The sequence below is a fragment of the Odocoileus virginianus genome, chromosome 15 (genome assembly GCF_023699985.2).
Source record: "Odocoileus virginianus isolate 20LAN1187 ecotype Illinois chromosome 15, Ovbor_1.2, whole genome shotgun sequence".
Classification (NCBI taxonomy): Eukaryota; Metazoa; Chordata; class Mammalia; order Artiodactyla; family Cervidae; genus Odocoileus; species Odocoileus virginianus.
In genome coordinates, this window is record NC_069688.1 from 6,095,221 (window position 1) to 6,237,941 (window position 142,721).

Below are 142,721 nucleotides of genomic sequence, written 5' to 3' on the forward strand. Positions count from 1 at the left end.
CTGTCAGAGGAGAGGCACGCCTTTCCCAGGGCTGAGGAATCCAGGCATTTCCTTCGTTAGTTTTTCAACACGATGATGAGTACCCTCTTCCTTCTTATGAACCATATGGTAAAAAGTGATCGTTTACAACTCTCTCTCTTTAATATGAATCACTTTATGTTTTGTAAGTCTGGAATTTTAATCTTTATCTTTGCTGAGAGTAACTACCTTGTAAGACAGTATGTATGCCCGCACCATGTTGATTAAAACACCTTTGCTCCATCAAAGCTTGGGTCCCCGTGTCTTTCTTTCTCTCTCTCTCTCTCTCTCTCTCTCTCTCTCTCTATATATATATATATATATATATATATATAGCTGATTCCCTGGAGCGTGAAAGCCAACTGCGTAACCCGGGGAATATTAGCCTCTTTCCTTCTTTCACTTTCTCATCGTTGACTCCGGACCACTAGGTTCTGGTCCAATAAAGGACCAACACTCTGTCCTTTTTTTCCTTGGCCACACTGCTTGGCCTGTGCAATCTTAGTTCCCTGACCAGGGCTCAAACCCTCGCCCCTGCAGTGAAAGCATGGAGTCTTAACCACTGGACCACCAGGTTGGTCCCTGTTCCTCTGTCTTAACAAGAAGAGACTCTTGCAATCACAGACCCTCCTGGAATATTTGTCCTGAAGTTGAGGTCACTATTCAGTACGTGATCCTTATGGCCAGGATGGCAGATATGTCTGGAGAAGGGGATCTGAGCGCACAAACCAGGAGGAGCCCTTACCCCGAATGGGTCCAGTGGGTCCATGACTGGCTGTGTTGCATGGAGCTGACCTAAAACAGCTGTGGCAGGTACAGGGCCCAAGTGGCTGTCCCTGCTCCACCTAGGATATATCCCCCTGCCTCCACTGGGGTTATTTTAGCCAGAAAATGTTGCTTGCAAGGAATAGAAATATGTCACAATTAAAAAGTAAGGAGGAAAAAGGAATCCAATGGGAAAATGTGGGTTCATTCATATAATTGAAAGGAAAGCTCAGCAATATTAGGTAATGATAATAATAAACATATATTGAGCACAGAAAGAGCTTTGCATACATTAATTACCTTAAACTTTACAACAACGCTAAATACTAATGGACTTGTGGACACAGTGAGGGGAGGAAAGAGTGGGACAAATGGAGACAGTAGTATTGACATATATAAATATGTAAAAATAGAGTAAAATAGATAGCTGGTGAGAAGTTGCTATATAGCACAGGGAGCCCAGTCTGGCACTCTGTGATGACCTAGAGGGGTGGATGTGATGGGTGGGATGGGGGGAAGGGAGGGACACTCAAGAAGGAAGGGGTATATGTGTAATTATGGCTGATCTGAGTTGCTGTAGGCAGAAACCAACACATTGCAAAGCAATTTTCCTCCAGTTAAAAATATAAATTTAAAACCACAATGCTAAATACTAAAGAGGACACTAGTATGCTACTTTTATACATTAGGAAACTGAAATTCAGAGAGGATCAGTAATGAACTCAAAGTCACTGGCGAGGCAGCACCAGAGCCATGATTTGAACACACAAAATCTGGTTTCTGAGTCAGTGCTTCTTACTCCTACACCAAGAAGCAGGAATCAGGAAGGTAAAAACGGAAGGAAATAAAGAGTGACATGTCTTCAGAGAAGTGTCACATGTGACTGGCCCAGCTTGGGATGCCTGCCATCTTGTAAATGAGGAAGGGGAGGGTCCCTGGACTGAAAGTCTTCCCGGACTATGTGAAAGAAAGGAATCACTTCTCAAAACACAGCCAACGCTGGATTCCACATAAGGCTGAAATATGAAGCAACAAATTAGGAAACAAACAAAAAAGGAGCCCTATTACTAAAAGAAAAAACAATGATCACCAGAACCCTCTTATTTGTACATGAGTAAATAAAAAGTTTTTTAAAAAGTTGAGGCTGTCAGAAACAGACTCAGAGACTTTGAGAATGAACTTATTGTTGCCAGCAGGGAAGGATGGGGGAAGGGATAGTTAGGGAGTTTGGGACAGTCATGTACACACTGCTGTATTTAAAATGTACAACCAACCAGGTCCTACTGTATAGCACAGGGAGCTCTGCTCAATGTTACGTGACAGCCTGGATGGGAGCGGGGTCGGGAGGAGAATGGATACACGTATATGTGTGGCTGGATTGCTTTGCTGTCCACCCCAAACTATCACGACATCGTTAATTGGCTATGTGAAAGTGAAAGTAAAGTAGCTCATTCATGTCGTGTCCGACTCTTTGCAACCCCATGGACTGTAGCCTACCAGGCTCCTCAGTCCGTGGGATTTTCCAGGCAAGAATACTAGAGTGGGTTGCCATTTCCTTCTCCAGGGGATCTTCCCGACCCAGGGATCGAACCCAGGTCTCCCGCATTGTAGGCAGACGCTTAACCATCTGAGCTACCAGGGAAGAGCTTAGTACAAAATAAAAAATTCAAAAAAAAGTTGAAGCTGTCAGTGTTTATTATTATTAGGCTGCTTTTGCATGTAGAAAAATATTTAAGACTGATTTTTTAAAATGTGTTAATGAGAAAATAATTTAGAAATCCATTTTTTCCTTAGGTCTTTGAATTCAACTTACAAGTCTCTTTAAACATAGATTATATTTTAACAGGGAGACATATAGTCTCTTAGTCAATGTTTAAAGAAACCAAAATAGCTTTAAACAATGGGCCAAGATAATAACTCAATACATTAAATCTCTTCTGATATTTATACCAGTTTGATAAGCAAAAGCCTTCTAAGTATTCAAAACATCTAGTGAAGTGATAAACTTAAAATCAAATTTAAAGACTCTTCAGTTCAGTTCAGTCATTCAGTCGTGTCCGACTCTTTGTGACCCCATGAATCGCAGCACTTCAAGCCTCCCTGTCCATTACCAGCTCCCAGAGTTTATTCAAACTCACGTCCATCGAGTCGATGATGCCATCCAGCCATCTCATCCTCTGTCATCCCCTTCTCCTCCTGCCCCCAATCCCTCCCAGCATCAGGGTCTTTTCCAAAGAGTCAACTCTTTGCATGAGGTGGCCAAAGTATTATAGTTTCAGCTTTAGCATCAGTCCTTCCAATGAACACCCAGGACTTATCTCCTTTAGGATAGACTGGTTGGATCTCCTTGCAGCCCAAGGGACTCACAGGAGTCTTCTCCAACACCACAGTTCAAAAGCATCAATTTTTCAGTTCTCAGCTTTCTTCACAGTCCAACTCTCACATCTACACATGACCACTGAAAAAACCATAGCCTTGACCAGACAGACCTTAGTTGGCAAAGTAATGTCTCTACTTTTTAACATGCTATCTAGGTTGATCATAACTTTCCTTCCAAAGAGTAAGTGTCTTAGATTCTTCTAAAATTCTATGGACAGAGGAGCCTGGTGGGTTACAGTTCATGGGATTGAAAAGGGTAGGACTCGACTGAGTGACTAACACACACACACATGTAGATTCTTCTAAACAATCAAATGTAGCAAATTTTCTTTTTTAAAATTTTCCAACAAAAATTTACATATCTAAATTAAACTGCTACTCACATTTTAAAGTGGCATTATCAGGCTAATCTGTCTTTAATATGAGAAAAATACTCTTTTATTATATCACATATTTCAGATATCAAACATCTGCTGATTTGCCCACAAGTATTATTTCTGTGATTTACTTTCCCATCACTCAGTATATTTCTAAACTTTCCCAGGGTGAAAAAACATTTAGCACTAGGAGAATAAACATCACAAGCAAGTACCATCCTAAACTTAGGAATTTATCAACCAGAGATTTCTGGCTAGAATTCAGGATCTGAGATGTAAGGACAATTTTTTTCTTCTTGGCATTTGGTATATTCAATCTTTTTCTGGTTACTATGGCAACAAGCAGCTCTGAATCCATACTTTGCACATGGGATTAGTTTCTTCACTTTTGCCCTTGGTCAAAATTGAGTGATCTGTCTCCTTTTAACCCTGCAGCACACATTGTTAATTGTCCCTAAATACCCACTTCTCTCAACATACATTCCCAGGATAAAGACTATATTACCAGCATCCCTTGTAGCTAGGCAGCTAAAAGTGACCTGACTGATGAGATGTAAGAAGACATTAGTGTGGGCAAACTGTTGGAGATGTCCTGAAAGGTAAAGGACATGCCCTTATCTCTTTCTAAATGCCTAGAATAAAGATCTGATGGCTGGAGCAATAGCAGCCAACTTGGACTGGGAAGTAAACTTAAGGATGGATGGTGTACACTATCATGGAACAACAAGGAAGACGAAGCCTGGGTCCCTGAGACAATAGAATGCCATATCAGCCTTTCTACCAGGAACTGTAAAAGAGAGAAATTAACTTCTACCTGATTCAGTTTGGTTGCTCAGTCATGTCCTACTCATTGCAACTCCATGGTCTGCAGCAAGCCAGGCTTCCTTGTCCATCACCAACTCCTGGAGCTTGCTCAAACTCATGTCCATCGAGTCAGTGATGCCATCCAACCATCTTATCCTCCGTTGTCCCCTTCTCCTCTTGTCTTCAATCTTTCCCAGCATAAGGGTCTTTTCTAACGAGCCAGATCTTCAGATCAGGTGGCCAAAGTATTGGAGCTTCACCTTCAGCATCAGTCCTTCCACTGAATATTCAAGATTGATTTCCTTTAGGATTGACTGGTTTGATCTCTCCACAGTCCAAGGGACTCACAAGAGTCTTCTCCAGCACTATAGTTCAAAAGCATCAATTCTTCGGTGCTCAGCTTTCTTTATGGTCCAATTCTCATATCCAAACATGACTATTGGAAATAACAGCTTTGACTACATGGACCTTTGTTGGCAAAGCAATGTCTGCTTTTCAATATGCTGTCTAGATTGGTCATAACTTTTCTTCCAAGGAACAAGCATCTTTTAATTTCATGGCTGCAGTCACCATCTGCAGTGATTTTGGAGCCCAAGAAAATTAAGTCTGTCACTGTTTCCATTGTTTCCCCATCTATTTGCCATTAAGTGATGGGACTGGATGCCATGATCTTAGTTTTCTGAATGTTGAGTTTTAAGCCAGCTTTTCACCCTCCTCTTTCACTTTCATCAAGAGGCTCTTTAGTTCTTCTTCACTTTCTGCCATAAGGGTGGTGTCATCTGCGTATCTGAGGTTATTGATATTTCTTGTGGCAATCTTGATTCCAGCTTGTGCTTCATTCAGCCCAGTGTTTCGCATGATTAAGCCATTGTTATTCTGGGTTTTCTGCAGCCAAGTATAATCCTAACTGCTATAGATACTATCATCTGATTTACATAGATGAAATTCTGAATCTTTCCTTCATCAGTAGAGCTCCTCACCAGTCAGTCCTTTTACTGCAGATTGGAATTATCTGGCTGTAGACCTCAATCCTAAAGCTCCCTAATGACTTAAATGATTTTACCAAATTGACACCTGAAATTAGTAGCAGATGTCACATCTCATAATACTGATGCCATGGCTCCCAGCACAATCTCAAGGTAGATATAGCTGCCTCCAGAATTATTAAATGCAGGTCATTAAGTGCAGGAAGCTAACATTAATTTATATTTTATGAGTTTGCAGTTCAAAATATGTCAACACTAGTACATCAATACACACAGAAGTAACAATAGCTAACTTACTACACACCTACTATGTGCATGGCACATTTAGGTTGCCCCTATATTATCCTTATTTTAGGCACAAGCAAGCTGAAGCTAAATGTTTGCCCAAGTTTATACATGCAGCTCCACTCTATAAACCACTGTGTTATAGAGGTGTCATATCTTCTTGCTTTTCATACTATTCATGGGGTTCCAACTCTATTCACTCTCTGTATTGTTTCAACCATCAAAAGAAGGAAAAAAAGATGTTTGCAGATTTAGTCTCAAGGAAAGTTAACCTATTTAACTAAAAAAAATACAAAGAAATAATTTCAGGGCCTCTTTTTTAGTTCTTAATAATGTATATGGATCCCATCTTCATTCTTTTTAAACATGGACCACTTGTACCCTAAATTTGAATATTCAGTCTAGGTTTCAACTGGAAAAATAACTTGCTCTCCCTTGAGGGGAAAAATAGGCCAACCCAAAGTTCGAAGGCCACCACCAAGGGCATGTGTTTTATTTTTTCAGTTACTTTGATTGGAGTGTAGCTGCTTTACAATATTGTGTTGGTTCCCACTGTACAGCAAAGTGAGTCAGCCACACATACACATATACACCCTTCCTGCTGGCCTTGCTGCCCATTCCGGTCACTGCACTGCGTCAAGCAGAGTTTTCTGTGCCACACAGTATGTTCCTATTAGTTATCTGTTTTATACACGTATTTTTAAAAGGAAGAATTACAAGGCTTTCTTTCCCCAGAGAGCCACTGCTGGCCCGGCAAAGCCCAGATACTGGGCAACTCTTAAACTGCGTGATTTTCTATTCTCATTTATAAAACATCTGCCGGAATGTTAACAAGTACCATATGGATTAGAAAGACACTTAAATTAGTAATGGCCATCATTTATTGAATGCTTACTAAGTATCTGGCAGTGAAACAGTAATTTTTTTATATATAATCTTTCTCCTTCAAAGAGCTCTGACAGACAGGAACAATATTCCTATTCTGCAGATGGAAGCTAAAAGACTGAGGAAGTGTGACTCATCTGACAATGCTTCAGCACAGAGTCTAGAGCCCTGCCCCCTGCCCCTCTGTGCTGGCTGCTTCCTCCAACAAGCAGGCCTACATGTCACCCTTCTCTGTCTGTTCTTTCACTCATTTTCCCAGGGTAGGGTGCCGGCTTTTAAATGTCATAAAACCACAATACAGAACATTTTTGATCCCTAAAGAGCCCCACACTTCCTTTTCAAGAATGAAGGTGATAACCTTGGGGTCTTAGACAGCTTTCAAATTCAGTAATTGCATTCTGCCTGTTTTGACTTTACTCAGAAGTAAAATCATTGAAAAACATCATGGAACAAAAGATTTCCTCTTGCATGGACCCTTAGAGATCACCTAAGTGCTTTCAAAGCCAGTGCTTTCAATCCTGGGGAGGGCTTGCCCAGAAGGCAGTCCAACGGGAAGCCCAAGCATGACAATTTAAACTCCTTTGGTCAGCTCCCTCTCTTCCTATGCTTCTCTCTCTCGTGTTTAATCTTTTGGCAGTGCCAAGGGGCACGTGGGATCTTATTTCCCTATCCAGGGATTGAACCTGCACCCTTTGCAGTGGAAGCACGGAATCTTAGCTATGGACCACTTGGGGAGACCCCTGGTGCTTCTCTTTTTAAGTATCTTTCATAATGATAATCAGCCATTGACTGGGCCACATCCCCAGTATCAGCCCAGGGCCCACTGTAGAGCAAACACTCGCTAAATGGATTAATGAAGATGGCAGACCCAATTTGGAACCCCTTGGGTCCCCTACAGCACAGTAGGAGAGCATTTGTTAACTCAGCCTCCTGACTGTACAGATGAGAAAACTGGAGTCAGAAGAAGGAAATTGGCAGCAGTCAGGTGGCTTCAAAGTAGCCAAGCCAGGATTTGGAACCAGGACATCTCATCAAAAAGACTGCCCATGACCCCTTCAGGATTTGTGGCTGAGCGGCTAAGTACTATAATGCCTGCCTAGGCCCTACAGCCATATTAGAGACAGAAATTATTTTAAAAGGCAGAATCCTGGACCCTACTGCAGGTCTGCTGAATTCCAAACCTCTGGGAAGGGATTACGGGAGGCTATGCTTAGTAGAAGCCTCCTGAAGTCAGCCTTGAGCACAATGAAGCTTGGGAAGCAGACTCTAATTAGGACCCTAATTAGCCTTTGTTTGATTCCAGGAGATCACTGGAGACTCAGATAACTGGGGTCTTTCTCCTGCTTGGGGCCAGACAGAAGAACAGCCAACCTGGGGAGTTACCTATAGAGAGTCGTGTGCTTGAACAAATTATCCACTCCAGAATCATTTACTGACAATAGTCATGAACTCAGGGCTCTGTCCTCATCCCTCTTTTCATTTTCCACAATGTCCCCAGGGGATCTCATCCATGCCTGGTCTCCATCACCCCCTGTTGCCGGTGAATCTGGCGACACCTGGGTTGCGCAAATCTGTCCTGATAACGCAGCTACATGAGGCTGTGTGCCCTTCTAAAGCAGACTGCAAACTCTGACACTCCTCCCATCAAGGGGCGGGTCTAGAGTCCCTCCTTAGTGTCTGGACAGGCCTGTGACTGCTCTGAAATAGCACAGGATGAAAGATGCTATGCTATTTCAGAAGTTAGGTCATAAAAGGCATGCGGCTTCTACCTGTCTCTCCTGGCATGCTCCTTCTCAGAACCCAGGGGCTAAAAATGGGGCACTGTAGCAAAAGACAACAAAAGAGAAAGAAAAAACACCCTTATGATTCTGATACCCCAAAATATATCTTAATGTTAAAAGCGAACAGAAATTGAATATACCCGCTTAGAGCAACAGCTCCTAACAATATACACAACACTCCTCCAGAGAAAACCTCACAGAAATAAACAACATGTCATAAAACCTTCCCATCAAGGAGTGGGTTAAAAATATGTTCCATTGATCCACTTCTGCTATGGCTCAGACTCTCACTTGACAAAGCAGCATGCCTATTTATAGCAAAGGAACACCCTGCCCACCAGTCCTGCTAGCTCTTAAAGTATGGGTACTGCTAGGCCCTACAAAATATGTAGACCCTCCAGATGCTCCACCTGTATTCCTATGGTGGCCCCTACATCCTAAAAAAAAGTGTTTTAATTCCTACTAGTGCCAACATGTATGATATTCACAACCAGCTCAATTTCCTAAAGCAGCCAACCTCCCTCTCCTTAAGGCCAGGTGGACAGATTTTATTTTTCACTCATGCAATCTGTTGGCCTGGCCACCATTTTTATTCCCTCCATTGGTTTGGGAAAGATTATCATACATATGAAAACTCTTACTAAAGTCACAAAAAACCCTGAAGTGATAGTCAACAAAGCCTGCCCTTACCAAACACTGAAGAACTGATGCTTTCGAACTGTGGTGTTGGAGAAGACTCGAGAGTCCCTTGGACTGCAAGGAGATCCAACCAGTCCATCCTAAAGGAGACCAGTCCTGAGTGTTCATTGGAGGGACTGATGTTGAAGCTGAAACTCCAATACTTTGGCCACCTGATGTGAAGAACTGTCTTGTTTGAAAACACCCTGATGCTGGGAAAGATTGAAGGTAGGAGGAGAAGGGGACAACAGAGGATGAGATGGTTGGATGGCATCACTGACTCAATGGACATGAGTTTAAGTAAACTCCAGGAGTTGGCGATGGACAGGGAGGCCTAGCGTGCTGCAGTTAATGGGGTCACAAAGAGTCAGACACAACTGAGTGACTGAACTGAACTGAAAACATCTCCAATAAAAAAAAGCAGAACTCCCAAATAAAATGGCCTTAAACATTATTATTGCCTCACGAAGAGATACCTGTGCATTATCCAAACAAAATATTATATGTTCATATCTGATAAGTCTACTAATGGGAGGGATATAGTTGCTAAGGCATGTCCGATTCTTTATGACCCCATGGACTGTAGCCCACCAGGCTCCTCTAGTCTGTGGGATTCTTCAGGCAAGAAAACTGGAGTGGGTTGCCATTTCCTTCTCCAGGGGATCTTCCTGACCCAGGGTTTGAACCCATGTCTCCTGCATCACAGGCAGATTCTTTAGCACTGAGTCACCTAGGAAGTCCCAAGTCTACTAATACATCTAGGAAGTCCCAAGTCTACTAATACATCATCTTTATTAAATCACATAAAAACACAAATAAAGGCCCTCAGTGATTCACTCTCCAGCCTAAAAAAAAATGGTTCCGATCATGGGACACTCCATTAAGAAAAACAAAAAAACCCTGCTATTTATTTTAAAAATCATTATTGGGACTTCCCTGGCGGTCCAGTGGTTAAGACTTCAAACATCAACTGCAGGGGGCATGGGTTCAATTCCTGGCTTGGGAACCAAAATCCCACATGCCACATGGCATGGGCAAAAAAAAAAAGAAAAAATCATTATCTTAATCTGTACTGTGTCTTACATGTACCTGGCTCCAATATGGTCAGGGAGCCACCAAACAGGCCACTTTCATGCTAGGAAAGCTCATTGCTGATCATTCAGGCCACATTAAAAAAAAAAAAAGGGAAACATATACCAATGTAAAAGCCAGGCACAAAAAAGACAATGTCAGCAGAGGTCACGGAGAGGACGTGAGCTCCAGTGGACCAGAAAGCTGGACCCAGGCCATCTGGCTCCTCACCCCTCCCCTCTGATTCTGTGGGGGTCCCGGGCACAAGGCCTTTCTGTGTCCCCCATTTCTTCAATCATAGGAAACTGCCTTCATTCAGCCTCCATGACCTTCCCTGAGTTTCAGTGGGCAGATTCAAGCAGTTGTTAATTAGGGAAGGGAGAGGGTGGGAGACCAAAGAGAAACAGTCAAGAGCAGCCTTGGGGCAAAGTCCTGGTTCCCCATCAAAGGATGCACACAGCAACGTCTTACAGCTAATTTGCAGGTACTGAAACCCCCTCCAGGAGAAGCCCCCAAGCATGTAGACTCCAGATCAGTTGGACCTTAAGGTTGACGACGTGGACTCCTACTCACCTCACCACCAATCCAGCAGAAGACTGTCCATAAGCTGATCATGCCTTCTTGGGACAATTAATATAAAACTTCTCACTATCTTCTCCAAGTGGGAATACATGGTTTTGGGGGCATGAACCTGCTATATTCTCCTTTGCCTGGCAAATCAATAAAGCTGTCTTTTTCTACTTCATCCAAAACTCTGTCTCCGAGATTTGATCCTGCATTGGTGTACAGAGAAGCTGAGTTTTTGGCATCACTTGTCCTAGGGATGTACACTCTGCCCATCATCCCCACCATGGGATCTGTTTCAAGGATGCAGGCTTGAGAGAGCACGTGTGGTTGAGACCCTCGGGATGGTGTACATCACCGAGCCCCTTTAAGGCTATGAACTCCAATGGAGAAGAACTGTTAACCCACTCCAGTATCCTTGCCTGGAGAATTCCATGGACAGAGGAGCCTGGCGGGCTACAGTCCATGGGGCCACAGTGAGTCGGACACAGCTGAGCAACTAATTAATGATGAACTCCTAAGATTCTGGTGGGTGGGGGCAGAGATCTACTTGTTTCTCGCTGCTGGAAATAAGTCTCCTGAGTAAGTGTCCTTCTCCGTTAAACCTGCCACCTACGAATCTGGAGTGCCTTCTTCTTTCTTTGGTCCCTCCTTGCCTCCACGTACAGGGGTGGTTTCAGATTTCACCCCCAAAACTCCTAAAGTGGCAAACCAACAATCTGTTCGTGATCTCAGTACACCCACTTGTCAGCCTATCATGGCACTGCCCAAACATGGTGAAATAACCAGCCACAGTCAGCCTCCTGCCAAGTGTGGGCTCCCGGAGGACGGGAACTGTGCCGTGTCCACCTCTTCATCCCCAGCACTTTGTATCTGACACTTAGCTGGTGCCCAGTAAATTTGTGTTGGATGAACTGACCGCTCCTTTTCTCCAGGATTTTTCTCTCTCACTGGAAATGCAGCTTAATATGCAAATAAACTACAAAGGCACAAAGGAATAGCAGAGTCTAAGAAAGACACAGCAAGATATCACGAAGGGAAGGGACTAAATCTACAGAGGGGATGACAATCCCCCCAGCTTCTTGGTGGGGACAGTGAGACCGCAGGCGTCAGGCTGATGGAGAGCTTTCAAGGGCACTGATAGTCGGTATGCAGAGCCTGGTGGTGGGTTTTCTAGAAGGATTGGCAATGCGTGAGAACACAGGTATGACAGGCAAGGTGAGACACTATTATATACTACTTGTGATTTTTGTCCTCTATGTGTTCCCTTTTCATACCAGGCCTGGGCTGTTTCTTTGCCTCAAAGACTTTTGCCAAAGGGGAAATCAGAAGTAGGAATTCTTTGAAATCTTGTTTCAATCCATTTGCATAGGAAAAAAGCAGACAGTGGTGTGCTTCTGAGAGCACTAGGAGAAAAAAATGACAAAAAGGATCTCTGAGGCTGGAGGTCAGCTGGAGGTGTGCAGAGGGGAATCAGCACTCAAGGGCTGGGCCCTGAGGAGGGGTGAGCAGGAAGGTCGACCGCCCCTGGTATAATGGCTTGAATAGCATCTCCCAAATTCATGTTCCCCTGGGAACTTCTGAATGTGATCTGATTTGGAAATAAGGTCTTTGCACATGTTGTTCAGTCATGTCTGACTCTTTGCAACCCCACAGACTGCTGCACACCATGCTTCCCTGCCCTTCACTATCTCCCAGACTTTGCTCAAACTCATGGCCATTGCATAGGTAATTAGTTAAATAAATTAAGATGAGGTTATACTGGATCAGTCACATGTGTGTGCTCCGTTGCTTCAGTTGTGTCTGACTCTTTGCGACGCCATGGACTGTAGTCCACCAGGCTCCTCTGCTCATGGAATTTCCCCAGGCAAAGAATACTGGAGTGGGTCTCCATTTCCTTCTCCAGGGGATCTTCCCAACCCAGGGACTGAACCCACATCTCTTGCATCTCCTGCAATGGCAGGTGAATTCTTAACCACTGAGCCACCTGGGAAGCCCATAGTGGATTAAGGTGGGGCCCCTAAATCCTGGCGTCCCTACATGAGGAGAAGATACATACAGACATTCACACACAGACTTAAAGAGACACACACAAAACATACCTGCAGACTCATAGAGATACACACACAGACTCATACAATCATACACAGAGACACACATAGACCACACACACACACACACACACACACACACACACAGACTCATACAGACTCTGCACACACAGCCATAGGAAGACAGAAGCAGAGATCAAAGTGACACTTCCACAAGCCAAGGAAGGTCAAGGACTGCCAGAAGCCAAGAGGCAGGAGACAGATTCTCTCAGGGTTTCCAAAAGGAATCGGTCCTGCTGACACCTTGATTTCAGACTTCTGGCCTCCTGAACTGTGAGAAAATAAATTTCTGCTGTTTTTGGCCACCCAGTTTGTGGTCATTTGTACTGGCAGCCCTAGGAGACTAACACATCCAGGAAGGCTGGACCGCAGGATGGGGTGTGTTTAGGAGCCTTGGTCCCTGATGGGTCAGGCAGCTTAGAAGAGCAGGAGGCTGGGGTGATGCAGCAAATGTAGCTCAGAAACTGAGCTCCCTCATACCAGGCCCTGGTTAGATCTCTGGACCTTTAAACACCTCCGGGGTTGAAGAGCCTCATGACGGGTATTAGGGATTTCTTTACCAGCCCAGCAACACAGAGATCTATGTTGATTCAAGGACTGAAAACATGTCAGGACTTCTGAGCTGACTCATGTTTGCTATATAGGGGTTCATAAAGAGGAAAGATGGAAGACAAGTGACAAATGTACACTGGGACCATATCAAGGAAGACCTTAATTTCTAGGCTCAGACGTTTGGATTTACTTTCCAAGGCAATGGGAGCACTTGAAGTTTTAAGGGTTGTAAGCTTGGGAGTGACTTGGGGGCATGACTTTCTTGAAGGGGGACTTCAGAAAAATCACTCTGGCTGTAGTTGTATATAGGTTATCAAGTGGTTGCCTGCATGTCACAGAGCCATGGCCTAAAATGGCTTAAACAAAATAACTGTTTTGACTCATACAAAAGAAAAGCGAGAATGTAGGCTTCAGGTACAGTGTGATCTGGTCTATGGATCTATCTTCAATTGGCTTTCCTCAGGGTCACAAGCCCTGGAGGAGGGCATGGCAACCCACTCCAGTAAACTTGCCTGGAGAATCCCATGGACAAAGGAGCCTGGTGGGCTATAGTCCATGGGGTAGCAAAGAGTCAGACATGATTGAATTGACTTAGCACACACACACCCACGCAGGGGCATAAGATGTTTTCCTGAGAAACTGAGTTAAAAATACTTTCTTGGGACTTCCCTGGTGGTCCAGTGCCTAGGACTCTGTGCTCTCAATGCAGAGGGCCTGGGTTTGATTTGTGGTCAGGGAACTAGATCCCACATGCCACAACTAAGAGTTCACGTGCTGCAATTAAAGATCTCGCACACTGCAACTAAGATCTGGCACAGCCAAATAAATAAATCATTAAAAACTCCCAAAACTTTCTCGTTCAGTTCAGTTGGAATAAAGAGAAGCTTCCTAGGACATACTTCTAAGAAATTCTTCCCTGTAAGACCCAAATTCCTGAGCCAAATTCTGCAGAGATTAGGGGAGTCATGACTGGACAAGACTAATCAGCTGCCTTAGCTGTTGGATCTAATACATGTGAGTGGTTTAGGGTATGGCTATTTACTATCGCTGACTCAAATGCCTTGAGACTTTCAGGGTTGGGGGGGGGACTTAAGAGTCATGGGTCCTACCTTCCCTGCAATGCAAAATCTCCTATACAGGTCTCCATCCACACATTGACTTCTGAGTCAATGCTGCCTGGACAGCCTATTCAGTAGACTAGTTGATCTATAACAGAGTGGGGCCTGACAATCACATTTCTCTTCTGGAAAAACTAAAACCTGGAGTGGTCGAACAGATGCCACAATGTGGATGGGCTGGGGTCACAAACACACAGAAAACTTTTGGGGTGAACCCAGGACTTAACAGAGAAAGTCTATGTGCAGGGAGAGAGCAGAGAGAAACAGGAGAGAAGGAGAGAGACAGAAGGGAGCTAGAGCAGAAACGCAGGCTACCTTCCCCCTTCCAGCGCCTCACTTTCAGCATCAGTCTGTACATGCCTCATCTTTTTTTTTTTTTTTTTTAATACCTAAGGAAAAGCTGGGCTAGGTCCTCACAGCCCCAAGAACCCAAAGCAAGGCACTGCCCAAACCAAACACCAAGTGCCCAGCAGCTCTGAACTCACCTCTGACAAGGCAGCTCTTTCCTTTTCTGCACAATCACCCAGATGGCATCAGAGCCCAACAGGATCTCTCCACTCTGATGTGCCAAGAAAGGGGATCAGGAGAGGATGGAATCAATTTTCTTAACCATTATTACTGAGAGCTTTGCTGTTGCTCTGAAGACATTGTGGGGGTGGATGGGGTGATGGCGAGTTTAAATCAATGTCGGCTCTCTCCCAGGAGCTCGTTGTGCAGACACTCCAGTCATGACTGTTACCGGCAGGCCGTGTTGGGAGACACACAGGCTGAGAACCTGGAATGCTCACAGACACACATTCCTGACACACAGCCCCAGATCTGGGCTCCTGGAAACTGGCCAGGGTGTCAGAAGTGCTTTTCATCAAATGTCACGACTGTAGGAAAAAAGGGAGAAGGAGAGAGCCCATCTCAGCTACCTGGTTTAAAAAAAAAGAAAGAAAGAAAAAACCTTGTAAAAAGAAAGGAAATAGGGTTAGAAAAAGCCTTGGCAGGTTAACCCATCAGAGGCTGGCAAAAGATGCGTCTGATGAGCATCTTTTTATAGCAGTAAGCTGATGATATATGCATGTTTCATCAGAGTCACTTAATAAGAAATTTCCATCTCACTGTGGAGTCATCTAAACGAACTGCCAAGAACCCAGGGCTGCAACTGAGAGCCAAATTTGATTCTTGGCTGCAGAGTGGAACAGCTGGATGATCTAGGGCACTTACTTGCCCAATCTGATCCTCTCTCCTACTAGGAGATAACAGGATAGTCTTAATGACTGAAGCGTTTTCTATTCTGCAAAGTGCTTTTCTGTACATTATACTATTTGATCTTTGCAATAAATAAACATTTCTTTATTAATTCAGCTAGAAAGTCTTTGTTGAGCGCGGAGATGGACGCTGCAGTCAGCCGGGAGCAGAACACAACGTATTCCCTGCCCCCAGCAAGCTGAATCAAATCAGAAGGGCAAAGTCACCAACTATATAATCAGGAAAACCAACAGGGCACTGCAGGCAGTTGTCCCTGTGAAGACAGCAAGATGACTGTCGCCACTCTTGTATTTCTGAGGACTTGGACACGGATGAAGCTACAAGCCACACTCCCAGTTGCTGAGTCTCAGAGGTCCATGTGAGAAGGTTCCTGTGGCCCGAGGATGCTGCCACTGCCGAGAACAGCAGCTGATGTTGCTGTTCTAGGCAACACCTCTGCTCCCCTCATCCCATACGCTAAAGCATTTCGGGGAATGCCAAGAGCAGTGGATGCCCTGACACTCATCTCAGGAAGAGCGAAGCCCACAGATGCTTCCACGCAGGCCAGAAGGTTCACGTCCACCCAACCCTCTCCCCCAGAACCAAAACAAAAGCCAATACGTTCAGGCGAGAGGTCTCAGGTCATGAAATACACAAAACTTTTCTTGCAAACCCTGGAGGCCAGGAAATGCAGGCAGATGGCAGTGCCCTGGTGCAGTCTGGCAGGACTCCTTGAAGAGTTCCTGCAGGTTTGAGTGGATGCTTTCTGTTTCGGCTCCTCCACCCCCGTTGCCTCTCTGGCCCTCTGTACATCTTGATTCCTCTTTTCCTTCCCTTTCTAGTAGAGAATCTTCTCACTTTCTCCCCTGCCCTGTTTAATCATTATCTTTTCTATGGCTCAAAATATCTCTCCTTTTCTCCTTCATGTCCCACTTTTCCAATGCCAAGACCACATTCCCTAGGGCAGGCCTTCCCCAGCTGTGGGCAGGGACCTGGTGCTGGCGAAGCCCATCACTGGCACAACACACTCTTATTGGGCACTTATCAACATGCTGGGTAGAGTTTTTAGTATTGGGCATATATGCATTCACTTAGTCATCACAGTGACCTTGTGGGGCTGACCAAATTACGCCCATTTTCACAGATGGAGAAACTAAGGCACAGAGGTAGGGAGCTTAGGGATTCTGAAACTAGCCTAATTTCACACATCCAAAGAATGGCAGTGCGGGCTGGAAACAAGAATTTGGTCCTGCGGGTCCTGCTCTGGAGCATCCAGTACATCTCTTTCTGATGTAGAGCTAAGACTGTTCTCTCCGCTTCCATTGCAGAAGGCTGGCCTCCCGGCTGGGGCCAGGGGCACTGCAAGAATTAACTGACTCCCTAGGCCAAGCTGGGCCTTTTTCCTCGTAGCATTCCTCAGAAAAGTTGTGAGAGAGGAAAAGCCCCAATAAGGAGTTAAGAGCCGTAAAACTAGATTTTTTTCTTTTTCTTCTTTTTTTTTTTTTTGGTAGTGCCTCTTAAATCCTGTGTCTAGCACTTAGCCGGTAGGACTGGCATTCCGCTACAGAGCAAGACGCCAGCACCGCCCCACTTCCCTATAAAAGAGGAAGGGCCCAAATCCGCAAAGCTGACCCCAAAGCGGGCCTGGTCCTGGCAGTCAGGCTGGCGAGATTGCTCGCCCTGCTCTGGATCACGTCGCAGCCCCGGCGGGTGGGAGGGAAGAAACCGCGGCGGGCAGCAGGGCCAGGGCGGGGGGCCGGGCCGCGGTGGCTGGGCCGCGGTGGCCACTCCACGGCTCTCCTCTGGGCGCCCGCCCCGGGGCCTCACCCGCCGCCCCAGCCCCGCTCCCGCCACCCCTGCTCGCAGTCCCCCGGCGACTCGCGCGCCCTTAGAGGAAGTAGGTGGCTTGGCCCCGCCGCCGGCAGGCGGGTCGGCACCTTCCAGCTACTGCGCACCCACGCGGGCTCTTCGGAGCGCCGCCGCCTCCTCCGCGGGTCTGAGCCCGCGGGCCCCCCCAGGCCGCGCCTCCCCAGCCTTGCCAGCCCGCCGGCGGCGGCCGTCCCCGCAGATCCCCGCTCGGGGCGGCGATCCCGTCCCCGCGCCGCCTCCAGCGTCTCCCCCGCCGGGCCTCCGCCGAGCCGGCTGCAGTCCACGTGGCTCGGCGCTCTCTGTTCGGCTCGCCGGCAGCCCGGAGCCCGGGGAAAACTGAGCCGAGGCCGGGTGGGAGGGGGGTCGGCCGCCGGGGGAGCGGGGGGCCGCGAGGGGCGGGCGCTGGGCGGAGGAAGGGGAGGGCCGCGCGCGGGAGAGGCACCCGCTCGGCTCAGGCGCGCCCCGGCTCCCGGCTCCCGGCCCCGGCCCCTCCCCGGCCCGCCCTCCCGCCTCCCCCTCCCATTCCACCCCGGGGAAGGTGTTCCCGAGACCGCCCCCCTGCTCACCCCGCCTCCCCGCTCCCCCCGGCTCCAGCCTCCGCCGGCGGAGCTCCACTATGCCAGACAGTTTCGACACTTTGCAAAGACAAAGACCAGGGCGAGGAGGAAGAGGAGGACGGAGAGGAAGAGGAGGCGGAGAGAGAGGAGGCAGGGGCAATGTGAGCCGGGAATTGGGCGAGTGTTCAGGACACCCCCGTTTTCATTCTCCTCCGGATCGCCTCGTCCCGTACCCCCCAACCCCAGAGCCACGGAAACTTCCGCGTGTCTCCGGCCGCGGTGAGTGAGCGCGCGGCGCTGGGGGTGCGCGGGGGGCTACATCCACCCGAATTGGGGCTCGGGCAGTTTCGTGTGTGTTCTGCGAGTGGAGCGGGGTGATGGTCCGGACCCGAGGACAGAGGCGGTGGAGAAGGATCTGGGAGTGTGTGACAGGGGCGTGGAAGTGGACTGAAGACCCCGGCGCTGGGAGGGAGGGGGGCACACGCAGGGAGCCCCGCTCCTTAGCAGCGGCGTCGCCGGGGTCTTTGGGAGAGCAAGGAGGTCGGAGCGGAGGGTCGGGCTCCAGGGTGTACAGCCGTTTCCAAAAGAGCTGCTGGGAGCTCTAGGGAGCCCACGCCGGGTCTGGGGCAGCGGTCCCCGGGCTGGCCCCAGTGACACTGCACTCGGCGCGCGGAGCTGGCATCTCGGCGATCAGGGCCGCCGAAAGCGGAGTGGCCCGCGGGACCGCCTGTGGGCCAAGACTCCACGAAGAGGCGGGGCCGCGCGACCCTTTAGAGCGGAATCCGCGGTGCGGGGGCGCGCGGAGGCCGCCCAGTGATCCGAGTCAAGCGTCCAAATCCGCTGCGAGCAGGCGCGGATCCGGGAGGTGGCCATCGCCCCTGGGGACACCGCAGGCCCGCGTTGCTCCGGATACGGTGGAGAGGTTGGCACTCGGGGCAGGCCAGCTGGACGTGGCGTGTTGGGCAGGGAGGGACTGGGGTGGGCGAAGGGGAGCTTGACTGGGGTGGTGCCCGTGGCAACTCGAAACTCTGAGTCCGCCCGGGATCCCGTTAGGCGCCGCAGCTGCCGCGAAATGACCCGACAAAAGTTAGCAACTTGTCTGCGTCTGGGGTGTGTGACCTGCGCGGGGCAGGGGCGGCTCCTTGGGCGGGCGCGGGAGTGGGCAGCAGTGCCACTGGGGCAGAGCGCCCAGATGGGGGCACAGCCTGGTTCGGAATCGGGACTGTGGCGCAACTTTGAGCTCCTTCTTTCACTAAGCGAGAGTGTGTTTGAGCTTGACCTTGCGGGAGGCAGCGCGGCTGAACTTGAGATGGGAACGGAGGCAGCTCCCTAGCTGGGCACAGTTATGCCCCAGGGCGCCTACGCTGTATCCCGTGGCTTGGTCTCCCGGGAAGGGTGTTGGGATCTTTTGGGCTCTGCTCGTCCCCCGGAGACCCGAGCCCCACCTCCCTCGCACGCTAGGGTCTCGGACAGAGCCTAGAGAGCGTGGGGCTCGGTGGGGGCGCTGGGCCAGCGGACTAGAGTCCGCTCGCAAGTGTGCGCGTGGCTGGGGGCTGGGCGGGTCACTGCGTCTCGCCGGCTCTGCGTGTCCCGCAGAGGGAGACAGCCTTGACCCTGAGGGCAGTGACCTCCTGGCTGCGGCCCCGCATCGGTCATCTGCCTGGCTTTCACGTGCCCACCTCCGGGAACCTCTCGCCTCTCCCGGCCCATCCCCTTCCCGGGTCCCACGCCACGTGGATTTGCGCGGAGATGTTTCCTCAGGGAGACAGCGAGCATCCACTCCCGCTCTGCGGCTGTGTGTGTTGGGCGAACGGTACTCGCCAGCTCCGAAAATAATGTCCGCTGGGGACAGGGTAGGTAGTCCAGCTGTCGCGTCTGGCACATAGTAGGTGCGAAAGGTCTGAAAATGTCCCTTCCCGGGAAGGCGCTGGCGGAGGGCACGGTGTCTCTTCCCTCTTTCTCCCCACGTTTACTATTATTGAATTCGCTTCCAGCTGCCCTGTCCAGCGCTTTTGACTTCTAGATGTACTTTGCGCACCTACTGCGCGCTAGACTCAAAGATGGGCTATTCCTAGAAGATTTGGGAACGGCCATCAGGGTGTTTTGGTGTGGGTTTTTTTTTTTTTTTTTGGTCCCTGGGGAGCTGTGCGACTGCGTTCCTCAGGTTCAGAAAAGGCAAAGTGCACTGCCCCCTGCCGACCACTATGGAAACTGCCGCTTGGCTATGGGGATGGGAAGGGGCGCTGGAGACTGGGTGCCAGGGGTCGCTCCCTGCACCTTCTAGCACCTTCCGTTACTGACCCCAAACATGGCCTGGCCTTTTTCTGCAATCCTGCAGGTAGCTGAAGAGACCAACCCGAATTCCCCACGTTAACTTGTCCCGATCTTGTGCCAAGTGGGGGTAAAATGGGGTCGTGGCTATTACCTTCCAGATATGTTACACTAAATATTATATGTAATTGTGTGAATGTGTGTGTATAAGTATATATACATACATATGTTTACACACTATTTTTGTATATATATTCATATGCCTTGACCTCAAGTCTGGGCATGAAAGGAATTTCATCCTATGAAAAATTTATTTTGTGAATAAATAACAGAATAAGTAGTGGGGGAGCCATCCCCTGCTTTGAAGAATCCCACGTGGGTGGGAATATGCTGTCCTGTGTTTTGCAAGGCCTGCATTTGCTCTCCAGGTCTGCCTCCCCGGCAAGGCCAGGGCCTGGGCCCCAGCAGAGTCTTGCCTTGACTTCTCTCCTCCGTTGGAGGTGGGACCAGCACCCGCCTGGAACACAGGGCTTAGAGTAAGAAAAAAAAAAGAAAGAAAGTGTTGGGCAGAGGAATTTCTCTAGGGGGTGCACATTCTGCTCCTCCAGGCTCTTATCAGCAGCGGCCTCCTGCTCACCTCATGACTGTTTCCACTTGGAGGCACAGGCCAGGCTCACCAGACCTGAGGTCCTGAAGTCCTAGCACTGGCTGTCTGGAGCTCTCTATGCACCAGTGTTGGTGGGCTGGGTCCATCTGCGGGCCTGGCGGGGAGGGTTCTGTGCGGGTGGGTGTCTGTCTCCTCTCTCCACCGCCAACCCCAGGAGTATCAGCTGGAGGTCAGCTGTCTGCAGCCCTGTGGGAGCCCCATAGAGGCCCCATAGGGGCCTCTTAATCTTCTGGTCAGTTAACCTTGCCTGAGTCTGTTGCTGACTCAGAGGATTTGTATCTGAACAGGCTTTGCCTTATAGGATCTAAACCTTAACCCTCCCCTGAAGTCCCCTCCCACACCACGAAAAACAGCCAAGAAAGCAAAAAATAAAATCCACTTAAAACCTTGCACGGCTTCCTGGTGAGTCCTCCGTGCATGTCTGCACACACCCATCACGGGCCGGTGAAAGAGCTGGCCTGGTCACTAAATTATTCTAGCATAAGGCTTCCATGCACTTTGTCCAGTTGTGGAACCCTCTGGATCCTGCTGCAGTGACCCCCACCTCACCCCCGCCCTGGCCGAGCAGAGGATCTGGGTGCCCCCGCCCCGCCCTAATTTGGTTCCAGGAGCCCGGCCTCAGACCCCAGCCAGAGCTTGTGTTCTGGCCTCAGGGCCTGTGAGCAATGGCTTGACCACTTGGCACCCAGACAATTTCAGGCTCAGGGTCTCAGTTTCACTGTGGGAATGAGAGGCTCGGAGCTCTGCTGACATCACCTTGGGGCCCTTTGAGCCTTTTTCTTGTGAAGGCAGCCCCCCTCCCCCACCCTTTGCTTTTGCCTCCAGCTCCATCCTCAGAACCTTCCAGGCCTCCCTGGCGTCACAGACAAGCCTCGCCCACCCCATGCCAACTGTGTACCTCCTGCTCTCCATCCTGGAGCCCTGAGAAGCACACCCTCATGGCGAAGTCAATCTTTTATGCCCAAGAGCCCCACAAGGTCCTGCTTGATATCAGAAATGGGGTTTTCTTATTTCTTTAAGTTTTGTTGTTGGATTATTTTGATTTCGGTTCAACCATCATTTATTAGGAACTTATTGTGTCCCCGACACCATGCAAGGTGCTGGACGCGTGGTTGATCCTTGTCCCCTACATGCAGATGTGAAAGGTTACCCTCCGGTGGGGTTTGCACTAGAGTGGAAGTGTGCATGAGCTGGGGCAGGGTTTTGACAGAGAAGAAAGGATTCTTCTGCCTTGGGGGACCCACAGAAAGATTCATTGAGGATACAACCCATGAGTACCTTGGGAGTTCTTCTAGGCATAAGTCAGACTGCTGGAGAGCAAAGGTATTTTCTTGAATGTATAGTTATTGTTGTTCGGTTGCTAAGTCTTGTCTGACTCTTTGTGGCCCCATGGACTGTAGCCCGCCAGGCTCCTCCGTCCATGGGATTTTCCAGGCAAGAATACTGGAGTGGGTTGCCATTTCCTTCTCCAGGTACTCTGGATAGTTGATGTGAAAGATAAATGAGAGTCTCTCAACAAAAGCTAGCTTCTATTCCTGAAAAGGTCTAGAAGTGGTTATAGAAGTGGGTTGTGTGTCATCATGTCCTTTCAACCTATTCAATATTCAAGGAATACTGTTTGAATATGCTTATATTAAAGATGTTTTTCCCTTCCAAAAATACCTGAGGATGTTTGGACCATGTCATATGCTTCTATGTGTATGTATACACATATATTTTTTCTTCTCTTAAGATACATATAAGCTATCTAACTAGGCCTGTTTCTGGAACCCATATGAGATTATAAAGTACAAACTGAAAATTATTTATAGTCTTTCAGAGTTGAGAAGAAAACGTTAATTCCAAATTATATGGAAGAATAAAAAAAAAAAAGAAGAAGTTGAAAATGACTTTTGGAAAGTCCCTGTTTGGGTGTACAAAGAAAATACATTCTCTGAATTTCACTAGATACCTTAAAAAAAATCAAACCAATATTGATATCATTGTAATAGATTGTGCTGCATTAAATATACATCTATTTGAATCCACATGGAACCAACAGACCAGAGTGGCTAAAAATTCCCTTCATGCATATTTACTTAGCAGAGGGCTCTTGAGAAAAACCCAACCAAGAAACACAACCAAAGCAAACCTGGCTACTTCTCTGAGAGGGTGGAATGACTCCAAAAGATCATTTCATGTTCAAAAAGCCTAAAACAACTCTGCATGAAAGATGAAAATCCTTCTAATTGGGCATTTACCTTTTCAGAAATAAAAGGCTCAGTAGAAAGAAAAGAAAATGGAAAAAAAAAAAACCCTTCAAAAAACCTTTTTCCTTGGAAGACCAGACTGGAGCCCAAAATAAATCCCCTAAATTGGCCAAATCATGAAGAGCTGCATTCTCCCTCCCCACCCCTGGTCCAGCTCAGAGAACTGCCAGTGTTCTGAAAGCAAACACTCCCTGAAATGCCCACCTCTGCACGCCAACATCTGCAGCTCTGACCTTGTGTGGACCTCAGTTCGTCTCCTGTGTGTGCTCCACTGTGACTCGGGTCCTCCCCATTTTATGGATGTAGTGACTTACGCAAGGTCACACGGTCTTGCTCTCACTCAGACCTTCCGTGTGCCTGGAGCTACCCTCATGGGAAGTCAGTGACTCCTGGGCAAAGGAATAAGCCCACACATCCAGCCACCTCGAATCCCCATCCCACATTTTCCTCTGCTCACCCTCTGGAACCCCCACCTTCACCCTTTCCACCCTGAACTGTACAGATGAGGAAGCTAAAGGTCAGTCAGGTGACCAAGTTCATGGAAATGACCTCCAACCTTGGTGGGGCCACCTCCCTGCATCCTGGCCTTTGCTGTCTCCACCTCAACGCCTGCTCCCTCTATCTGCTCGGCTAAGTCTGAGAACAATGACAGAAAATCCCATAAGTTGAATCTGAGCATCTTTATTAGATCTTACAGTCAACTTAGGGAACCAAAACTTCATCTTCATAATAACGCAATATGACACAGCCCTACGTAACACAGCACCACGTAACAACCACAACTGCCATTCACAGTTCATGCAAAGAGTGTATGAATGCACTGGAGTGGAAACAGACTGGGATGAGAGCCAGCTTTAGTATTATCAGGAAGCCAGAGAGCGCTCAAGGGAAGTCTTAAGGGAGGGGTCAAAGTGGGGTCTGCTGGTGAGACTCAGGTAGGCAGATGACAGTGGAACCTCCAGAACGGAGCTCTCAACCACTAACTCAGGCGTGTTGCTAGATAATTTCCCTACGGTTCAATTATTTTGCCCATGAATAATTTTCTCCCAGGAGATAGAGTCAGCTAGCGAGCGCCTAGAGTCAAAATCATAGAACAGTAACATGAACAGAGTTTAGAAGAAAGCCTATAGGAGAGAAGATGCCTGCAGACAGTCTGGGAACAGGGAAGCTTGCCTGCACATTTTAGAGGGTGGGCTCCTAAATGGCCTCCTGATACTTTGGCCTTCTGATGTGAAGAACCAACTCTTTGGAAAAGACCCCGATGCTGGGAAAGATTGAAGGCAGGAGGAGATGGGGACAACAGAGGATGAGATGGTTGGATGGCATCACCAACTCAATGGGCATGAATTTGAGCAGACTCCGGGAGAGAGTGAAGGACAGGGAAGCCTGGCGTGCTGCAGTCCATGGGGTCGCAAAGAGTCAGACACGACTTGGCGACTGAACATGACATGACATGAGTGGACTTCCCAGGTGGTGCTAGTGGTAAAGAACTGCCTGCCAACTCAGGCCGCAGAAGAGATGCGGGTTTGATCCCTGGGTCAGGAAGAGCCCCTGGAGAGTCCCATGGACTTCGGAGCCTGATGGGCTGCAGTCCATAGGATAGCAAAGAGTTGGACACGACCGAAGTGACTTAGCACACACGCGGTCTGGTTGGAGTCTCTGATCTTGCGCATGGATCCCAGCACTGCTGACTGCAAGCTCTCATCCTTTGGCTCTTCTACATAAATTGAATTCAGAGAGCCCACACAGTGCCCAGGGGTTGAAGAAGGACTGGGCAGGAAGGCTTGGTATGAAGTTTGTCAGCAGGCATGTAGACCTAACCAGGTTCCTAGACAGTTGTCTCTCGGGCAGCCTGCTGCAAGAAAAAGGAACAGTAGAAGTTGCTGTTGCGACACTAAAAGCTTCCCCTTTTTATATATTAATTTTTTTAATTTTTGCAATGTTGTATTGGTTTCTGCCATACAACAACACAAATAAACCATAATCACACATATATCCGCTCCTTCTTGAGCCTCCCTCCCCTCCCTGCATCCCACCGCTCTAGGTCATCACAGGGTGCCAGGCTGGGCTCCCTGTGTTATATGCACCTTCTCTCCAGCTGTCCACTTTACACATGACAGTGTATGTATGTTGATGCTACTTTCTCCACTTGCCCCACTGTCCTCGTCCCCCTGCTGTGTCGACAAGTCCCTTCTCCATGCCTGCGTCTCCATTCCTGCCCTGCAGATAGGCTCATCAGGACCATTTCCCTAGATTCCATGTAGATGCATTCACACACAGTGTTTGTTTTCCTCTTTCTAACTTACTTCACACTAATAACACCTTCACAATGGAGAAAGTGTTTGCTGTTCTTCTTCCTTGAAAACACCGTTAATCCTACCACCTGGTGGAGAGTTTGATGAATCAAAACTGTTGGTTTGAACCACTAGCTGCCACCAACAAGAATGTCTTAGTGGGGGGTATTCCTGGTTGTTTCTGAAGCATATTCTTGGCGAAAAAAAAGGAAATTAAAATGAAAAGGAGAGATTAGATGATAGGCTGTGCACCACTGCCTAAGGGTAGTTTCAAAGGAAAAACACACCTCTCAGAATGGTTTGAAAAATCGGTTCCAGCATAAGGGCAGCTTCTATTTTCTGTCTGTAATCTATGACAGGGAACAAACTGAGCTACGCAAAAATCCATCATGAACTACAGGATTATAGAAATTAAACTGATGTCTTCGCTGCAGAAAGTCGGGGGAGCCCTTCCAGGGCCCGAGAGTGGGCTCTTGCCTATGCTTGGAAATGAATTGGCCGAGGAGACACAGGTACTGACAAAGCAAGAGACTTTATTGGAAAGGGGTGCCCAGGCGGAGGGCAGGAGGGTAAGAGGACCCAGGAGAACTGCTCTGACATGTGGCTCACAGTCTGGGGTTTTATAGTCATGGGGTTAGTTTTCAGGTTGTCTTTGGCCAATCACTCTGACTCACAGTCTTTCCTGGTGGTGCACGCATTTCTCAGCCAATGTGGATGCTGGCAAGAAGGATTCTGGGAGGTGGAAGGACACATGGGGTCTCCTTTTGACCTTTCCCGAACTCTTCCTGTTGGTGGTGGCTTATCAGTTCATGTTCCTTACCACGACCTCCAGTTGTAAAATAACTCACGCAAATGGTTACTGTGATGCCTGGCCAGGGTGAGGGGTTTCAGTCAGTGTGTTTCCCCTAACATGTCCACAATGCCAAACATCCAAACAAGGAGAAAAGATGTGATGGTCCTGGAGGCAGTTTAGAATATCAAAATGCTCCTGTGTCCTTGGGAGCCTGCCTCTGGGATGGAGTGAAGGGGCTTCTCTTTTTCTCTGAACATAAGGTGTGTTGTGCGTGAGTCGATTAAGTGATAATGTTACAAAGATTGTACCTTTAAAGAGCATGGAATCAGAAGGAGTTGTCAAATCTGAGCATTTGCAAAGAACCTTAGCAGTGCCCTTGTTCAACCTTCCTCTACTCCCAGACTTCAATTATTCATTGACTGAGTCATTCATTGATTCATTCAGTGGAAGTACTGGCTCTGCCACTTGCTTGCTGTGTGACCTTCAGCGTGTTTCATAACCTCTCTGTGCCTCCATCACCTCATCTCTAAAACTGTGGACAATAATAGCACCAACCACCTGGTAGGTACTCGATGAGTTAATACTTGGAAGGTGTTTAGAACAGGACCCTGCTGAGTGCCTACTTTATAAGTGCTTGCAGAGTGCACGCTGTGATCATCATCAGCTTTCGAGTTAAGCAATGCCTTGTTCAGCTTCCCCTGAATTGTTTCCTCACTTCGACTCTACCAAGTGGTTAACACTCCTCTGCTTGAATGTTGCCAGTGATGGCCCTCTGATTTCTGAACACCTCTTCAGATTGGAAAGCTCCTCCTCACACAGAGCCTCCATCCATAGAGGACTTCCTGAAGGAGGTGGTAGGGTGGGGGTAGGGGGGATCTCTGGAGTTGTCTCAGTTTAAGGCTGGGAAAGTTCTCTGGGCTTAATAAGCTATGTTGTGGCCCTGGATACTAGTAGTAGAGAGAGTCCTCCTGAGACTTCGGACATGACATCTTAGACACTCTCTGCCCTGTATTTCACCATTGAGACAGCTCAGGTGGAGGCCTGACCCATATGATTCCTCAACTCATTAGCAGGTGGATCCAGAGTGAGAAACCAGCCCTGAGTTCAAGGCTGTCACGGCTGACTGGGGCACCTTGAGGTGTCCTAAAGACGAGCTTCCAATGTCCAGAGCACGGCAGCAGGCACAGCCCTGGGTGCAAAGGGCTCCTAGGTAACCCCACTAGACAGGCCTCCTCCTTTAGTGATCCCCATCGTGTTTTCTCCTAGTCTCCTAGACCACCCTCTTGACCCCCAGTCTCCCTGAGACCTCCCTCTGAGCAAGTCCATGTTGGTTTTTGTGAATTCTGGCATCTCTCTGCCCTTCTCTCTTTCCTAAGTCCCTTTCCTAGGAAATACCACCTCTGGACATTCGGCACTCACTTAACCTTCTAAACAGGGCTTTTAGGTCCTTCTTGTTATCAGTATTTTGACAGTTGAGAACACCGGGGCTCTTAGAAGTGGGCCGCTTGACCTCAGGCCCTCTAGGCGGGGATTGTTCCCCTGCCAGCACACCCCCACATGTCCCGTCCACCCCCATGTGACAGCAGCTTCCTTCCACTTCCCTTCGGTTGTTCTGAGCATCAGATAGTGAATGAAAGCCGCTTAGTCATGTCTGACTCTTTGCAACCCCACAGACTACACAGTCCACGAAATTCTCTAGGCTAGAATACTGGAGTGGGTAGCCTTTCCTTTCTCCAGGGGATCTTCCCAATCCTGGGATCAAACCTAGGTCTCCTGCATTGCAGGCAGATTCTTTACCAGCTGAGCTACCAGGGAAGCCCAAGAATACTGGAGTGGGTAGCCTATCCCTTCTGCAGCAGATCTGCCTGACCCAGGAATCGAACCAGGGTCTCCTGCATTGCAGGCGGATTCTGTACCAGCTGAGCTATCAGGGAAACCTGGGAATCAGATAACAGGCCAAATAGAATGAAGCCCCTTCTTCACCAAACGATACTTCAAAGGACTATAAATAGGATACTTAATGGTGACACTCGGTCACATTCACCATGGACAGGACAGACGCTGCGTGATGCCAGCGTGTCCTCCAGCCCAAGGTTTTCACGGTCATCATTGGTTTTCTTCCCTGCCTCCCTCTCACTTTCCCTCCGTTCTTTTTCTTTCTTGTTTCTTTCCCCTCATCCACTGTCTTTCCCCAGAGTACATAGTTCAGCCTCCTTCATTTGGCCGTGGTTGCCTAGAAAACGAACACATGCCTATATCACTATTTCTCCCAGTTCTGACAGACCCAAAACAGTGCCCAGCAGGCCCCGGGGAGGCTACCCAGCCTCCCATCTCCTTCTCTGCAGGCAAAATCAGGGTACCCAACAAGAAAGTCCATAAGGGCAACTCCCACCCTGGAAGCCATGGGGGGCAGAGAGGTCAGTGAAGGCTGGGGTTGGGAGAGAGAACAGGTCCACTGTTGGTTAGCTGTGGAGTGTGGGGCAAGTGTCTACCATGCCTGACTCAGTCTCCCCACCAGTACTCTGGGGACACCACCACCCGTCTTTCTGGTTGAGAGTTGAGATAAATCAGGCAGGAGAGCGTGGGGGAAAGGCCCAGAGAACAGACGGTCTTCAAGCTGGAAGATGGGAGAGCCAGGGTATGGGGGACCCCAGAGTGGGACCCACATTTGGAGCCAAGGGCATCTCCCCAGCCATGTGATCAGTAGAAGGAGAAAGAGAGGAAAACATCAAGGTACCTGCTTGATGGGTCCCAACCACTCTGCCCTCTTCCAGCCATGATCAAGGTGTCTTTTCCTGTGAGCAGAAAGAGATTTAGGCAGACCCATATTTTAGGTGAACCAGCGGGCTGAGGTTTGCAGAGGCCTGAGCATCTCCTGGGTGGTCCACGAGGGAGTGTTCACGTTGCTCTGTGTGAGAAGAAGTGGTGACTCTATCTCTTTGGGGTTCAAGAGCTGATTGTACTCAGACGCTGAGAAATTAGAAAGCAGAAGCCACTTGGAGATTTCCAGTCTGGCTGTGGAGGTGACTGGGGGGCCGCGGATGACCACAGGGAGCATGGCAACCAGACAGACCAGGGGACCGTGCTGTTTCTCCCATCCCAGACCTGTGGGATTTGAGGTGTAAGAGGACATCCTTCTGGAGCCCAGCCAGGCTGAAGGGTGAAGAGGAAGCCTGGGGCTCAAGGCAGCCCTGGCTTTGAATCACATCTCTGCTGATTTCTAACTGTGTGGCTGTGGGCAGAAACCTAACTCTTTTAGAGCCTCAGTTTCCACATCCGTGAAGTGGGGATAGGACTATCACCCTCAAGAGGCTGGCTGCGCAGGTTGAATGAAATCACACACGTGGAATGTGACTGTGGTGCTGGCCTTGTTGTCCAGATGCATTCCATGGTAGCTATTGTTATAATATTATCTCCCTTGGCAGAGCAGCCAGAACTCAGCATTCAGGCACCGGATTCAGAAATCCACTCCTTCTCAGGACTCCAGCATGTGGAACCCCTTCCGAGAGGGAGGGTGCATGCTAGCTTTCCCAGCCTGGTGAACATACATGCTTCTTGCCCGAGTTCTGACTGGCGTCTTCAGCCCACACGCCACGGGCAGGGAGGTGCAGTGAAACCCTGGAGAGGGCCAAGCTGCTGAACTCAGCTTCCTTTCACTTTCGGTATTAGCTCTGTCATCTCTGGCTTGCACACTCAGAATTTCTGCCTTCATACCCCACTTTCAGTCCTGCTCTGGACATTCTAGCACTTACACCAGGCTTTTCTAGGGCATCTCACCATTTACCCTTGCTCTTCTGCGTCATCTGTTCCCTTTGTAAGCTGATCTAGCCAGCCTCAGTTCTTTATCTCGTCCTCCATGATCATTGAATGCTGGTCAGGAATTCAGAGTAAGAAACCACCCACTTAACCCGTGCCCTCTCTCACTGGTTACAGAGTGAGGTGGCTCTTACTGTCTGCCCGAGTCCTCTTCCCCACGCTGGGAGAGCCCGCAAGTGTACTGCCGTCCCCATCAGGGCAGAGCAGGGTGCTTTCACAGCACAGAAGCTCAGTAAACGCTGACTGAAGGGAACTGTGTTAGTCCTGGTCTTAAATGGAGTCCACCTAGGAATTAGTTTATCATTCAGGCTCCACTCTTTACTTTGACCGTGAGCAAGTTACTTCATCTCTGCAAGCCTCCACTTACTCATCTGCACATCGACTGCAGATAATAACAGTGTGCACATCACAGGACCATTATGAGGAGCCACTGAACTTTTGAGTACAAAGGGCTTAGTTTGGCAGAACCTTCATAAACATTTAAAAATGGTACCTGCTACTATCACGACTGCTAGTTTTACCTTACAATTTTTATTAAAGCAACTTCATGTTGTTTCTTATTCTCTTGCTTTGCAACCCAGCCCTGTAAAGCATGGAAGGAGATACAGTTTCCATGTTACTAGTAAGTAAACCATGACTCAGAGAAAGGCTGTTTTTCTAAACTCACACTGCTAGACTTTGTGTGGCTGGCCTCCTCTGCTTGGCATACCTAGCAGCCAGCCACACTGTTTTGGAACATGATATGACCACGGGCCTCTGAGAAAAGATTCCCGTAATTTAAAAGCACAGCAGTATTTTTTTTCACCTAGGCCCAGTGTTAATAATTATTCAGATGATCTTTTTTTTTTTTTACTTGGAGGAGAGAGGCTAAGCTTTATTAAGCAAACTGCCATACTCCAAGTGTGATGGAGACTTTCATATCCTGTTCCCTGCCCGATCCTAAGAAGAAACAGAATTGGAGAACATGATCTCTTATAAGATGTATTGCGTGCTATTGCACAGAAGAAAGGAATTTCAGGTGGTAGATGCACTAACAGGGGCAAAGAAGGAATGATTTATGAATCCAGATTAGGAGAACTGAGAACTCGCTGATTCGTTTGACTGGAATTTGTCCATCTGCGCACCAGCTGGAATTTGTGGGCCTTTTTCTTGCCTCAGGTCTCCTGGTTTAAGCCCAGCAGTTTACCATTAAGGACCTGGTTGGTAGCTAGTGACTGCCAGTTGGATGGAGAGAAATAAGGGGGCAGGCCCTGAGCCTGGAGTCAGAAGCCTTTGACCCATGTTCCCACGGCCCTGTTCTCAGCCGTGTGATCCATGGGCCCACCTCTCTGGGCCTCAGTTTCTTCATTTGTACCTTGGAGAGTCACATGAGCTCTTCTGGGCCCTTTCAGAAAATGAGGATTACATCTGATCTGTCTTCTTATGTAGTCCCTGTGTATGAACACATTTCACCATTTTTAAGAATTGAGTTGGAAACAATTGTGGAAGCCTTGGGAATGTAGGGAGAATATAAGAAGATGCAGGGCAGGAGGGCATAGGGAAGAACGTTGTGATGTGGCATTTTAGAAGAGATTTTTAGGGCTTCCCTGGCGGCTCAGTGGTAAAGAATCCACCTGCCAATGCAGGAGACACAGGTTCAGTCCCTGATCCGGGAAGATCCCACATGCCACAGAGCTAGGAAGCCCGTGCACCACAGCAATTAAAGCCTGCGAGCCCCGGAGCCTCTGCTCTGCAACAGGAGAAAACACTGCTGTGGGAAGCTTGTGCACTGCAACTCGCGAGCAGCCCCCGTCCACCATGACTAGAGAAAAACCTGCCGCCAGCGAAGACTCAGCAAAGCCAAAAGTATGCATAAATAAAATCATTCAAAGCAAGAGATTTTAAAGAAAGTGAAGTCACTCAGTAGTGTCCGACTCTTTGTGACCCCATGGACTCACCAGGCTCCTCCATCCAAGGAATTCCATCCATGGGATTTTCTAGACAAGAGTACTGGAGTGGGTTGTCATTTCCTTCTCCAGGGGATCTTCCCGACCCAGGGATCGGACCCAGGTGTCCTGCATTGCAGGCGGATGCTTTACCATCTGAGCCACCAAGGATCGGTTAAAAACAGAAATCGGGGAGAGTCAGAGCAGCTGATGAGGCTGCTTCTCCGGGGCAGCAGGTAAGGCAGCGGGGTCCTCTCCTCATCTGTGTGGTCAGTGCCTTGGGTCCTGTTAGAGCAGCTGAGGAACCCAGGCTCTGGGAGGTGGTTGACACTTGGGGGCACAGATCCCGTTTTTAAAGGCCCCATGGTTGCAAGCTTGCTAGTTGGGGTTGGAAATCCAGTGCAATTGCCAAGATATTGTGTATCATTCCCTGTGCTATACAGTAGCTCCTTGTTGGTTATCTATTTTATATATAAAAGTGTGTATATTTTAATCTCAAACTCCTAATTTATCTGTCCCCCCCTTTCCCCTTTTGTAAACATAAGTTTGTTTTCTATGTTTGTGAGTCTATTTCTGTTTTGTGAATAAGTTCATTTTTTTAAGATTCCACATATAACTAATATCATGTGATATTTATCTCTGTCTGACTTACTTTCACTTAGTATGAGAAATATATATATATATATGTATATATATATCTCACATCTTTAGGGCTGAGTAGTATTCTGTATATATATATATATATATATCTCACATCTTCTTTGTCCCTTCATTTGTGATGGACGCTTAGGTTGCTTCCATGTCTTGGCTGCTGTGGATAGTGATGCACACTCACTCACTCATTCATTACTGAGTGCCCCCCCCCCCACAAGTGCCTCTTTTACCCATACAGTGTCCAGTGGGGCTGGGGAAATCTAGTGATAGGAAAAGTCAGTAAAATACTGTCCTTTCCACCACCCCTAAGGGGTTCGGTCTCATGAGAACAATGGGCGATAGAATGGAGGTGGTGGCTTGTGCTTGGTAAATTCTCGTTAAACGAAAGACTAAACCAGGGGAGATCAGCAGAGGAAACCATGGAGTCCCTGTGAGGTTCCCTAACCCATTTTGGGGGTAAGGACAGGAGGGTGTCAAAGCAAACATCTTGGAAGTGCAGTCCATGAGTTGCTTTGCTCATTCTCTGACTCAGGAGATGGTAATTGCCCTTCTCCGGGGGGGAAGCTGGGCGGTGGCTTGTAGAGGGGCGTGTAGGACAGTCGCGTCACGCGCGCCTCGTGGAGTTACGGGGCTGTGACCGAGGCTCTGCAGGGGCGCAGGGAATGCTGGGAGTGTGTCATGTCAGCAGAGATGTCCCTGGGAAGTGTGCTGACGCTGACCCGGAAGGGTGGAGACTTGGGTGGGGATGGTGTGAGTCAGCAATGGGAAGGAGGAAGGTGTGAGCTGCAGTGTACAAGGACCCCTCTGGCATTGGAGGAGGCGGCAGACACCATTTGGAGGCTGGGATCAGTTAGCCTCTGCCTTCATTCTTCCAGAACACTGCGGCTGAAAAAAAAGTTTCATTCCCGGAACTTCCCCTAGCTGCTCTGGCCACTTTGTGTTTCTTCTGTATAAACATCCTGCCTACATCAGGACCTCCAAACAGAGTCTGTTTATCATCAAAACCAGATGCCTGTAGACAAATCTGAGTCAGTTGGTCACTGAATCCTGTTGATTTTATGCGTAAAATAGTTCTTGAATCTCCTTCTCCTCGTCTTGCCCACAGCCCAGCCTTATCCCTGGCCCTCATCGTCTCTTGACAATCAGGCTGACTCCAGACAGCACAGGCTGACTTTTCTTTCTGACATAAAAATCCTGTGGTCTCACTGCCAGCAGTGTGACGATAACTTGGTGGTTCTGTCAGCTAGCTTTCTCTGCGTAACAAACAGTCCCAAACCTTAGCACCTTCAACAATAAACATTTATTATTTTTCCTGATGCTGTGGGTAAGTAGACTGGGTGTTTCTTTTGGACTGGGCGACTTGGCTGGTGCTCAGCTACCGTGATAGTCTCACCTGCAAGGCTGGGGGCTCAGCTGGGAGGGCTGGAGCTTCTCCCCATGTTGGCTGGTTTCATCCTACAGGGGCTAGCTCAGGTGTGCTCTTGTGACTGCAGAGTGGTTCCCAGCAGCAAGCGAGAGGAAGTCCTCTGCCTAAGCATTCTTAAGGCTTTCTTTGTGTCGAGTGTTTTCATTGGCTTATTGCTCAGAAGCAAGCCACGTGGCCAAGTTCAGACTCCGAGGGTGGAGATATGGTTTTCACTCTGTGGTGGCTGCAAGGTGATGTGAGTAACAAGGGACTCTCACTGAAATCCTCTCTCCCGGGGGCTGAGAAGGGTTTGGAACCAGACAGGATGGGTGTGTCCTGTCAGTCTCTTCTCTGCCACTTACTGCTTTTGTCATGCTGGGCAGCTTCACTCATGTCAGCTCTCCAAGCTTCAGCTGCCCATTGGTGTTATGGGAATAATCAATCTGGGCACCTTGGATTTCAAGAGAGTATCAGCTAAGAAAACCCATGGTCTGCATGTTGCAGTGCTTGACACTGCAACTCAACTGAGAAAGAACTCAACTGAGGGTCTCTGTTCCCATTCTCAGACGAGGTCTTCGAAAGCCCTTTCCTGTCCAGCCTCAGGCTGGTTTATCCTACTTTTGATCTCACAATTTTCACCTTCATATCTTACCTATTTCTTTATCTCTGTCCTGAAAGATATTTCCCCCGAGGCTTTTCTTTTGCCAGACAGCATCTTGCTTATACCCTGATCAAGGAGCAGCTAAAAATACCATCTCCTCTTCAGATTTGTCTTTCAGACTGAGTTTGCTATTTCTTCCCCAGATATCATCCACACCCTCATATCATACTGCCCTGGATTGTTTATTTGTTTCCTCCACCAAGCTGAGCTCCTGAGGGGAATGAACTATACTTTACTCACCTTTCTGTCTCTGGCACTTGACTCTGAGCATGGAACAGAATAGGGGTTTATTTACAAAATATTTGATGTATAAATCATTGGCTGGGTGAATGGGGAACTGGGTGAATGCCTTTTAATCATGTTGAGTCATCTTCAAAGGCAGTGAGTGAAATGTCAAAGCTGACAAACTTTTCTCCTCTTCACTTCCAGCTGGTACTGTTTTCAAATTCAACCTTTCTGATGTGGAAATGCCAGTAGAAGTGATTAGCATCTCCAGGGGCTGTGGTGAGCAGACACTGTGAGCTTTGTGTCCAGGGCAGTCGTCTGACGAGCAGAGATGGACACTCCCTCAGTTCAGCGAGGTAATGACTGACTAATGCCAGTGAGAAACTCTTTCCTGTTTCCACTGTGGCTTACGTCAGGTTGTGGGGAGAAGGTGGAGATGGGGGAGATTTTCCCTGTTTCTTGATCTCTTTGCAATTTGGGTATTCCATAAAAAGGGAGGGCTTTCTCCCTCAAGGAGAAACGTACGCCTCTTAGGGTATCAAGCAATCTCTCTCTTTTTTGGAGGTCTTTGTGCTCTCATGAAAACTGGGAAATCCTTCTAGGACAAGTGCCTGTCATCCCAAAGAAGTGCTGCAGTGACAGTCTGGTGCAGTGACAGTCTGGTGTGTCCTGGCGTGAACGCTCAGCCAGCAGACCCTGTGACCCACAGGACAAGTCCCTCCTGGCCATGCTTTACAAATAAAGTTTTATTGGCACTCAGTCATGCTCATCCATCAGGGCCATCTGTGGTATGTCACACCACTGCAACCACTGCGACAGAGAAAGTGTGGCCCCGAAGGCTGAAATACTTACAGACCGGTCCTTAAGACAAGAAAAAAAACAAACATGTGTCGGCCCCTGGTCTGGAGTTGAGCTGTCCACATATATCCACTCCACCTGTGACTATTTAAATTTTAATGAATGAAAATTAAATAAAGTTAAACCCAGAGCATTCTTTTCAATTAAAAGCTGGTTTCTTTTTAGTTAGTTTATTTTTATATTATTGCAAATTTACAGGTAAGCTGCAAGAATAGTCAGAAAATCATGGGTACCCTTTACCCAGATTTCTCAAGTGCTAGCATTTTATATATTTCTGAAATCACAGCATTATTATAAACCCAGTACAGCTGAGTCAGAAGCTTAGCATTGATTTGCTGCTAACATTGATTTGTATTTCACAGCACTGACCTTTTTTGACACGTTCAAGCCAATTATTTTCCAGAATACCCCTCAGTTTGTGTTTGTCTGATGTGTCCTTGTGGTTCGATTGAGACCATGTGCTCTTGCCAGAATCTCACAGAACTGACGCTGGCTCCTCAGGGCCCCCTGTTGGCGGGATGATGCTGGTCTGTCTCAGAGCTGGTGATGTCACTTTGTCACCTGGTTGGGGTGGGTTCTGTGAGGTGTCTCCATGTGAAGTTACCATTTCATTTTTGAATTATCAAGTATCTTATGGGGAGCGTCTCTAAGACTCCCTAAATATCCTTTTACTCCTTAATCTGCCTCACGAGCACCTATTGATGGTTCTTGCCTGCATCGGTTTATTATCAGCATGGTTACCAAAGAGCGATTTTTCTCATCTCATTGTTTCTTTTTCATTGGTTAGTTGGTTTTCCACAATAGAAAAGAACATTCCTCCTTCCTTTCCTTCTTTATGTGGGTTGTGACCTGGCAGATTTTAGCTGTACGTAATAAATTTTAATCTTTTGTTATCATTAGTTCTTTTGATATTTTAAAGTTGTCCCAGATGTATCCAGTGAGGGATGACTGCTGCATCTTTTTAACATGTCCCTGTTGGTTTTTGAGCACTTTCTTACTTGTTGGTGCAGCACAATATTCTAGCCTCGTTTTGTGCTTCCTCTGCCCAGCCTCAGAGTTAGCATTTTTCAGGGAATCCTGATGCCTTTCCATGCAGGATGTTATTTAGGAGTGCCATCTGGTCACAAGGCGTGTCCTTTACTGCTGGGGTAGCATTGTCTCCAGGCCCTCTGGGCAGATGGAGCTGGGCAATGTGAAATGTGTGTGGTGTGTGTGTGTGTGGGCATGGCTGTACACACATCCATCGTTTTAGACATATGCATACATCTTCACATATACATCCACCCACATCACATATACCTGTTTCTATGTGTACATATACACACCATCTAGATTATTTCTAACTCACACGTGTGGGTGTGTGCTCAGTAGCTCTGTTGCGTCCAACTCTGTAACTCTATGGACTGCAGCCTGCCAGACTCCTCTGTCCATGGGATTTTCCAGGTAAGAACACTGGAGTGGGTTGCCATTTCCTCCTGCAGGGGATCTTCTCAACCCAGGGATCAAACCCGTGTGTCCTGCTTTGGCAGACAGATTCTTTACTGCTGCGCCACCTGAGAAGCCCACTTCTAACTCAACTTATTTCTATGTTAAAACCGCCTTACGTGCACACTGATGATGCTAGAATATTCTTCACGTACATCTAAATGTTGGAGTCACCCCACCCCTGCTGTCAGCAGCACCGCCCACCATATTTACTGAACTATGGATCAGATCCTGTCCAGACCCCTTTCTGGCCATGACTGCTCACGAAATCCCAGTGGCCCAAGTTCAGAGGAGGAAGCAAGATTCTGAAGAATTCCTTAACTTGTGCAAAGTGATGCAGCCAGCAAATGTGGCATGCTTGCAGAGAGTGCCTGTCTGCAGGCTGACATTTGATCAGATGGCCCTGGGAGACAGAACAGTCTCAGAAGGAAGAAAAAGAGCAGAATGTGAGGGGAGCATTTGTCCCCGTGGATCGGGGGGCCTCAGGCCCTTGCAGTAGCAAGAATGCCAAACCACGCTGGTGGACACGGTCTCCTTTGCTTCACACCCCAGGAGCTGTGCTTATGACTACATCACTGATAGAGCCATGTCACAGGTAACAGGATGTGCGGCGATGCACGTGGTGGAAATGTGCGTCCGTGTGTGATTGCTGTGCCTGTGTGCTTCCTGGGGGGTGGTGTGTGGCTGCTGTCCTAGGCCTGCAGAGACCTTGATCTGGTTGAAGGTGTGATTACAGAACTGGGCCTCTCTGGGGAGCGGGCATTTCCTCTCGTACTGGGGTTTTCTGGGGGGAAGCTACTTAAGCACAGAGGCCTTAACGTAAATACATTTGTGTTTGCAGCTCTCAGCAGAATATATGCAGAATGTGCAGTGGATCCATGTTAGTTTTATTTGTGCTTCAACCAAATCAGAACTGAGTCAGAGAGCTCTCAGATCTCTTGATGCACCAGGCCCTGTTCTAGTCAGGCAGAGACCCAGAGAGTTCATGTGCTGGCAAATGATGGGGAAGGCAGAAGATTGGCCTTGAGCAGGAAGAAATAGATCTGTGAGTGGCAGGGCTGGGGGCAGGCAGAGGGAGCCCTGGGAGGATCACAGTGTAGACATGGTGGGCCAGGAAGGTGACTCTGAGATGTTTAAGGAACTGAGTCCCACTGCAGAGAGAACAGTGAAGGGGGGCGGTGAGCCAGGACTGCAGACCCAAGGACAGGCGAGGGGGCTCAGTTGCTCTCCCCCAGGGGCTGTGGCCTCCCCCCACCCCCAGAGCCAGGCCCATTTCCTGCCATGAGTCCTTTCAGGCCTGAAGAGTCACATGTGTGCATTCTCCCCCTCAGAACTCAAGCATTTCCTCTCCCAAAATAAATGTCATCAGCCGGCCCGCAGACAAACTGCAGGCCAAGACACTCTGCTAGATAAGAGCATAGCCTGGCAGTCGTTGGGGGATGGAAGCGGACAGCAGGAAAGGCTGGTGGAATTTCTGTTGCTGATAACCTCTAAGAAAAGGGCAGTCATTACAGAAGCCAGGGCTGTGTCCCAGGAAGGCAGGAGCCCTCTTTGAGTGTCTGAGATGCTGTCAGGTGGAAAAGGATTAGCTTGTCCTGAGCGAGTGTGAGGAGGGAACCCAAGTGGAAAGAGTGAAATGAACAAATTTCCATTCACTGAATGTTTTCCCTTCTCACTCCCTCATTCATTCATTCATTCGGCTAGCACACCTGAGTGCCTGGCACTGGGCAAAACACTGGAGAGATAACGGAATAAGAAAAGGGCTGTATCTTCAGCATGTTAGTGATTTAGTGGGTCCCCACTGTGGGCACAGGGAACTCTGCTCAATGTTAGGTGGCAGCCTGGATGGGAGGGGAGTTTGGGGCAGAATGGATAGCTGTATATGTATGGCCGAGTCCCTCTGCTGTCCACTTGAAATTATCACAGCACTGTTAATCAGCTGCTGCTGCTGTTGTTTAGCCGCTAAGTCGTATCTGATTCTTTTGCGACACCGTGGATTGTAGCCCGCCAGGCCCCTCTGTCCATGGGATTTCCCACCCAAGAATAACTGGAGTGGGTTAACATTTCCTTCTTCAGGGCATCTTCCTGACCCGGGGATCGAATCTGTGTCTCCTACATTGGCGGGCAGATTCTTTACCCCTGAGCCACCAGGGAAGCTCCGTTAGTCAGCTATACTCCAATATAAAATAAAAGCTTTAAAAAAAAAAAAATAATTTAATGGAAGAAACAGATGAACAAATCAGTGATATGCAGACATGCAGTTCTGAGTTCTGTGAGGCTGGAAGCTAATAGAATTTAGGAGTTCTCTTTAAGAAAAGATTACAAGGTTAGGAAAATAAAAGACAAGCCCTAGATTAATGGGGACCCTCTGAGGGCCCCTGGTCCTTGGGCTTCCTTGGCCTGGCCCAGGCCTCCAGTTGGGGAGGTGAAAGGGCCTGAGGGTTTGTTTCCTGCAGGAGGCTGGATGAACATTTGGCAGAAAGGCCTGCAGCAGGAATTCTGGTGTCCATGCAGTAAGGCCCCCACATACGAACCTTCAAGTTGGGAACTTTCAGAGATGCAGACGTGTGAATGCAAGTTAGTAAATCATGAAAATGAGTCCACGTGTCTGACTGCATTGTCACTGTCACCGAGGTGCATCTTGGTCTTTTGTGTACCTCACTGTGCAGTACTGTATAGAGAACAGTAGTTTTATCTCAAGCTCAGGATGTCCAGAAGCAAGTGTAGAAGCTGTGGCAATGTAGCTGTTCTGTAGTTTTCAAGGTGTTGTATTGTAAGATTTTTAAAAAATATATATTTTATTTTTTGCGCTTGTTTGTTTTAATGTCTTATTTGTTTGAAATATTCTATAAGCCTGTTACAGTGCAGTACTAGATAGTAGATTGCGTTGTTTGGGTGCCTAAGCTAACTTGGTTGGACTTTCTACTTACAAACGTGCTCTTTTTTTTATTATTATTTTAATCTTGAAATGTGTTTTTATTTTTATTTTTTAATTAATTAATTTATTTTAATTGGAGGCTAATTACCTTACAAACGTGCTCTTAAAATGGAACTTGTTCACATGTAGGGAACTTGCTGTACAGAAGGGCAGCCTCGTCTTCTGGGCCCCTTGAGCCTTTGTTCTTGGGCTAAAGACTTTTTTTTCTTAGTTAATGCTGTCGGGATTTTCACAGGTGCTTTCCTTAGAGTTCTGCAGGCTGACCGTGTGATCCCACTTCCAGGACGATGTTCTGTGGAATTGCCTGGACTTGGGGGTGTAAGCGCTGGTGGGGTGAGTGTGAGCGCTTACAGAGGGCTGACCAGGACTCATAGGCTCACCTGACAGCCCCGAATATTGACACTTGACCACCACAGCCACTCTGAAAGCCGGCTGCTGACTTTCTCCCTGTTCTACTGATGACGGAACCAAGGCACAGGGTGGTTAAGTAAGTTGCTCGCAGATGCACAGCTAACAAGTGGAGAAGTTGGGCTTTCAAGGTCCTTCGTCTGCCTCCAGGGCTCCGGCCCCTGCTCCGTTGGGTCTCCTCGATCCTTGCTGCCTAACTCTTTTATAGCAACATTATGGAAACATCCCAAGTGTCCAGCATGGGCGAGTGGCTAAAGGACATCCATAGCATGGGATATTACATACTTGATCCTTACAGAGAGTTCTTTTTTTTAAATGTATTTATTTTTAATTGGAAAACAATTGCTTCACAATGTTGTGTTGGTTTCTGTCACACATCAGCATGCATCAGCCACAGGTATGCGCATGTCTCCTCCCTCTGGAGCCTCCCTCATGCCTCCCGCCTCATCCCCCGTCTAGGTCATACAGAAAATTCTTACCAGCACGTTGAAACGCTTTGATTAAGTGCAACAGTGGACCACACAGTCGACAGTGTCTCAGGGCATGATCCCCCTCTCAGCCTCTGTACCCTCTCCTGGATGGTCATAATGGCTCATTGCTTCACACACCCATCCAACAGGTTTTAACCCAGTCCGTTATGTGCCTGGTACTGGGCATGTGATGATGACAAGCTCAAAAGCGGGCTCTGCTGTCCTGCCGCTAATTTACTGTCCAGCTTCTCTTTGAATGATTTTGACTGGAGTCTAGTGGCTTTGCAGAGCTGTGTTAGTTTCTGCTGAGCGGCAGAGTGAGTGAGCCACACATGTACACGTGTCCCCTTCTGTTTTGGATTTCCTTCCCATTTAGGTCTCCACAAAGCACTGAATAGAGTTTCCTGTGCTCTACAATAGGTTCTGGGTTACCTATTTTATTCGCAGATAAACCCATTGTCTCTCACATCTCCTGTATTGGCAGGTGGGTTCTTTACCACTAACGCCACCTGGAAAGCTGTTTTTATGCTTAGTAGTATATATATGGGGTTTCCCTGGTGGCTCAGTGGTAAAGGATCCATCTGCAATGCAGGACACCCAGGTTCGATCCCTGGGTCGGGAAGATCCCCCGGAGGAGGAAATGGCAACCCACTCCAGTATGCTTGTCTAGAGAATCCCCTGGACAGAGGAGCCCGGTGGGCTAGAGTCCATGGGGTCGCAGAGTCAGACACGACTGAAGCAACTGAACATGCGTGCGCAGAGTGTGTACGTGTCAATCCAAATCTTTCAGTTCATCCCGACCCACTTTCTCCCTGTGGTGTCCACACGTTTGTTCTCTCTGTCGTATATTAACACGTATATGTGGAATCTGGAAAAATGGTACAGGTGACCCTATTTGCAAAGCAGAAGTATCATCTGGCTTCTGACTGCAAGGTCTGCCTGGGCTTTCTCCCTCCCTGTGACCCTGGATGTATTTTCATGGGACTCTGATTGCCCCTCAGCCCTCAGATCCTGCCCTCCTCCACACCTATTGCCTCATTTCTAAAATGGACCAGGGACCCTCAGACCTGCTGGACTTCAGAGCGTAGGCTCTTCACAGTTGTCAGCAGCCACACCTCACATCATTACCATCTTCTAGAAAAGGCCAAGGTCCTGACAGCTGTAGGCAGTGCTCTCCTCCCTGGATGTAAACATCCAGCCCCTGTGGACAGCCAGGCTGGAAGGGAGGAAGCAGGGGCCCTGGATTCCAAGGAAAAAGCTTCAGGATGGCTCTCCCATTGCCAACCATGCGTCCTTAACCTGCTGAGCTTTGTTCTCTAGATTAATGGGGCCAGTCCCCCCCACCAGGGGCGATGGACCCCCACCCCACGGCGACAGGCAGGCTGTGGCAGGTTCAAGGCCTGGAGTGGGACCTGTCTAGCAGCACCCACATCTGTCCCTCTCCAGCTTTTGGGCAGGCAGCTTGCTTTTCTGTGGTTCAGACCCCTGATCTCTAAGAAATGGGGTGGTCACAGTACCCACCTACAAGGGGTTGTGAGAATTAAATGAGACGATGACGCAGAAAGCTGGGCTCGGTGCCTGGCCCGCAGGCAGTGCTGGATAAGTTACAGCCCTGTTATAAGTGTTATTACATTATGGCTGTGCTGCTGGGATGTGGGTGAGCCGTGAGGGTAGCAGGGGAATGTGTCTGGTTACAGCACGGACCCCCAGGGTAGCTGCAGCAGTCAGGCCCAGAGGCCTTCACAACACTAGTGTCACAGGAGGAGGGCATCCACATCCAAAGCGCCGCGTTTGTTGTTGTTGTTGTTCAGTTGCTCTGTTGTGTCCGACTCTTTGCGACCCCATGGACTGCAGCACGCCAGGCTTCCTTGTCCTTCACCATCTCCCAGAGCTTGGGCAAACTCATGTCCGTCGAGTCGGTGATGCCATCCAACCATCTCATCCTCTACCATCCCCTTCTCCTTCTGCCTTCAATCTTTCCTAGCGTTAGAGTCTTTTCCAGTGAGTCTGTTCTTCACATCAAGTGGCCAAAGTATTGGAGTTTCAGCTTCAGCATCAGTCCTTCCAATGAATATTCAGGACTGATTTCCTTTAGGATTGACTGGTTGGATCTCCTTGCAGTTCAAGGGACTCAAGAGTCTTTTCCAACACGACAGTTCAAAAGCATCAACTCTTCGACATTCAGCCTTCTGAATGTCCAACTCTCACATCCATACATGACTCTTGAAAAAACCATAGCTTTGTCTGCAAAGTAATGTCCTTTTAGAAGCCAAACCCCCAGACTGAGTTATTCTCCAAAAAACAATTTCTATTCTATTCAGACCTGGCTGATAAGCATTTGGGTGTTTACCAATGACCTTTACTCCTGAAGGGCATCGAGTTGTGCCTTTCCTTCTTTCACTGACCTTTTCCCTTATGGCCTAGGGACCGAGTCCAAATTCCACCACAGGACAGACAAGGCCACCATGAGCTGGTGCTCTGCCAAGATCCTCAGCCTTATCACTACCCTCTGGCCCTTGTAGTTCTTATTATGATTACAAGATGCACGTCAGCAATGACCATCAGGGAACTTAGGGAAAAACAAAAACAAACAAGGTTGTTGGCTCACAAGTTCTAGAGGTAAATGGCATGCCCAGGGCCACACAGGGAGGTGGGGGGCATGCATAGACCTGGGGTTCTGCTTTTATTGGGGCCAGGGTTGGTGGGGGGAAGGGCTAGTGTTTTGCAAGGTCACTTTTCTTTGGCAAATCTGAAACAAAAGAGAGGGAATTAAAGCAAGCGTGGGTAGGGAAAAGCAAGGGCACTCAAAAAGGTCAGTTATCTAGATCACCCAGACTTTCTAGAAAGAGGAACTGAATGGGTGGGGCCCGGTGACTCTAGTTGTGTGTCTGTGCAGTGTGTTCATGACATAGATGTCTAAACAATTAAAAGCTTAATGTCAGGCACTTCCATTGCAATCAAAAGAGCTAATTGTCAGGCATTTACAACTACACAGATAAAGAATGTGCCTGCCAATGCAGGAGATGCAGGTTCAGTCCCTAGGTCGGGAAGATCCCCTGGAGAATGGAATGGCAACCCACTCCAGTATTTGTGCCTGGAAAATCCCAAGGACGGAGGAGACTGGAGGGCTACAGTCTCTGGGGTCATAAAGAGTGGGACGTGACTGAGCACGGTACACAGTACCATGGAGAGAGATACAGATAGAGATACAGATGCTTCCTATGTTCTCATTGCCCTAAACAGCTTTCATACTAAGTGAAGCAGCTTTGCTGTCTCCAGAACTTGGAATACGTATTTATCTGCTTTGCCCTCCACCTAGAATACCCTTCTTTTATCTTCCTGCTTCAATCATCCTTCCTTCAAAACTCAATTCAAGCACCACTTCTCCTGGGAATCTTTCCTCCCTGCGTCCTGTACATTCCCCAAAACACCCCATGTGTGCGTGCCCGTGTATGTGTGTGTGTCTGACTTTCATCCTGCTGACTCCACTGCTTACCTGGCCTGTGTGTGTGTCTGTTTGTCCTGTTGGCCCAGGAGCTCCATGAGGAACAGGACTGTGTGATTCATCCTTCGTGGGGACTTCTTGAGAAGCCCGCTGGGCCAGGTGCAGCTCTGCATCTCCAGGTCAAGCATGAGCTGCTGTAAGCAGGCATGGTTTGTCCACTTGTCTCAGCCACACAGAGTCAGCCCTGGCTGTTGGTTTGATCAACACGATGTCCAGCTCACTGACCTCTCTGCTGAGCTGGACACGAGCCTGCACCCCGCTGGGGATCATTTCTCTCTCCTTGGACACCCCCTGGGGCATCACTCAGCTTGCCACACTTGCTCCGCCTCCAACTTTCAGAGAACTGGAAATGGGGGAATCCCATGTCTAGAGGCTCTGGCTCTTTAATGTTGGAACTGTCCACCTTCTCTGTTGCTCACAGCTCGGCCTGCCTGCCTTCAGTACACCTGCTATTTATAGATCTACATGCTCAGCCTAAATTAAGCAAGCACACCCTGCCAGGATACCACAACCCTTTCAGATTTGGATCATGAGAAAGAGGAAGAAAGACATGGGAGGGACCCAGAGCCAGCCTGTCTGAAATGCACTTGGCCAAAATGTCCCATGCACTCTGCAGGGAAGAGGCACATCACCTTGTGGCTCAACAGCCTTCACATAAACACTTTGTCACAGGCACTAAAAATATCCCCAGTGCTGGGGGATCGGCCATCAGAAAAGGAGAAGTGCTGAAGGGAAGGCCTATGGGGCAGGGGAGTGCTTAGATGTTTGGAATTGGTTCCCTATGCTTTGAAACCTCAGCAGGTAGACAGTCACTTAACTGAAACCTCCTTGAGGGGAGGGGCCATCTCCTTCCCCATTGAGCCCCCAGTATCCGGGTCAATGAGGGGTTACTCGGTGAGTGTTTCTGGACTTGTCCTGAACCGCTGTCATCCTGTATCGTTGTGTGATGGCCTGTGACTCAGTCATCTCCGTGGCGGTATATTTCTGTATAATGTATGTCAGTGTATGTCGTCATCATCATCATTGTAAACAGCCCCGCACTGAACATCTTTGTGCCTTTAGCATTTCATTTCGTTTGGACTGTGTCCTTGGTCTAAGTTCCCAGGAGAGAGGTCCTGAGAATGTTTTCAGGGTTCCTGTCACATATCACCAGTTGTGTCATTGTCATGAAACAAAGGAAGGCAGACCAGGGGACGGGAGCTGGGAGACAATTCCTGCTGGAACTGGGAGCCGGACCTGTGCAAAGGCTGGAGGCGGCAACAGTAAGATCTTGTGAAGGCAAGTGGGTCTGCTGCTCTCAACTGGGTCCAGTATCCCTCCCCCCGATGCACACACACAAATAGACACTCTGTCACACACTCCTACACATAGGAAGAGGCATGTTGGCTATCACAGCAGCTGGGCTGGGGGGTGGGGGGTGGGAGGCGGTCTTCTGATGTTCCGTAAATAGGGGCCTGGGATTCTTTGCATCCTGCAACGTGGCCAGTCTTGAGCTGGGCAGGAAATGCCAAGTTGCACTCTTCAAAAACCCCGAGGGGCAGTTGGTAGTATAGCAGCTGTTCTTAAACCGTTGGTTTTGAAGGCCTCTTTACAGGGTCTTAAATGTGACTGATGGTCTCAAATAGCTTTTGTGTCTTCTGTCTCTTAAAGAGACATTCTTTAGATATTTATCGCTTTATTTAAAATTGGCGATAATAGGTCTATTGCCTGATAATATAAGTATAATGAAAAACAGCTACTTTCCCAAACGAAACAGAAATTTAGAGAGAAGTAGTGTTGGCTTCCTAATCTCCATGTCTGGCTCAAAGGAAAGCAGCTGGGTTCTCAGTCTGCCATCGCCTTGGTCTGAGCTGGAATCCCACACTGCCTGTCTCTGGGAAACAGAGGCAAAAGTCAGTTCCTGAGAGAGTGAGAATGAAAAAGCGAGTGATGTCTTGCTGTGAAAATGGTTTTGCCCTCATGGACACCCTGGCGGCCCTGGGACATAACTGGCAGTGCACAATGACACGGCTGAGAATCTGGCTTTTTGAGCAGGCTGCTAAGAGGGGAAGGGAGGTCACCTTCCAGGTTCACCTGCACCCAGCTGGGTGACCTTAGGCAAGATAGGCGACTTCTGTGCCTCACGTCCAGCCTCTGTGAATGGGGTGGTAGTACCTACTCCTCAGGATTATTAAATGATCGAATATATATAACAGTCAAAGAACAGTGCTTGGTGCTTATTAAATGCATGTATCCACATATACATATGTGCACACGTGCTATACGTGTATGCATATGTGTATACATGTCATACTCTATATGAACACTATATGCGTCTATATGTATTTGTATACATGTCATACCATGTACACACTACATATGTGCATGTGTATACATATCATACAACATACACACACTATGTATGTGTATATAAGTATATACTGAATAAAAAACAATTTTAAGTCAGCACAGCAAGAGTCACCCATTTCACTCCATTTCTAAGAATTTGACTCTTAAACAGAGCCAATCTTTTTAATTAGTGTTTGTTCGAGTGTAGTGGCTTTACAGGGCTCTGTCAGTCTCTGCTGTGCAGAAGGGCAATCAGCTATGCCCAGGCACACATCCTTCCCCTTCCAGTCCCCGCAGAGCTCTGAGTAGAGTTCCCAGAGCTGTGCTATAGGCTCTCAGTTACCTACTTTGCACCTAGTAGTGTGTATATGTCTCCCAACCTCCCGATTCATCCCCCAGCCCAGCGCCGCATCTTAAGGCAGCGTTTCTGTCCCCTCACCTGGGTGGGGGCGCCAAAGGGACCGTCACACTGTGCTCAGGGTCTGTCTCATGCAGCATGGCCAGACGCTCGCTCGGCTGTGGGGCTGTGTCTGTCCCCCTCGTGCTCCCCGGAGCCCCGATCAAGGGCCTGGGGACCACTCCAGACCGTCCTTCTCACTTTCCCTACCTCCCTTTGCTGGTGAAGTTTCTGTCTTCATTTAGCCGCCTGACTGAGAACATCTGGCCACTGGGGCAGATGTCAAAGTGGGGGGCCCAGGTGCCTGGCCCCAGAGAGTCCCCAAAACCCCAGGCGGCTCCTCGGGGCTCACGGGTTGCTCAGTCAGCAATGTGGCTCACAGGGGGAGTGTTTTCCTGAAATGCTTTTTGTCTAGAAGCTCTCAGTGTGAGCTTTGCCAAGGCATATGCATTCCCTTAGCCTTTGAAAATACACATCAGTTCAAAGAGAGGAAAAAAAAAAAAAGGTCGGCATGAATTATCCAGCCACAGCGTTCAAACACAGGAAGACGGGATTTGGGCGGAGGGCCTTTCAATAAAGTTCTGGTTGCTGCTCTTCCTCTTGCTCTTTTCATTAATTCTACTAACAAATATGGACTGGATGCCTCCTCCTACCAGGCAGGGTTCAGAAAGCCGGGGCTGCTCCAGTCAATCCCTTGGGAAATGTAATACTACATGACTTCTGATAAAAGACAAAGGTAAAGGATTCAAAGATTTGTAGGAAGATGGGAAGTGCTGTGAGAGAGAGAAGCAAAGGGAGGAGAGGGTTTGAGGGGGCCGCCGGTGGAGGTGATGGGGCGGCCACACTGAGAGCAGGCAGGTGAGCAGAGATCTGGAGGCCGTGAGGACCGCCCTGCCAAGCCCTAGGCCAGGAGGAGTGTGACTGGCGAGTCTGACCAGCAGTGGACTCAGGGGACCCTGCGGACTGAGTGAGAGGCTGGATGACCACGGAGGAAGGGGAGGGCAGATTATAGGGGTTTCACCTTGGACTTTGGGTGACCCTTGTCTCAGTGGACTTCAGTGACTTCCTGTGGGTAATTCCCTCCTCCTGTAATTAGTCTGCCTGCCCTCCTCTGGGAAACCAGCCCTGAGCCCTTGACTGAGCTTGGAGCCCCTCCTCTGGACATCCGAGGTCATCCATGTTGGCCCCCAGCCTTGCATCCTCCAGCTCAGATAGAAATTAATCTGCTTACCAGATTAAGGCCCATTAGCTGGGTGTTTCAATTTTCTGTCCACCAAGTGGGCAGCAGCTGGTCTTGGGTTTCATGACCTCCTACCCTTGTTCAGGAGCACCACCCCCAACCTCTAAGCCCCTAGGGACTTTCTCAAATTCCATCTGTCCTCTAGGACCCTTTCATCCTGTCCCCAGATGGACCCTGACCTCTCCCCTTCCTCAGAACTCGCTCAGATGCTCTTGCGCCCCTCGCAGGCACTCTGCCGTTCTGCCTGGCATTTGCCTGTCACATTCCCCCACAAGATGCTAAATTCCACGAGGCAGGGAATGGCAACCTGAACTCGGTGTGCGTCACCTTCGCTGTGGCTGGAGACGGCTGGAGAGGGGGACCCTCTACTGCAAGGTTTGCCCCCACAGCCTTCAGTGCCCGACTGTGCGGTGCCTCTGTCTGTGCCCCCATCCCCCAGCTCAGCATTGCAGTGCCCACACGTCCTTGCCTGGCCAACCCTCTGCCCGGAGTGCCCTTCCCCTATTTATTTTTTAAATATTTATTTACTTGCTTATTAATATTTGGCTGTGCTGCGTCCTAGTTGCAGCGTGCAAACACCTAATTGAGGCATGTGAGATCCAGTTCCTCAACTAGGGATCGAACTCAGGAACCCTGCACTAAGAGCCTGGAGTCTTAGCCACTGGACCACCAGGGAAGTCCCTTCCCATATTTCTTTACCCATCAGGTCCCCTACCAGCCCTTACTAACTCAACAGAAGGGCCACCTCCTGGGGAAGTGGTCCTCAGTTCTCCTTGATGTTCCCTCCCCTTTAGTGCCGGCCCCTCCTCCCTTGGTGGCTATTTTCACCTCCCACATGGAGAGGAGGCTCTGATGTGCAGAAGGATTCACGCGGCCCTGCCCTCGGAGCCCTTGGAGGTCTGGAGCAGGGCAGATAACTCTTTCTGTAAACGGCTGGAGAGAGTAAACATTTTCGTTTTTGTGGGCTGGATCGTCTGTGTTGTGACTGCTCAGATATGCCATGGCCACGCAGAAGTGGCCACAGGCAGTACAGAGATGAACAGGCATAGTTGTGTTCCAGTAAAACGTCATTTACCGAAACAGGCGGCCGGCCAGATTGGGCCCACTGGTGGCCATTCGCAGAATCCTGGTCTTGACTCAGCCTTGGCTGCCGAGGAAAACAGCTTGACCAGCACACGCGCGTCCTGTTTGCTGTTGCCATGGGCCCCCCGTTGCTGGGCAGGGGCTCTTCCTGAGCACAGGGTTTGCACCCAGCGTCGCACCCTCCGTGACTGGCACGTGCCTGTCACAGGGCCAGCTGCCAGGACGCAGGACGGGTCAGCGAGCCGTGACATTCCTGCACGTCCTGAGCCTAGCAAGCCAGGCTGGACCCTGCCCCTTCCCTCCCAGCACCAAATGCTGGGGAGGGGCTGGTCGTGGGCTCTGGGACCCCTAAGCGGGTCGCTAAATCCCCTCCTCCAGGTTCATCTTTGCTGCACTGGTTTTAAGGGGGTGCGGATCATACCATCCCCTCGAGGTGGCACTGGGAGAATTTGGCTCAGCCCTCCCGATCCCTGACAGCCTAGGAATGCCTCCCCCCTGGCCACAGCCCACAGACTTCTGAGACACCCAGCCTTAACTGCAGAGCTGTGACGGGGGCTGGGGGCACCTGGAACTTCCTGTCTGCTCTTAGTCCCTGAAAAGGAGGCATTGAGGCGTGAGACCCTCCCAGGAGGTAAGCAGTTCCCGTCCTGCACTGGAATGTTCTGGGATCTGAGTGGCTTGAGTCCCAACATATACTTAGGCAGGAGCACACACCTTCGAGTACGATTCACACACTATTCACTATTCACACACGTTATTTAATTGTCATAACTGCCTGTGCTATGGATATTATTATCCTGATATTATACAAGGCTTTCTGCATCATAGAGGTTGAACCACACAGGAGCAGAGCTTGAATTTGAACCCGGTGCTCTGACACCGAGTTTTGGCTCGTAACCCACAGGGCAAACTGACATCAAGAGAAAGCATACAGAGCTGGAGGGAAGCAGAGTGGATTGAATTCACCCGCCACCCCAGCCCCCTTTCTCAAGCTGGGACATGGTTGCACAGAGAACTGAAGTAACTTGCCCGAGATGACGCAGCATTGGTGATAGAGGCAGTATTTGAATCCGAGGTTTGATTTCCAGTCCAATACTTTATCCACCAAACCCAAACCTCTCCTTTGGCTTGGGACTTGTAGAAAAATACAACCCAGAGTACTACAAACTCTCACCTTATCCTTTATTAAGAAGCAACCCCTTCTGCAGGCAGTGGCAATATGGAAGTGCACCTTAGTTAACATGGATGGGTGTCTGGGCCTGGATCCGGCCAGATCTGGGCTCAAGAATCAGTATCTGATTGTTGTTGTTCAGTCATTTAGTCGTGTCTGACTCTTTGCAACCCCATGGACTGCAGCACGCCAAGCTTCTGTCCTTTGCCAACTCCTCCCAGAACTTGCTCAAACTCATGTCCATCAAGACAGTGATGTCATTCAACAATCTCATCCTCTATCATCTCCTTCTCCTCCTGCCTTCAACCGTTTCCAGCATCAGGGTCTTTGCTAAAGAGTTGACTCTTCGAATAAGGTGGCCAAAGTATTGGAGCTTCAGCTTCAGCATCAGTCCTTCCAATGAATATTCGGGATTGATTTCTTTTAGGATGGACTGGCTGGATCTCCCTGAAGTCCAAGGGACTCTGAAGAGTCTTCTTCAACATCACAGTTTCAAAATCATAAATTCTTCACCGCTAAGCCTTCTTTATGGTCCAACTTTGACATCCATATGTGACTACTGGAAAAACTATAGCTTTGATTAGATGCACCTCTTTTGGCAAAGTAATGTCTCTGCTTTATAATATGCTGTCTAGGTTTGTCTTAACTTTTCTTCCTAGGAGCAAATGTCTTTTAATTTCATGGCTGCAGTCACCATCTGCAGTGATTTTGGAGCCCAAGAAAATAAAGTCTGTCACTGTTTCCATTGTTTCCCCATCTATTTGCCTTGAAGTGATGGGACCAGATGCCATGATCTTAGTTTTCTGAATGTTAAGTTTTAAGCCAGCATTTTTACTCTCCCCTTTCACCTTCATCACCTCTTTAGTTCCTCTTCGCTTTCTGCCATAAGGGTGGTGTCATCTGCATATCCGAGGTTATTGATATTTCTCCTGTACTCTGATAGGCTGGAGCAAATCTCCGACTCTCTGGTTTCTCATCTGGCAACTGGTGCTCCAAGGCCCCACATGGCTGAGTTGTTCTGGGAACTAAGTGCAATGACGTATGTGAGTGTCATGCCGTCCTGGAGTCCTTGGTCCTCAGCAAGTGCGCCCTCTGGCCCCCCATCCTCATCTGCTCCGTGCTCCTCCCTCCCTCATCACCTCTGCACCAGGGAGCTGCACGCACCCCTCCCACTTCGCTCCGCTGCAGAACCTCTCCCATGATTCCTCCCGTGAGTGGCCGCTCTGACCTCAGCTTGGGCAGTACTGCAGACCCAGAAAACCACGCTGAGCTATTTCCACCCCAGGGGCCATGACAGCTCCTTTTTTTGTTCCTGCCCTGTAATTGCAGGGTTTTACAGTGGTTTCTCTGTTGCCTGCAAGTCCCAGGATTCGGCCTGTTTCTCTCTAACAAGTAATTGTATCTCAGGAACCCACAGCAATTAGGCCCCCAGCCCCTGGGTGGAAGCCCTCTTTGTGTGGAGACAGATGTCTGGATGGAAAGGAAGACGTTAGCTTGTTGAAGCGAACTCTGTGATTAGACCAAGCCTTTCATGAAAGCCTCTGCATGGATTTGCTGGCTCCGGATGCCTGGCGAGCCTTGAAGTCATCATCCACTCTTTCCAGCTTCCTTCCCCTCGATCTTGGACAACCTTCAGGAGCCCAGACCCTGGGTGCTGGCTAGGGAATGAGTAATGAAGAGGGAACAGCAGAGGGTGAGGGTCTTTGGTGCCCAGGGCTGGCAAGTCATCATGTCTGCAAAGGCAGTGGACTGTTCAGCTTAGGGACTTGTCAGAATGTACGTTACTCAGGGCTCAGACCTGCCTTCCAAGGTAAGGCTACCTTTACAAGAACTAAAGGAAGTTGGAGGGTCAACTTGCCTGCAAAACGGTAATGTCAGCTGGAGATGGCAGTGTTGCTTGGTGGTTAGAGTGCCGTCCTGGGCACACTGCTGGGCTTGTGTCCTGGTTCTACCACTTTCAGGCAGGGTGGTACATACTTGCAGGGCCCCCTTTGAGGTAGATCCTGGTTTTAGCATCACTACCCCTTCTTTACCCAGAGAGGGAAAAAGGTACAGAGAGGTTGAGAGACTTGCCCAGGGGTGCCCAGCAAAGAGTTGGCAGCACCAGATTCAGACTCGGGGAAGTTGGCCTGGGAGTTCATGTGCTTAACCGCTAGGCTTCCCTGCCCCTCAGCGTGGAGGAAGAGCAACAGCCGTGCACCTGCGTGGCTGTCACCATGTGCCGTGTGCAGAGGCACGCCCGGGGCAGGGCGGGCCCGTCGGTCCTCCCACCTCTCAGTCTCCGTCACTTTGGTGTGTGAAGGACAGCGCAACCCCCCAGGAAGGGCTGCACCACACCCTCCCCAGGAAGCTGGGCGGCTCTCCACCGTTCTGGTCCAAAGGCTGGAGGCCCCTAGAGGGGGTGCAACTGAGCAGGGTGGGGGTGGGGCCCAGGCCCATCTGTTTGGAATTAGACGGGAACTGAGCACAGTTGGCCAGAAGGCAGCCACGCTGAGCCAACAAACGGTTTGGAAACACTCCGCTCATGTCTCAGAGTTGACTCTCCTCTTGTGATTCTGTCCCGGTCTCTTTACTACAACGCTCCCAGACAAAAATGCTGGAGTGAGTGGCCATTTCCTTCTCCAAGGGATCTTCCCCCACCCAGGGATTGAGCCTGTCTCCTGCATTGCAGGCGGATTCCTTACCCAGTGGGCCGTCGGGACTGGGGACAGATCCAGGGATGCTCTTTCCTTGGCCTGGGGTGGGGGCGCCTTAGAAGTGGGGGAGGCAGGTGCTGGTGAGCACCATGAGGCTAGAGAGGGACCTTACTCCAGCGAGGACAAAAGTCACAACAAAAACGACAGTATTGATCCTGTGCTTACAATGCACCAGAGGCTTAGCATTTGAGCCCTAGGGTCAGCATCAGATTTGCCTCCGGCTCATAGATGGAACCTGGTCTCCGCGGGCTAACTAACACAACCTCCCCAGCTGCTAAGTAACTGTGCTGGGAGTGGAACCCAGGCCTCTGGATGCCAGCACTGGGCTCCCGGGCCAGCTGTGGCGTGGAGTGAAGTCCTGCAGGGTTCAGAGCAGACGCCTGAGTCCCAGGCCTTGTCTCTTACCAGCTGTGTGGCCTCGGGTGAGTTGATTGACCTCTCTGAGCCTCAGACCTTCTGCTGTGGCATACATGACCCTGTAATATGTTCCCACAGGACAGTGCAAGGAGCTTCACCCATATGGAGCCTTGATGGTGCTTTGAAAGATGAGGAAGGACTTCTCTGTGCTCTTGGGTGAAAATGACGCTGTCCCAGGTTTTCGGCTGGGATTGGAGAGAGGTTCTGGGGGCTGGATGGGGCCCTAGGGAGCCTCAGAATCCAGGGATGGTGTGTCCAAGCCCTCCTTCCTGGGAGCCAGGTCCACCCTGGCTGGCCTGCATTCTCATAGACCTTTGCTGACATCGTATATTGCATCCTATTTTTCTTTCTCTTCTTTGGGTCTAAGCTTTTGGAAATGAAATCCCAAATCCTGGGAGATTTTCTCAGTAAATATAGCCTCAGGAGATCGCTAGGTCAGGGTCCCGGGGCCAAGCATTGGGTGGCTGGAGAAGGTTTTGAAGGCACCACCAGTTTTTAGGGTTGGGGAGCGCTGGTAGTTATAGTTCATGATCATAAAAGTAGCATGATCGTTGAAGAGAATCCTGAAAATAGAAGAAAATGTGAAAAAAAATCCCACGGAACCACCCCTTCAGGAAAGTACCTATTTTAGCATTTCAGAGAATTCTCTTTCACTGTACATGTTTCGGTTCCTCTTGTGTTAAAACTGTCATCTGATTCTAATACTGTTTCCGTTGTCTTTTAACAATTTAAGAGTATAGCAAATGTTTCCTCTCGTTTTAAATTCTTCATGAGCATTATTAAAGATACAGAGTTTTCCACGGCATAACAGACATTTGCACGGACTATGGTGCACTTAGTAATTTCCTTAAGGTGGAGCATGTTGGAGCTCTGTGGCATTTTATTATTAAAAATAACATGATGATGGATAAAGAAGATGTGATATATATATATATATATTATATGTGGTGTATACATACACACACATAGTGGAATATTACTTAGCCATTAAAAATGAAATCTTGCCACCTAAAGTGGGTGGACTTAAAGGGTATTATGCTAAGTGAAATAAGTCAGACAGAAAGATAAATACTGTATGATTTCACTTATGTGGAATCTAAAAACAGGAAACAAATGAACATAATGAAACAGAAGCAGAGGTATTAAAACAGAGAACAAACTAGCAGTTGCCAAGGAGAAGGAGGGAAGGGAGAAAAGAAATAGGTGAAGGAGATTAAGAGGTTCAAACTTCCAGTTGCAAAGTGAATGTCACAGGTATGAAATATTCAGTGTGGGGAATATAGTCACTAACTGTATCTTTGTATTGTGACATATCAAAACTAGACTTATCATGGTGATCGTTTTGAACTATAAAGAAAAATGTCTCTATGTTGTGCATCAGAAAGTAACATGGCACTGTAGGTCAATTACACTTCAAAAATAATAAAAAATTGCACTTCAAAAAAGAGATCAGATTTGTGGTTACCAGAGATGGGAAGGTAAGGGAGAGAGACTTGAATGAAAGAAAGAGGTGAAAACTTCCAGTTAGAAGATAAATTAGTCCCAGGGATGTAATGCACAACATGATAAATATAACTAACACTCATTGTGTTCCTGCTCAGTTGTGTCTGACTCTTTGCAACCCTATCGGCTGCGGCCCGCCAGGCTCCTCTGTCCGTGGGGGTTCAGGGAAGAATACTGGAGCAGGTTACCAGTTCCTCCTCCGGGGCATCTTCCCGACCCAGGGATCAAACCCTCATCGCCTGCGTCTCCTGCATTACAGGCAGACCCTTCGCCGCTGGGCCGTCGGGGAAGCCATCATTAACACTGCTGTGTATTATATGTAAGCAGGCTAAGTCGTTCAAGTCGTGTCTGACTCTTTGTGACCGTTATGGACAGTAGCCCACCAGGCTCCTCTGTCCATGGAATTTTTCAGACAGGAATATTGGAGTGGGTTGCCATGCCCTCCTCCAGGGAATCTTCCTGACCCAGGTATCGAACCCGCCTCTCCTTCTGTCTCCTGCCTTGGCAGGCGGGTTCTTTACCACTAGCGCCACCCGGGAAGCCCATGTATTATATACTGATATAAAAAATGTTAAGAGGCTCAATCCTAAAAGTTCTCATCACAAAGTTTTATTCTATTTCTTTTAATTTTGTGTCTATATGAGAGGATGGGTGTTCATTAAACTTGTTATCATTTCGTGGTGTGTGTAAGTCAAACCAAGATGTGGTACATCTTAAACTTATACAGTGCTTTTTGTCAGTTACATCTCAGTGAGACTGAAAGAAAAAAAATAACATTATGGTAAACCTCTCTGGGTACAAAACTGTCTGCACGCCAAGTCGTTTCTGAGAGCGGGTTCTTAAGCCGGGGACCCCAGGGGCAGAAGCTGAGCGCTTGGTGAGGCTTTTGATGCCGCACGTGAAGGTCCTCTTGTTGGAGACTGGTAAGCGGCGCTGGCAGGAGCCTCTGGTGCTCGGGGCTTGTGCTGCTACTGAAAGCATCTGAAACCACCTGTACCCGACTCAGAGGAGAGGTACCAGCTGGACCAGACTCAGCGTCTCTTTCTGATGAATTCGAAGCATCTGTAGGAGTCCTGATGAGCTCAGTTAAGTTTCACCTGAAGTGAGAATGACTAGGACCCCCCCGGAAGGAGATGAGGCAGGACACTGAAGCTTTTGTGCTGCTGGCATAGGGGGCTGCCTCCAGCAAGATGGCATTCCCTGTCAAATATCGCTTCCCTGGTGACTCAGATGGGAAGGAATCTGCCTGCAGTGCAGGCGACCTGGCCTCAATCCTTGGGGTGGGAAGATCCCCTGGAGAAGGAAATGGCAACCTAATCCCTTATTCTTGCGTGCGGAATTTCATGGGCAGAGGAGCCTGGGGGGCTACAGACCATGGGGTCACAAAGAGTCAGGTACACTGAGCAACTGACACTTTCTTTCACTTTCATTCACAAAACAGCGCAGCTATAGGGCACACACCCGCCCCCGGCCTTCTCCCCCGTCCTTCTTTCCTTATTCTCTATCGATGGTCTCCAGACATTTGACCTGTTACTCGTTTATTTCTCTGATAATTCTCTCTTTCACCTAGAACTTATGCTCTCTTCATCCATTTTACTCCTTGCTGTAGGACTTTCCAGGTGACCCAGTGGTAAAGAATCTGCCTGCCAATGCAGCACATGTGGGTTCAATCCCTGGATCGAGACGATCCCCTTGAGGAGGAAGTGGCTACCCACTTGAGTATTTTTGCCTGGGAAATCTCATGGACAGAGGAGCTTGGCAGGCTACAGTCCATGGGATAAATTTTGCAAATTCTTTGTCCGATTTGCAAAGAATTGAACTTGACTGAGCAACTGAGCACCCACATAGCCCTACCATCTGATCCATTGCCTGCATACAATGGGTGTTCAGTAAATATGTATCGATGAACAGGGGAAACTGGTAATTTTAGATATAAGGTCCCTAAAACATGGTTATTTGTAGTAACAAGACGTGACCACATTGATTTATTGAGTTAAACATGCCCAGCATGTGATTCCGGGCCCTTCCTGGGTTACCCTACGAGGTGGCTCTGCTTTCATCCCGTGTATTTTCTGCCGCCTACCCCCTTGGCATTACAACAGAAACACTTCCCCATGTTTTAAAAAATTCTTCGTGAACCAGAATTTTTCTTCCATGCATGAGAGCATTCCAGATAGACTCCTGAACACTTTGGATAGCTGGGAGCGGAACTGCTGGGGCACAGAGGATGCCTGCATGTAACTTTTGCCCTAGTACTGCCAGCTGGTGTCTGAGGACACTGCTGAGTCCACCTTCCCATCCACAGGGCATGAGTTCTCACGTCCACCCACCAACACGGCACCACAGTGCCTGCTAACTTTTTGCCAGGCTAATAGGTGTCAACTGATGTCTCGTTCTGTTTTTACTGGCATTTCTCTGATTTCTACCGAGGCCCCAGGCCCCTGGGCCTGCCCTGCCCTCAGCCTGGCTCCTCTCCCACTCTGCACTCACTCTGTCTTCTGTGTGTGTTTCTGGACTCAGGACAGACATCTGTCCCTTCGGCAGGCTCTGGGTCCCAGCCTTTCCTCTTTGCTCCCCAGCCGCCCTTACAGAATGGGCGGCTACGGTCGTGTTTACAGACCCGGTTCTGGAGTCTCATATCGCTGGGTTCAAAGCCTGCTGCAACACCTATAAATGCTGTGCAGCCTTGACCAAGGGCCTTAACCTCTCTGAGCTTCAGAGTCCTCACCAGCAAATGAGGAAGAATTTTCTTGAGAATTCGCTGAGATGATTTATGCAGAGTGTTTGGCGTCTAGTATGGGCTGAGTTCATGGTGGCTGTTGAGAATCAGAGCCCACGCCCTCCTGTGTCTTGGAGAAGGAAATGGCAACCCACTCCAGTGTTCTTACCTGGAGAATCCCCATGGACAGAGGGGCCTGGCGGGCTACAGCGTGTGGGGTCGCAAAGAGTCGGACACCACTGAGCACATCCTGCCTCCTCATTGTCTGTTTGCCAGACTGGCCTCCCCAGCCTGGGAGGACTTGCGGGCGGGGCTGCCTTTGCTGCCTTCTTTATATTTTCAGCTCCTGATGGGCAAATCATCAGGATTTGATGGAAGGAATTGTGTCAGCCGCTCTGGAGGAGATTGAAGCATCAGATGGTGGGTTGGTCTGGAAGCTTTTATGAAGTCCCTTCTAACCCTGACATTCTATGATCAGCAAATTACCAGGAAACACTTCTTGGGGGCCCTTTCTAAGGTTTCTCAGCGGGGCTTTATTACACGCTGCAGGTAACTATAGCAGGCTGCGGTGGCGGCAGGGAGCTCCCTGTGGCCTGATGGCTGGCTGGTGTGTTCTGGAGGCGATCATCTTTCCGCTGACCCGGGGATCGGAATCCTGGCAGGGGCAGGGCCTCCCCCTTTCACAGCACAAGGGAGGCAGCCCTGGAGGTCACAGCCTCAAGCTGGTGGCCCTCCACTGTCTACCCCAGGGGATGGCTGGGGAGCATTAGTGAGGAGGAACGATGTCAGAAAAGTCACCAAAAGCAGGAGCAGAGGAGGCCTTCAGGACTTTCATCCAGGAGTCCTAGTCATAGTGACCATGTGGGTGATACAGAGACAGTAGGCATGAATAAGGCTGTGACAAGCTGGGAAACCGAGCAAGTTCTGACCAAAGGTCGTGGCAGCTGCTCACTGCAGGGAATTGTTGCTCTGGGGAATGGGGGAGCAGACTTCCATAATTTTCTCCTCCTTTATTGAAAGAAGCTAGAGGGCCAGATTTTTATGATAAGCTTTCTGATTTTTTTAAGTTATAGCTAATTCAGGGTTTTGTCAATGGCTGTGCTGCACAGGGACCTTCCCTGGCGGCTCAGCGATAAAAAATCTGCCTACGGTGCAACAGACATTGGAGACTTGGGTTCGATCCCTGGGTCGGGAAGATCCTCTGTGGGAAGAACTGGCAACCCACTCCAGTATTCTTGCCTAGAAAATCCCATGGACAGAGCTTGACAGGCTGCAGTCCACGGGGTCACAAAAGAGTTGGATACAACTGAGTTACTGAGCGTGTGTGTGCACACACACATATGGCACAGACAAAATTCCTTTGTGAGGCAGACATTTCCACATCCTCTGATTTAGCACATCTTACAGATTGGGAAACTGAGGCTCAGAATCAAGGTTCCTGGGTAGATACATCATGGTCCGACATCCCAGTGGGCTCTCCCAGTGGCTCAGTGGTAAAGAATCTGCCTGTAATACAGGAGACCTGAGTTCAGTCCCTGGGTAAGGAAGATCCTCTGGAGAAGGGAATGGCAACCCACTCCAGTATTTTTGTCTGGAGAATTCCATGGACAGAGGAGCCTGGCGGGCTACAGTAGGTGGGTGGAGGGGTTGGGTCATGAAGAGTCAGACATGACTGAGCGACATGACTGAGCCCATCCCAATGGGCTCCTAACTTCTCCTTGTGCCGAGGCAGGAACTGAAGCCCAGAGAGGGAAAGGCACCAGTTCTAAGTCACACAGCTGGTAATGGCAGAGTCTGGGGGTAAGACCAGGGCTTCTAGGCCTCCTCCTTGGGACTGTTCAGCAACTGTGTTGTCGTAAACGACCCTGGAATGGTTTCCATAAAAGCTGGACCAAGAATGCAGCAGAGAGAAAACTCTGACCCATCACCAATCGGCAGGAAACAGCTGGTGCACAGTGGTTAGGGAGGCCAGGGCACTCCTGCCGCCAGGAGAGCTCTTTGTGAACTAGTTCAGCTCTTGCTGAACTAATGCTTTCAGCTCTGAGGGTGCAGAGACCAGCTCTGGCCTCGTTCTGAAGGGTCTCTCCAGCCGAATGCCTGGGCACCCTGACTGCCCTTGAACTGGTGTCCTTAGAGTCTGCCTGTGAAATCTCAGGCGTTCTGGGGGATGTTTCCTCTCCGTTGTGGTCAGCCACATGGCTTAGAGAAGTGAACCTGACCTCGGAGTTGATCACGAGCAGTTCCAGGTCCCCATGATGCGGCTGTGAGCCTGGGCTGCCCATGTTCATCACTGTTGCTCTGCTGCTGTCATGGAGTTATTGTCAATATAATCAAGTGGATGGGTGTAAACTGACAAAGAAAAAGCTGGAGAAATGTAACTCTTTGCCCTTCTATTCCTTCTCAACAAAGGGTGACATCTGAGCTGGGAAAGGAAGGATAAAAAAGAGTCAGCCCAGTCAGCAAGTGCAAACGCCCTGAGGCAGATTGAACTTGGTGAGTGCACGTGCAGTGGTGGAGTTAGCCAGAGGAGAGCAGAGAGGGCAAGGAGAACGTGTTGGGGCGAGGCAGGCGGAGGTGAGGGGCTCCAGGAGCGGGTGTGGTCCCTGGAGGGGGGGCCAGCTGCCTGGCCTTTTACGGGAGGTGCTCTCCCCTGATAAAATAGCAAGCATCTCACTCCCGGGGACAGGTCCTTCTAGCAAGGCCAAGACTGTGGGTGGGGCAACAAGAGATCCAGGAAATGAAGAAGACAGTGGGGTGGGGGGAGGAGGCTGGATCGCTCCAGGAGACATCAAGGAAGGGAGGGTGAGTGATCCAGACTGTGAGGTGTGAGGAGGGTGGGCTGGACAGTGAGAGGGAGATGGATTTTGCTGATAGGATGGGCGGAGGCCAGTGTGGACACTAGCGGTGTGGACTCCCTTTCTATGAAACTGGCTGAGCCACAGGATGCAAGAGACAGCCCCGAGCCCTGGACGAGGAAGGCACAGTCTTAGCCAACAGACCCAAGTGATGTCTGGACCTGGAATGCAGGCTCTTGCACCCCCACAACCTCATTCCTTCCAGCCTCGCACATACGCTCAAGAGGTCAGGGCCCCAGGAGGGCATCTCACTGCCCAGGGAACACAGAAGTCTGAGGAGTCTCCAGGGACCTTTTCTGCTCATGTTATAGGCAGGCGGCTTGGGTATTTACCACGCCATAGAGGGCACTCAGCAGAGGGGAGGGAGCCACCTGAAGGAGCCCGGGCATCTGTTAGAAGGGAGAAAGGGGACAAGGCGGAGCTCACTCCTCCTGGTCTCACCCACTGACTCCCCTCCCACAAACAGGAGGGCACTTCCACTCTGAGCATCACGCTTCTGGGAGATGCTGAGCCAGTGCGTAGACTCTGGTCCACTCTGGGTGAGTCTGCAAGCCCCAAATCACAGTTGGAGGTTTTCCTGAGTGTGTGCCTTGTGGGGCGGGAGGAACTAGAGGTCAGGGTTAGGCTAGATGTCGTCATCTTTGAGATTCTGATAGGTTTGAAATGACGTTTCTTTGCTGTTTGAATCATTCTATTAATGAAACGTGAAAGTGTTAGTTTCGAAGATCTCCTTATACCCAGTGCTGTGCCTAAGATACAAATTTCCTGTTAAAGAATTTTAATTATTCACGTGAAAACCCAAACTGGTTTGGCAAAAGGCAGATCCATTTGGTTCTCTGAATTTGAACAGGCTGAATGGTTTTGTTCTCTCCTCCTAGCTCACTTCCGACCTACTCCGGTGTGGTTAGCCTTGGGATGCATGGAGAAATGAGGTTTGGGAACTGGACTGTCCCTGAGTTGACTCATAGCTGGCCTGTGACCTGGGAAAAACCCTTCACCTTCTGCAATTCAGTGGGCTTTCCTAAGAATGAAAAGGATGGTATATCACCATCAAGGTCTGTAGAAAGAGGAGGGGAGAAACCTTAGGATCGTTTGTCACTGTTGGCGTCGGCTCCAGAACCTGTCAATCTGGCTTCTGGTATTGACTCTGCCAAGACTCGCTGTGTGACCTTGGACAAGTGACTTCACCTGTCTGTGCTTGCCTAAATATGGGGTGATGATAAGGTACCTGACACTAGGCCGTTTGAAAAATTGAATAGCTTTATCCACGTAAAGTGTTTTACACAGTAAAACATTCACTAAAATGTTCTTTTGTAAACAATGCTGAGCACACAGTAGGTGCTCATGGAAGACAGTCACTCTCCTGTGTTATTAGATGCCCCAGAACAATTCCATCATGTTAATCTTTGCCACTTTCGCAAGGACTGCAGATTTCCTGCATATCTACCTCCCCATACACCACTAATGAAAGTTCCAAGCCCAGATAACCTTGCTTTTCTGTCCCTTAGCAAGCTTTGGCTTGATGAGAATTTTCAAACTGTGTTTGTCGACCTTTTAAAACCCCCGAGATGAGTATTTACTGCCCAAATGTGCAAGTATGTTAGAAAGATTTAATTTGGTGCTGGATATTAAGGCTGCAGATTTAAAGAGGGAAATGACAAGGATTTCCTCTCTTTGCCCTCTGTCTGCTTGTGGCAACAAAGGCTTTGGTTTATCACTTGAAATCCTGTTTGAAAAGGTCAGTGTTTATTTGTGTGAAGTACAGTGTGAGGAGTCAGGAAGGAAGAATAGGAGGTGGGCGTCCTCAGATTTCTACTCCAGGCTCTGTCTGTAACCCATGATGGATTTTTCCCCGTGTCCCCGTGCTGCTCCCAGCTGGGGTCGGCGCCCCGGGCAGAGGAGGACCGCCGAGGCCAGGCACGTGATACTGTCAGTGATGAAGCCCAGTTACCTGTCCCCAACTTGCCCACAGCCTTCAGTCCACTCTCTCGTGGTTCCTGCCGTTCCCATTTTCCAGAGGAGGAGACTGAGGCTCCAGATGTTCTCAGCACTGGCTTCAGGTTGCCCGGCCAGTGAGCAACAGGACCTGTAGCTTCCTTTGGATGGTCACAAGCAACCCGCCCAAAAGCCTGTACTCCGCCCCGACAGCTCTCCCCAGCAGGTCCTCCCCATGCTTTCCTGCGCCCTGTCCATTTGATGTGGGGTGACATGAAGGGGGGCAGATTTACAGCCCTTGTGGAAATGCTTATCAGCCTCATGTCCGCCGGGCGCCTTCACGTGAAAGCCCAAGAAACTCTTCGGAAAGTAGAGCTGATGTTCCGAGGGCCACTAATGGGTTTACTCACGAGCCTTGATCACTGGCTTTGAAATATGATCACTGGCTTTGAAATATTCGGTGTGAAAGATGGACTTGGCCTGGGAAACCCCAGTGGGACAGGCATGCACTGGTTTCCCAAGGACAGAGCTCAACCAGAGGAGGTGACGAGGTCAGGGTCATGAAGAGTCACTCGTCTTTGCTAATTTGCTGGGTGACAAGCCTCTGCTCCCCCGGCCCTGGGGAGGGGAACTGCATGATCAGGCCCTACTTCCTCGTCCTATAAAATCATCTCTTGGCTCAAAGTGCTGGGCTTCGGGGGGAGAATGCCTGGCTCATTCCTGCCTTACAACCTTGCACTGACTCTCCCCTCCACCTGCTCTCCCCTCTCCTCACCCCTGCCTTTGCATGGCCGGCTCGTTCAGGAGCTCAGCTTGGATTTTTTCACCCCAGGGGCCAGCTTCCCTGTCCCCCACTCCCACCATCCCCTTGACTTGGCTGCCCAAGTGTTTCCCGTGCTCCGCTCTGTGTGATGACCGAGCTGCGAGAGGAGAAGGCTGTTTCCTTGTTCACCGTGGGGTCACCATCACCATTCTGCTGCTCTCTATAAAGCCAGGAGTTTGGACCAGACGGTGGACCTGGGAGCCTCCCTGCTCTGGAAAACAAGTTCTTGGAACTTTAGAGCACTTCACGTTGAGGCTTTCTCTTCCTGACGTCAGACCAGCCTCACCCAGGGGGGCCCAGGTCTCCCCCAGCAGAGCCTGAGGCAGGGACTTGGTGCATATGGGTTACTGAGGAGGCAGGGAGTGAAGACAGAGGCTGGCCAGGGAGGTGTCTCAGGATGGAATCAAGCTTCAGCCTGACCCCAGGGGACCCCAGAGCATACAGGGCACCCACCAAGGGCTAGTTCCACATGGAGGCAAAGCAGGGTCACCTTCGAGCAGCTCTGATTCCCTCTGTCATAGACTGGGGGCCGGGGTGGTCTCCTCCCTGGCTGGGCAGCTCCTGTCTGGCTAGGACAGTCCTTTGGAGGAAGAGGCAGCTGCCAGCAGCCAATAGACAACAGCAGCCACCCAGGAAAGGCTCCTGGGCTGGGCGCCAAGAGGAGCCACTCTCCGGGGACCCAGCCCCGTCCACCTGCCTGACCCTCGCTGAGGAAATTCAAACCCGAGACCTGCACCTCTGGGTGAAGTGGCTCCGAGGATCACTGGGAGTCATTTGCTACCTGAGGAAGGGCTTCTAGTTACCAACCCTTGCCCCTACAGGCACTCAGGTTTCCTGCCTGTTCTCCAGGACAGTCCCAGGGAGGAGAGAAGTAAAGGTTTCTCCTTTCTTAACGTCCCTACTGTGTGCCAGGAATGGTTCTGGACGCTTTAAGGGTATGATCTCAAAATCTACCTCTCCCGCCAACCCTGAGAGGTGGGGCTTACAGCGCAGGTAGCAGCATTGTAAATCAACTATGTGCGTGTGCTAAGTCACTTCAATCGTGTCTATGCAGCCTCATGGACTGTAGCCCACCAGGCTCCTCTGTCCATGGGATTCTCCAGGCAAGAATACTGGAGTGGGTTGCCATTTCTTTCTCCGGGGGCTCTTCCCAACCCAGGGATCGAGACTGCATCTCTTATGTCTCCTGCGTTGGCAGGAGGATTCTTTACCACTAGGGCTTCAATGAAAAGAAGTCCTCCTTTCATATGGTTTCCATGGAGAGTCGGAGGTAGCCTGGCCCCACCCTAGGCAGTGACTCCCTCCTGCCGGCCGGGGCAACTGCGGTGCGGACACTAACGTGCACAGGTCGTTCATTATTGATGGGCAGAGGTCAGCGAGCTCAGGTCAGGGGCAGAGAAAGCGGCCCTGGGGGTTTTGAGTATTCATAAGGTTGTTTTCACCCCCACCCCTAGGAGGGACAGCACTTTGCACACCTCACAGGTGACGGGAGCTGGTGGAGCATGAGGCTGGAGCTGCTGCAAGCCTGCAGGTTTATATGTAATAATAACACTATAGGATGTCATCATTGTTGTTTAGGGAGGGCCCTCCCTGCTCCTTCACATTTAGGAAAAACAGCTGAATAGCAGTGATGCCTCCTGATTCCTCAGATTCAAGTCCTCTCCCCCTTCCCAAAACACCCAGCGGTCTGCTGCCGGTTAGAATGTTCTGGGATCAGACCCCGTCCCCGCCTCCACGTGTGATCTGGGATTTGCCACCGGTTCACCCACAAGTGCCACCTGCCCGTGTCTGTCCTCTGGTTAGAGAAGGGCTTCGACCCCACAGGCTTCCAGCCCCGCTCTGACCCCGCCAGGCTTTGCCTGACAATCCTCAGTCTCCTCCTGTGTCCCACGGGAAGCTGTAGGTTAACCCACGTGTGAAGCGTCTTAAACTCGGAGCAGGGCGCACAGCGGTCGCGGGTCGAGCACGCCCTCCTGTCTGCGCTCTAGAGCAGGAAGCCGGCTTAGCGATCAGGCAGCGCGGAGCTTTCATGTTGTGTGTGGAACAGGAAGCCTGCACCCTCAGGTCCCCCGACTCCCCCACCCCGGGACTCTGAAGGTGACTGCTGTCCCTCTGCCTTCCGCGGCTCTGTCGCTTCTCACCAGCGCTCAGCATTCACTCTGTGTCTGAGCTGAGCACGAAGCAGGCGCTCTCCTTAGATCTTCACACCCTCTCTATAAGACTGAGTGTGGTTTTTTTTTTTTCTCTTTTGGCCATTTTTCAGATGCAGATACAGAGGCTCAGAGAGGTTAAGGGACTCCCCCGAGATCACACAGCTGGTAAGTGGCAGAGTTGAACTTTGAACCCAGCTCTCTTTGACACCAGTATCTGTGCTCTTAATTGCCTTGTTTTCTGTGCCTTAAGCTGTTCGATCGTCCTCTTCCACCTGAGTGTGGGAGACCTATGGCTTGGTGACTGTTTTATTTCTTCCTGTGCTTCCTACAGCATTCAGAACACAATAGGCTCTCCATACCTACACGGCGTTTAGAAGGCAAGCCTTTCTAATCCCACTTGGCTGTACAGTGTTCAGGTAATGGGGTGTGTATCCAATCACTGAACTGTCCTGGTTAACTACTTCCACTTTCTGCCACGTTCAAATACATCAGTATCTCCAGTGTTCTTGCCTGTAGAACCGCATGGACAGAGGAGCCTCGGGAGCTCCAGTTTCCATGGGGTCACAAAGGGTCAGACAGGACTGAGTGTCTAAGACTCACAAGTTCATCAACGTCTCCAACAGATACAAATAAATGCATCATACCCCCTTATTGTAAAGACCAGATAACCCTACGTGCGGACCGTATCCATAGACTGTTTTGAAGATGAGTGGGTCTTTTTGTTGTGATTCCAGAAGTAGGAATGTCCCCCAGGGTGGGACAGAGGGCAGGGTGGTGAGTGCAGCCAGAGCCACCTGCTCCTCCCCCCGCATCTAAACGGACTCCCGCTGTGTACTGATGCTCTCCCCCAGCCTTCCTCCTGCAGCCTCGCCTTGGCTCTGACTACGTCCACTTTGCCTCGGTCCTCCTGCTTCTCACATCTCTTCTCTTCCCTCTCCTCTTTCTCATCCTTGAAACCAGTCTCTTCCTTTTCAGAAGATTTCCTAGAACTCATCTTTGAAAACCCTTTGAATATGAACAAGCCCCATTTAGTAACATGACCACACGCAAACTACCTGATTTGGTCTCCAAACTCCTCAAAGAAAAACCCTGGAGTGGGGGTGGAAGTGGGTGTGGTGTTCATAGGCCACCAGTGTAGACCTTGGGTGTGGTCTATTAACGGTTTCGGTTTTTGAACCCCTTTAGAGGTAAAGGGGAGGCCCAGCAGCTGGGCCGAGGGTCCCCCCACCAGCCATGTGACCTGGAAAAACTGAGTTTCAGTAGCTCGTTTCTGCCTGGGTGAGATTTAGTTTAAAGAAAACATGAAAACCACAGTCAATGTCCTTGTCTGGAAGTCTGGAAAGCTGGTTCTAAGCCTGGTTCTGCCACATCACCCGGTGTGGACTTTGCTAAGTCCCTTGTCTTCATGGGGGCCTCAGTTTGCCCGTCTGTACAGTGGGTTATGGACCAAGCACAGCTAAGACGGACCCCCGGCGGTGGTTTTTCAGCTGCGGCATCGGTGAGCCTTTGGTGATGCTCTCGCAGATTCCTGGGTTGACAGGAAGAGCCGCGGGGCAGAGGCCTGAGGGAGAGGCAGGAGTGATCAGAACAGCGCTATACCCTGATCAGGACAGGCCCAGAGCCGGCTGCACAAGTGGGTTCAGGGATGAGCCTCCCGTGACTGATGGGGCCATCCCCCCAACTCCAGGGAGGTCAGTCAGAAGCTCAGACCAGACCCGTGGGCCCCGCAGTGGGCCAGGTGCCTCTGCACAGGCAGTGTCCCTGCGTCATGTTCCGGCCACAGAGGAACTCAGCAGGCAGCTCTCACACCTGCAGGCCACACCTCTGAGCACCGTACAGATACACAGTGCGGTTTTGTAGTATTTGGGGGTTTGCTGCTTTTGCAAAAACCAAAGGAAGTCTGTAGGCTGGGCTCTGACTTCCCCTCCCTGAGGATGGCCGATCTGCTTGGGCAGGAACCAGCAGAGCTTAGCCAGGACCGGAAACCTCCAGACACAAGGTCCAGGGATCAGAGGGCACCTGCTCCCACCCCTTGGGTGCTGTGGCCGGCTGTTCATGGGTCAGGCCGACTTGAGTTGTGTTTGGAATCGTCCAATTTGCCGTATGAGGACACCGAGGCTGGGAAGCGACCGAGACCCCTCACCCACACTGTGCACACAGCAGAATGAACCTCTGCTCCCTGAGCTTGGACCACTTCTCACCCTGCCGTCAGTCCACGCGGATCCGTTGAGGCCCCAGTATGGTTCTCAGCGGGGTTGATGCGGCAGTGAGGGATGCTGGTGAAGTTCCTGCCCCCTTGGTTTGTGGGGAGACAGAGAGACAAAGAAAGAGGAAACTCAGCGTACAATGGAGTGTCCTTTTGTGATTAAAGCTGTGAGGGAAAATGCAGCTGAACAAAAGGGCTAGTGACAAGAGTGACCCCTAGAGTGATTCTGTCTTAAGGTGGTCAGAGAAAACCTCTTCAAGGAAAGCAGCTGGGCAGAAGCATGCATGCAGTGAGGGAGTGAGCCCCGTGGGCTCCACCCTAAGACAGTCTAGGGAGGGAAGAGCATATGCAAAGGCCCTGGGGCAGGGCATGTGCTTACTATACTTCGCACCCTTGGCATCTGATGGTCTGTGTGTTTGCCTCCCCACCTTCCCAGCAACAGCTCCTGATCATCTCCGTTATTCCCTCCATCCGTCACCTCCACATGTCTGGGGCTGTGGCAGGGACTAGCCATTGCATGGTAAGAAAAATCAGACAGAACTGAATGGGGCTGAGGGAAGGTGCGACTCTAACAAGAAATTGCTGGTCTCACTCCTTCATCTTCTTTGCACAGTCTCCTCTTGGGTGGCTTCCCTAGTGGCTCAGTCAGTAAAGAATCCGCCTGCCATGCAGGAGACATGGGTTCAGTCCCTGGGTTGGGAGGATCCCCTGGAGGGGGGCATGGCAAGCCAGTCCAGTATTCTTGCCTGGAGAATCCCCATGGCCAGAGGAGCCTGGTGGGCTGCAGTCCATGGGTCTGACACCACTGAGCTACTAAGCACAGCGCAGTGCCCTTGGGTGACACTTGGAATAGTTTCACATTCTTGCTTTGTGTTTATTCTCATAATGCGTGTTTAAACCAAGACTGAGTTTTCAGCATGCTGTGATGCACTAGTTTAAGCTCATCTTCCCAAGCAGGGCAGTAACCTGGATTCTAAAACCACAGAACAGAGCAAGAAAGTAGGCTGGGGCTGCACCGCTGACCTCAAGCTGAGCGCAGGGGAGGAGGTTCCAGGGCCCGGAGCAGGGCCTGGGGTGGGGGTGGGGGCGTGGGCCTGGCCACTAGCGGGCTGTGATCTTGAGCAGACCCCGTCCCCTCGGGGCTCCGTTTGTTTCCTGTGCATCCTTGGTACTGATACTCGTCCAGCTCCTTCCGGAGCAGCTCACAGCCCGGGTGTGCCAGAAGGGACATGCTTTGGGGATGAGGGATGCCAGCTTCTAATCTTCCTGCTGCCACCACGTTGACCACCTTGGGCAGGTCACATCCTCTCCTAAAGCCTTCGTGTCTGCACCTGGGGGGAAGAAAAAGTGGAAAGGCCTGATTCTCCCTGTGATCCTCTGCGATCTCAAAATGCCACAAGCCTTTGCCTCCAAGGCAGGCAGCAGCCCAGCCCAAGGACAGAGCCTTCTAGCAGCGCCCCTTTGATTCTGTAGACCTGGCGCTCTCAGCAGAGAGGTGCCCAGTGAAGAGGGCACGACCTTGGCCGTCCTGCCTCAGGCATTCAGATTAGAGCTTCAGATAGTCCTCACCTCCCCCTGATCTGAGACCTGGGGCTGCAGAGCCAGAAACTCATTTACCAGAGCAGAGGAATATGTCTGTTTCTTCAGGGCCCAAAAGGACTTATTAAGTCTTCCATGAACTGAATTTCATTCAGCTGGAAAAAGAATAATCAGAGAGCAGTTCCGCCTGGTTACTTGAACGTTTCTCATAAGAAAGGGTCAACAAGCTCCTGTACCGTGAGGCTTAGCCCGCCCTGCATCCTCCCCAGGGAGCAGGCAGCCTGGTGGTTGACTACAAAGCCCATCCACATCATTGGGCTATCCACCTGTCCATCTACCCATAATAGGCCCCCACGAGGGGCCAGGGCCAAGGGTACCAGAGACACAGTCTGTGCATTCAGAGCAGTTACAGCTCAATCTGACAGTTTTCTACATCTGGTCGAACTCTAGGGAGTCTGTGACTGAGTTCACTCTTAAGGTCACAAAAATGTGAACATTCAGAAACTTTCACTTTTCTATGTTTTCCGTTTTCCCCAGTGTTAACTCCAAATTCATTGGCTCAACACATTCTTTGTTTGCTAACTAAAGCTAATGTCTGTCTCTCCTTTAATCAGTGCGAATTTTCTTCCGGTCCATTTCATTCCATCCAGTACATCCCAGCTTCATGTGAATTCTGGGGAAAAGGAGAGGCGAGGGAACCAGGGAAGTTCCTGGGAAAGTGGTGCTGGAGACATGAAATTCACCAGCCGGGAGGGGACAGGAAACAGCCACTCCATCAACAAGGAATTTTGGCTGATAACAAAATACTTTAAGATATGGAAAGTAAACTCTGGGGTTTGATTTATTCCACTTACAAGCTAATGGGTGTAAGGTCTGGGGTTTGATTTATTTCACTTATGAGCTAATAAACTAACTTGTTAGTGTTTCGGGGATGCTGGCAAAACAGAAGAGTCCTATGTCAGAGATGAGAGACTTGTGAAGTGGGAGAGACCCTACTCCTTTCACGCCTGGAGCCTCAGCTCAGGGTGAGTTCTTCTGTACAGTCAAAGCTATGGTTTTTCCAGTACTCATGTATGGATGGGAGAGTTGGATCTTAAAGAAGGTTGAGCACCGAAGAACTGATGCTTTCAAATTGTGGTGTTGGAGAAGACTCTGGAGAGCCCCTTGGACTGCAAGGAGATCTGACCAGTCAATCCTACAGGAAATCAGTCCTGAATACTCATTCTAAGGACTGATGCTAAAGCTGAAACTCCAATACTTTGGCCACCTGATGCAAAGAACTGACTCCTTGGAAAAGCCCCTGATGCTGGGAAAGATTGAGGGCAGGAAGAGAAGAGGAAGACAGAGGATGAGATGGTTGGATGGCATCACCAACTCAATGGACATGAATTTGAGCAAACTGGAAGATGGTGAAGGACAGAGGAGCCTGGCGTGTTGCAGTCCATGGGGTCACAGAGAGTGGGACACAACCTAGCGACTGAACAATAACAACATAACTTAGTCAATACTTTCAGAGGTTGAGTTCAGGAAACAAAAAGGAGTGAAAGTTCTTGGTACCATTTCCTAGGTCATGGATTATCAGTAGGCACTTATTCTCTATCCTGCTTATCTACCTGTAAAATAGGAAGGAAATAAGCACCTAGGCATATATGATGAATCAGAAGACCATGTACTTATTATTTGCATTAATGTGAGGAAGCAAACTCACCCTGATAATTCAGCCTTCTAGGTTTTGGATTATTCCTTTCTTGACTGAGATTGAAACTGTTTGAGTTGCAGCTCTAGTTCACAGCACATATGCAGACACCTGTGTGGAATTCACCTGCCAGGATCTTCCCTGATAAAGATGCTTGTCATTCACTGGGAGAGGGGAGGACATGAAGGTGAAAAGGGTCAGGTTCCCAGAGAGCAAAAGAATAGAGCAAGAGAGAAAACAGCTGAGGCAGCCCCTCTTCAGATCTTGCCCCAGTGGACGAAAAAAAAAAAAAAAAGCATCAGCAACAGTCCATCTAAGAAAGAAATGGAAAATTTTATTTGAGCCAACCTGAGGATCACATGTTGGCTTAAAACTCAACATTCAAAAAACTAAGATCATGGCATCTGGTCCCATCACTTCATGGCAAATAGATGGGAAACAGTAGATAGAGTGACAGACTTTATTTTGGGGCTCCAAAATCACTGCAGGTGGTGATTGCAGCTGTGAAATTAAAAGACACTTGCTCCTTGGAAGAAAAGCTAGGACCAACCTAGACAGCATATTAAAAAGCAGAGATATTACTTTGCTGACAAAAGTCCATCTAGTCAAAACTATGGTTTTTCTAGTAGTCATGTATGGATGTGAGAATTGGACCATAAAGAAAGCTGAGAGCTGAAGAATTGATGCTTTTGAACTGTGGTGTTGGAGAAGACTCTTGATAGTCCCTTGAACTGCAAGGAGATCCAACCAGTCCATACTGAAGGAAATCAGTCCTGAATATTCATTGGAAGGACTGATGCTGAAGCTGAAGCTCTGATACTTTGGCCATCTGATGCAAAGAACTGACTCTTCTTCAACATAACTGAAGCGACTTAGCACCGCATGAAGATTATAAACCAGGAGACAGTCTTTCAGAAAGCTTGGAGGACTATTCCTCATGTTAGAAATCAGAGCACAGTTATGCACATTTTGGAGACAAAAAGTTCTACGTCAGATGACATGTTATGGACAGTTTACACAATCCAGATCTACACAGCCAAAGCAAGCAATGGGTTATATGGGTCTTTGTGAACCTTCACAAGATTAAGAAGAAAGTTTATCTCCTGAGGAATGTGGTGGCCCTTGATGAGATGAAGGAGGAATCTTCTAAGGAAGTGAAAGAAAGTGAAAGTGTTGTCGCTCAGCCGTGTCCAACTCTTCGAACCCATGGACAGTAGCCCACCAGACTCCTCCGTCCATAGGATTCTCCAGGCAAGAATCCTGGAGTGGGTTGCCATTTCCTTCACCAGAGGATCTTCCCAACCCAGGGATTGAACTCAGGTCTCCCACATCGCAGGCAGATTCCTTATCATCTGAGCCATTAGGAATACCCGTCTTCTAAGCAGGTCTGGTCAATACAGATGCACAACACACACACTAAAATGAAAGTGTTAGTTGGGCTTCCTGGTGGCTCAGACGGTGAAGAATCTGTCTGCGATGCGGGAGACCTGGATTCGATCCCTGAGCTAGGAAGATTCCCTGGAGAAGGGAATGGTGGTCTGGTTAATAGGGACGCACAATGCACCCTAAAATGGAAGGAGCAGGCCCACACAGACAAAGATAACCTTTGTGTTTAAATTTTTCTCGTCTTGCCATAAAACATGGGCTTGATTTCGTTATCCATCACTCTTACCCTGTACTGCATATCTGGGGAGGGCTGTAGTTACCCCAGTGTCCCTCCCACAAACTCCAGTGGCCCCTGTGTCAGCTCAGGATACTCAGACACAAGGATGTGCATTGCCCCATGGCTGGGTGAGGTCACCCAGCTGGCAGAATAGAAGCGCTGGGACTCTCGGATGGAGACCCTGCCTGGTGTCAGGTACGCTCCGCCAGACCCCGAGACATGCCTGAACCCGCCAGCCCGGCCAGCCTCTGAGACCCCAGGGCAACAGTCAGTCTCCTTAAAGCCTGCCTCTCACCACAGCATTTCAGGAAAAGATGAAAGGAAGTCTGTGCTTTAAAGCAAACTAGGCAGAACCAGAGGGTTTCAAAGTGCCACGCTCCCCAAGTGGGAGGCTCTTTGATGGGCGACAGGGGACAGACCCTGCAGTCTCCCGCCCTCAGCCAGGGAGCTGGGGCAGAACAGCTTTGTCCCCAAGCACCTGTGGCCACAAGGGGAGTATTCGCCATCTGCGGCGGGTCATTGTAGCTCACTCTTTCCTGCCTTCCTGCTTGACTTGCCTCCCCCATTGCATAGAGGATGGGTAGTAGCTGTGAACACTTTGTAGGGAGCGGTGGGGGTGGGGATAGGGCTGAGTGGGGGTGTGACCTTCCAGGCGGCATGGATGCACCCACAGCGGGGGTGTTGGGCTCCAGCTAGGACTCCGCCGTGAGAGCGGCTCAGGCTGTGGGGCAGACGCTTGGTGCAGAGCTCAGGATCTTGATCCTAGATCACCTTTCCGTGTCCCTCTTACCACATGTACAGCGCTGGGCCCAATGGCTCAACCTCCCTGAACCTCCATTTTCCTCATCTGTAAAATGGGCGTATTAATAGGCTTAGTGAGTCCACAGGAAGAAAGCTCTTAGACCAGTCCTTAGAGGTACACTCAGCACAGTCAGGGCACAAGGTATGTCTGCTCTTAACAGACTCGATACAGAGGAGGAGTTGGATAGGCTACTGGCCTCTGTGGAGGTCACAGCTGCTCTCTGTCTCATTCCCAAGGCATGGGTTTTTACGGTTCCAATTTTGCACACACAGGATCAGTGTAGTCAGGGTGGCTCGTCACATCGCTAATCATGCTTCGGAACTTCAGTCCTCCGTCCTCTTTCTACTTCCCTCACAGGAAAGAGAAGCTGGCCCGAGTTCTCTGGCTCCATCCCCTGCTTGCCGGATGGCTGACCATGATCGCGTGCTTTAGCTGCCTGAGCCCCTATGCTCAAATAAGGCCTTGGACAATGAGCAGTTATTATTAATAGATGGCATTCGTTAATTACAGACAGCAAGATGCAAGGCCAAGGGGCCAAAGCTCCAGCAGCGGGAGAGGACCACCTGGCTGTGGGCACCCCTCACATCCCCCAAGGGGGATTAAGATGCAGGGCAGGGCCTCCCGTGGGCACGGCAGCCTCGGGACGGCTTTGACCCTCAGTTGAATCTCAGGCTCATCCCTGGCCAGGTGCCCTTGAACAAGAGCCCTCACCTTTGACCTTGACAGAGATAGCATCACCCCCTCACAGCCTGGGAGAAGCACCCAGCTCAGTGCCTGACGCACAGCTGTGGATGTTAGAGACAGGTGCCCTGCCCCCTTCCCCAACACACACAGCAGTGCTGGTTTCTCCGGGAACCCCCAGCTGTGGGTGCAAATGGGGATACTCACTCGGGGATCCCTGCCTCCCGTGGCTCCCGGCGCTGAGGGCTCCTGCCACGTCCCCGCGTGTGCAGGTCGTCCCTGGTCTCCGTGCTCCTGCCCAGCTCTCTGGGCCTCTGATGACCTCAGCCGCCCAGGAGCTCGCTGGGGCCCCTGACGCCACCCTTGCGCGTCTGCTCAGACACCCTTGCTCTCAGCCGCCCCCCGTGGACAGCTGCACAGCCCCCCCTCAAGAGGGCAAGGTGTCCGTCCTTCCCCAAGTTCAGGGCTAGGGAGGGGGCCCCGCGTGGGTGACTTGGGCCCAGAGCGCTGCGGGCTTGAATACACAGAGCGGCCCCTCCTCTCTTCCCAGACGGGGCTCGGCCAGGGGAGGGGAGATGGGCCAGTTCTATCCCAGTCACCCCACTGGACACCATGACAGTCCTCCGACTGCTGACTTCCAGGGATGGTTTGTGCCCAACACGTGCTTCCCTGGGGCCCCTGCCCACCCCAGAGCACAGGTGGGTGCTGGGCTCCTCGCCGCTTTGGCCGCTGGGTTTATCCGGCAATCTGAGCCCCCATTCTGGACGTCACCAGAGATCAGCCCCCCAACACCCCTCCAGGAGCTGATTGGATGCCCTTTGTTAATCATCGGAGTTCAGATCTCCCCTTGAAGTCAGGGGGCCTGGCAGGAATTCAGGGAACCCCCAGCTCTTCAGAACCAAGGGCAGACCCCCGAGGCGAGGGTGTGGTGGGGAAAGACATTCTGAATCGTCTTTCCTTTGTCGTGACTTCTTCACCACCCAAAACAGGAAACCCCTCTTTCTTCTGGGACCTGGCGTCTGCCTGGAGGTGCCTACACAGGGTGACTCCTGAGATTCCTGACCACGTTACACACTTTGGATATTGTGTGGATGCCTTTGGACTCCAATTTGAGCATCCCTCAGTCTACACACATAAGGAGATTTGTGGATTTAAATTCCCTTTTGTGCAGCTCAAAGCATGAAAATTGATCCAGCTCCTTCTCATATGACCCTAATCCTGGTTAATCATGTTTCTCACGGGTGCTTCTCCAAACCGCCAGCTCTGAAGTCCAGCTGGTGCATCCGGGAACCTCTGCTTTCTCCTCCAGCTCCCCAGCACAGGAGCAGGCAAGAGGTTCTAGGGTGAGGAGAGGATTTACAAGTCCTAGAGAGAGTCCCCCCAACCTGCTGCACTTCTTGGGTGTGGGGGAAATGGGCAAACAGAGAAGTCATTGCAGGAAGGAGTGGGGGAAAGTGAAGTCCCCCGAAACGGGCTTCCCAGCGCACCAAGATGGAGGCAGGACTGCTGTCCTCCCGGAAGTGTGGTGTGCACACCCTCCAGGCCAGGCTCCATGTGCTGGCTGTGATGATGCCATCTGCTGCTCACAGACCACCTCTGGCTCCCCATTGCCTTCATCCCAAAGCCCGCATTCCTACAGACTTCCGTCACCGGGCCCCCACCTACCACAGTCACTCCTGAGGGCACCCTATTTACCAGAACCGTGCCCCCCATCACCACCACCTCCACCAACTCACTGTTTGGGAGACAGCTGGTTTCCGCCACCTCTCCGATCGCCTCCATCAGCCCCAGGCCCCTGCTGTGTTCGTCTAGCTCCCTGCCCACCTCCTCCACAGAAGCTGTGTCTCTTCTCCCTTTGGTGGTTGCTAACCCGCCACTTCCAAATCCCTGGGGCCCTTGGCATTCCCTCCTTAGCGATGCTGGTCCCCCATGGGCTGCTGCCCAGGGGGGCCTCACTATCTAGCGGTGAAGAGAGACACGGCAGTGCTCACTGAGGTGTTACAGGTGTCCTCTCATGCCCAGGTGAGAAGCAGTGCCACCCAGGAGGGCGGCATTGAAGAGACCTTGGGAATCAGCCCCAGCCTGCCATGGCCATGTGACCCCAGCCCTGCCTTGAACCAAGGAGGTGATAATGCTACCTTCCCCAGAGGATTCGCCACTGCCTCCTTCACACCCAGGCTGCTCCGTAAGAAGCCATGTGGCCTTGAAGGGTGTCCACCCTGGAGATCCTCTAGGTGCCTTAAAGGTGTCCAGCAAAGAAACCATCAGATACTGACACAGCTGGATGGGTGGGTTGCGAGAATAGATGGGGAGACAGGGCAAAGGTACCACTACCTGTGGCCAGCAGATCTGGTTAGAGATGTTCTATGAGCCTTGTCTTCAGTCGCTCAGTCATGTCTGACTCTTTGCAACGCCATGGATTGCAGCACCCCAGGCTTCCCTGTCCTTCACCATCTCCTGGAGCTTGCTCAAACTCATGTCCATTGAAGTCAATGGTGCCATCCAACCATCTCATCCTCTGTGGCCCCCTTCTCCTCCTGTGTTCAGTCTTTCCCAGCATCAGGGTCTCTTCCAATGAGTTGGCTGTTTGCATCAGGTGGCAAAAGTATTGGAGTGTCAGCTTCAGCATCAGTTCTTCCAATGAGCATTCAGAGTTGATTTCCTTTAGGATGGACTGGTTTGATCTCCTTCAGTCTAAGGGACTCTCAAGAGTCTTCTCCAACACCACAGCTCGAAAGCCTTAGTCCGCAGGAAAAACAATGAGGATTCTGTCTGATACCTGGATATTTAAGTCCAGCAGAAGTCAGAGAATTAACAAGTGGGAGACAGCCGGTGACTTGTTCACAGACAGGGCCTCAGGAGTGGGTGGAGTCAAGTCTCAGGCGCCACCCAGAGGAGCCAAGGGCTGAAGGGCCCTTGGTCTGTGACTCACCTGTGATCCAGCAGGAGGCAGCGCTGGGAGGCGGCTGGTGGGTGTGACCCCGGAGCCTGGAGGCAGGGCTTGTTAGGGTGCCCCCTAGTGGGAGCTGGAGTGAGGTGAGTCTGGAGCCTGCATGGCACCCACAGGGACCTGACGGCCGCCCCTGTGCCGTCCCTGCCCCAGGCCGTCTCAATGGCCGGAGGAGGACAGGGAGGCTTCTTGATGGGTGAGTCTCGGGCAGCGTTGGGAGCAGGGCTGGGAGGATTCCAGAGGGCGCCTGAGCCAACTCTTCCTGAAAAGCCCTCCGAGCTGCTGCGACTGTTCTTGGAGCAGCTGTTTCTCTGAGGAGACAAGGGGTGGGGAAGTGGCTCTCTGCGGACCACACCCCCAGGGGTGATCTTTGCAGGATGCACAGGGCCCATTCAGAGTGGGCCATCTGGGGCAGGTGTGGCCAGGCTGATTCTCAGGTGCGGTGTGGTCCCTGGGGGTGAAAACCATGGGGTGTTTCTAATCCCGGGGCTGAGGAGGCCTGAGACCCACAAACAGTCACTGCATGAAGAGGGCCGCTGACAGGAGCCAGAGGCCACCAGGTCTTGACTGCCCCCACGGGGGTCGGGAGGGACCAGAGCCCTAAGCGTCTGGCCTCGCCGCCATTCTCCTCCCAGTCTCCGGTCCGTGCCGCACGGCCCAAAGCCGACCAGCGTGGGAACTCAACGGTTGAGGACACAGGGCAACCCTGGGCACGGAGCAGGGTGCCAGGAGTGGAGGGAAGGAAAGCCGAGGTGCCCAGCTTACCGCCCGAGCCCCCAGAAGGCCAGGCCACACACCTTCCACCCTCCCGGGAACGCAGGGACAGCCGGGCAGGGGCGGTGCTGCGTTGGGGAGGTGCCCTGTGGGCGCCCCAACCCGAGGGGCTTAGGCAAGTCGGCACCTTCCCGAGCCTGACCTCCCCTCTGCTTCAAACCCCGAAGAGACTTCCCCTGGCTCCAGTATGGTATGTGCTTCTAGCCCTTGCCTGACCTGTCCCCATCCCTGGCCCCAACTTGCGTCTTCCTCTCTGCGTTTCTGCTCGACTTGACCACCTCTCTTTCAGTTCCTTCCAGCCCACCTGCTTTCCTGACAGGCCTCTGCACCTGCAGCTTCCTTCGCCCGGAGGCCCCTGTCCTCTCTGCCCAATTACTGACCCATCCTGCGGTCCTCTGGCCATTACCACTTTCTTAGGGGGCCTGCTGACTCACCCCCAGCTCTCTCTTCGATCACACGAAGGAAAGAGTAACAGCTGGTTCTCCAGAGGAAAAAATCCAATACAGTAGATGTGTGTGTATATTGAGAGGTTAAATTTTAGGAATTGGCTCATGCCATGGGGCGGGGAGGGGGCGGGGAGGGGGCGGGTCTTCCCTGGTGGCTCAGTGATAAAGAACCTGCCTGCCAAAGCAGGAGATGTGGGTTTGATCCCTGGGCTGGGAAGATCCCCTGGAGAGGTAAATAGCGACCCACTCCAGTATCCTTGCTGGGAAATCCCACGGACAGTGGTGCCTGGCGGGTTATAATCCATGGGGTCAAAAAGAGTCAGACATGACTTAGCGACTGAAAAACAGCAACAGTGCGCATCGCGGGGCTGGCAGACTCAAAATCTGGGTGGCAGACCTACAGCCTGGAGACTCAGGCGGGAGTGGGTGATGCAGTTGCGGTTGACATTGCAGCCGTAAGTGTGAACTCTGTACGACCAGCTGGCGGGCTGGCAAGTCAGGCAGGATTTTTGTGTTACTTATCATCACAGCCTGTTTGCCTCTCCCTGAGGCCATCTCTCAGGCCTCACCTCACCCAAGCTGGGCTGCTCTTGGATGATGTTTTCTGGGGTGATCTGGGTCTGGCTGCAGCCAAGGCTGGTCCTTCTTGAGCTGGGAGAGAGAGACACACACACAGAACTAGTCCAGGTCCAGGCTGGGCCACATGAGCCTGGCTGCCAACTTTGTGTGTGACTCAGAGGGTGGGGCTGGCCTGGAGATGCTGACCAGGGAGGAAGCAAAAGCTGGGGGAGGAGCGGTCACATCTGCCCTCTGCCAGGCCCCGAACTGGCTGCACGCAGATCCTCATGTCACCACTGTGGCATGTCACCATCCGTCTCCCTCAGCTCGGACGTCACAGGGGGCTCAAGGCGAGGCCCCCACCTGCTGCGCTCCCCCTCACCCATTACCCCAGCTCCTTGGGATTCTGTCCCTTGAGAGGTGTGGGCCTCTGTTCCCGCCTCTGAAAGATGGAGCTGGTACCCAGTCCCAGAGCTGTGACTATCCAGTACTGTGGGTACACAGGGTCTGCAAAGGGCCTCCATAAGCAGGTGATGTCCCCTGATGACAGATTAATCAGCGCCTTAGGCGGCCCCCTCAGCCCCTGCTGGCTCCTTCCCCTGTCCATCCCAGCCCTTGATGCCGTCTACCCTCCTGCCCCGGCAAGTGTGGAAACAGCCACGCTGGGGCAGCTGCGTCAAAGAGCAGGTTCCTTCTAAGGATCCAGGCAACCTTGGAGTCGGGCGCCTGGCTCCGCTCTTGGCTCTGCACTTTGCCATGTGTCGTTGGATGCGTCGCTTCCCCTTTCTGAGCTCAGTCTCCGCTGTCTGTTTAGTGAAGTGGGCAGAAAAGAGATGGCTGGGTGGGGGTGTTAGATGGTGCTCCTTGCAGGAAACCAGAAGCCACTGGAGGATGTCAGAAGTCAAGTCCAACATTCAGGGCATGCTCGCTGTGTGCTGGGCTCAGATCCCTGAGTTTTGCCTGCACTGACCGAACGGAGCCTTTCTCAGCCCAGCCCCGTGAGGCGTGTGTGAAGTGTGAAGTGAAATGAAAGTCACTCAGTCGTGTCCGACTCTTTGTGACCCCATGGTCACATGGAGCCTGTAACCCACCAGGCTCCTCTGTCCATGGGATTCTCCAGGCCAGAATACTGGAGTGGGTAGCCTTTCCCTTCTCCAGGGGATCTTCCTAGCCCAGGGATCGAACTCAGGTCTCCCACATTGCAGGTGGACTCTTTACCAGCTGAGCCACAAGGGGAGCCCATGAGGTGGGCACCGCCTTATCCCCAGGTGATGATGAAGCTTCACTGAGACAGAAGCTGCTGGAGGATTTGGTTCAGAGGATCTGGGGCTTAGACAGTCATTGGAAAGGTGATGGGGACTGTGCCCTCAGGCACATCCATCCTGATGCTGAAGGCTGGAGCCCGGAGAGCAGGAAGCTACAAGAAGCCAGCACAGGGATTCCTGGTGCTCCTGTGATTAAGACTCCACCTGCCAGTGCAGGGAATACGGGTTTGATCCCTGCTCCCAGAGGATCCCACATACCGAGGGGCAGCTAAGCCCATGCACAGAACTCCTGAGCCTGCTGCCTGGAGCCCCTGCCCTGCAACAAAAGAAGCCACACAAAGGGAAACGTGTGCACCACAACAAAAAGTAACCCCTGCTCGCCACAACTAGAGAAAGCCTGAGCACAGCAACGAAGATCCAGCACGGCCAAAAATAAGATAAAATTAAAAAGTAACGCTTAAAAAACAAAAAGATGCCAGCACAGAGTGTGGGGATGCCCTGCAAACTGGGAGGTGGAGGGAGGCAGAGGGGTTGGTCCACAGAGCAGCCGCCGCCCCCGCAGGAAGGAGGACAACCCTACGTCCATGCTGATTATCCTTCCGTTATTGCAGAGCCCTCCAATCAGGGGAAACCGGGAAAAGTTGCTTCTAACCTTCCAGCCCTCGCGATGCAGAGGAGAGAACAGAGACAGAAGCCCTAGTCCAGTAGATGCTAGCCGGCAGGGGCCGTGCAAGCAGGAAGGATCAGGATGCCCTAAAAGCCCTCGCGTTACACACAGGTTGATGCTCCAACAGTTAACCCTTTGAAAAGAGAAGGGCCCCGTGAATGACAGATACCCACTACACTCTAGCCTATGCTTTGCTCTGGGACCCTCCTCCCTGCAGATCCTCAGAGGTCCTGGCCAGTAGAGAAGGAAGAAGTGAAGGGCTGGTTGTCCCATCCCTCAACGCATGGAAGCAGCTAATGAAGTGAGTAGGAATCATCATTTTCCTCATTCCCCTGGTTTGTTCTTTCATGCCTGATTTCATTCAGTCTTTTAAATAACCCCACCAGTAAGGTAAGCCCGGGAATCTGTTGGACTTTTTACAAACGAGGAGCCTGAAACTTAGGGAGGGAAGAGAACTGACATTTATAAGGTGCCCCCAAACCAAGCTGCTCGCTTTTGTGCAAATACCTTTGTTCCACAGCAGCCCTGCCTTCGGGCATTACGAGTCCCACAGTGTGGGCTTCCCCGGTGGCTCAGGGGTAAAGAATATGCCTGCAGTGCAGGAGATGCGGGTTTGATCCTTATGTCAGGAAATTGCCCTGGAGGAGGAAATGGCAACCCACTCTAGTATTCTTGCCTCGAGAATCCCATGGACAGAGGAGCCTGGCAGGCTACAGCCCATGGGGTCACAAAGAGTCGGACACGACTGAAACCACTGCACACAGTCCCAGTTTGTGGATTCAGAAACCGAGTGTCAGAGGGCTGCCGTGCCTTACCCCTGAGAACAAAACTGGGAATAGGAAGAGCTGGGACTTGAACCCAGGTATGTGTGGGCCACTTTTTTATTCCAACAACCACTGGCCATGACCCACTGGCACAGAACCAGCACAGATGGTTCACAAGTGTCCAGTGACCAGCGGCTCCAGAAGACCAGCAGAGAGAAGCAGCCCAGTGTTGAGCAGTCTCAAGAGGTGAGGAGTGAAAAATAGTAATAATGAAACAAAATAAAAATGGAATACAGGACTCCCAGGTCAGCTAAAATGAAGAGGCCAAGAAGCAAAGGAACAGAAACCTCAGGAAAAGGGCCATTATTCTGCACCTTTTTTATTCCTTTCGAGGCATTTGCCAGAATTTAAGTTGCATGGGACCAGAGCTTAAGGAAACAAGCTGAAGACAGCAGCTGAGAGATTGAAAAGCTAGACTGAGCTTTTGATAGTCTCACAGTGTGGGGGAGACAGAAACTGGAAGTGAGAGGGTGCACGGAAGAGGCATGCCTACCAAACTCACAGCTCCCCCAGCTTTCCTCTAAGAAGGACTGTGCCCTGGGCTTCCTTGTGGCTCAGTGCAGGAGACTCTGGGTGGATCCCTGGTCCTGGAAGATCCCGCAGGCTGCGGAGCAACTCAGCCCATGTGCCCAGCCACTCAGTCGCGTCTGACTCTTCATGATCCCCCAGACTGTAGCCCGCCAGGCTCCTCCACCCATGGGATTTTCCAGGCAGGAATACTGGAGTGGGTGGCCATTTCCTTCTCCAGGGTACCTTCCCAACCCAGGGATCGAACCTGGGTCTCCTGATCAGCAGGCAGACTCTTTACCATAGGGGCCACCAGGGGAGCCCACAAGTGGAGAAGAGCCCATCAAAGCAGAGCATAGACCTGGCACAGCCATACATACACAAATAACATGTTAAAGAAAAGAGAAGGGCTATTCCTTATAAATGGGCTTCCCTGGTGGTTTAGATGGTAAAGCATCTGCCTGCAATGCAGGAGACCTGGGTTCAATCCCTGGGTTGGGAAGATCCCCTGAGAAGGAAATGGCAACCCACTCCAGTACTCTTACCTAGAAAATTCCATGGACAGAGGAGCCTGGTAGACTAGTCCATGGGGTCACATTCCTTGTAAGTAAGGGCAAGCCAGGAATAACTAGTCATCATGAAGACTGTGCAGCCTCGTTGTCTGGTCACCAACTGGGGCAGGGGGAGAGTGCCTGTGTTCTACCTGCCTCCAGGGGCAAACAGATTCCTTCCTGTCTAACCCACCTTATCCTCAGCTGCTACACTTCCAGCCCGTGCACTGTCCACTGTTAACCAGGCACTCTGGGAGGCAGAACCAAATGACCAAAGAGAGATAAGGAGAGAAAACAGGCAACAGAAATAGACCCTCATGTCCTCCAAATGTCACGAGGGCAAGATATAGTTTTAAAATAACCGTGATGGATCATTGCAGGCAGATAGATGACAAGGTACAGATTTTTACCCGAAAACTGGAACTTATTTAAAATATTTAAAATATTACTCAGGTGGCTCACAGGGTAAACTTAAAACTTAAAAACTTAAAAAATAAGATAACAGAACTAAATGTAGTATATAATTTAAACAGAGTGGACACAGCAGAAGAGAGGATGGACAAGGTAGTATCCATCTCAGGAAGTCAGAAAGATGACAGATTTGAAACCCACAGAAATGACAGGAAAGGAAATGAGGACAATGAGGGCAGGTCCTGATGAAGTAGTACAATTAACCAGTCACAAACCCAATCTGCCCATTTGGTTTGCCAAGTATTGGAAGCAGTTCTTCTCTTAGTGGCTGGTAATCACCACTATCTCCCTATTGTTGAGGGGGGGGGGGGGGAGTGGGGTGGCGCGGGGAGGAAGGTGACTTCATTAGGGACCCTCCTTCAGGGAATCCTTTCTGAGTTCTTGAAGGGGCACTGACTTGTGTCAACTTTGAGGGGTGACCCTGTTGGACCGTGACATGCACCTTCTCTGCGCGTCTCCCAGTGAAATTGATCAGTCATGTCCAACTCTTCGCGATGCTATAGACTGTAGCCCACCAGGCTCCTCTGTCCTTTGGATCCTCTAGCCAAGAATACTGGAGTGGTTTACATTTCCTTCTCCAGGGGATCTTCCCAAGCTGGGGATAGAATCTGGGCCTCCCACATTGCAGGCAGACTCTATCCTGTGAGCCACCGTTCAGAACTATCCATCCTTTGCATCTCCTCTGTACCCCTCCTCTATGTGTCCCCCAGAACTCCCGTCTGTGGCTGAGTGCTGCAGACAGAACTGGGAGCTGGGTCCTCCTCCCCTTCCTTCTCGTCCTCCTTGTTAGGGGAGGCGTGGCCAGCCTTCCTCGCTGTGCACTTGGCTCAGGGAGATCTTTGGCCCGTGGCGTCTTGGCCTTGGTCCCATCTCAGGGGCCCGCGCTGGCGTTCCCCGTGTGTTGCAGGCTGCCTCACTTAATAGAGAACAGAAAGTCACGCATTCTTTGTTTCTTCCCTGGGGCAGGGGAGAAGGTGGGGGGAGGGCTGTTCCTACTTTTCCACGGCAGTTTTGTTCCAGGGCTTTTGAGGGTACTAATTGGTACCAGCCTGGAAGGGTCTGCTGGTAGGTGGGTTTAGACCAGCACCCTGGCCTCGGAGATGCAGCTACCGGGAGGTACCAGATGAATGGATGGGAGGAGGGTGTCCCGGTCCCCCATGCCCCTGCAGCCTGGCCTTGCCCCCTGTCCCAGCGCTCACTGCCCCCTCTCTCCAGCATCAGGGTAGAATGTTAATACCTCTCGTGAAGCTGGGACGTTGTAAGGGACCTAGCTTCTCATTCACAGTTGTATTTGATCAACATGGTTCAGTAATTATCTATTTCAGTGAACTCATCTCTGGCGTTGGCATCAGGATACAGAGTCCGAAAGAGCATCATGGACTCTGCTCATTACAAAGACAAATGTAATGAGACCTTGTGAGTCAGACCCTCCAGTGAGTCTCCATGTTGCTCAGAGACACTCAGTCTTGATCCTGGCTTCTGAATCCCGCACACCCTCCACCCTACCCACATGCACGCCCCTCTCGGATCCAAGGTCATAGCATCCTCCCTGCCAAAGGTGCTAGGGCCTGGCAGGTACCTGGGAAGTTCCCACTTTAGAATCTTTCATGATGGCTTCCTGCCACCCAGCCCAAAGCCTGGACAGCACAGGGCCCTGGCAAATACACATCGGGTGAATCAGTTGAATGGCTAGATCGTGCATGGTTGATAGCCTCAAGAAGTGGGCAGAATCTGTGTTGTCAGCTCCGTTTTCCAGCTGAAGGGGTGGTTCAGAGAGGGTCGGGCACTCGTTCACAGTCACACAGCCAATGGGGTTGAGCAGCCTGGTGAGAGCTGGAGTCTCCAGACTCAGCCTGTGCTTTCTGGCTCAGCTCTCTCTGACTCAGTGGCTGTTTCCCTTCATCCACGTCTACACCCCTGTAGGTTCCTGACATCAGGGCCACAGCAAGGAGTGGGGCTGAGTGTCCATCCTCATGGAGCGCCCAGCTCAGGGAAGAGACAGACAAGCACACAGCATAGGCAGAGAGGAGCCGGGATGCAGTGGAAGAGGCCCCTGCTCAGGCCGGGCGTGGGCAGGCCTCCCTCCCGGAGTCTAGGCAGCCAAGCAGGGTGCGGTGGATTTTCTGGATGGTGTGGGGACGGCCAGGCTGGGTGCCGAGGCCAGAACAACTGTGACCTGTGGGTCAGTCCTGTTGCTTCAAGTTACAAGCAGTCTGCTTTACACAATAAAGGGGATTTATCCTCTGATGTCACTGAAAAGTCAAGGCCCAGGGAGGGCGGCAGGCAAGATCAAATAGGGACTCAACACCGATCGCCTCTTCCAGCGAGGGAGTTAAGTGTCTGGAACAACTCCAGGTCTCACATCCAAGCAGCAAACTGGCCAAAGCCAAAGAACATCTCTCTCCCCGCTCCTCGGCAAAAGCCAGGAATTTCGCTCCAGATGAATTAGGCTGCGTGCCCATCCCTGGACCAATTACTGCAGTAGGAGGGGTGGGAACCCTCTACCTGCCAAGTTAGATCGGAGCCCGCCCTTGAGGATAAGCAGGTTACTCTGACTTAGACGGCAGAGCTGGTTGCTGGACAGAGGAGCAGGGGGCGGCTGGAAGGGACGGCTCTGGACACCATTAGGTTCTCCATACACGTCACGCTGTCACAAGTACCAAGTGGAGCAGGAGGCAAATGGAGAGATCTTGCCCCCCGGGCTGAGGCCTCGAGGAAGCAGTAGAAGCAACACATCTTGTCCCCTGACTGTCTCCAGGACAGCGCCGTGGATTTAATCTGATTTTTGAACTGCCCTCTTTCTACCAGAAAGTAATCAATCTCCTTTTCGCTGTCACTTCCCTAGGGAAAAAGAAAAAAAAAATATCCAGCTGGTTGACAGCCTACACATTGAGGATGGGGAAGGTAATTGATCAGACAGATAGAGACAGGGGCATATGCTCAGCAAGGACCAACAGGAGGCAGGTTCAAGTGCAGAGGTGTGACACAGCTGTGCTCTGCGGGAGCCCAAAAGCCAAGGAGGTGTGGGGACTTGTGTTACGGGCCTCCGAGGAGTCCCGGTGTGCTTTCTCTGAATAAGTGCCTCCCAGCCTTCTCTGTACCCCTCCAACTATGGTCATCTGGGGCCCAATCAACAGACAGGGTGTCCATCCAAGGCACGCTCCTCCAGGTGCGTGGACTCAGAAGGTCTGGGATCCAGACTCGGATCTCACTTCTTCCTCTCCCCATGACCTTGGGCAAAGCCACTTAATCTCTCTGAATCTCAGTTTCTTCTTTGGACAAGTTGGGAGACCCCTATGTGGGTGGCCATATACTTTGTTAGTTGAGGAAATAAATATGCATGAATGCACCATCCTCTCTGGCTCTTAGTGTCTCATCCAAGAATATCCATTCATACATAGAAAATGGCAAAGGAAAGTTTGTGTGCCTAGTCATGTCTGACTCTTTGTGACCCTGTGGACAAAGAGCCCCGTTCCTGCCGGGCTCCTCTTGTCCGTGGAATTTCCCAGGCCAGAATACTGGAGTGGGTTGCCATTTCCTTCTCCAGAGGATCTTCCCGACCCAGGGATCAAACCTGCATTTCTTGTGTCTTCCACCTTGGCAGGCAAGTTCTTTACTAGCTGAGCCACTGGGGACAGAACATTCAGCAAGTGCTTAGTGAATGCCAGAAACTCGGCAGAGAGCATTTTGTCTCATCTTCATGGCCATCCCATAAGTGGAGGTAGTACTGTCCCATTTTACAGAAGGGAAAACTCAGGGTCAGGAAGGTTGAATAAATTGCCCCAAACAATTCCGCTGGTAAACCAGTGCTTGAACCTTGGTCAGGTAGAAGCCTGGGCTACCCTCTAAGAGTAGCGTTTTGGTTGTTGTTGATCTTCAGAATCCAAGAAAGCATGAAGGAGAGAGAAAGTAGCTTGTGCTCAGCAAGCTCGTGTGCCCAGCACTGTACGTGCGTTATTAACTCATTTCACAAACTTTGGTCAAGTGCTGCAATGTACTAGGTTCTGGTTGCAGGAAAGATGCGGGGGGACACCTTCCGAGTCTCTTGGCAACCTTGCACAATGGGCATTAACATCCTTCTGTACACATGCACTCACTGAAGCTCAAAAGGTTAAAAATTGTCCACCTGCCATGTTGGTGGTGTCACAACAGAGCAGAAAGGGAGGAAGTGAAGAGAGGAAAGTTTTTTTATAAGAAGGGGATAGACGTTCATCCTGTTTTCTTCCTCTTTCTCTGTGTAGATGACAGACAACCCGCAGTGCCTTCATCAAGCCAGCTGCTTCCCCACCACATCTCTGGTGACAGCGTGGGCAAGACCCAGTTCTAATTAAGGATTGTCACGCACCATCCTATCCAGAGGGCACTGGAAGAAACAGCTTCCCTCTGTCCCGCACCGCGGCCCTTCCTGTGACGTCTTCACCTCCGAGGGACCGTGGGCTGTCACAAGGATTAATTACACTGCCACCCCCTTGGATGGGAAAGGAAATCACGGTTATTAGGTTTTGATTAAAGCTTCATCAAGAGACGTTATCGGCTGTTTGAAGACTGCTGATGAAACAGGCCACTGTATTTCCTGAAAAGACAAATTGCATGCCGACAGAGCCAACCCACCACGAGTGGTCCACTTAGCCTCTGAGCATCGCGGGTGATGTCCGGCACCGCCTGCTGGCCACCAACCTGCAGAAGCGGCCGTCGGGAGGCTCCGAAGCTCCCTGGCCGCCCCTGTCTTGTCCTGGCCTGCCACTGAGCCTCTATCTCTGGGTTCTTTCTTGGGAGTTCTTGCCCAATTAGGCGTGGTTTCCTCCAGCCCATCCCTGGGCTCCCCCCCCACCTCAGGGAAGCAGAAACGGCGACCATGAGGAAAAGAACTCTCAAAGTGCTCACGTTCCTCGTCCTCTTCATCTTCCTCACCTCCTTCTTCCTGAACTACTCTCACACCATGCTGGCCACCACCTGGTTCCCCAAGCAGATGGTCCACGAGCTCTCAGAGAACTTCAAGAAGCTCATGAAGTATTCCAACAGGCCCTGTACCTGTACTCGCTGTGTTGGGCAGCGCAGGGTCTCCTCTTGGTTCGACGAGCGATTCAACCGGTCCATGCAGCCGCTGCTGACCGCCAAGAATGCACTCCTGGAGGAAGATACCTATAACTGGTGGCTGGTGAGAACCGGGACAGTGGGTGGGTCTGGGGGAAGGCGGGGTGGGGGGCCCCTGACGGCCAAACGCTCAGTCCCTGGCGTGCACCTGGGGCCCTGCCAGATGCTTGGTGGGATTCGGAATGTTAGTCATTCATACATCCAGCATCTACGTATTGAGAATCCACTCTATATAAACCAGAGCCAAAGGTTCTGTAGGAGTTTCCGGTGTCTGCCATCACAGGAGACGTAGAAGTTGGCTTGAAGCTATAGACGTGCGTTCCCTCTTGTTTCTGGAGGCAGAGGCTGAGATCAAGGTTGAGATCAGCGTGACCAAGTCTGAGATCAGCAGGGCTGGTTCCCCTGAAGGCTCTGAGATACTCCACCTCACACCTCTCTCCCTGCTTCTGAGGGTCGCTGGTCGCTGCGAATTCCTTGGCTTGTAGACACATCCCTCCAGTCTCTGCCTCCGTCTTCACACGGCCGCCTTCTCTGTGTCTTAAGCACCCCTCTTCCTTCCTCTGTAAGGACAGCTGTCACTGAGTTTAGGGCCCACTCCGTATTCAAGAGGACCTCATCTCGAATTCCTTAACTACATCTGCAAAGATTGTTTTTCCAAATAAAGTCCCATCCACAGGTTCCAGGGGTCAGGACTTGGACATATACTTTTAGAAGCCACTATTTAACTATTACTGAGAAGCAAAAAAGACAGAATCCTCTTCTCTTGGAGTTATATTCTGGCAGAGAGAGATGGATAACAAACAAACAAGATAGGCTCAGCTAGAAGTGCTTGGAGGAGGAACAAAGGGGTTTGTGGTAGAGAGGAGCTTGGGGCAGAAGCCTCTATAAATGGACCAATGGGAAGGTCTCTGAGGAGCCAGGACTTGAGTGGAGACTGAAGGCAGAGAGGACACAGGCCATGGAAGGATCTGGGGAAAGTGCAGTAGGTCACAGGGCAGCAGGTGCAGAGCCCTGGGGCAGCGTCATTGGTGTCTTGGGCGGGGGGAAGGTGACAGAGGAGCTCTGTGTGGCCGTGAGCTGGGGTTGCTGCCTCTAGAGGAGGTCTGGGAGCAGGCAAGACCCAAAGCGGAGAGTGTGGCACTTGTGTCTAAGTGCAGCAGAAAACTTCAAGAGTTTTAATCAGGAGAGGTCCGTGATCTGATCTAGTTGTTTGAAAGGTCACTCTGGTTGTCAGATGCAAAATGGATTGTAGGAGAGTGAGAAATACCCAGTCATTCAAGATTTATTGAGCATCTAGTAAATGCCAATGTATTTAGACGGGAAAAAGAGCTTTCCCTTTCTAGGGATGGTGGGAGAGAAGGGAAAACGGACAATCACAAGACAGAGTGATGGATGGTAGGCACCCAGGGTCCCTGGGGTTTGCTCTTAATTTCCTATATTTTATCAAGAATGATTTTGAGGAACTTCATCTTGCTGAGTTCCAGACTGAAGTAATAATAGTCCCCTCATCTAGTTTCTCTACAACACTGCAAACATTAGGTTTTAACATTTTTATTTATTTGTGCTGCTTTAAATGAGCATGGGATAATGAATTCACATTTTTGTTCAGCACGTGGGAAGGCTGAATATTTTCCCACATGGCTGCTAACATTTTATCAGTTTTTTTAATCCCTACCCCAGTGCTTGTCTGCCGTCCTTCTTTGCTGGAGTTTAGCCTCTGGTAGCCACTTGGTAAGGATTTTGCAGGGGAGGAGGAGAGTTGAGAAGGGGCCTCACCAATAGAAATTAACAGAAAGGAGCAGGGCTTTCGAGCTTCTGAGTTCCTTGACAACACACAGACCACATGTTTTGAATAGTTGGGACACCACTTCTGACAAGCACTCCTGTCCCTCCAGGCAGAGACACAGAATACTGAAATCAAAACCATCCTGAGAGCTCCCGGGAGGCACCGTAGCACTGCCTAAAGGCCCCCAGGCATCCAGGACAGATCCAGATTTAGGAGGCTGAACACAGAGCCCTGCCTTTCAAACGTGACGAGCCTGGCAGGAAATGCCCTGCAGGCTGGTGGGCTGGCAGAGGGCCACGGAAGGTGCTGGATGCTGTGAGTCAGAGGGGCTGGGCCTAGACCCACTCCTCCCCGTCCGGTCTGCGGCGTCTTCTCCTCTGTCTCCAGGTCTGGGTGAAGGACTTGACAGGTCACCCGCCGTCAGTACAAAGCCAGGCTTGGGGCTCTGCCGTCTGCCCCCAGGCACCGTCGTTTTCCGCCGCCTTGCCCACTGCGGCCTCTCCAGACCCACATGGGAGCTAGGGCAGGGAGGCTGGACCAGAGATGGAGGCTTCAGGGGCTGGAAGCTGACAGCCAGGTGCCTTGGGGATCACACAACCCCCCACGTCCTTCACATCAGGGTCACGCTGACTGTCTCAGCTTCTGCCCCTAAGACGCGAGCGCCACCAGCAGCGGGCAGGCGCTGGCTGAGTCCTGACTGTAGACAGGGAATAGACTACAGTACTTGGGAACTAGTCAGGAGGGTGAAGGGGAGGCAACTTTGAACCTCTGCCCCACTCTCCTTGTGCTTGTCAGCAGCCCTCTGGGACTTTGCGTTGTCATTTACAGAAGACAGAGAAATCAGGAGGTCCTTTCCCAGGGAGGACAGGGACACAGCAGGGTGTGACTGGCCTCAGCTCCCCAAGCCAGTGAGGGGACGCTTTAGGGTTCTCATCCCCAGAAACACGGCTAGACCCCAGCCCTCTGCCTCCGGTTCTACCCACTCTGCCCTCCCCTGGTGGCCTGGATCTTTCCATCTCTGGACCTCAGTCTGTCCATGAAGGTGGGGAACAGAGCCAAGATTCCTGGAGTGTGAGCTGGGGCCCCAGGGCGTGACTCCTGGTGATACGGGGGCGGGGCCTTTAAGAGCATCGCGTCAGGCACGAGTCGGAGGAAGTCATCCCTGCTTTAATTCTCTTTCCATCTTTGAAATTGTAAGGGTTACATGTGCCTCCTTGTTTCGTGATGCAGCCTTTTAGCACCTGCCTGTCTCAGTTCTATTAATAGTGAAGACAGGGCGGCTTGCCTGGGCAAGCAACAGGATGGAGCTGGAAGTGAATAAGGTGATTTTGTTTTCATCATATTGGGTAATTACTTTTTTACTTCTGCCAAGTAACTCTTGCTTTCACGTGTGGCTGAGATATGAGATTGCCTTTTAAAATAATCTTTAAAATAAGCAGTCAATCCTAAGGGAAATCAACCCTGATCATTCCTTGGAAGGACTGATGCTGAAACTCCAATACTTTGGCCACCTAATGAGAAGAGCCAACTCATTGAAAAAGACTCTGATGCTGGGGAAGATCTAAGGCAGGAGGAGAAGGGGGTGACAGAGGACGAGATGGTTGGATGGCATCACTGACTCAACAGACATGAGTTTGGGCAAGCTCCAGGACATGATGAAGGACAGAGAAGCCTGGCATGCTACAGTCCATGGGGTCCCAAAGAGTTGGACATGACTGAGTGACTGAACAACAATAACTTTTTAAAATGAATCAAGGAGTGAACCAGTAATAGGTGGATGGGACAACGAGAGGCTGTCCTCCCAACACGGGTATCCTGCCAGCTCTGAGCCTTCAAACTCCGGGCCCCCTGAGACAAAGCAGACACGTGTGTAACATAGTAGGTGCTCAGTAACTACTGCTGAGCGCTGGATTAAAGAATGCCATGTGACTCCTAACCCAGCGTACAGCGTCATGCTCCCTGAGGTAGTGACACAGTGGGGGACTCTCTCTGGTCTCGGGTGCATCCTCGTGATGTCCGGGCCCTTCTTGTGTGGGCCTTCTTGGAGGAGGTTCCTGATGGGGAGCTTGCCTGTGGTCTTCAATCCCCGGGGTTGTCAGAGTATGGTCCTCACTATACCAGCAGCAGCATCGCCTGAGAGCCTGTAAGAAGTGCTGGACCTGGCGCACAGACCTTGCATGTTAGCATGTTAGTTGAGGCTTCTGCCCCAATATTCCAGGTGACCATGTCTTCAGGAGCCTGGAGCTGCCCCAGAAGTTCCTAAAGGGGCAGGTGTTTAATCTGGATGTGGTTTTTGTCTTGTTGTGATAGAATAGACATCACATGAGCTCCCCAGATGGGCAAGTCGTAAAGAATCCACCTGCCAGTGCAGGAGACTCAAGAGACCTGGGTTCGATCCCTGGGTTGGGAAGATCCCCTGGAAGAGGGCATGGCAACCCACTCCTATATTCTTGCCTGGAGAATCCCATGGACAGAGGAGCCTGGTGGGGGACTGTCCATGGCATCACCAAGAGTCAGACACGACTTAGTGACTAAACCATCACCACATACACACGGTATTTACCATCCTAACTCTTTGTAAGTGTACAATTCAGTGACAGTAAATGCATTCATGATGTTGGGTAACTATCACCACTACCCGTACCTGGCACTTTCATCACCCCCAGTGAAACCCCATACCCCTCAAATAATAACAACCCCCTACCGTCCCTCTCATCCCCCAGGCAACCACCATTCTACTTTCTGTCTTGATGAATCTGGCGACTCTAGTATCTCCTGTAAGTGGAATCGTACAACATGTCCTTCTGTGTCTAGCAAGTAAGTCAGTGAAATAACACTTAGCATAAAGTGAAGTAGCTCAGTTGTGTCCGACTCTTTTCGACCCCATGGACAGTGGCCTACAAATTCATCCTTTGGTATTATATATCGAAATGTCCCTTTTTTTTTTATAACTGAGAGATGTTCCACATTTTGTTTATTCATTCGTCTGTCGATGGACCCTTGAGTTATTTCCACCTTTTGTCTGTTGTGAGCGATGCTGCTGTGAACACAAGTGAACTTGTTCAGGACCCTGATTTCAGGTTTCTTTCTCTGTTTTCTTGGTCATGGCTTGTGGGACCTTAAATTCCCTGACCAGGGATTGAACCTGGACCCTCAGCAGTGCAAGCGCCGAGTCCTAACCCCTGAATCACCAGGGAGGCCCCTGATCAGTTCTTTTCAATACTTAGCGATGGAACCACTGAGAAACCGCCAAGCAGTTTGCCACCGTGGCTGCACCATTTTACGTTCCCACCAGCAAGGCACGAGGGCTCCAGGTCCTCCAGGTCGTCACCAACATTTGTTAGTTTCCCTTTTTTTCTCGTGATTACCATCCTGTGTGATGTTTACAATAAGGGTGGTGCCTGGGGTCCTGATGTCATTGCCCGTGGCTCCCCAGGCATGTGCCGTGTCTTAGGCTAGAGGAGATGCTAGGTGGCTTTACCCATGGAACCATCCGGGTCTCCTGCTGCGCCTCCTGTTGTGGGTGCTGACTCTTCCCAGGCCAGCTGGGGACCAGGCGCCCGGGGACCTCCCCACACAATCCCCCAGTCACTGATCTCCTAGACAGTGGCCAGAGCAACAGCTAACCTCACCTTTCTCTCCCGCAGCCCCTCCCCTGTCTTTGGGGCTGGTGAGACAGGTGGGACTCACCCCACGGCCACCTCCCCCTATCCAGCCCCAGGGACTGGGCTTTCTGTAGGGTTTAGGGGGTTTCTCTCTTTCTCTCTTTCAGGAGTCTTTCCAAGGTTCCAGGGCTCTGAGACAGGGGTGGTGTTGGGGAGAGGCGTTAAGGTGGGCCTTATAAAAGCCTGGCTTCAAATTCCCCTTTGGATTCAGGACACGCGCTCAGCAGACTCAGACCCTCCTTCCTTGTCCACCTGTGAATTGACAGCTCTGTGGCCTGGTGACACGGGAGATGCAATGCTTCCTAGGAGATCTCTCCAGGTTTCACTCTGAGTGGGGGGTGGTCTGTATCAGCGTGTGGTCTCTGTGCAGTGTGGCCCCCAGAGGCGGTAGGCGGACATGGGCAGGCAGAGGGGGCCTCATTAAGGCAGCCCACTCACCCCAATTTCATCACTGAGAGTCCCGCTTCCAGTGCTAGCGCTCAGCTGTGTCTGACCTCGCGGACGGCAGCCCGCCAGGCTCCTCTGTCCCTGGGATTCTCCAGGAAAGACCACTGGAGTGGGTGGCCATGTCCTCCTCCAGGGGATCTTCCTGGGTCAGGGGTCTAACCCGTGTCTCCTTAATTGGCAGATGGATTGTTTACCACTGAGCTACCTGGGAAGTCAGGGAAACTCCTTAACCCTGGGCCAACCAGGTAGCTGGTTGCCCTCAGGATAAACCCAGTGTTTGCCCGCGCCTGGGGGTCAGGCAGTTCCCAGGGTAGTTGACCTTGGGTGTGGACATGAAAATAATTTGTTAAGCAGAGGATGGACTGCTTGATGCATCTGGCGAAGCGCTGATTCTTAGGTCTGGACAGAGCCCAGAGGTCCTGGGCTGAGGTTGCCGAGTGGTAGGACAGGGAGGGGAGGCGGGCGTGGAGGGTCACCCGACCTTTGCTTCCATGCGCCTCACTCATACCGCCTGGGCTCAAGAGGCCAGAGCTGTACCACGTTCATGAAAGTGAAAGTGTCAGTCGCTCAGTTGTATCCAATCTTTGTGACTCTATGGACTATAGCCTCTGTCTTTGGGATTCTCCAGGCAAGACCACTGGAGTGGGTGGCCATTCCCTTCTCCAGGGGATCGTCCTGACCCAGGGATCGAACCTGGGTCTGCTGCATCGCAGGCAGATTCTTTACCCACCAAGGACGGCAGGTGCTCAGGAAGCATTTGTAGACTGGATGGATGATCTCTGGCCTTCCTGTCTCCCTGAGTGGCTGCTGGGGGGGACGTGGAGCTGTGTCTCCAGGTGCCTTGGGAGGAGCCAGGTCACCAGCCCCGAGGGGCTCAGGCTCCAGCTGCTGGGACCAGCAGTGGCCCAGCCCTGCTGACTCACGTCCCGCGTCCTCTGCCCCCAGAGGCTCCAGCGGGAGAAGCAGCCTAATAACCTGAACGACACCATCAAGGAGCTGTTCCAGGTGGTGCCCGGGGACGTGGACCCCCTGCTGGAGAAGGGCTCGGTGGGCTGCCGGCGCTGCGCCGTCGTGGGCAACTCGGGCAACCTGAGGGAGTCCTGGTACGGGCCTCAGATAGACAGTCACGACTTTGTGCTCAGGTGAGTGAGGCCCCTCAACCCCTAGCCCACCCCGCTGCCCCCACCTGGGCCCCTGGAGCTGCAGAGGGCGTCATGGCTCGGGGTCAGGAGGTCAGGACTCCAGTCGGGGAGCCCAGACTTCCCCAGGGCCTCAGTTTCCCCACGTGCATTGCAGGATGGGGATGGATCAGCAAGGCCTCTCTGAACCCAGAGAGGACACTGTGCAGAGAAGCACCCAGTGGGCTGGGAACTCGGCCTGGAGTGGCCTGACTAGAGGACAAGACTAACCTGAGACTCTTGTTTCATCTTTACAGCCCGCCCCTGCTTGGCCATTTAGGCCATAACATAACTCATGCTTCTCATGCAAAATAGGTTTCCCTATCTCCAAGTAAAATGAATGTTCCAGGAAGATGCCCACGTCTCTCCTGGGTTTCTCGTCACCCCCACACCAGGCACGCGATCCAGGGCTCCAGTGCCCAGCGTGAGAAACTCAGGCAGCCATCCCCAGGCGCCTTCTAGAACTGCCCCCATTTCTGTGGACTCTGACGTTATGTCTTTAGACCGCTCACCTGGTCTCGGGGAGCCTCAGTGTACTGGCATCCAGTTGGAACGTCTATGGTGAGGGGGAAAGAGTCAGGTTTAGGGTCGACAGGCCCTGAGTTCAAGGCCACCACTGGGTAGCTCTTGGGTTCTGGGATAAATTCTTTACATATACCAGTTATCATTAAAGGTCGATGAGGTACATCACTGCACCGGGACAGAGTCAGCTGTTGGTGGTGGGGATGGTTAGGCTCATCTGAAATCATAAATGAGAAAAAAGTAGCGAAAACTGGCTGACCTGGCCCACACTGTACCCATTTTACAGATGAGAAAGTTGGGGCCCAGAGAAGGGGGACACAGCACAGCCTCTCTGAGCTAAAGCTGACAAGATGCCTGTCGTCTCTCCCTCCCCCCCAGGATGAACAAGGCCCCCACTGCAGGGTTTGAGGCTGACGTTGGGAGGAAGACCACCCACCACCTTGTGTACCCCGAGAGCTTCAGGGAGCTGGCGGAAAACGTCAGCATGGTTCTGGTCCCCTTCAAGACCGTCGACCTGGAGTGGGTGATCAGCGCCACCACCACAGGCACCATCTCCCAGTAAGGCCCCTCGGGGCGTCTGCGTGGGGGGCGGTGGTCACTGCCCGGGGGGGTCACTGCTCCTCCTTGCTGAGTGAGGGCCTCTGAGCCCCCTGCCACGCTGTTCCACCCACTGCAGCCACACTTATGCTGTTCTGCTGGCGCAGCTCGCCTCCCCAAGCCGCATCCTAGACAGCACAGCCCCGCCCCCAGGCCGCACCTGGCTCTTCCTGGTGCCCCTCCTCCCATCGCCCCCGCGCCACAGCCCAATAGACCTCCCTGGTTTGCTTCCCCAAAGTGAAAAGTGAGAGTGTCAGTCGCTCAGTCGCATCCGACTCTTTGCAACCCTGTGGGCTGAAGCCCACCAGGCTCCTCTGTCCGTGGGATTCTCCAGGCAAGAGGACTGGAGTTGGGCTGCCCTTGCTTCCCCAAACGCCCTGTGAGTCCCCCAGGAGGTGGACCCTGCTGGAGAAAGCCTGGCGGTGTCGGTTCTGCGTGCTGAATTTTCTCATCTCTGTGCTGCTCCCCGATTATTACAGCTCCCCCGCACCCCCGCCTGCCTCTCGCACTGTCAAACAGCCCCAGCTGAGCTGGGGGGTGGCTAGGGAGACCGGGTGAGGAGCCTGTCGGCTCTGGTGTGAGTCACCGGTCCTGCCTGGAGCATCGAGGAGTCAGTTCACATCTGATTTGTTCCGGCCGCTTGGCACGCGTCTCGCTGAGTTCACACTAGCCCTTCTCGTGACCTCCGTCCTCCAGGGAGACCCAGAGGCTTGGCCTCTACACAGAGCCAGGCTCACACCTCGTCTCCTTCCTGCCTGAAAGGAACGGGGCTTAGTGCCCAGATGGCCGGGAGCCTCCTTGTCCAAGGCCTCCTTAGGAAACCCAAGGGATTCGGGGTGCAGGGCAGTGAGGGAAGCGGGCTTGGGCAGAGTGGGGGCTGGGTCACCAGGGCTCAGCTTCGGCCTCTACACAGTTCAGTTCAGCTCAGTCATGTCCGACTCTTTGCGACCCCATGAATCGCAGCACGCCAGGCCTCCCTGTCCATCACAAACTCCCGGAGTTTACTCAAACTCATGCCCATCGAGTCAGTGATGCCATCCAGCCATCTCATCCTCTGTCGTCCCCTTCTCCTCCTGCCCCCAATCCCTCCCAGCATCAGGGTCTTTTCCAATGAGTCAACTCTTCGCATGAGGTGCCCAAAGTATTGGAGCTTCAGCTTCAGCATCAGTCCTTCCTCTGCACAAGGCCCTCTAATTAGCCACGAACGCCCTCTGGTGTCCACAATGGGCTACCGCAGGAGGTGGAGCCCCTTGGTGAATGAGTGCTTCTCAGGGTGGTCCACCGGCCTCTCCAGCCCTCCCCTCCCCAGCCTATGCCCAGGCAGCCGACCCCTCCCCATACTAACCACCTGCCTTGTCCTCCTGCAGTACCTACGTTCCTGTCCCTGCCAAGATCAAAGTGAAAAAGAATAAGGTGAGTCAAGGCGCAGGTGCCTTGCCCTCTGAGCTCAGCCTCGCTTTGAAGTCTCCGCCTGATGACAGAGAGAGCCAGCATCTGGCTGCAGAGAGCCCCCTGGGCCCCCAGCATTGGCAGCAGGGGGTGGGCCCCCACTTAGGGAGTGGAGAGACGAACCCTGGAGAGTTTCCCTAAGCCTGGACCCTGGACCAGCCCTTGTCACCAGTGCAGATCCTCGGGCCGCCCCAGATCTGCTGAATCAGAAGCTCTGGGTTTTTACGAGCCCCCCAAGGATGCTGACGCAGTTTGAGAACCACTGCCCGTACGGTGTGAGCATCTCAAAGCCAGTCCTCGCCTCCCATCTCTCTGTATCGCCGCGTTCTCCAGTAGGCCCTGGTGTGGGATTGGCTAAGACGTGGGCAGAGGGATGGTGGAAGTGAAGTGTTGCGTGGAAATGAAGAGATCAGGTTCAGAGAGGCCAGGTAACTTGCCCAGAGACACAGAGCTTGTTCACTGATGCTGTGTGCTGATGTCCTCCCGGGGGCGGCTGTGTGATGTTGAGCATGTCCCTCAGTGTCTCTGAGCCTCGATTTCCCCACCTATGACACGAGGAGAGGGACAGCTGGCATGTGAGGTCATCTTCGGGACTGAAGGTCATTCAGGCCCATGTCAGGCCGGTGTCTTCCTGCAGTGTGACAGGAGTGTCCTTGTCCGCAGCCCATGCTCTTCTCTTGGATCTTTCTCCTGCAGCCTCATGTCCTGCTCCTGGCCTCCTTGACTGTTGTTCAGATGCCACCTTCTCACCCCAGCGCTTCCTCACCTTTCTCTGCTTTCTTTCTCTCTGTGGTCTCATCATTCTTTTCCAGCATCCTCTGTGTATCCATGATTTAGGTTCAGTTTAGTTCAGCTCAGTCACTCAGTCATGTCTGACTCTTTGTGACCCCCATGGACTGCAGCACACCAGGCTTTCCTGTCCATCACCAACTCCCGGAGTTTACTCAAACTCATGTCCATTGAGTTGGTGATGCCATCCCACCATCTCATCCTCTGTCGTCCCCTTCTCCTCCTGCCTTCAGTCTTTCCCAGCATCAGGGTCTTTTCCAAGGAGTCGGTTCTTTGCATCAGGTGGCCAAAATATTGGAACTTCAGCTTCAACATCAGCCCTTCCAATGAATATTCAGGACTGATTTCCTCTAGGATTGACTGGTTTGATCTCTTTGCAGTCCAAGGGACTCTCAGGAGTCTTCTCCAACACAGTTCGAGTTCAAAAGCATCAATTCTTTGGCGCTCAGCTTTCTTTATGGTCCAACTCTTACATGCGTACATGACTACTGGAAAAAACATAGCTTTGACCATATGGACCTTTGTTGGCAAAGTAATGTCTCTGCTTTATAAAATGTGGTCTAGGTTTGTCATAGCTTTTCTTCCAAGGAGCAAGCATCTTTTAATTTCATGCCTGCATTCACCGTCTGCAGTGACTTTGGAGCCCAAAAAAATGAAGTCTGTCACTGTTTCCATTGTTTCCCCTCTATTTGCCATGAGGTGATGGGACCAGGTGCCATGATCTTGGTTTTCTGAATGTTGAGTTTTAAGCCAACTTTTTCACTCTCCTCTTTCACTTTCATCAAGAGTCTCTTTAGTTCTTTGCTTTCTGCCCTAAGGGTGGTGTCTTCTGCATATCCGAGGTTATTGACATTTTCCCCTGCAATCTTGATTCCAGCTTGTGCTTCATCCAGCCCGGCATTTCATGATTTAGGTTAGGGTCCATATTTTCCACTAGATTGTACCCCGCCCCAACCCCCCGTGTAGGGATATGAGCTCCGGGCACTGCTCTGTCCCCTGTGGACCCAAGAGCATGCGGCACCTGACACGTGCCTGGGGTCCTCCCCCAGCCCCCTCACCCTGGGCCGCATCCTTCCCTCCGCAGATCCTGATTTACCACCCGGCCTTCATCAAGTACGTCTTCGACAGCTGGCTGCAGGGCCACGGGCGGTACCCGTCCACCGGCATCCTCTCGGTTATCTTCTCACTGCACGTCTGTGATGAGGTAGGACACACCCCGTCCCCTTCCCCCCCGCTGCCTCATGTTCTCCAGGGGGCGGTGAGGGCGCCTGCGGTCAGGACCTCCATCCCCACCCCCAGGCCTCTTCTGGGAGCTCAGGTCCTGTCTCCACGGTGGGGCTTGCTGTGCCTCCTCCACAGCACCTTCCAGGAAAGAGCCGTGTTCTCCTGGTGTGGGAGCTGCTCCGGGCAGGGCCAGGCCCAGCAGGTAGAAGCTCAGACTTGGGGTTAGAATAAGGGAGCAGATTGTAATGGGGGAGCTGTCTGGGGCCTCGGTTTCCATCTCGTTTGCTCCTTAGAATCATCTGTGCAGCTAATTCCAGCCCCCAGGCCACAGCCCAGCCCACTTCCACCAGAACTGCTGTCAGTGGGGACCAGGGACCCAAGGGCTCCCCCAGGCACCCAGGGGTTCCACTGCTCACCAAGGCTGAGAACCAATGATCTTGCCAAGCGTGCCTTTCCCCATTGTGGACTCGCCTCACCGTCTGCCAGGCTGTGCCCATGTTACCGTTGGTGATCTGGGGTGCTCACTGCCTATGGGCAGTGAAACAGGAGGGGGACCCCCCCCCCAACTTCCTCCCTGGCCCTGGTTCAGGCAGGACCCTCCGATGTCCCTTCTTGTCACCTGCGGTCCATCCTTGCCCCCTGCCCCAGCAGGCTCATAGCTGGAAATTGCAGATAGGAGTTGAGGGGGTAGCAAAGTCCACCCGTCGTCTCTAACTCATGTGTTCTGCCACCGTCTCCCCCCATCCTTCAGCCAGAAACCCGGGTGTCCCTATCAGAAGCCGTATCTGCCTCTTGACGCCCCCTGCAGTCTGCTGGTCACAGAGCCCGTGGGCTTCTGCCTCAGAGTGCCCTTCCCTCCACCCTGGGTGGCCGTGTCTGCTGGCACTTCCTGAAAAGGCTGCAGTCAGCGCAGCGCTGTGTCCTGGTCCGGCGGGCCCACCCCGGGCTACGTCTGCCACGCTGCATCCTGCGTGGCCGGTCCCCAGACCGCATCCCGCGTGTCCTCCCCCTGAAAGCCTCTTCCCCAGTCCCTCGGGCTTCCCAGGTGATGCTCGTGGTAAAGAACCCACCTGCCAATGAAGGAGATGTAAGAGACTTGGGTTCCGATCCCTGGGTTGGGGAGATTCCCTGCAGGAGGACATGGCAACCCACTCCAGGATTTTTGCCTGGAGAGTCCTATGGACAAAGAAGCCTGGTGGGCTGGGATCCGTAGGGTCACAAAGAGTCGGACATGACTGAAGCGACTTAGCATGTCAGACCCTTCCTGGTCATCTTCTACTCATTTTCCAAGACCCAGTTCAGAGGTCACCTTATGGGACAAGCTCTCTGCCCCCTCTCGTCTCCTCCTCAGTCCCGGGGCGGGGGAGGGGGCGGGGGGGGGGTGCCCCGCGTCAGCCCCTCTTGAGGGGTCAGTTGCTGGCTGCCATAAGTTAGCGGCTCAAGGGGACTGTTACTCACACCTTTTTGTCGTTACCTCCTTTTGAATATGGGCAGGACTGTGATTTGTTTCTAAAAGATAGGATATGAAAAAGTACTTAATATTTGACCCTTTACAGGATAACTTTGCTGATCTCTGAACAGAACAAAAGCAAACAAATAGCCATCTATTAAACTTCCTAACTTATTTGATCATGAAATATATTATTTTGTGTTAACACTTGTTTCTCCAAGAAGCACATTAATTAAAAATATTTTTATGGAGAGTTTCAAGGAAAGAAAAGTTAGTATTTAAATTGCATAATGTACAAGTAAAACTTTCTCATACATTTTTGTCTTTTACCCCAGTTTAAATTTGTTAAATGGTGATATGATCATAGAAGCTAGAGAAAAGAGAAAACATCCTGGAATCATATAACCAAAAATATATATTTTTGTCTAAGTAAACATTTTTTTTTTCCTAAAACAGTACTCATCCTGGCAAGGGCATGTTGATAAAGATATGTTTATATATTGATTAAAAAAAAAATAAGAAGCTCCGAGGGCTGAGACCGAACTCCCTCATCCCTAATTTCTCCAGCATCCCCCTGAACTCTGACGGGTTTAATGCACACTCAGAATAAAGGCTCAGTAAATGCTTGTTGCATGTAAGAAGCCTGCCCCCCCCCCACCAGACAGTGAGGGCCCCTGGACCAGATGAATATTAGCCTAGGGGAAGAAAAGGATCAGTACCTTTTCTTGGAGGATCACACCCACCTCGCCATGGTCATCACTCTTGGCCCCATTTCCCAGATGAGGAAAGTGAGGCTCAAAGGAGTGGTTTGGCACTCACAAGGTATCCCAGCAGGCGGCAGAACTGGGGCCTGGGGTGGACTGCTGGCCTTCGAAGTTCTGCTCTTCAGTCCTTGGAGAAGAGGTTGTACCTCCCCGGAGGTGGACCCAGCAGGCACAGACAAGCAATAGGCTTCCATTATGCCTTCTGGCCTTGACCTTAACTTTTACCCAACTTGCTTTGTTACACCAAGCTGCCAGGAGCTCCAGGCTCCTGGAGGCTGTGTCCCCCACTGACCGGTTCTCAGCTTTGCTTTGCCCTCGGCAGGTGGACCTGTACGGCTTCGGGGCGGACAGCAAAGGGAACTGGCACCACTACTGGGAGAACAACCCATCGGCGGGGGCTTTTCGGAAGACCGGGGTACACGATGGGGACTTCGAGTCCAACGTGACGGCCACCTTGGCATCCATCAACAAAATCCGGATCTTCAAGGGGAGATGACGCTGCGAAGGGCTGAGGACAGGTGCATCACGTGTGACTCCGCATCCAGCCCCAGCTTCCCACCGGAGCCATTCTTCTCCAGGAACTTCGAGGCCCAGCCTCAGGGGTGTGCCCAGGTGCCCCTCGCAGCCTCTTGCACCCCAACATTTGGCAGCATCTACTGAGCAAGGTCGCCGACCCCAGCCAGGGCTTCAGAGCAAGTCTCAGAACCAGTCTCGAGAGGGGAGAACCCCCTCCTCGCTGCTGTTCCGGGCTGGAGGAGGCGGGGAGACTCTGCAGAGATCCCATCCGAGGATTCCCATGTTCTAGAGGAGAGAATGGTCTCCCGGGGGGGAGCACAGAGGCTACACCCCCGAGGGGTCCGGGGTCAACACTCTGATTCTCGCTGGGAAGTTTCTGGGTGAAGATGACCTCCAGGACAGCCACCCCACCTCCCCTTTCTGCCCAAAGATCGCTGAACCGTGGCCAGGAGGGGTCCCCGCCCTGAAAGTCTTTAGCGACTCGAAATGCCCGGGAGATGTCTTCTTCCCAAGCTGACGTCTCCTCCAGTAATTGACCTCTGTGGTTATCATGAGGGCTGAGCGCGGGTCTAAGTGCTTCCATGTGCCTTGGTACTTGGGGGAGAAATGCATGCCTTGACTGAAATGTGGCAAAAGCCCCAACTTGGGGAAGGGGACCCCAGCAGTGCGCTCCCCTTGGTCTGTAGCTGGGAACAGTGTTCTAGTTTCTGGAGCCAGTGTCTGAGCTGCAAGAAAGCTCAGTTGGAACTAGGTTCCATCCAGAGGCCCCCTCAGCCATGGACCATACATTCTTATTTTCATAGACTATTGGATTTGGTGCCTGAAACCTTCCAGAGCTTTGCGGCGGAGGTGGGACACCAGCCAGCAGTTGCCACCAGGGTCAGATCCCCCCTGGCCACCTGTGTGAGGACATCCTAGAAACGTGACCGTCAGAGGGGAGAAGTCATACCTCATCCTTCACGTCCCAGCTGCTCTTTCTTCCTCGTCAGCCTTCCTGATTATTTATTGTTTTGTCTTTTAAATTCAACTGACATCATCTGCACTTTGTGACTTGGGTGTGCTCGCTTCGGCAGGCAGCTGGGGTGTAGGCGCTCAAAGCCAGATTTGTAGAAACCTTCAGACGTGGGGTACTGGGGTGTTCAGGGCTTGAGGGCTTGCTGGTGGGCAGACCCTGGGGTGTCGGGTTGGTAGGCTTACCGGATGTTATGTATCTCCTTCTCTTCCAGCCCCACTTTCTTCTTCCTCATTGTGGGCTTAGATTCAGTCTCGGGCTAAGAATCTCCAAACCAAGTGGTACTGTCTTGGGGCTGGGTGGAAATAGACTCAAAGTCCCAGGCAGCGCTTGTGGTAAAGAACCTGCCTGCAAATGAAGGTGACCTAAGAGATGTGGGTTTGATCCCTGGGTTGGGAAGATTCCCCTGGAGGAGGAAATGGCAACCCACTCCAGTCTTCTTGCCTAGAGAATCCCATGGACAGAGGAGCCTGGCGGCCTACAGTCCATAGGGTTGCAAAGAGTCGGCCACGACTGAAGCGACTTAGCACGCACGCACTGACACTTAATAAAAAAAAAAGAAATCTCTTGCTGTCCAGGGCATTCCCTGAAGGGCCATGGGTGCCTTGCGAAGGTGTGACCGTGGCCTGGAGGAGGATGAAGGATGCTACTCTCAGAGGCCAGGGGTCCCACCCCACCGCACCCTGCAGCCCTCTGGCAAGCCCTGCCCTCCGCCTCTGAGTCCCCCTCTGCCAACGGGGAGGGCCCACAGTGGCTATCGGTCATTCACAAGTGTCCCTAGAAGTCACACACCCTGCTGGTTCTTCCCCAGAGTGTTTGCCTGGGAAGAGGGTCCAGTTTTTCTTTGATTCTCAAAGATTCAGAATCCAGAAAGTCTTTTTTTTAAAAAAAAAAAAAAAAAAAAGCAAGCAAACAAAAAAACTGTTCTAGCATTAAAATCCTCCAAAACCGAAGACCGTCTTGCCTGACAAATGCTTGTCAATTGCTGTGAGGTCACGATTCCCAGCATAAATCCTCAGAGGCTAGAGGTCACGGCAGTCCTTGAGGAGGGGAACTCTGCCAGCGGGTGTGGGTTGACTGACTCGTGGCCGCCTGGTTTCCTCCCCATGTCTCCGGCCACCAGGCTGTTCACTGTGACATGCCTTGCAGGCCTCGGGTCCCCTTCTGCAGGTGAGCAAAGCAAGGCCAGAGAAGGGAAGCGACTGCACAAGTGAACCAGCTGTGAAATAGATTTCGAGCTGAAAAAGGATGTTATTGGCTCCCCATTAGACCACCTAGAGGTGGGCTTCCCCCACCCCTCCGAGATCCTTAGTCGGTGTGAGTTTCTGACTACAAGCCTCTCACCACCCGGCTTTGTTCTCAGGCCACCATGGGGCCCGAGGCAAGCTGTGACCTCTGCCTTCTCACTCCCTCCTTCCAGTGGAGGAGATAGCATCATCACGTTTTTCCCACAGCTGGGGCAGATATGGCTTTGTGGCTGTCTCCTGGGCTTACCAATGGCCACCTAAGCAAATCCAGCCAGCCACTGTGGCCAGGATTAACACACCATTGCCTTAAACCAGGGGGGCCCATACCCAGGGTTAACGGTGGCCGAGACCTGGACAATAGTGTTTCCACGGGGGTTTGGCCATCAGCCGGAGGATGAGAAGCACCCACAAGGGGAGGCTGTCTCTGTGGCCCAGCATACCAGCCCAGGCTCTGCCCATCCCACAGACAGAGCTCCTTGGAGACTAGCCCCGGGCAAGGGTTAGAGGCATTCCTGCTGCCGTGGTCAGTGCTGAGCCTGAAGCTAAACAGGCCAAGCTAATGAGGGAGAAAGACGTCAGCAACACCCCAGCCTTCTGGCTCCCCCAGGGAAACCAGTGCTCTCTGGTGCTGGAGCAAAACCTACGCCTGCAGCCATATCCCCTGGAGCCTCTGGCCTCACCCACGGGAAGGGGAAGAAAGGAGGGAGGAAGGGTAGTGATCTGGGGTAGAGAAGAAAGTTCTTGAGCGGATGCGTTTGGGAACCCCAGCTTCATCAGGTATTGTCCAGAAGACCACCTGGGCTGGGCTTAGTGGGAGAAGCCAGATCTAAGGAAATAGGATGTAAAAGGGAGAAGCCAGGCGACAAGGGATGGGCAGGTGATTCCTATGGTGTGTGGGGTGGGGCGCAGGTTCAGAGGAGACCCCCCCCCCCCCAGGCTCGGCTGTGGCCAGAAGGGCCAGCGAGAGGCCAAACCTACCTCGATGCAAACTGGGCCTCTGGGTCCAAGGCGGAATAGAATCACAGAGAATGCTGAGAACTGTGATGTTAGCTTTAACTGTTTTCTTCAAGGCAGCCTGAACCCAAAGAAAAAGTGGAGAACTGAAAACAGCTCGCCCTCCCTCACGTGGTTGTGGTCAGAAGTGCTTTCTGCAGGAAGCCGTCAGGACCGGCAACTGTTCTGGCCCCTCCAAAGAGGCGGGGGCTGTCACTGCGTCCATCAGGGATATCTGGTCTGTGGCAGGGCTGGCCACAGGCCCTTGGCTGGTCATCCTCTTGTGGGGTCTGGGCTAATGTGTTTTGAGCGCCCCCTGGGGGCTGTGGGGGGTACAGGACACCTCTGCACAGAAGAGGGTGAGGAACAGCTGCCAGGCAAGGTGGCACCTCACAGTCTGTCCTTACCCAAAGCAATGCATTTCCTCCAAGCCTGCCTCCAGCCTCCCGTTTCCCTGCCAGCCCACCGGAGATCTGTACTTATATTGAACTTGACCCTGTTGCTCAGCTTCTGATCTGCCATCGTCGCCCACCCGCCCAAGATCCTGGTCCAGACACCAGCTTTAATCCGGGTCTGTGTCAGGAGCCCCCACTGGGCCCGGGTAGCATGGACGTGGTGCACCATCGCACTAGCCCTTAACCCAGTTTGTGTCAAAGCCAAAGTTCCCTGAGCACTATTCCGCTCTTTGCAGTCCTGTTGGTGGGTTCATTGGTGGTGGTTTAAAGTCCGCTTTCTTCGTCTGCCCCTCCTTGCCTGGCTCCCATGTTTTGCAGCTGAGTGTTCATCTGGATGCTTTTTTGAATGAAGTTGGCAAGAGTCTGCCTTCCACAGCCTCTGCTCTATTTTTTATTTTTAATTTATTGTTGACTATTTCCAATGATCCAAATCAAAATGAATAAAAGAGAGCTATTTTATCGTTCAGGTGTGTCTGTCGTTTTTCTGTAAGGGCCGTGTCTTGGTGCGGCCTCTCAAAGTCTCCACGCGAGAGACGCTTTGAATCTTAAAAGACACCTCCGGGGTTAGTGTCCACCCTGACCAGCTACCCAGGGGCTCAGGACACGGAGAGCTAACCTCTCCTCAGACGCAACTGTGCCTTCTCCCTGCTGTGTGACTAACGCCAGTCACCCAAGCTCTCTGAACCTCATGTATCCAATGGGCACCACTGCAGGAGCCGTCAGATGGGGTGTAAGGTCTAGAATGAATGCATCCTAGGAGGCTGGAGAGGACACATGCCCACTCAGTGCACTGAGCATTTGCTGAATGAATTAGTCTGGTGTGGGCAGTTAGTGTCCCTCCTTCCCAAGGAGACGGGCAGATCCATGTATGGGTCCAAGTATGATACAGAGTTGGCACAAATCTCCCAGTTTTTAGAGTAATTCCAGCAATCCAGTCACGGGACTACAGAATGGAAAGCTGGTGTAAATAATACTACTTCCCAGTTGGTGCAGCACTTTGCAGTTTGCACACCTCCTCCCTGGGGGTGGTCTTGACTTTCTCAACAGCCTGCAGGGCTGGCGAATGGCTGCAGGCAGTTGAGGGCAGAGGGGACGTTCAGACCAAGACTTCCTTCCCTCTCCAGCTCTGGGGCTCCTGTTCTCTTCAGTGACAGCTCCCCAGGCTCTTGACAAGTTTGTGGTGTCCTGATGTCAGCTCTTGGAGGCAGGGCGGTGCAGAGAGTAACACGGGCGCTCGGGAGTCAGGCTGCCTGGGGTCCTGCATTAGCTGTGTGAGCGCGAGCAAGTTACTTAACCTCTCTGCGCATATTTCCTTATGAACAAAGCTGGGATGGGGCTTCCCAGGTGGTGCTAGTGGTGAAGAATCTGCCTGCCAATTCAGGAGATGCAAGAAACTTGGGTTTGATCCCTGGATCAGGAAGATCCCCTGGTGGAGGAAATGGTCACCCACTCCAGATTCTTGGCTGGGAAATTCCATGGACAGAGGAACCTGGCAGACTACAGGCTGTATGTGACCATGGGGTCACGAAGAGTCGGACAAGAATCAGAGACCAAACAGCGTTGGAGTGTTGGAGTCACACCCATGTAAATATGTGAGTGAAAGTGAAAGTGAAGTCGCTCAGTCGTGTCCGACTCTTTGTGACCCTACAGACTATGGACCGCCAGGGTCTGCTGTCCATGGGATTCTCCAGGCAAAAATACTGGAGCGGGTTGCCATTCCCTTCTCCAAGGGATCTTCCAGACCCAGGGATGGAACCCAGGTCTCCCGCATGGCAGAGAGATTCTTTACAATCTGAGCCACCCGGGAAGCTGTAAGCATGTATTGAGAGTTAAATGAATTATGCCATATCTGGGCCCTGCTCTTATCAATTGTTGGCTGAAAAAATTACTGACCCTCCATCAGAGACCAATCTTCCCCTAGATTTGTTCCTGGTTGGTGTCACATTAGACCTCTGCAGAAGGGAATGGCTACCCACTCCAGTATTCTTGCCTGGAGGCTTCCAAGGACAGAGGAGTCTGGCAGAGCTACAGTCCACAGGGTCGCAAAGAGGCAGACTCAACTGAGCGACCAACACGCCCACGGTATCCATACTGTGGAATAGATGGGATAGCCTTCTAGCACAGTAGAGCTGTAATGTGGACAGGCGGCCACAAGGTGGCGACACACGAAGTCAGGCCTCACCGGATGAGCTCAGCGCCCCCTTGACCCAGGCGGGAGCTGCCGGCAGGGGATGGAATCAGCCAGGATCCTCCACAGGTGGCCCCGAGGATGCAAAGGCATTTCTTTGGGACCCTTCAGGCACCCGCTGGGTACAAGCCAAAGCCAGCTTGCTCTGCACCGCTGACCCTTCCCACAAACGCCAGCCCCCCAGGATTTGGCTGTGGGGCCACCAACAAAATACAGCCAGCAACACCCTTCAGGCTGCTCCAAACACATGCTCGACTGTTCCACAAAGGGTTAACGGAATAAGAAAAGAAGAACAAAATTTTCCCATTTGCAGCAACATGGATGTACTTGGAGGGCGTGATGCTGAGCGAAATAAGTCACACAGAGATAAATACTGCATGGCACCACTCACAGTGGAATCTAAAAAACACAGCAAGCTAGGGAATATAACAAAAAGAAGCGGAACAAACCAGTGGCTAGTGCAAGGGAGTGGGGCGAGGGCTATATAGCGCTGGAAAAGTAGGAGGCGCAAACTACTGGGTGAAGACAGGCTCAGGGATATATTGCACAACATGAGGAATACAGATACTATCTTGTAATAACTGTAAATGGAAAGTAACCTCTAAAAATTGCATAAAAGTTTTCTTAACATTTAAAAAACAATGAAAAATTTTGAAAGTAGGTAAAAACAAGCCAACCAAAAGAGAAGGTGGGCTTCTAATTTCTTTTTACTTTCTATCATAAAGATCTGCACACATACACAAGGATTGACAGGAGAGAGTGTGTGAGCATCAGTGTTTCCTACATCCCCCCCCCTCATTTTTTCTTTCTCTTCCTTATTCACTGTCACTGTTCATGGCCCCCTGTATTTAGGGATTCACCTCAGGCTTCGCTCTGTCCTTGCGCGTGACTGAGTGAGTTTCTTGGAATGTGCCCGTCACATCCGTCTGCCATGTCACTCGCCAAGCAGAGGCGTCCCTGGCCCTCTGGCGCCCTGTCCTCCAGTTGCCTTTGGAAGATGTTTTGTTTACACCAGGACTCACTAAAGTCAAGTCACAAAGTCTATCCCTTCCTAACTGAGGAGGTCGTGTGAGGTCCAGGAAGCTTGAGAAGAAAGCCCCGCCCTGGTCCATGGGTCCCTCTGTGTCCACTGGGGAAGGGCCGGCCTCTCCTTCTGCTTTGTTCACTGACTCAGCACTCACCAAACACCGCTGGGGCTCAGGCACTGGCAGCCCTCCCTCAACAGCATCCGTCCACGGGACAAGGATGATGGTGCGTTTTCCCCTCTCACCCCCTCCCTTTAACACCCACCACTGGGCCTCTCCAAACTCTAGAGCTCTGGAGGACACAGTGATGTTCCTTACGCATGTCAGAGTCACAGCCCTTTGGTCATCTTCAACTGAAACATCAGGTCCTCATTGGAATCAGCAAATTCCAGGTAATCTGCTTCTCAGAGACACTGGGCGCCTTGCCACGCTTCTATTTGTGGACATAGGGAAGGATTCAGAGACTGGCTATGCAATTCCAGTCCCACTGCTATGACCTGAATTGTCTTCCCCAAAACCCACATGTTGAAGCCTTCACCACAGTGTGATGGTATTCAGAAACAAAGCCTTTGGGAGGTGATTGGGTTCATTCCAGGTCATGAGGGTGGGGCCACATAGTGGCATTAGTGCCCTTATAAGAAGAGACATGCCTTCAAAGATGTCTCAGTGGTAAAGAATCTGCCTGCCAATGCAGGACACATGGGTTCAATCCCTGGGTCAGAAAGATACGCAGGAGAAAGAAATGGTGACCCACTCCAATATTCTTGTCTGGACAGAGAATTCCATGGACAGAGACGCCTGGTGGGCTACAGTTTATGGGGCTGCAAAGAGTCAGACACAACTTAGCGACTGAACATCAGCAACAACAAAAAAGAGACATAGAAGGAAGGCAGCCCAGCAAAAGCACATCCCCACTGGACCCGAGGGAGCTTATCCCCCGTCCAGCCTCTCCCCCATCTCCAGACCTCCACAGGGCTCACTGTGCAGGCTGTCATGGCTGCTGCAGGTGGGATGCTGCAGTCAGGGGTGGAAAAGTCAGTTCAACTGGACGAAACAAATAAGGAAACTGGATGTTTTGCTCCAATTCAAAGCCACATTCTCCAGTTCAGCTTGACTCGAAGTACAGCAAGCAAGGGATTTTGACTGGCTCCTTAAGCAATCTCTCCATAAGTCCAGAGCCCGAGACAGAAAGGTGGGCTTGAAGCACTAAGACCTCAGCCACTTGGAATCAGAGACCTGGGCCTTGTCAGGCTCTGGACCATGGAGGCCATGGATCTGGGTGGAAGCCTGCAAGCCAAGGGAGCAGATTGGTAAGAAACACACAGCATCGATTTGCTGTCTGCCACGAATGGGGGAGAGGCTGCAGCAGGACGGTGGGTACCAGTGACAGGAAAAGGAGAAGGTGCCGTGTGGCACCGGCAGCAAAGGAAAGTTTGGGGAGTGGGGGTGTGTGAAGTCCAGAACCATCAACGAAGCCAACAGAGATGTGGTCCTCACCCTGGAAGCTGCTGCTGGGAGCTGGACGAGAGCAGCCACAGGCTGGGGTGGTGGCAGCATCCTCAGAGCCTCCAGGCACTTCCCACGAGTCAGGGAACAAGCCGGCTTCTTTGCAGGGCTGGGGGTCCGCCTGGGTGCACACACCCGGCACACTCCCTGGCAGGTGGAGGACCACAGCAGGGGGCCCTGATAACCATCAGTTCAGAGCATCCTTTCTCCAGTCCCGGAGAAGCGGTGCTTACATATAACCTATTACTGCAGACAGTCGAGTGCCCTGAGGGTGCCTTCCGCCCCACAACAATGTACAAGCTCAGCTTCTTGTGGGAAGGACCAACCAGCTCTGAGAACTCCTTCCTCTCCAAGTTTTAAAACATTTGGACAGGCTTTCTCAAAACTTTGTCCAAAACAGGGAGCTAGAATTGGTATAGATTTGTGGACTGCTGGAAGATTCCTTTCCTTTGTAAGTCCTCCAAGAAGGATCCTTGGCTCAATCACAGGCACCTACAGGTCCTGGGTGTCAAAGACCTGGATCAGACAGGGACCTTTTCTGTAAAGTGGGAACTGTGATTCCTGATGTTAGGTATGTGTGTGTTAGTCACGCAGTTGTGACGGACTCTGTGGCCCTATGGACCATAGCCTTCCAGGTTCCTCTGTCCATGAGATTCTCTAGGCAAGAATACTGGGGTGGGTTGCCATGCTCTCCTCCAGGGGATCTTCCCGGCTCAGGAATTGGACCCACATCTCTGATGTCTCTTGCATTGGTGGGCAGATTCTTTACCAACAGCATCACCTGGGAAGCCCAATGTTTTATATATATATATGTCATTTGATAATTATGTACCAAGAGCCACTGGGGGCTGGGGATGGGCAAGACAGTTTCCCTGGCATCGGAAGGTCACAGTCTTATTCCAGGACGACAGTAACACCAGGAAACATGGGAGATTCTTAATGATGATCATAATTCCCTTTCATACGCTGTCAACATGGGTTAAGGGCTTTGCCTACATTAGTCTCATTTAATCCGGCAGCAATCCTGCCAAGAGGCACTGTTTCTGGAAGAAGACAATCTAACAAGGAAACAGATTCCAGGAGATGAAGTCACCTGCCCGCGAACGAGCGGGGAGAGAGCCAGGATTCCAAAAGCAAGGTGCTGAGATCCCCACAAGAGTGTGCAGACAGGGAACTGTCTGCTCTGCTCCAAAATGAAGCACTTTGGAGATGCGCTCCCCCAACAGACTGGTTTGCCCTGACCTGGGAGCTGCCCACATTCCACGGTTACCTTGGTCAAGAGCTGGACCCTAGCACAGAAACACTGGCCACCAGAGGGCGCAGTGGAACCGCCTTCAGCCAGATTGTCAACACAGGGTTTGAAAACGATGAGAAAACACACACACCCAGGTCAGGATTTCAAACGACTTGGCATTGATTAGTTGGGACAAATTCTGGACAGAAGATACCAGGACACTAAAAAAAACCCAGTTGCCACTTTTGAAGAGCAAAAGCAAGGTGCCATGCATGCCTCCCCCACCCCACCCCACACAGCACCACCTAATGCGGGGGGCAAACCACCCCTCCAGCCTGACCGCTGGACACACCCTTGCCCTCACCTCACGTAAGGAACCAGCTTGCCCCTCCCCAGGGAGCGAGCCGGCAAGCGAGGGAAACTGTTGTTCTTGCTTCCCTCCCCGCTGCAGTAGTGGCCCCAATATAGCTTTGCCTGGAAAGAAAAAAAAGACTTGGCATTGAGAATTATCAAGTCCACACCCTCCAGATAAGGACATTGAGATCTCTGTCACTTGGCCAAGAGAATTGGGTCAAGAGGAAAAGGCTGGACGCAGTTGGAAAAGGTCAAAACCCCAACAAGTGTGGACTGGCTAAAAAGCTTTAAATGATGTCACATTGTCACACAGCCTAGCTCTCCCCATGGCCCTGCTGGACCTCTGAACCTCAGCATTTCACTAGCTTAAGATTCCTGCACTTTCAGTGACTCATTAGCCTTGTATCATATGGGATAAACCTGATTTTTTTGGAACCTCAGCTTCTCAATCTGTAGAATGGGCACTACAAGACAAAGTATACAGAAAGCAAAGATGCAGCCCCGAATTTTCTGAGTCCTGTCTCTGTTCCAGGCATTCATTATGCTTTTTCTCATTCAGTTCTCACAAGAGCCCCCATGGATGAGATAGTGTTACCATTTTCAGGGAAGACTTGAGGCTCAGAGACTGTTAGTTCCTTGCCTGTGGTCACAAACTCCATGAGGGATTAGAGGGTTCAAGATCAGACTTGACTGCATCGCTCAGGATGTGACAGGCTGGTGCTGCAGTAACAAATAAACTCACAGATCCCCGTGACTTAGAGCAGAGAGGCAAAGGTTTATTTCTTGCTGCGTCACAGGCTGGTAGGTTTGGCCATCCATTCAGGCTCCCCCAACGTCTTCATCTTGTGACTGTGCTGACCTCAACTTCAATCCATGGTCTTCAAGGTCACTGGCAAAGGGACGAGGAGGTGGAGATGACTCACTAGTTCTTAACTCGGACTCCACACCCATCACTTCCACTCACAGTCTAGTGGCCAGCGTGATCTATCCACGTGGTCCAAACAGAACTGCCGGGGAGGCTGGGAATGTGGGGGACCACCTGGGATAGCAGAGGAGCAGCGTCTCCACCCATGTCTTCCTCGACGTCACAGACATCAGGGGGCTGACTGGTAAGAGGCCCAGAGTCCTGAGCATGCCTGGGTGGGTGCTTCCTTCTGTGGGCTCAGTAAAATGCAGACAGGCCAGCCCAGGGCGCAGGGAGGGGCCCCAGAGACAGCGGGTGGTGGAATCAAGGCTGCCCAGCCCAGTCTTCATCAACGCCTTCTGTTATCATGAGGGCTGCTGTGCAGACTAGGAGCCTGGTGTGTCCAGATAGCTGTTCCTGTCACCTTTGTCTGGCTCCTTCTGTGCAAGATGGTCCGTCCCAGTGTAGACACCCCAGTGGTGGCATGAGTTGCTGTCTCCTGGGGGAAGGGAGCTCTTCCTGGCAGCTGCCTCAGCAAGTCCAGAGAACTGCTCTGGGGAGATGCTAAGAGTAATTTGGGCACCAGGGAAAGCAGACTGGGAAGAGAGGGTGAGTTTTGCAGTGAAGCCAGGCCTCTTCATTCCTGCAGGCAGCATGGCGGTGGCCACCACACACTGGCTCCGGGGTCCCCATTACCCGATCTGTATACTGGGTGGCCTGGGCAAAATCTGTGTGTCTCAAGCTTTTACACCGAAGGGTGCCTCAATTCCCCACTCTCCCAAAGTCACAAACAGAAGTTCCCTGAGGCCAGGAACATAGTCTGTCTTCTCCAGAATTCCCAGCTGCTAGCACAGTACCAGGTACATAGTAGACTCTTAAAACTTGTGTTGGTTGACTAAATGGGCCTTGGGAATTTATTCTATTTATATAGAATGAAAGAGACTTCCCTGGTGGTCCAGTGGTTAAGAATGCAGCTGCGGATGCAGGGGACACAGGTTCAATCCCTGGTCCGGGAAGAGTGCATATGCCACAGAGCAGCTGAGCCCAAGTGCTGCAACTACGGAGCCCGCACTCCCTAGAGCTCAGGCTCTGCAACAAGAGAAGCCCCTGAGGCTGGGAGTCCGCGCCCCACAATGAAGATAGCCCACGCTGGTTGCAACCAAAAAAAGCCCACTAGCAGCAACAGGCCCCGTTCCGCCAAAAATAAATATTACTTAATTATTAAAAGAATAGACGGAAAGCTAACATGTGTTAGGTACTTCCGTGGGTGGCTCAGATGGTAAAGAGTCTGCCTGCAACGCAGGAGACCTGGGTTCAATCCCTGGGCTGGGAAGATCCACTGGAAAAGGAAATGGCAACTCACTCCAGTATTCTTGCCTGGAAAATCCCATGGATGGAGCAGCCTGGCAGGTACGGTCCACGGGGTCGCAAAGAGTTGGACACAACTTTACTACTTTACTTTACTACTTTAACAAGTAGTAAGTGTCTCTCAAACTCCAGTCTGTTCACAGACTGCAAGATGTAACTTACCTGCAGTTCTAGGAGACAGGTACCCTTCCTGGCATGTACGTTTTAAAGATAAAAACCTCTGAGAGCTAAACCAGCTTGCCCAGGTGCATGCAGCTCCTCAGCAGTGGAGCCTGAATGTAAAGCAGGTGGTCAGGCTCTGAGCCTGTGCTTGGAACCCCTAAGCTCCTCTAAGTGTCTCCCAAAATAGCTGTCCAACACCCTCGAGACACCTGAGGCCGTGGGGTATACAGAGGACAAACAGGAGATGACTTGTGCTGGGAATGAAATGAATCATTACTGAGACTTATGTGTGCTCCATCTCCCACCAAAGCTGTGGGGACAGGGAATTCACAGTTTTGCTCTAAAGCAAGCATGTTAGGCTTCCCTGGTGGCTCAGATGGTAAAGCATCTGCCTGCAATGCGGGAGACCCACGTTCAATCCCTGGGTCAGGAAGATCCGCTGGAGAAGGAAATGGCAACCCACTCCAGTACTCTTGCCTGGAAAATTCCACGGACGGAAGAGCCTGGTGGGCTATAGTCCGTGGGGTTGCAAAGAGTCAGACACGACTGAGTGACTTTCTCACTCACTCACTCAGGCATGTTAGAGGTGAACCTGGTGGGCTGATTCATCACAGAAGGGCCAGCCCAGTTCAGGGAGCACCGGGGGCTGCCAGAAGATTAATTTTCACCAGACTGACCAGACTGAGCTTGAGGGGTGCAGCAGGACTGGGGCAGCTCCAAAAAGAGAAGACGGTCACACCCAGCTGGGTGCTGAGGGTATAATAGGAGTCCTCCAAAAAGAGAAAGCAGTGGGAGCCCCAATGCTCTGCGTGTGGCTGCTGTGGCCCACCCCATTCCTTTCTGATTCTGTCTTGGCCCTTTGCAGGGTCCACATTCCCCACTTCACCTTCAAATATCTGGGTTTTCTGAGAGGCTTTCTTTGGTCTTCTTCCTACAGATCACAGACACGCCGCTCCTCGCTGATGGTGCCACCTCTCTATTTTTTCTCTCTCCTTCAGACCCACATATCCATCTGTCTTCTGCATATTTTCCCTTCTATGGCCCTTCAGATTCCACAGACCCAAATCAAATCCTTCATCTTCCTTCCTTGCTTCTGCTCATGGGGACTCCATTGGCCTCTCTTGTCTGCAAAATAGATGTGCAAGGTAGCTTCTCTGGGGTTCCCCATCTCTCACCCAGCATAGCCATCCCCTGTCCCCGTGCCCTGTCCTTTCTGTCTCTGTAACATGGATACTTTAATTTTTAAAAATTAAAAAAAAATTTTAAATTATTTTTTACTGGCAGCACTGGGTCTGTGTTGCTGTGTGCGGGCTTTCTCTGGTTTCAGTGAGCAGGGGCTACTCACTGGTTTGCGGTGCATGGGCTTCTCATTAGTGGTAATCGCACACCATGGCAAAAGCATCAGATGCCACTGGATGGCATAATTTAAAATGCTTACTTACGTATAAGCTGGATTTCACTGAAGTTAAAAATTAAATACAGAAATCATTTAAAATAATAATCCATAATTGTTTTCCTGTATTTTCTCATTTGATAAGATGAGCCCTAGGAAGAGGACAGAGTATGAGTTAATAACCACTTTTTATGGATGTGGAAAATAGGGTGTGGGTATAAAAGCTTGCTCAGCATCTAAGAAGGTCTCAGCAGCAGGAGACCCTGACCCTCTGGCTTTCCGGGAGCATCTCGGGCCTTGTGGGAACTGACCAGGTGGCGCTAGCAGTAAAGAATCCACCTGCCAACGCAAGAGACAAGAGGAACGCAGGTTCGACCCCTGGGTCAGAAACATCCCCTGGAGGAGGAAATGGCACCGTGTTCCAGCATCCTTGCCTGGAAAATCCCACAGTCAGAGGAGCCTGGCGGGATGCGGTCCACGGGGCCACAAAGTGTCGGACGCTACAGAGCCACTGAGCATGCGCACACTGGGAGCTCGTGTCTGCAGAGCTGGGCCCACGGCCAGAGATTAGGGAGACGGGGTCTCCCTCTGGGTGGAGTCTCTGGGCAGCCCCCCAGCCCCGTGTCCTCGGCCTGTAAGGGATTCCTCTCGAAGCCCTGAAGGAAGGCGGCCGCGTCACACACGCCCCACAGCCAGGCCTCTGCGATGGAAGAGGTGGGACGGGAAGGAGCAGGGAGGGCTTGTCAGGATCAGGAACAATGAGAGAGAAAACTGGCCTTGCAGGGTTTCGTTTGAGTTTCCTAAAGAAATTGGAACCCGTTGGATTGTTCCAGAAATAGAGCTGTGACTGCAGGCACGTCCTGGAAATTCGACTTCCTGTCACCACACGTGGCTTCCCCTTGCCAGCTGAACTTTCTGAATCGAGGTGGAAAACGCACAGAGCAGCCTCTCCAGGTCATCGTTGCGTACACAGTGGAATTTTCTCTGTCCTGATGCACGTAGGCACAGCTGAAAGCGGGAAGCTTAGAAAGAGCAGGGTTGCTCAGGTGATGCCTCCGGTCAGATACACTCCCCAGGGGCTCTGAGTCCCTGGGAAACTGGGTCACAGTCACCCCGTGACCTGTGCCCAGTCCCAGCCTTGCCCCCGACCTCCAGCATCACCTCTGGACCACTGGAAAGTCACGAACTGGCTTCTCAGCTTTGGAGCATCTATCTCCCCCTGCCTCCTGACACCCACATCTCAAGTCTCACCAGGCTTCCAGAACCCCCAGGACGGTCCCCTACTCTCAGAGGAATGCACTTATTCCACAGCAAATTGCTTCCTTGCCTTCCTGTGCACCTCACCCCCGGGCAGCTCTTGGTCGGTGCGGGGGGAGGGCTCCTCATGTTCTTACCGGGCCTGGCAGCTGGCAGGTGCTCGGTCAGTGCTGGCTGAATGGTAGAATGCTGGTGGGGCAGGTGGGCAGGAAATGGAAGAAATGAAGCAGAAGGTGGAGGACGGCTAAGAAGTGAGAACGTAGGAGAGCCCTCCCTGAATCATTCCCGACCCACTGGATACCCATAGGATCTCCCTGTCTCTCCTTGATCCTGGTTCTCTTGGCCATAAGTAAAGGCCTTGGGGGTCCGGATCCCAGAAGTCCTCCCCTAATCTGACCCTTGATGGGACTCAGAGCCCAGGGCATACAGACGGATGCATGGGGCTGTCCCAGGGCCAAAGACAGGTTGGCAGAGGTCTGGACCAAGACACACCACCTAGAAGGATCTACCTGGTATGGAGAGGGGATGGACAGAACAGGGGGACACTTTGTGAGACAGGGGGACACTTTGTGCTAAGATCAGGGGCCTCTGACCTTATATTGCCCCTGCGCAGTATTCCAGGTCCTGGAATAGTGTCCAGATTGTTGCCAAATCGTGTCTGACTCTCTGTGATCCTGTGGACTACACCACACCAGGCTTTCCAGTCCTTCACTATCTCCCAGAGTTTGCTCAAACTCATGTCCATTGAGTCAGTGATGCCATCCAACAATCTCATCCTCTATCGCCCCTTTCTCCTCCTGCCTTCAGTCCTTCCCAGCATCAGGATCTTATCCAGTGAGACTGACTTTTTGCTCCACCAGCTCCACATGTAGGAACATGGACTGACTCATGGAGGCCCCCAGCACAAAGCATCGCTTTCCTTCTTGAAGGTCTCTGTGCACGTGCACGATGGATCCAAGCGAAGGCGCTCAGTAAGGACCAGGACCCAGGATGCTCTGTGTAAATCACCTGGCCTGACATCTTCAGTGCAACAGAGTGATGGCTGAGTGGGGATGGAAAACAGGGACGGAACTGGCACCAAGCCTGCTCCCTCCCGCCCCCCTGCCCTCCCTGCCCAAACAAGCTGTCCGCTGGAAAGTCTTCCTGCCATGAAGACCGCTGGAGTTCCTGAGACCCGTGCTCCTTGTCAACCTCTCCAGCCTCTGCATTTTGCACCAGCCCTCCTCCCCTCTTCTCTGCCACCTGCCCTCCTGTGCCCACATCTCACCCCAGCATCCGCCCCCCCCCACTCCCCGCCCCACAGCTCCTATGTCTGCTTCTCTTCCAAGCCCACACCATGGATATTCCCTCCTCTGGAGTCCTTTTCTGCAAGACTAACTCCTTCCCAGTCCTGATGTGTATTGTCCTCTGCCCCCACCGGGATAACGATGGGGCCCTAATTAGCAGGCAGGGTAACTTAGTAACACAGTATGTTTCCCCACCACGTCTCGCCTCCCTCATAACACAGTTCACAGGGACTTTAGCTTTTAGGGGCTTCCCTGATAGCTCAGTTGGTGAAGAATCCACCTGCAATGCAGGAGACATTGGTTCAATTCCTGGGTCAGGAAGATCCCCTGGAGAAGGGACAGGCTGCCCACTCCAGTATTCTTGGGCTTCCCTGGTGGCTCAGATGGTAAAGAATCCGCCCGAAATGTGGGAGACCTGGGTTCGGTCCCTGGGTTGGGAAGATCCCCTGGAAAAGGGAAAGGCTACCCACTCCAGTATTCTGGCCTGGAGAATTCCATGGACTGTAGAGTCCATGGGGTCACAAAGAGTCAGACACAACTGAGTGACTTTCACTTTTTAGCTTTCTATACTACCCCACATTAGTTGATTCTATATTAAATATAACAACAGCCAATGTTTATTGGATACAGACTATGGGCTAGGTGCTCTAGGAGTATCCCTTGTGGATAAATTCATTGAGCATTCGTATCTACAGGCAGGGTTGCTGCTGGAAAGTTACTCATAGAGCAACCTTGACCCTGCTTGCAGTAACGCCATCTGTAAAGTAGACACCATCATTATCGTTGTCACCATTGTCTTTGTCATCATCATTAGCCACATTTTATAAATGAAGAGCAAGAGACACAGAGGGCTTCAGTAACTTGCCCAAAGTCACAAAGTTAATAAATGACAGAGCCAGGATTTGAACTGGCCCTTTGACTCCAAGTTCAATTAGTGACTCTTAATTATTACATTCTGCTGTTTTCTACCATGTTGGGCTGCCAACATGTGAGTTTGGGGTGTTGGAATGGAAGAACTCAACATGTGAGTTTGGGGTGTTGGAATGGAAGAACTAATGGATTAGATGTCTTTAGGAAGAGCAAGAATGATGCTTTTGAACTATGGTGCTGGAGAAGACTCTTGAGAGTCCCTTGGACAGCAAGGAAATCAAACCAGTCCATCCTAAAGGAGATCAACCCTGAACATACATTGGTGCTGAAACTGAAGCTCCAATACTTGGCCTCCAGATGTGAAGAGCCGACTCATTGGAAAAGACCTTCAACCTGGAAAATATTGAGGGCAGGAGGAGAAGGGGACAACAGAGGATGAGATGGTTGATGGCATCTTTGATTCAATGGACATGAGTTTGAACAAACTCTGGGAGTTAGTGATGGACAAGAAAGCTTGTTGTGCTGTAGTCCATGGGATTGCAAAGAATCAGACATGACTTAGTGACTAAACAATAACAAATAACGGTAAGATGTCTCAGGTGCAGTGTTAACCAAAGCCAACAGACGTAAATCAATATGGTTCCCCTTCCAGATCCAAAGAGTCTATGACGAATCGATATTGCTGTGGTTCTCTGACTCCCACCCTTCCCCCAGCCTGCCCACAGGACTGAAGTGCCTCCTGCTGATGTAGCAAAGACCTGACCCTGCCACATACTTTATGTGCGATTTAGGGCAAATTTCTTAATCTCACCGAGCCTCGATGTCTTCATATGTAAAATGTGGAAAAGAATTGTATCTTCCTCATAGTTTGCTCAAGAATGGAAAACCGTGCGGTCTAAGAATTGCCTAATATGGTGCCACGAACATTGTGAGAGCTCAAGAAATGGTGAAAGAAGTCTAACGTATTTTGATAAATATGGTGAACTGTAGAGTGTAGACACCTTACCTTTGCTCTGCTTGTGGCCCAGAGGGCTGAGCCCTGCAAACGTTTCCCAGGCTCGCTCGCCAATAACTTCCTGCTGGGTTCAGCCAACAGGAGGCACTGGTGGGGGGTGGAGGGAGGGAAGAAAGAGGAAGCTGTGCTGTTTGTCTCTCTGCTTCCAGCAGTATCTTTGCAGAGGCAAAATGCCCTCTCTGGTCTCAGCTCCAGCGAGGCAGTCACTACCAGGGTGCCAGCTCCAGGGAGCAACATCAACCCCTGGGCCCTGGTAATAGCCCTTCCTTTTTATGCCTCAACCCCAGGATGGAATGCTTCCTCCTATAGCCAACCTCCAGGAGGCCTCACAGCCCCCTGTGAGTAGAGTTCACCAGAATTAAGAAATAAAAATACAGCAAGCCCAGTTAAAAATGTGCATTTCAGATAAACAATACATCATTTGTTTTTGTTTTTGTTTTTTAGTATAAGTAAGTTTTCCTGAATATCACGTGAAACATACTTACATGGAAAAAAAAATCTTGTTTACCTAAAATTTAAATGTAACTGGCTACCATGTATTTTATCTGGCAACCTTGCATGTAAGACCTCTCAAATCTCCCTACACTGCTGTTCCTAGCAGTATGCATTAAATATCCCCTATTAAAATTCCTGATAAGGGCTCTTTCATTGCTGGATCCTGCTTGATTGGAATGCTGAGTCTGGTATGATCCAGGGACACGTTTCTGGAATTCTGAAGTTACTGCCTTACCCCCAGCCTTCTATTCCTCTTCCAACTCCCCAGGAGTTCAAAGAAGAAGACGGAATTCAAAACTAACATTAATTCAGCATCTCTAGATGCCAAGCACTCAAAAACTTGGCAGAGATAAAACTCTTTGCTATCTTAATTGCTGGCATCAGAACACATCCCAGAGAGAAGTTTTGTTTAGGAAAACACCTTAACAAACCACTCGGGGAGGAATCAGAGACCCTGAGGGCAGAGGCTAAGACAGTAAAAGGCCTGGCTAATGGAATGCTTGGGCTTCCCAGTTGCCTCACTGGTAAAGAACTGCTGTGCAGGAGATGTAAGAGACACGAGTTTGATCCCTGGGTTGGCAAGATCGCCTGGAGTAGGAAATGGCAACCCACTGCAGTATTCTTGCCTGGGAAATCCCATGGACAGAGGATCCTGGTGGGCTACAGTCCCTGGGGTTGCAGAGTCAGAAATAACTGAGCACGCACACAATAGGATGCTTAAGAAAAGCCTTAATCATCTGGGAGATCTGGGAGGGGATATTCCAGCTGCTCTATTAGAAGTGTAAAGAACCCCCAAACCTGAAGATGGAAAACCACAGTTTTATTATGCTCCTGAATTCTGTGGGTCAGAAAGTGGGGTGGAGCGCAGCAAAGTGGCTCAGCTGGGAAGACTCGGCCAGATGGGCTGCCTCAATGTCAGGCAGCTGAGAACATCAAGAGGCACCTCTGCTCCCCAACTGGGGATCGCTGCAGCCTCAGCTGGGGCTGGCGACCAGAGCCAGCATCACAGCCTCTCCATGTGGCCTGGGCTTCTTTACACTATGGTGGCCCCAGGGGAGCTGTATCTCTTACACATCGGCTCAGGTTGCCAAAAGCAGGCGTCCAAGGGGACAAGGCAGAAGCTGCATCGCCTATAAGGTCCTGGACTCAGAAGCCATGAACCTGACTTCCCTGTTGTATCAGGAAGAAGCAGTAACAGACAGACCTGCTTAGAGTCAAGAGGGCGTGGAGAGAGACCCCGCCTCTCGACCAGAGGATGGCGAGTCACATAGTTGAAGAGAGTGCAAAATGGGAGACGGTGTTGCCATCATTTGGGGATAAAAGCACATCTGCAGCAAGGAGAGAGAAGAGAGGAAAAAGAGGAAAAAGAGAACCAGGAAAGGGCCAGGCAGTGAGAATAGCGTGTAGAGAGATGCGGCAGGGAGAGTAAGTACCTGGGCGGAGCCGCAAGGGGCCCCCGAAAGTAAAAATGGGTCGTTGACTTCATTTGGATGCTGCATACATGACACTGGGATAAATGTGGTCCTCTGCTCCCCTCTAACTTTGGTCAAGTATCCTGTACCCACAAACACCCTGGGCTGGTGTGTGTGTGTGCTTGCGTGTGTATGTGCACAGAAAGAGATGGGGTTCCATGCTTAACTTGTCAAACTGAATATGACGAAATGAAGACACTCAGACTTAAACAGTCCAGTGGAAAGGGGAGCAAAATGCCAGAACTCAAAAAAAAAAAAAAAGCCAGAACTCTGAACCCTTGAGCTCAAGTCCATGGCAATCTGCAAAATCTTGGGGTGGGAATTAGATTGCCATAGAGCATTTAGAAAGGGGAGTCAGGGCAACCTGACAGCTCATAATATCTGAAAACTCAACAAAAATACAGCTCATGTATTTATTTATCCAAAAAAATCTTAGTTTGTGCACCTACCTTGTGTCAGAGACACTGTGTTCAGAGCTGAGACAACAGGAACCAACATAGGCAGTGACCCTGTGCTCCTGGAGCTGACATTTTAGTGAGATGGGCAATAAACGAGGCAGCAGATACAAAAATGTCAGGGTTGACCAGCAACCCCAAATCTCAGCTTAGAACAATGGGACTTTCTTTCTTACTCATGGAGAAATCCGGGGTGGGTGTTTATCAGGGCTTCTCTGATTAGAAGGTGAAGTCTTCACTAGCATGTGACCCCTTTCCCCATCTGCCAGGCCCTCCTCATCCTCACTGGATGCTCTGTACTTGGCCTCACAGTTGGGAACAGAGAGAGCAGCGAGGACCAGGCAGGAAGTTTGTATAACTGAGTGAAGTAACCGAAGGCATCACTCCCACACATGTGCCACCAGCAGCAAGGACAGTCATGTGACCACGCCTCACTGCAAGGAAGGCGGGAGGTGGGGTCCAGCTCAGTGCCCAGGAGGAGGAGGAACGTGACACGTGTGATGAAGGAAAGAAGCATGGTGCTCAGATGGAGAGGAAGTGCAGGAACGACTCAGACTGATCAGCCCTGAGCGGTGGGCTCTGGGCTCAGTGCCAAAGGCGAGAGACCGTGGCTGACTTAGCTGGGGAAGAGTGTGCTGGAGAGATAGGGAAGATGGGCAAATCCCAGAAGTGCATTTGATGTATTTAAGGAACTGGAAGTGGGCCAGTGGGGATGATTTGGGGCAAGAGGAGAGAGGTGGGCAGGGTGCTTAGATTAAGCACTCTTAATCTAAGTGCTTCTGGAGTGTGTCAGGCAGAGAGTGCCAGAATCCGAGCTGTTCTTCAGAGATCTTATCCTTTCTCCAAAGTGCAAGGAGACCTTTATGGGTGTCTGAGTGATCTGAATTGCAGTTCACCATTTCCAGTCTTCACAACAGCTTTGGGGAGGGAATGGCATTGATGCTTTGCTAACAGACAGTCAGAGGCAGGAGTAATTTGTCCAGTTATTCTTGATCTTGGCGTAGCCAAGTCTGGTTCCAGAGTCAAGGCTAAGAGAGGGGCCCTGGCTGAAAATAGAAGCCAGAGCTTTATCAGCATCCAAGGGTGAGGATGTGCCCAGAGGTGGTGATGCCTGGCAGCGTGAGTGTCACCCCCCCAGAGCAAGCTGCACCTTGTCACCCTGAGGGAAGGCTCCTCCCGGCCCTGGCACACAACCCCTTCAGCAAGGAAATTCTGGGATGCCTCTGCGTGTGGGTCAGTGGGAAGCTTGACATCCTTAGGACAATGTGATTATTGCAAAGAGAGTGCAAACCCACTGTTGATATTTGTTGTTGTTGTTTTGGTTATTAAGTCAAGTCTGACTCTTTGCAACCCCAAGGACAGTAGGCTCCTTTGTCTATGGGATTTCCCAGGCAGCAATACTGGAGTGGGTTGCCATTTCCTTCTCCAGGGAATCTTCCAGACCCAGGGATCGAACCCATGTTTCCTACATTGACAGGCAGGTTCTTTACCCCTGAGCCACTAGCAAAGCCCACTGTTCGCCCCCCAGTAACGGCCCCCTCCCCAGTGAGGTCCACATGCTGGCAACCGGAATCTGAAAGCATGTTACCTTACGTGAGAGGGACTTTGCAAATGTGATTAAGTTAAGGGCCTTGAAATGGAAAGATCATCCTACATCATCTGGCCAGCTTCATGTGGTCACAAGGGTCCTGAGAAGAAGGAGGCAGGAGGTTGGAGTCCCAGATGGAGATGTGGGAGGCAGGGTGATGCGGGCCCTGATTTGAGGAACGGTGGGCAGCCTCAAGCTGCTGATTCTCGCCTCGAGCCTCCAGAAGAAACACAGTCCCATTTTGAACATCTGAACCCCAGAACTGTGATATAACCAGGTCCCGTTGCTTTAAGCCCCTGTTAATTTGATTGCCTTGAGCTGAGTCATGTCTGACTCTTTGTGACCCCATGGACTAGAGCCTGGCAGGCTTCTCTGTCCTTGGAATTCTCCAGCCAAGAATACTGGAGTGGGTTGCCATTTCCTCCTCCAGGGGATCTCCCAACCCAGAGATCGAACCCGCATCTCTTGCATCTCCTGCATTGGCAGGCAGGATCCTTACCAGGGCACCACCTGGGAAGATTAAGCTCCTAAGCATGTGGCAATTTTTCACAGCAGACACAGGAAACTCATACACCATCAGCTAAGACAGAGCCCTGGGAACTTCGGAAGATTCCAGAATTTCTTTTCCATTTTTGCTGTTTGCTTTTCTTGATGGTCATTTTTCTTCCCACCTTTCTGTTTCTCTGCAAGTATTATTCATGAAAACTTTGAGGACCTGTGAGTTCACCAGTGAATGTGGGTTTCCCTGGTGGCTCAGGTGGTGAAGAATCTGCCTGCAAATGCAGAAGACCTGGGTTTGATCCCTGAATCAGGAAGATCCCCTGGAGAAGGGCATGGCAACCCACTCCAGTATTCCTGCCTAGAGAATTCCATGGACAGAGGAGTCTGGAGGGCTACAGTCCATGGGGTCGCAAAGAGTCAGACATGACTGAGCAACTCAGCGCAGCAGGGTGAATGTTTGAGTGTCTTTAACTTGGAGCCAGTGTCAGGGCCAGGCCAGAGGCGGCAGTTGAGGCCCCAGGACCAGCGGGAGCAGAGACAGCCAGGGAGGCCTGGCAGCTGGCAGGCCTGGAAAGCAGGGCTTGGTTAATCAGTAAGGCTCTTGTTTGTCTGCCTCGGCCTTTTGATGACTTAGCACCCTTGGCCGATGTATGAGGGCTGGCAATATCAGCATTTAATAAAATTTAATGAGTAACCCAGGTCCCGAGGCTTCCATATCTGTCTTTTTTAAACACAGTTCACTGGGCCCAATCTCCCCGGGGACTTTGTTCATTATTCAGGGGCTAAGCTGTGTCTGGGCTGGGGGCAAATCCAACGTGGTTGAGAACGTGTGGCCTCCTGTGGGGTTGAGCTCCTGAGACCTGAGCTGGTCTCAGGTTCTGGGTCCAGCTTTTCTTACCTGCCCCTGCAAGGGACGTGCCTTTGTCCACTCAGCTAATGCTTGCTATCACTGTTCAGTCACTAAGTCATGTCTGACTCTTTGTGACCCCATGGACTGCAGCATGCCAGGATTCCCCGTCCATCACCAACTCCTGGAGTTCACTCAGCTCAAATCCATCAAGTCAGTGATGCCATCCAACCGTCTCATACTCTGTCTCCCCTTTCTCCTCTTGCCTTCAATCTTTCCCAGCATCAGGGTCTTTTCCAGTGAGTCAGCTCTTTGAATTAGGCAGCCAAAGTATTGGCGTTCAGCTTCAGCAACAGTCCTTCCAATGAATATTCAGGGTTGACTTCCTTTAGGACTGAGCGGTCATTAACCATGAACTCTTCTGCCTGTGCTGAGGAGTATGTGACAGGGTGGAAGGAAAACAGATGAGGGTATTTGGGGCACCGAGTAAGCACCTCAATCCCCGGATATCACTCAAGGTGGCTTGAGTTTGCCGTCAGGGGCTCTCAGAGACCCATGGCCTCTCGGGGAGTCTCGTCCCACTGTGGGGGCATCGTTCAGGTAGACATGGCACAGGAAGTGCCCACCCCAAGGGTGTTGGGCTTGGGTTCTGTGCATCAGGCATCGGGCAGCCTGAGGCAAGAGCCAGGTTTGAGCATCCTGGTGGTGAGTCCTCAAGCACGTGACTCAGTCTCTCACTGCCTCAGTTTCCTTGTATAAGATGAGGAGAGTGAGTCACACCCACATTAGGAAGACTCAGGGAGGTGATGGACAGAACACTGTGCCCTGGGTGGCTGGCACATAGTAGGTGCTTAGCAGAGGTAGGGTCTCTTCTCTCCTGTCAGCTCCACAGAACTCACCCCACACCCTCAGAGAGGCTTTCCACTTTGGGAAATGGAAAGCCTCATTCTGTATGGCAGGGAGCTCCCCATGACTAGAAGCTTTCCAGAAGAGGTTGGACTTCCACACAGGAAATATTAAGAAAAGACTGAGGGAATTCCCTGGAGGTCCAATGGTTAGGACTTGGTGCTTTCATTGCCGTGGCCCCAGGTTCAAGCCCTGGTCAGGAAACTAAGATCTTGCAAACTATGCAGCACAGCCAAAAAAAAAAAAAAAAAAATTACTGCTGTTTCATTTAATTCTTAAATATATTTTCCTCTGAGAGGCCACCTGTTGAAAAAGACTTTTTCCTTGTTACTCTGCATCTCAACATTTAACCCAATGTTCGATCATTTTGTTTTTTGTTGAAGATATTTGTTCATTCATTCAACATGTGTTTTTAGGTAACTTCCTGTTTGCCAGGACTGAAGGTCACAAGGTAAGAAAAAGTTTCCTAAAAATAAAAATTGCCCTTGCTGTCACAAAGCCTACAGGTGGGACAGAAAGATATTAAATCACTGTAAAAATTGTTCTTGGTTTTCCCCATCAAACCGTGAGCCCATGAAGATCAGGATTCAGTGGGTCCTCCCAGGACAGACCGAGTACAGAAGCTCATGAGATCCTAAAAGCCAGTTGTTAAAGATGCAGGAATCTTGCCAACCAGTTAAACCATCAGTAGCTTGAAACGGATGATGGTGGGTGTGTTTACTGCACAGCATCTGGCAAAGGCCACATATCAGGGCCTTTCTCTCCTTTTGCAAAGTGTGGTTTATCAGCACAGCACCTTGCCCTCTGTACCAGGGGGCCCAGACACAGTGAGAACTCATGAAGTACTTACTCTAATTGATGAACACTCAAAATCCACTTCTTTGAAAGAGGCATGGTCTTGTGTCCATTTTTCAGATGAGGAAACTGAGCTTGAAGAGGTTCGGTAATTTGCTCAAGGTCATACAACCTGTGAGTGGTGAAGCTGGACTTCAGACTCAGGTCTCTGGCTCCTGTTCTTCAAGGTCAGGTCTTCTGGGAAAAGAGGACCATCTACACCGAAGGAAGGAGGAGGGAGAGGGCCTGGGGTTCGGACACCCGGGGCTGCCTAGGGAGGGAGTCTAAGGTGCCCCATTGTGAGGTCAGAGTTGGGTTTCTGAAAGTGAAGGCAGACACTGCTTTTGCCTGCTGTTGATCAGTTTTGTTTCCAAAAATATAAATGTCCACCTAACGTGCCTGGAGTCCTTCCCAGGCAGGCACACGTGAAGCGGACGGAGGTGAGGTGAGCTGATACACCCTGGGGCTGGTTGCTTAAACATGTGTTTGCCAGTGGAGCGCACAGACAGACCTGCCTCTTTGTATAAGAAAAGGTGGCTCCTGAGGGCTCTGTGTCCCTGGGTGAGCCCAGATCTCACAGTCTCTGTGAACTTCAGGACTCCATGGAGGCTCGCCTGCTGTGGACAAGCATCTTGGTAACACGTGTGATTATTAGCACTGACCACAAAGTCAGCACTTGGTAAACATGATGAATGAAGAAGACAGTGTATCTCTGATGTGGATTAAAGAACTAACACCTGTGTTTATTCTGATTTAAAAGTAACTGAAACTTAATATAAGTCAATTTGGAGAAGACAAATAATTATAAGAAAGAAAGTAAAAGCTATACCTACTAGTTACAGAGATAACCACACTCAGTATTCTGGGATATCCTTTTAAAAAAGTGTGTGCATGTGTGTGCCCCTACCCTGATTGAATCACACAATATCTATTAAGTTTGTATTTTCTTATTATCACATAATCCTTCATCAGAAAAAGTTTCTCACGCTATTGAAGTCCTATAAAATTTTCATTGTATTGTCTACCTAGCTTACTATCATTCAGAATCACCAAAATATAACTGATCCCCTAAACTGACTTTGGCATTGTTCCTTTTTAATTCTTATACCTAACCTGGCAATGATAATGGTTCTACATAAACTGCAATTCAGTTGTCTGTTTGTCTTTCCCTTTTGAATGAGTCCCTAGAAGTGAAATTAGTGGACCAGAGAGAATGAAGTTTTCAAAATAATTGTTGCTATTGTTTAGTCGCTAAGTCGTGTCCAGCTCTGTGTGACCCCATGGACTGTAGCTCTCTAGACTCCTCTCTGCCCACGGGATTCTCCAGGCAAGAATACTGGAGTGGGTAGCCATTCCCTTCTCCAGGGGATCTTCCCAACCCAAGGATCCAACCTGAGTCTCCTGCTTAGCAGGTGGATTTTTATTGCTGAGAAACCTGGGAAGTCCTTTCAAAACAATATTATAAGCCTAAACTGATTTCTGGGCTCCCCTCATAGCTCAGTCGGTTAAGAATCTGCCTGCAGTGCAGGAGACCTGGGTTTGATCCCTGGGTTGGGAAGATCCCTGGAGAAGGAAGTGGCAACCCACTCCAGTATCCTTGCCTGGAGAATTCCATGGACAGAGGAGCCTGGTGGGCTGCAGTCCATGGGATCACAAGAGTTGGACACGACTTAGCGACTAAATGACCACCACCACCAAACTGATTCCCAGCAAATCTGTTTCAGGACCTGTGAAAGCGTGAGTATTGGCATTTTTAACATCATGAGTGTGACAGGTAACCAACGTATGTTTCTTTGATTGCCGGTGAGGGGAGCTGAGTTTTCCGTCTACCCACTGTCCACGTTTTCTCTTGCCCTGCTCTGCGTCACCGGGTCTGTGGGTGCAGACCTCTAGCGGGCCTCAGGAGGGGGTCCTGACGACCCAGGGGCCTGGGTGCAGCGGCCTCAGCCCCAGAGCTGCCCACCCCCACGCAGGCCGGCCAGAGCAGCGGAGCCAGACTCTGCCTGGCACTGTGGGCAGCGTGGATTCCAGGAGAAGACTGGCACAGCGTGACGATTTCTGGGAAAAGCCACAGCCCACCTGGCCGGAGCCTGAGGCTGACTTGGCACCCGAACACCTCAGCGTCTCAGTGGGAGGCCAGGACTGGGGGCCCCAGGGCAGAGGCAGGGGTGCAGCCTGGCCGAGCTCCCCGAGCTGCCTCCTGGCTCGCTTGGCTCCCAGCAAGGTCCATCTACCGCTCCGGCTGTTTTCCTTCGTGCCGCCGGCTTCCTCCTCGCGGAAGGAGGCAAAGAGAAGGTGGAAAGTGAAGAGGAAAGAGAGATTCCAGCCTCTGGGGTCTGGATGAGGAGGGAACTGAGGTTCTTTGAGATTTTTCCTTAGAATCCACACTACCACAGTCAGCTGCGGTGCCTGGGGGTCACAGCAGTGAAGATGTCCAGCATCTTTTAACTCAGGGGAGCAGCTAAGAGCTGGGGCTCTGGAGCCAGACTGCCTGGGTTCCAACCCCTCCTGCCCCTTAGTATCCATGTGACAGTCACATCACTTGTCAGCCTGCTGGGGCTGGAAGACAACAGGTGCGCCGAGCCAAGCATCAGGGAAGACGCAGGGAGCCTTCCCCGCGTGTTAGCCGCTCCTTTTCTGATGTTTTCTTATTCCTGCTGCAATAAGAAGTCAGTGCCTTAAACTGACACGAGCTTAGGATCTTGCAGTCTCTGTGAACTTGGGGGCTCCATGAAGGCTCACCCGTTGTGGACTGAGCATCTTGGTAACCCCTGGGATTGTTAGTGTGTGAAAGTCAAGTCGCTCAGTCGTGTCTGACTCTTCGCGACCTCAAGGACTGTAGCCGACCAGGATCCTCCGTCCATGGGATTTTCCAGGCTAGAATACTGGAGTGGGTTGCCATTTCCTTCTCCAGGGGATCTTCCCAGCCCAGGGATCGAACCCGGGTCTCCTGCATTGTAGGCAGACGCTTTACTATCTGAGCCACCGGGGAAGTTCATCAGGGATTATTAGTACTGACCACAAGCACTTGGTAAACATGGTGAATGAAGAAGACGGTATATCCCTAAGTGGGACTCCATGACCTAAAATCAAGGTGTCAGCAGGGCTATGTTCTTCTGGAGGCTCCTGGGGGAGAATTTTGTTTATGTTTCTTTTCCAGCTTCTGGAATCAAGCTGCATTCCTTGGCTCATTGCCTCTTCCTTCTTTGTAAAAAAATTGAATTTTTATTTTCTATTGAAGTATAGTTGATTTACAATGTTATATTGATTTCAGGTGTATAGCAAAGTGATTCAGTTATCCATATACATATAGCCCATTTTTTTTCAGATTCTTTCCCCATATTTGTTGCTGTGTTTCAGCCTCTAAGTTATGTTCAAACCTTTGTGACTGTGACTGTAGCATGCCAGGCTCCCCGTCCTCCACTATCTCCCAGAGTCTGCCCAAATTCATGTCCATTGAGTTGGTGATGCTATCTAATCATCTCATTTTCTGAGAAGTTTCTCCTCCTGCTTCAATCTTTCTCAGCATCAGGGTCTTTTTCAAGGAGTTGGCTCTTTGCATCAGGTGGCCAAAGTATTGGAGCTTCAGGTTCAGTATTAGTCCTTCCAATGAACATTCAGGACTGATTTCCTTTAGGATTGACTGGTTTAATCTCCTTGCTGCCCAAGGGACTCTCAAGAGTCTTCTTTAGCACCACAATCCGAAAGCATCAACTCTTTAGCACTCGGTCTTCTTCATGGTCCAACTCTCATATATGTACATGACTACTGGAAAAACCTACCATATAGTCATTATAGGATATCGAGTATTGTTCCTTATGCTTACAATAGGTTCTTATTGATTATCTGTTTTATTTGATACACACTAGTGTGTATATATTAATCCCAAACTTTCAATTTATCCCTTCCCCCACTTCCTCTCTCCATTTTTCAAAGTCAGCAGTCACTTCACTATGACAGCTGCTTCTATCAGTTCAGTTCAGTTCATTTCAGTCACTCAGTCGTGTCCGACTCTTTGCAACCCCATGGACTGCAGCACTCCAGGCCTCCCTGTCCATCACCAACTCCCGGAGTCCACCCAAACTCATGTCCATTGAATCGGTGATGCCATCCAACCATCTCATCCTCTGTTGTCCCCTTCTCCTCCTATCCTTAATCTTTCCCAGCATCAGGGTCTTTTCAAATGAGTAAGCTCTTCACATCAGGTGGCCAAAATATTGCAGTTTCAGCTTCAGCATCAGTCCTTCCAATGAACACCCAGGACTGGTTTCCTTTAGGATGGACTGGTTTGAGCGCCTTGCAGTCCAAGGGACTCTCAAGTGTCTTCTCCAACACCACAGTTCAAAAGCATCAATTTTTCAGCACTCAGCTTTCTTCACAGTCCAACTCTCACATCCATACATGACCACTGGAAAAACCATAGCCTTGACTAGATGGACCTTTGTTGGTGAAGTAATGTCTCTGCTTCTATCATCACATTTCCTTCTCTGACTCTTCCATCTCTGAAGATGCCTTGTGGTTACTTTGGTGCCACCTGAATAACCCAGGGCAAGGGATAAATTAGAAGTTTGGAATTAATGTATATACACTGCTGCTGCTGCTGCTAAGTCACGTCAGTCGCGTCCAACCCGGTGAGACCCCATAGACGGCAGCCCACCAGGCTTCCCATCCCCGGGATTCTCCAGGCAAGAGTACTGGAGTGGGGTGCCATTGCCTTCTCTGGTGTATACACTATGGTATATAAAATAAAATAGATAACCTCTCAGTCTAAAAATCCTTCACTTTATCACAATTGCAAAGTTCCCTTTGCCATGTATAGTGAAATACTTACAAGTTCCAGGGATAAGGACCCAAACATCTTTAGGGGCCATTAGTCTGTCTATCACAGAGTTATATTTTCACACATATTTATTGAATATCTATTCTTTGCCTAGTATAGCATCTTATTCTAAACTGAACAAGATTTAGGCCTGTCTTCTCAAGAAATTCACAGCCTAGTACAAAAGACACACAAGTAAACAAATCAGCAAATCAGAGAGTTTCGGATGTAAAGGTGTAATTCTATACAGGGAGCGGTGGGACAAACTAGGCGAAAAAGAATCCTGCGAAATTCCAGGAAGAGGAAGCAGGAAAAGCCAAAGCAGAAAGGTGCCAGTTAGAGGCCGTGTCAGTGGCTGACTTTCATCCACACTTAGACCAGGTGGCTACTTACAAGTAATACATGCTGCTTGAATCAGGGGCTGACACGACCGTGAGACACGAGCCTAGAGAGGCAAGAAGAAATCAGATCATAGAGGGCATTACACATCACAGTGAGGAGCATAGACTTTATTAAGTAGCCAGTGGAAAGGAGGAGAAAGACTGAGGCACTGCGTGGCATGCGTGGGTTTCTAGTTTACATTGATAAGGTGTACTGTGGGTTATAGAGGGTGATATGGCATGGCGGTGGTGGTTTAGTCACTAAGTCCTGTTCGACTCTTGCGACCCTCTGGACAGTAGCCTGCCAGACTCCTCTGTTCTTGGGATTTTCCAGGCAAGAATATTGGAGTGGGTTGCCATTTCCTTCTCCAGGGAATCTTCCCAGCCCAGGATCGAACCCAGATCTGCTGCACTGCAGGCAGACTCTTTCCCATCTGAGCCACCAGGAAAGCCTGATGTGGCATGAGGGGAAACCAGCTCATCCATTGCCATCCTTCTGTCCAGCCATTCTTTCACTGTCTTCCATTCTTTAACCCAGCCACCCCTTCTTTACCTCATTCATTCATATATACATACATACCTATATACAACCAACTTATCTATCCACTCTTAAATTTTCATCCATACATACAACTATTCATCCATCCATCTAGCCATTGAATTATCTATCCATTCTTTTATTCTTCATCCATTCATCAACCTACCCAGCCATTCATCTGTCAACTCACCCATCCATCCTCCCATCCATCCCTCAGTTTGTCTACTAATCTATTTAATAAACATTTGGTTACTACTTATTTCCCTGCTTGGCACTGCAGTCAGAATGCAGAGGCACAGAAGACATAATCTATGTCTCAAGTAGCTCAATTTCTAGAAAAACTGATAGATGAATAAAACCTAATTACAATTAAGTTTGATAAATATCAAGATAACAAAAGCTCTCAGGAGTTGGGGAAGGAGATGTGGCCAAAGAAGCCACTTTTGAAGGACACCTTAAACAACCAGAGTGTGAGATTAGGGAAAGCTTCCTGGAAGAGGTTAACACCTAAATTGAGGATTTAAAGCTGAGTAGGAGTCAATGACGGAGAAGGCAATGGCACCCCCCTCCAGTACTGCTGCCTGGAAAATCCCATGGATGGAGGAGCCTGGTAGGCTGGGCAACTTCACTTTCCCTTTTCACTTTCATGCATTGGAGAAGGAAATGGCAACCCACTCCAGTGTTCTTGCCTGGAGAATCCCAGGGACGGGGGAGCCTGATGGGCTGCCGTCTATGGGGTCGCACAGAGTCGGACACGACTGAAGCGACTTAGCAGCAGCAGGAGTCAATGAAGCAAAACAGAAGAAGGGGAGGAAAAGTGTTCCAGGTAAAGAGGACATTAAAAGCATGAACAAGCAGTTCCGTAAGGGATTCCTAACATGATCCCAAACTAAGCAAGTAGCAGGAATTGTTGTCCCAGAGCCCAGTAGAATGCCAGCTCTATGAGAGCAGGGGCTTTACCTTGTTCTGACACATAGTAAGGGCTCAGCTAATATTTGTTGAATGAACAAGTGACAAAAAGGAGGTCTGTGCCCTTACGTATGTTTCTAACATTCCTCCTTTTCCACTGCATGGTTCTTATATGATTAGTGATGTTTTCAATATTAAATTTTGATATGACTTGCATTCTATTTCAGAACTCTAATTCTTGCATCTGTTTTGAATCACTTGGGTGTTTAAATGAACTTGATGTTCATCATCGGTCTGTTTATGGAGCTTCTCCCTGTCAGTGTTTATCACTTGGGGGACAGGAATTTATATTAACTAGTTTTTCTCCCATTTTCTTCTTTTTCTCCCCCCAAGAAGAGCTCATGCATACTCTAATTTCTAATTTCTTGCTTCACTGCAAATATCTGTCTGTAGCCTTTATACACAGAAGTCAGAGTGACTGGATTTTACGTATTTGAACTCCACTTCCTTCCTTCAAAATTTCATTGCCATTGTTTCTGGCAGTTGAAACTGCTGGAGAAAAATCAGCATACCTTTTTCTACCCGAATAGAAAAAACTCATAGCTTTCCTACCCTAATGTCTTTGAGGTCTTTTCCTTAGAATTAAAGTCCAGTAACTATATCTTGACATCAATTATTTTCTGGCATTTTTTTCTGAGACTTTACCCATTGAATCTGCATATTTATTTTAAGCAAGTTTCACTCTAGTATGTATGTGAATAGTTTTCCCTCATTTTTCTGTTTTCTTTCTCAGAAACCCTAATTATGAATAAGTTAGATATTTTCTATTTGTTTTCCTTGTTGATTTGTCTCCTCTATTTTTACCTTATTTTTCACATTCCTGGAACAAGGAAAAGATAGGATCAGAAAAGAAAGAAAGGAGAGCTGACTACATATGACCTTGTAAAAGTTTTGGCTTCTTCTGTGTAGCTCAGATGGTAAAGAAGCCGCCTGCAATGCAGGAGACCCCAGTTCAACCCCTGGGGCGGGAAGATCTCCTAGAGGAGGGGATGGCAACCCACCCCAGTGTACTTGTCTGGAGAACCCCATGGACAGAGGAGCCTGGCAGGCTACAGTCACGGGGTCGTGAAGAGTCGGACACAGCTGAGAGATGAAGCACAAGCGTGTGCGTGATAGACGGAAAGTCATTAGGTCAAGAAGTAACTGTTTGTATTATTGTTGTTGTTGCCTTTGATGTTGTTGTTAGCAAGATGGCTGCGGAGCTATGGATCACTCCAAGCTGACTGTTGACCATCAGTGGGTGAAATGTGACCCTTTCTCTGGGCCAACAGGAACCTACCCAATGGTATGATTTCTGTGAACATATTGCGACACATACTGCTCCACCCACAAGAGCCAGGTTGAGCTGCCCCCTTGGGTCACCCTCCTGCTCCCAGGCCCCAAGTAAGCTGCAGAACTCTATCCAAGACACAGTGGCACACAGCTGAAGTGTAGCCAGCAGGGGGACTAACCGAGCACCTAGTGGGTGCTAGCACTCTGCGTGGTCCCTCCACCCATGATCACATTGAGTGATCCCAGAAAACTCCTTGAGGGTTCCCACCATCACCATCTGGCTTAAAGGAGGGGGCTTTGCATGAGGGCAGAGGACAGCAGCTGAGAGCCCCTCCTGCAGAGAGAGAAAAGCCTGGGCAATCAGGGAAGTGACTGCAGAAGGGCACAAGGACATACTAGCTGCCAGTTTTGAAAAGCCAGAAAAGAAAACATAGATGGGTCTTTATGCAAAGATCAGGGCAGAGGGTAAGTGTGTGTGTGCCAAGGCGCTCCAGTCATGTCCATCTCTTTGCTACCCCATGGACTGTCATCCACAAGGTTCCTCTATCCATGGGATTCTCCAGGCAAAAATACTGGAGGAGGTTACCATGCCCTTCTCCAGGGGATCTTCCCAACCCAGGGATCGAACCAACGTCTCTTATGTCTCTTGCATTGGCAGACGGGTTCTTCATCACTAGCCCCACCTGGAGGGCAGGGCACACCAGAGATCTGGGATTGGGGTGAGTGCCAAGGACAAGACCTTGACCTTTCATGTGTCCCTGGGGTAAGATCCACGAGAAGAAAAGAATGATCAAAATGCCAGGGGAGTCAACAGGAGATGCCAAGTCTTAGGTTGAGTTTCCTAAGAATCAGACTCCAACACAGGGATTTGCACATGGGTAGTTTGTTGGGGAAATGCTCTCAGGAAACACTGGGGGTGGGAGAGTGAAGCAGGGGAGGGAGGGACAACAGTGCCCACGCATCCGTGAGCAGGCCATGGCTGTGGACCCCTGGGGCTCGCTCCTAGGGGGTTCTCTGAGAGACAGCAGAGAGCCTGACTCCTCACTGAGTCACCCAGGGGGAGAGAGCTGGGTGAGTGCGTCCCAACGGATTACATAAGATCTTGCCCTGCCCCCAGGCCAACTGGTCCATTTCTGATCACCTTGTGGGGGCTGCAGGAAGAGAAACTCTGGTCTGATGGGCTCAGGGGCCCTCCCTCTCCATCCATTGAGGGTTTTCTGAAAGGAATGTCCATTTTCAGCTCAACCAAAGAGAACCATAAAACCAGCTGCCACCTCTACCACGTCCCACCCATGCAATTGAAACCGGGTAAAACTGTGTTTCCTGCTTTTTCATATGGTTATAGAGATTTCTCTTCCCCTTTTATGACTCTGGAAATAATACTTTCACATTAAGGTTAAAAAAATACAAAATGTGGAAGAAAGAAATTACAGCCGAACTGCCATCATTCGGCGATAAACATTTTTGTTAACATTTTTGTAATTTATCTTTCAGATTATTTTTATGACATGTATTTTTCGGTGGTTGAACTTATAGTTTTAGATATTTACAGTTGCCTATCCTCCCTTTCAACCTAACATATCCTGAGCTTTTATTTTGTGTTGAACAAATATTTGCAAACTTGCCTTTTATGGCTGCCTATCATTTCAACCTGTGGTTTATCTCTGTCTTTTCTGCTCCATACATAAGAGCTGTGCATTCAGATTGCATCAGATGTTTGCATTATAACAAGCATTCTATGACCAACAGGGGACCCAGTGCTAACTTTTCATCTCAGATTGTTTCCTTAGGATTCTACCCCTCGTGTGAACTCTCAAGCTATGATAAAACTGTGATACAGTGCCAGTAACCCTGAAAGAAGGCAGAGAGGGAAGGAAGCCAGAAATACACGGCAAAGTCTACCAGAAAACCACTCAAGAACAAGGGGATATTATATCAACCAATTTTATTCATTTTTTAAAATTAATACATTAAGGACAGGGAAAACTGAGAGAAAGGAAAAAAATGTTTGTGCTTATTGAAAATTACTTTCACATATTCTCTTATGAATAATGGAAAAGTAGGTTAGAGATGACTTTTAACTGCTTGAAATCCATCATTTTGGTAATAGAACTCAATTTTTAAATGAAAGTATTTAACGAAGGAATTGAAAATGACATTCCATCTAAATGGTAGCCAAAATAGAGTAGACTTGGTTAGACTAATAGCAAACAAAATAGACTTTAAGTTAAAACTGTCATAAGAATCCAAGAACGATGTTACATAGTGGTAAATGGGTCAATTCCCCAGGAAGATACAGCAACCATAAATATTTATGCACCAAACATATCAGCTCCTAAATATATGAAGCAAACACTGACAGAATTGAAGGGGGGATGAGACAGCAACACAAAAATAATAGGAGACTTCAAAGAAGGTTCTGTGGAAGGGCTAACATTTGAGATGAGACCTGAAACATCTTCTCCAAGCTAAAGCAATGGAGTAGGAATTATATAATATAATACATATACCAAGCCCTCTTCCAAATTCTACCTGCAAAAAGTCATTAAATCATCCACTGTGCCTCAGAAGGAAGTATTTAATTTCCTCATCAGACCAATGAGGAAGCACCCAGAGAAGCTAAATTGCATGCCCAAGGCCACCCTGCAAGGAGGTGGAAGAACTGGGATTATGATTCCATTAGAGCTCAGCCTATAACCACTGCTCTCAACCACCTGCCCGAGACTGGCATGGCGGGCAAAGGGGAGAAATGGAGGCCTAAACAGCCCAGTGTGGGTGGGGAGGTAGATGTGTTCCATGTGGCTGGAGGTAGGGGTGCGAAGAGGTTGATGGAGGGAAAAGGCAGGGCCGGAGCAGGGAGGCCTTGCCAACCATGCTGAAGAGCTGGGCCTTGGACTTCCCTGGTGGTACAATGGCTAAGACTCTGCACCACCAGTGCAGAGGGCTTGGGTTCGATCCCTGTTCAGGGAACTAGATCCCACATGGTGCAACTAAGACCCAGCACAGCAAATGAAGCGACAAGTAAAGTTAAAAAAAAAAATTTTTTTTTAAGGTGCTTCCCTAGTAGAAGTCCACCTTCCCGTGCAGAGGACTCAGGTTCGATCTGTGGTCTGGAAAGATCCCACATGCCATGGGGAAGCTAAGCCCATGTGCCACAACTACTGAGCCCATGCAGTCTAGAGTGTGTGTTCCACAACAAGAGAAGCCACTGCAGGGAGAAGCCTGCACACTGCAACCAGAAAGTAGCCCGACACAACTAGAGAAACCCTGTGCATAGCCACAAAGACTCAGCACAGCCAGAAAGAAAGAAATAGAAGTTTTAAAAAAGAGAGAGAATTGGGTTTTAGGCTGGAGTCAGTGGGGAACCTTCAAGGTATAAAGAAGGGAGAGATCAGTGCTCAGCCTTACCTTCTGGATGGATCCCTCCTTCTTCAGAGGGAGACACTGGAGGCCAAGGGAGAAGGATGCAGGTAAAAAATGAAGGTCATGGGGAAAGAGAGGGAACTTGACTTCTAGAGATAGCCCCACCAAGTTCAAGAAATGGATACTCACCAAGCCCACTCTACAGGCCCAGTGCTGGGCACTGCAGGGTACAGTCAACACTGCAAGGCCCATATGCTCAAATATGCTCCTGTCCACCTTTGAGAGTCTTATTACCCCACTCCATGGCTGAAGAGAGCCAGACTGGGAGAGGTTTCGCAAAGGTCAAGCTTCAGGTCACACTGGAACTTGAACTCAGACACATATTCTTTCCTCTGGATCCTCCTAAGAGTTTTCAGTGAATGGAAGTGCTAGAGATGTAAAGGATTGCCACTGCCCAATTGAAGGCAGGAGGAGAAGGAGACGACAGAGGATGAAATGGTTGGATGGCATCACTGACTTGATGGACATGAGTTTGAGCAAGCTCCTAGAATTGGTGATAGACAGGGAGGCCTGGCGTGCTGCAGTCCATGGGGTCACAAAGAGTCGGACATGACTGAGCAACTGAACTGAACTGAACTGGCTGAATTCAGGAGAGGAGGCCAGGGACAGGAAAGCTTGATTCTGTACATGTCTGCTGAGTACTCATTGTGCACCAGGTCCATGGTTTGTGCCAGGTGCTGGGGGCTGGAAGATGAAGGGAAATCTCCCTCTGACCTCTGGGAACTGGACACCTAATCAGAGTGATACAACATTCAACAGGTAACCAAAGACAAGAGTTGAAGGGCTCAGCTCCTTAGCACCAGAAGTGCCTTCCTGGAAACAGGAGCTCGGAGCCTGAGGGAGGGGTCTTCGCATGGATTTTGTGTATCACTCACACACACCTGCAAGCACTGCTTTGCCCTCTTCAAATCTCAAAGTCACAACGGGGGTGGCTCCCATCACCCATGAGCTACCAGCACTCAGACAGCTGGAGTCAACCCTCCCAGCCTGCAGGGGGAATTTTTTCCATACCCAAATTGCCCAACTCTTCTTTCTCTTGTGGTTTTTGGCCAACATTTTCTGAAGGGCAGCTCAAGTAACTTGAAAACTCTCCTTTGTTACATCCAGCATCGGATTCTTCCCTTTGGTCCTAGAGACAAATCACAACAAACCCTCACCTGCATGTGTCTTATCAGCTGCTATGAGTCACAGCCATCAACCAGAATGTGAAATAAATAAATGGCCGAAGGAACAACATCCACAGGGGTGTAAACAACACTGCACGTGGCAGACAACACGTTCGGCTTGTGTGTGGGGTGGAGCCCTGGAGAGCCGGGCTTGGTGCTGGGAACCTGAGCCGTGTGGAATGTCAGAGAGCTCACAGAACCAGAGAGAAGGCTAGAGGCCCAGAATCAGGAAAGGGCAGAAACTGGGGGCACCAGGGTCTTGGCATCCTTGTCTCTTGAAGGTTGGTATTCATTTTCTATGGCTGCTGTAACCAAGTACCACAAGCTCAGTTATCTTTTGTTTACACAGATTTATGGTTTTCCAGTGCTGCAGCTCGGAAGCCTAAGATCAAGGTGCCAGCAGGGTTGTGTTTCTTCTGGAGGCTCCAGAGGACAATCTGATCCTCGCCTTTTCCAGCTCCAAGGAGCCTCCCACATTCCTTGGCTCCTGGCCCCGAATCACATCCCCTTTTCTTTCTCCGCCTCCGTGGTCATATCACCTTCTACCTCTGACTCTGATCCTCATCCTCTCTCTCTCTCTCTTAAAAACCCTTGGGATTATATGGTCCATTTCAAGACCCTAAGCTTAATCACATATAGTTTAGTTGCTTAGTCGTGTCTGACTCTCTGCGACCCCATGGACTGCAGCATGCCAGGCCTCCGTATCTATCACCAACTCCCAGAGCTTACTCAAACTCGTGTCCATTGAGTCGGTGATGCCATCCAACCATCCCATCCTCTGTCATCCCCTTCTCCTCCTGCCTTCAATCTTTCCCAGCATCAGGATCTTTTCAAATGAATCAGTTCTTCGCATCAGGTGGCCAAGGTATTGGAGTTTCAGCTTCAGCATCAGTCTTTCCAATGAATATTCAGGACTGATCTCCTTTAGGATGGACTGGTTGGATTTTCTTGCAGCCCAAGGGACTCTCAAGAGTCTTCTCCAACACCACAGTTCAAAAGCATCAATTCTTCAATGCTCAGCTTTCTTTATAGTCCAACTCTCACATCCTTACATGACTACTGGAAAAACCATAGCCTTGATCAGATGGACCTTTGTTGGCAAAGTAATGTCTCTGCTTTTTAATATGCTGTCTAAAGTTCTTTTTCTTTTATTTATCTTTTTTTTTTTTTTTTTTGGACCGTGCTAGGTCTTCGTTGCTGCATGCGGGGACTACTCTCTAGTTGTGGTGCACAGGCTTCTCATTGCGGTGGCCTCTCTTGTTATGGAAGATGGGCTCTAGAGCACAGGCTCAGTAGTTGAGACACATGGGCTTAGTTGCCCTACAGCATCTGGAATCTTTCCAGACCAAGGATCAAACCCGTGTCCCCTGCACTGGCAGGTGGATTCTTAACCACTGGACCACCAAGGTGGTCCCCTTGGCCATGTGAAATAATATCTCTGGGCAGAAGGAATATGGACATATTTGGGAGCGGGTGGTGAGGCTGACTGTGGAGAGGGACTCTGGGAGCAACACCAGATATCTCAGCCACACTGAGACCATGGGCTCCAGGCCAAGGGCTGGGTGGCATATTCTTTAGGAATGAAGACTCATCCTTAAACACCCTGCAGGTGTTTGATCTTTGTTATTGTGCCCATTTTGCACCCAGGAAGTAAGGAAACTGGGGCTCAAAGAGCTTGAAATATATGGTCTAAGAATATCCACTTAGTGGATGGTCAAGTATAGAA

General features: G+C 50.6%; 1 protein-coding gene across 12 annotated transcripts; it reads left to right on the plus strand.

Annotated features, from left to right (window-relative positions):
• The first annotated feature begins 18,025 nt into the window (after positions 1-18,025).
• ST3GAL1 (ST3 beta-galactoside alpha-2,3-sialyltransferase 1) lies at positions 18,026-104,103 on the plus strand. Of its 12 annotated transcripts, none has more exons than XM_070476966.1 (10): positions 18,026-18,315; positions 35,201-35,352; positions 66,091-66,145; positions 66,312-66,396; positions 87,822-88,738; positions 95,518-95,714; positions 96,651-96,830; positions 98,237-98,282; positions 100,192-100,311; positions 102,868-104,103. In XM_070476966.1, exons 5-10 carry the CDS (start codon positions 88,436-88,438, stop codon positions 103,039-103,041), a joined length of 1,020 nt encoding a protein of 339 aa, XP_070333067.1. In that variant the 5' UTR covers positions 18,026-18,315; positions 35,201-35,352; positions 66,091-66,145; positions 66,312-66,396; positions 87,822-88,435; the 3' UTR covers positions 103,042-104,103. The 12 variants fall into 12 exon arrangements, with proteins under 12 accessions (XP_070333067.1, XP_070333068.1, XP_070333065.1 ...); XM_070476967.1 differs by lacking the exon at positions 66,312-66,396 and adding an exon at positions 68,623-68,706; XM_070476964.1 differs by lacking the exon at positions 66,312-66,396.
• Positions 104,104-142,721: the final 38,618 nt, after the last annotated feature.

What these genes read in the sequence shown, in the direction of transcription:
- ST3GAL1 (XM_070476966.1), top strand. Translation starts at nt 88,436, where the DNA reads ATGAGGAAAAGAACTCTCAAAGTGCTCACGTTCCTCGTCCTCTTCATC. An exon ending in TCAAAGTGAAAAAGAATAAG is followed by an intron (nt 98,283 to 100,191) that starts GTGAGTCAAGGC and finishes TTCCCTCCGCAG; the next exon opens with ATCCTGATTTACCACCCGGC. An exon ending in CACTGCACGTCTGTGATGAG is followed by an intron (nt 100,312 to 102,867) that starts GTAGGACACACC and finishes TGCCCTCGGCAG; the next exon opens with GTGGACCTGTACGGCTTCGG.